This window comes from Zootoca vivipara, chromosome 7 (assembly GCF_963506605.1).
Source record: "Zootoca vivipara chromosome 7, rZooViv1.1, whole genome shotgun sequence".
NCBI classification, from domain to species: domain Eukaryota; kingdom Metazoa; phylum Chordata; class Lepidosauria; order Squamata; family Lacertidae; genus Zootoca; species Zootoca vivipara.
In genome coordinates, this window is record NC_083282.1 from 53,176,207 (window position 1) to 53,317,794 (window position 141,588).

General features: G+C 44.0%; 6 protein-coding genes across 16 annotated transcripts in view; 1 reads left to right on the top strand and 5 right to left on the bottom strand.

Moving 5' to 3' along the window:
• Positions 1-4,372: 4,372 nt before the first annotated feature.
• LOC118089242 (pepsin B-like) lies at positions 4,373-11,616 on the bottom strand. Its single transcript, XM_035123732.1, has 9 exons — positions 11,520-11,616; positions 11,056-11,209; positions 10,181-10,298; positions 8,971-9,089; positions 8,387-8,583; positions 6,655-6,777; positions 5,793-5,937; positions 5,486-5,584; positions 4,373-4,633 (listed from the first exon to the last, which is right to left on the bottom strand). Exons 1-9 carry the CDS (start codon positions 11,573-11,575, stop codon positions 4,481-4,483), a joined length of 1,164 nt encoding a protein of 387 aa, XP_034979623.1. The 5' UTR covers positions 11,576-11,616; the 3' UTR covers positions 4,373-4,480.
• Positions 11,617-17,269: 5,653 nt separating this feature from the next.
• On the bottom strand, positions 17,270-24,828 carry LOC118089241 (pepsin B-like). Its single transcript, XM_035123731.2, has 9 exons — positions 24,730-24,828; positions 23,964-24,117; positions 22,704-22,821; positions 22,306-22,424; positions 21,244-21,443; positions 20,315-20,437; positions 18,735-18,879; positions 18,125-18,223; positions 17,270-17,524 (listed from the first exon to the last, which is right to left on the bottom strand). Exons 1-9 carry the CDS (start codon positions 24,783-24,785, stop codon positions 17,372-17,374), a joined length of 1,167 nt encoding a protein of 388 aa, XP_034979622.1. The 5' UTR covers positions 24,786-24,828; the 3' UTR covers positions 17,270-17,371.
• Positions 24,829-28,701: 3,873 nt separating this feature from the next.
• Positions 28,702-37,796, bottom strand: LOC118088671 (gastricsin-like). The gene is made up of 9 exons (XM_035122593.2): positions 37,667-37,796; positions 35,070-35,220; positions 34,549-34,666; positions 34,228-34,346; positions 32,891-33,090; positions 31,699-31,818; positions 30,832-30,979; positions 29,992-30,090; positions 28,702-29,083 (listed from the first exon to the last, which is right to left on the bottom strand). Exons 1-9 carry the CDS (start codon positions 37,723-37,725, stop codon positions 28,928-28,930), a joined length of 1,170 nt encoding a protein of 389 aa, XP_034978484.1. The 5' UTR covers positions 37,726-37,796; the 3' UTR covers positions 28,702-28,927.
• A 6,035-nt stretch (positions 37,797-43,831) lies between these two features.
• Positions 43,832-67,944, bottom strand: FRS3 (fibroblast growth factor receptor substrate 3). 4 transcript variants are annotated; one of them, XM_035122181.2, is made up of 9 exons: positions 67,829-67,944; positions 66,524-66,735; positions 61,917-62,010; positions 59,371-59,507; positions 58,856-58,944; positions 57,810-57,996; positions 53,822-53,983; positions 52,700-52,857; positions 43,832-51,059 (listed from the first exon to the last, which is right to left on the bottom strand). In XM_035122181.2, exons 5-9 carry the CDS (start codon positions 58,919-58,921, stop codon positions 50,118-50,120), a joined length of 1,515 nt encoding a protein of 504 aa, XP_034978072.1. In that variant the 5' UTR covers positions 58,922-58,944; positions 59,371-59,507; positions 61,917-62,010; positions 66,524-66,735; positions 67,829-67,944; the 3' UTR covers positions 43,832-50,117. The 4 variants fall into 4 exon arrangements, with proteins under 4 accessions (XP_034978072.1, XP_034978073.1, XP_060133029.1 ...); XM_035122182.2 differs by lacking the exon at positions 61,917-62,010; XM_060277046.1 differs by having other exon boundaries at positions 59,371-62,010.
• Positions 67,945-74,759: 6,815 nt separating this feature from the next.
• On the top strand, positions 74,760-98,291 carry PRICKLE4 (prickle planar cell polarity protein 4). Of its 2 annotated transcripts, none has more exons than XM_035122176.2 (8): positions 74,760-75,858; positions 89,407-89,575; positions 90,522-90,629; positions 91,739-91,876; positions 92,524-92,727; positions 94,369-94,555; positions 95,603-95,926; positions 96,637-98,291. In XM_035122176.2, the coding sequence occupies exons 1-8, from the start codon at positions 75,842-75,844 to the stop codon at positions 97,191-97,193; spliced, it is 1,704 nt and encodes a 567-aa protein (XP_034978067.2). In that variant the 5' UTR covers positions 74,760-75,841; the 3' UTR covers positions 97,194-98,291. The 2 variants fall into 2 exon arrangements, with proteins under 2 accessions (XP_034978067.2, XP_034978068.2); XM_035122177.2 differs by having other exon boundaries at positions 74,760-75,199.
• Positions 97,916-141,588, bottom strand: part of LOC118075194 (uncharacterized) — a 45,450-nt gene continuing 1,777 nt past the window's right edge. Inside the window, exons 2-24 of one of the 7 annotated variants that reach the window (XM_060277048.1) lie at positions 139,216-139,288; positions 138,186-138,268; positions 136,003-136,136; positions 134,516-134,568; positions 133,948-134,061; positions 132,869-132,994; positions 129,205-129,330; positions 119,189-119,290; positions 118,289-118,432; positions 116,531-116,653; positions 116,259-116,381; positions 115,663-115,803; positions 115,279-115,401; positions 113,827-113,967; positions 112,097-112,195; positions 110,958-111,313; positions 109,679-109,800; positions 103,848-103,903; positions 102,581-102,670; positions 101,299-101,397; positions 99,958-100,098; positions 98,506-98,708; positions 97,916-98,065 (exon numbers count right to left, since the gene is read on the bottom strand). In XM_060277048.1, the coding sequence (XP_060133031.1) occupies positions 98,529-98,708; positions 99,958-100,098; positions 101,299-101,397; positions 102,581-102,670; positions 103,848-103,903; positions 109,679-109,800; positions 110,958-111,313; positions 112,097-112,195; positions 113,827-113,967; positions 115,279-115,401; positions 115,663-115,803; positions 116,259-116,381; positions 116,531-116,653; positions 118,289-118,432; positions 119,189-119,290; positions 129,205-129,330; positions 132,869-132,994; positions 133,948-134,061; positions 134,516-134,568; positions 136,003-136,136; positions 138,186-138,268; positions 139,216-139,278 (2,739 nt within the window). In that variant the 5' untranslated portion in view covers positions 139,279-139,288 and the 3' untranslated portion in view covers positions 97,916-98,065; positions 98,506-98,528. Of the gene's footprint in view, positions 98,066-98,502; positions 98,709-99,957; positions 100,099-101,298; positions 101,398-102,580; positions 102,671-103,847; positions 103,904-109,678; positions 109,801-110,957; positions 111,314-112,096; positions 112,196-113,826; positions 113,968-115,278; positions 115,402-115,662; positions 115,804-116,258; positions 116,382-116,530; positions 116,654-118,288; positions 118,433-119,188; positions 119,291-129,204; positions 129,331-132,868; positions 132,995-133,947; positions 134,062-134,515; positions 134,569-136,002; positions 136,137-138,185; positions 138,269-139,215; positions 139,289-141,588 lie in introns of those variants that run through there. The other 6 variants (XM_060277047.1, XM_060277052.1, XM_060277051.1 and 3 more) reach the window with 6 other exon arrangements.

Genomic DNA, 141,588 nt, shown 5'->3' on the forward strand with positions numbered 1-141,588 from the left:
GTCTGTAGAGTTGGAACAGATGCGGTTGTAACGTAAGGCCTGGCTGTATACGATGGATTGTTTGGTATGTTTGGGATGGTAGCTAGAAGCATGTAGATATGTTTGTCGGTCAGTTGGTTTTCTGTATAAGGTGGTGTCTATACGTCCATCCTGTATTTTTATAGTAGTGTCCAAAAAATGTATTTCTTGCATAGATTGGTTCATTGTTAGGTTGATGGTGGGGTGAAAGTCATTGAATGTCTGGTGGAAGGTTTCCAGGGTCTGTTGTCCATGTGTCCAGATAATAAAAATATCGTCAATGTATCGCAGGTACAGGAGAGGTTTGAGTGGGTAGGAGTTAAGGAAACGTTGTTCTAAATCTGCCATGAAGATGTTGGCATACTGTGGGGCCATGCGGGTGCCCATGGCTGTGCCGCTGATCTGGAGGAACAGGTCATCACCAAATTTGAAGTGGTTGTGGGTAAGGACAAAGTGGCAGAGTTTGGTAGCAAAGTCCGCTGTGGTTTTATCTGAAATGGTGTTCCTTATGGCTTGTAAACCATCATTGTGTGGGATGTTGGTATATAGAGATTCCACATCCATAGTGGCTAGTATAGTATTGTTAGGAAGATTGTTCAAATATTGTATTTTCCTCAGAAAATCTGTGGTGTCACGTACGTAGCTGGGAGCACTGATAGCATATGGTTTCAGAACAGAGTCCATATAGCCGGAAACACCCACTGTAATGGTGCCAATACCTGAGATGATGGGGCGTCCTGGGTTTCCTGGTTTGTGTAAGGGACCTGGTTTGAACAGAGATATCGGGTTCTTATCTCATTATACATGATAAGCGATCTTCAGCCATCTCAACCCTTGCTTTTTCATGCAAAACCATTTGCAGTCGTTTGCGGTCATCAACAGCTATCAGTCAGTCAATCACCCATTTCCACCACCCTTCTGAGTGATCCCCCCTCCCCATCCCCACCCCTCCCCACCCCTTCTCTACATAAGTGCCTGGAAACTTCCATTTCACTGTATCTGAAGAAGTGTGCATGCACACGAAAGCTCATACCAAAATAAAAACTTAGTTGGTCTTTAAGGTGCTACTGAAGAAATTTTTTTATTTTACTTCGATCCAGACCAACACGGCTACCTACCTGTAAGTTGAAAAAGAATTCTGATGAACATCTGGATGCAATAAGAGACAATTTAGCAGTGATGTCCTGAAGAAAGATGTATACATCATGTGTCCCATAGCTTAAATATACTACTGGCTGTAACCAGGTTTTTATTAAGAATCACTCCTCTACTTTGCTTTGTAGATCCTGCAGTAGCTTCCAGAGAATAAGAAATGGCCACATGTTGCTCAACGTGAAGCCCAGCTTGACATCAAAAAAGCCCTTCTCCATTTTACCTTTTGTGTCAAATGTAAAGCAATAAAATAGTAGATGAGATCTGGCACTGCTGCTCCCTGCTTTTTGGTTTTCCTTATAATGTTTGAATTTCTTACGTAATGCCTTTTCCTATGCCAGATAAAACCTAAAAAAGAATTCTGCCATATTCTCAGTTGTTCTTCCATGATGTAAACTTGGAGTGTTTGAAACAAATACAGAAAATGTGGTGTGGTGATCATTTGGGATGGGTGTTCACCAGTATGCAGATGATTTCTCCAGCTCTGCCTCTCCTTCAAATCAGAACCAGTGAAGGTAGTGAATGTCCTATGTGAGTTTCTGGAAGCGGTTGGAGGATGCATGGTAGCTAACAGATTGAGGCTGAATCCTGACATGACAGAAGTAACTGTTTTGGGGGGACAGGGGGCGGGTGGGACACCCTGGTCCTGAACGTGGTAACCATGGCCCTGAAGGACCAGGTGTGCAACTTGGGAGTCATTTTGGACTCACAGCTGTCCACAGAGGCACAGGTCAATTCTGTGTCCAGGGCAGTTGTCTACCAGCTCCATCTGGTATGCAGGTTGAGACCCTACCTGCCTGCAGACTGTCTTGTCAGAGTGGTGCATGCCCTGGTTACCTTGGACTACTACGTAGGGCTACCTTTGAAGATGACTAATCCAGAATGTGGCCACTAGACTGGTGACTGGGACCACATAACAGTCAAGGATTGCCATACATCCAGATTTTTCCAGACATATTCAAGAGTGTTCCAAAGTTGGTTTGATACAACTGTGAAAACTGAATAGAAATATTTAATCCTAAATATTTCAATGAGGAGGTGACCCATTTAAAGGGAAATAATTTCTGCAGGTGCTCCACATTTTTGAAAATTTCATTAGACAACATGACAATGTGGAAGGAATCACCATTGGACAAGAGCAGTGTAAGATTATATGATGATGACCTCCTATTTGTGGCAGATCTACCTGTTTTAATACCATGATGCTGCAGGAGTTTGAACCCTCTGGTTTGGCTGCAGGATTTAAAATAAACTTTGCCAGACCAAGCTTTATTAAAAGGCTTCACAGAAAACTGCAGATGTATAATTCCTCAGCATATTAATTGAATCTAGTACCTCTGAACTGGTAATTTCCTTTTCAATGAATGGTGCATGTTCCCCCAATAAGACCTTGCATATATGTGCAAGTTCACAAGTGCACATACTTGATCAGGTGCTGGGCTTTCTGTGGTCTATCATTCCAAACTAAAACTGGCAGTCGCAGGCATCCCAGTTTCTGTGATATATGTGTTTCCTGCATTCTCGTGTGCAGATACCAGTTTTCTGAGCAAATCTGCTGGCCAGGAGCTTACTTTCCTTCCACCCAACTTGTTCAGTTTCAAAAGCAGAAGATCCTTCTCTACCTTGTCTGTCTTAAAGGGCTCTAACTTACTCCATTCTCTCAATTTCTTGAAAACCTTTTTCCACTGTGAGCCTTATGACTGAGCTCTTGTGTATTAATTGATTGCAATAATTTATTTCTTCCCCCTTTTTGTTTTTTTTCCTGATGCTTGGCATACAATAGCTGTACATACACTCCTCAGTTCAGTACTAAAGCATATACAGCTTCAGGCGTTATCACCATCACCATGCTTGCATATTTCCACACCCACACATGAGCTGAGTAGCGCTTTCAAGTATTAGCTGATTACTTCCAATGCTCAGCATTGGAACTTGTGCAATTGGAAGCACAGATAGCAGTGGTTTAGTAGATGCATGCCCTCTCAACTACTTCTACACAAAAGGGGACTGGGTGGTAGCTGGGAGGTAAGTAGCGCCCAAGAAAGTCTCATGACAATCCATTGGCAGAAGTATCAGTGCATCAACAATAGCCTAACAAATACACACCATGGACTTAGGTCTCAGAGTCTGTCATCTTTATTAATGATTCTTTTCTGCATTGTGTCAGAAAATAATAGCCTAATATGAAATAGAATTTCCTTAACAGGTTTCTTCTTTTTTAATAGGCAGATAAATACATGTCTTCTTGGGTCAGACCAAAGTCCATCTAGTCTAGCATACAATCATCTTTAATGGGGCCATGAGTGGGGGCATGATGAAGATATTCATCTCCTGTTTGTCCCCCAAATCTGGCAATCAGTGAAATAATGTTTCTGAAAAGAGAAGCTCCATTTAAGCTATCATTGCTAATAACCATTGGCAGATTTATCCTTCATTAATATGTCTGCTCCTCTTTAAAACCCATCTAGGACTAACGGCTATCACCACTTTGGTGATACTGAATTCCAAAAGTCAATTGCACATTGTGTGCAGAAGTGCTTCTTGTTTGGCTGTCCTCAACTTACTGCCAATCAATTTCATTGAATTATATCAATTTCTGGTATTTTGAGATAATAATTAGTAACTCTCTTGACCCTGCTCATTATTTTATACCATGCCTCCTTTTAGGCTTCTATTTTTCTAGGCTACATTTATTAGATGATTACCATTATCGGAGCTGCCAGTACTAAAAAGATGAAATATGATGACTGCCAAAGTAATGAAATTTTGGACTATCAATGTGTTTATGTAGACACATGTTGTGCTCGTTTTTTATGTTTCTCTCAGTAACCCTGCAAACTTTTAAAGCTGATATTTTATTACTAAAGTTGGTTTTACTCCTTGGGAGAAATGGATCCTATTCAGTTTTCCAAAATTGGGTTCAATGCCATAGGGTACAAATTTGAGTTCCTCAAATTTCATTATAGACTCTTAGTTCATGATTCAGAACTCATGATTTTAAGACCTGAGGAGACACTGAAGAGACAAGACACAGAAAAAAGCAACGACCTAGGCTGTTTCCTAAAATTAACCTCAGATACCCACACACATACAATACTGAAACAGACAGGCAGAAATTTTGGCATATTGGTATTTATTTCTCTGTAGCAATGGATCTCAAGAGAATTGATAGTATAAAAGCAGTAGCAGATGAATTGTGGAAAATTAAAAACACTGCAATTTCCTTTACAAACAATGTAGAATGATTCTGTTGAATTCCCAAAGAGTAGCACTATTGATCCAGAAAAGAATTGGGCTTTTTTTTCTTTATCTAGGCTGAAGGTGCAAAGCCCACCCTGTTGTTGGACATATCAAAGACAGAATAATACTCCTTAAGGAAGACATCACCCAAGATCCACAGTGGCTCCCCAGTTGGAGAAGGCAAGTACGTAGCCTCAATCTCAACTGTACAATATCCATTATTCTGTGGAACAAAAGAAAACAAATTAAACCTGTGCTGGGGAAATAAATAAGACAGCATTTCAAGGTAGTCTGGAATAAGGACTTGTTCGCAAAGACACACTAGAGATCCACATTTGATATGCTCCAGTATGTCTCTGACCATCTACATGTCCAGATTCAGGGCTGGCCACAATGCAGACAGGGCCAATAGTGAGGACAGGGCAGTGAGCATCATCTCTACTCTGGGAGAAGTGACAAAATGGAGGGGTTTATTTTTCACTATTTTATAGGTGATAGTACTACTCATACTCTTGCTTTTAGCAACGACAGTCCAAGCAAACATCTCTTTAGGAACCGTCTGCAACTATAAATCTAGAAACGAATTCTAACATCAATGATAGATCCATGTCAGGCCTACAATCTCAAAAAATAAAATAAAAATGACCTCACAAAAAAGGGTTAGGAGAAAAAAAATACAAGGCACCATTACAACAGTTTTCCTGAGTAAATAAATATACCCCTTAGTATTTTAAAAAAACAAAAAACCAGACCCGTAATCTGTTTTTAAAAACAGAAATCAGGTAATTGTAAGGTTTGATGACAGAAGATGATAATGATGGAATAATAATAATAATAATAATAATAATAATAATAATAATTTTATTATTTACAACTGGCTCTTTCAGCAGGTCTGGGAAGGCTCCCTCACAAAGGGAAGCATTCACCACCCTGCGGAGCCCATCGCCCAGCCCTTCCTGGCTCGTTTTTATAAGCCAGGATGGGCAAGGATCAAGGAGACAGGTATTACAAACATAGGATGGTTCAAAACGCATCATGTTCTGAGGAATTATGTTTAGCAATATGGTATACATACATTGGTGACATAGGCAGATGGAGGCAGTGGAAACTGGGATCCGTTGATGACGAAGGTGATGGTGGGCATGTTCTGGACATAGTTGCAGTTCACCACATACTGAAAAAGAACAAATAAAGAGGGAAGGTTAACTATTTGAGTAGAGGTTGGTTGAGTCATGTCCCCTGTAGAAAACGGGCTAAAACAAGCAAAATGTTTTCCGTTCTTTTTGGTGCATATAACAAAGTTATGTGAGCACATTGTGTTTCCTGCAAGCAGCTCACTGTCTCCTGAGGTGTGGCTTTCTGAAATTACCTCATCCACTCACCTCACCATTGTATTCTTGACCACCTACAGCTTGCAAGAAATTCCCCATGTACTGCTGTGGGACAGCAAGTAGAAATGTTCCAGTGTCCACGATTGCTTGGCAGCCTTGGCTGCACCAACCAGTAGCCTGGCTGCCAATAGCAAACCTGCAGAGGAAAGAAGCGATATTAAGGCCCCAAATGGGTTCTCAGAGACTCACCTCTGTAGCTGTGCATTGTACATTGAGACAAAATGTGCCACCTCCTTCCACATATATTATACAGAAAATTCACAAGATTCGATCTTCCCCACCTACACTTCCTTTCGTACACAGAGTTTCCCCATAGGATTCATCTTGTCATATATTAAATGGAGTAGCTTATGCACTGATCCATCCAATCCATTTTCATGCTAAGATATTAACCCTACTGCTTCTCATGAGGCTGGCACAAAAGAGGGATCTTTGGCTACCACAGAGTTGTTAATGGCCTTTCTGGATTTTACATGCATTCATGTATGTGCGCACAATAAAGATGCAGACATTATATGTTTTCCGCAAAGCAACATTTCAGTTCCAGAAAATCTATATTTTCTCAGAATTCATACTGCAATATATTGTTACTTGTTTGGATTTTTATTTTTAGTTAAATACTATTGTATCCAGCTGGAATATCCATTGATGCAATCATTTCATTCCAGTCCCAAGCCCAGAACACACATATTCTAAAGCAGTAAGCAGGAGGAATAAAAGTACCCCACTCTGCAGAAAGGCTGCCACTCCATAGAGCAGGCAAAGCCTTTTTTATCATCTGGAAAAGGAACATGTTTAAAGCAGGAAAGCACCGCTGGGTATAGATAAAATGAAAATTATGTGTGCCACTTACTCCTGAATACCAATCTGCCAGTAATATTCACGGGTGACAGGTGTCCAAGTAATTTGCCCAGAGTACAACCGATTGTCTACACCTCCTAAAACCATTTCTCCTCCATATTGAGCAGTTGGTTGGCTGAGGAAACAAAAAGGTTTTAAACAGACAAGGATTATAACTACCTACAAAATTGATGGTGCTCTATAAGTCTGCAGATAAATAAGCCTAGAGAAGACACAAAATTTAATTTTTTTTTAAAAAAATCAGTAACTCCAGTTGAGAGTGGTAAATGGTTTGTTTTTCCTTGCCAAGCTGGGTGATTTCTGATACAGTTGACCAGTACAGAGAGTTCCTCCTTTATTAGCTTCTGTTTAGAGTACAGAACGCCAATCAGATGTTTGAGCAGCTTCTTGGAGAAAGTGTGGCATAGTTTCCTTGCATATTCAGTAGTATAAGTGGATTGTAGAGGGTTCTTAATTCCAAGACCCTTAGGTATAATGTCCAGGTTTTTGCATTTAGTCAGAAAGAAGATGTCAATCTGTACCTGTGTAAGTTTCTTGGTAAGGTTGATGGACTTCCATTTCATGTGGCTCAATGTGGTGCCTCCCATAGTTCTAGTTACAGGTAAGTATCTGTGTTGGTCTGCCGTAGTCGAAACAAAATAAAAAAATTCCTTCTAGTAGCACCTTAGAGACCAACTAAGTTTGTCATTGGTATGAGCTTTTTGGTATCTGAAGAAGTGTGATGCACACGAAAGCTCATACCAATGACAAACTTAGTTGGTCTCTAAGGTGCTACTGGAAGGAATTTTTAAATTTTGTTTCAACTACGGCAGACCAACATGGCTACCTACCTGTAACTAAAGCCTAGAGAAGATTAGAGAAAGCATAAACGTAGAGCAATAAACAGTTGGCAGGTCAAAGGGGGAAAGAACAAATCAGGCACAGTTTGCCCCACATTAATCAAGGATCAGAATTTCACTCCACCGTTGAAAAGCCATCCTTTCATCACTCCAGTGATGGTATTAAAAGGGAAGGTTGATTAGGTAAAGGTAAAGGGACCCCTGATCATTAGGTCCAGTCGTGACCGACTCTGGGGTTGCGCGCTCATCTCGCATTATTGGCCGAGGGAGCAGGCGTATAGCTTCCAGGTCATGTGGCCAGCATGACAAAGCCGCTTCTGGCAAACCAGAGCAGCACATGGAAACACCGTTTACCTTCCTGCTGTAGCAGTTCCTATTTATCTACTTGCATTTTGACATGCTTTCGAACTGCTAGGTTGGCAGGAGCTGGGACCAAGCAACGGGAGCTCACCCCGTCACAGGGATTCGAACCGCCAATCTTCTGATCAGCAAGCCCTAGGCTCAGTGGTTTAACCACAGTGCCACCTGGGTCCCATCATCTATTAATAATCTATTAAGAAGGATCAAAGAGTTAACAGAAAGCTTAATTTGCATCAATTGCTCTTACACTCATTCTCAACTGTGTTTTGTTACTGTATGGATGGAACCATGTAGGAGTACTTTATTTATCCAATAATAATAATAATAATAATAATAATGTAATTTATTATTTATACCCCACCCATCTGGCTAGGTTTCCCCAGCCACTCTGGGCAGCTTCCAACAGAAGTATTAAAATACAATAATCTATTAAACATTAAAAGCTTCCCTTAACAGGGCTGCCTGTAATTCCTCAGTGTGGTCTTGCACATGCCCCTGACAAAGATATCAGGTTTTGGATCTTACCGGGAGAAATAGAAGCTGAAGATGGGTTCGGAAAGCTGCCCTTGTCTTAGCATCTGCTGCATAATGGTGGGACCTGCTACAGCTAAGCCGGGATAACCCATGCCTAAAATCCCATCAAAACTGGCATAGTAGAAAGGACTGGAAGGCTCATTTTGACTCAGGCCAAACTCCTGGTTTTGAACGACAATGTTCTGGACCTGGGGAGAAGGAATCAATGGGGTTCACTTGCAACGTGAATTGTGGCAACTGACAGGCAATACTCATGAGTTTAGGAATAATGCTACACAGAGAGACAATGAGACCCAGTGGGGTGGATTCTGCAAAATGTGGTGTGGTGTCAATCTCAGCAAAACTGGATCTCAGTGGGTACCACCAGCTACTGCTGTTCCTCAGGAACTTATTGTTTTGTACTTGTTAAATTCAGATTTCAATGTTGAGTTCAGAACAGGATACTTTCTTATACTGCAAATGATTCCTGCCATTGTTAACTGCATTCCCAGAATTGTTAGCTTTACCTTAGTTTGACTATTCCCAGAATTTGGCACACTTAAAGATGAGTGGCTCACAGTGCAAAGTTCACTTACCTGCACTGTATCATAGCCTAGCATGACAGTTAAGCTACCACTCCCATAGGATAGGGTATAGGTCTGTCCATTGTTGGAGTAAGTGGAAGATGCACTAGGGTTGAACCTGTGGTGGTTACCTAGAATAAAAAAGAAACACAGACTATAAATCTCTCTCTAGGGGGGCAATGAAAGCTGCCCATTCGCATGCAGTGTTCATTCTCCTCAAGATTCAGTTTACAACAGGAAAGGGGCATGTCTCACAAAAATATACAAACATTGTTACTGCGTTTACCAAAGAAGGTCCCCATTTGTTGGTCAAAATAAGGGTCTGCATCATTTTAACATGGTTTGAGGACAGCTTCACAATGTACCTCCATCATAAGAACTTTTGTACATAAAAATGTATGATATGAGTGAAAATAACAGACTAAAATGCATTCTATAAGAACATAAGAAGAGCCTGCTGGATCGTGGTAATGGCCCATCTAGGTCAGCATTCTGTTGCCATGATGGTCAATCAGATGCCTATTGGAAGCCAGTAAGCAGGATGTGAGTACAAACAGTTTTCTCTTCCCACCTGTGATTCCCAGCAGAGTCATGCTGACCTCAACAGAGGAGGTAGAAAATAACTGTTGTGGCTAGTATATATTAGGGGAAATTGCTTGCAGAAAATGTGTATATCATACAAAATTGTGTATATTGGGAGAAATGCGCATTAAAATATACGGGCATTTCTGTGATGACTTTTTAAAAGAAGATTTGCAAACCGATACAGTAATATGACAAACGGAACATAAGACTGGGGGAAATGAAAAGCTGAAATAGACAGATTTGTCTATCTTGATTAATGCAATATTCTATTGCTTTCATAAGATCTGCTTGCATTGACTATTCCTTATGGCACTTCTTAGCTGAGAAGCACCTTGGTATCTGGCCATCACAACACCATTTGCTGTTTCTGACCCATACCGTGCACCCACTATGCTTCAAATGAACTCTAGTATTATAGCTCATGATACGTTGAAAAACATAAAGAATTTGAACTCATAGAAAGAGGGGTTCATGCCCAGAAGCAGGGGAGGGAGCAGAATCTTAGGGTTGTCAGTCAATATATTATAATGATCTTCCAAGTTTGGAAGCTACAAATAAGGTTGGATTATTTCTAAACAAAATGAAGTGCTTTCTTGAAGACAAACAGCCACTTTCAGCAACTGTGTAGAGTACTCACCACAGGCTGCAGTATTACAATACACAGAAGGTACCCAGAGATTGGAAGAACCTGTGTCCATGAGAACCAGGAAGTTCTGGGGTGGAGTTCCAATACTGATCTCTCCAAAGTAGAAAGACTGCCATGGGAGAAAGCTTGAATGAGGTGGAATAAAGGCATTTCACCACACCGTAAAATGCTTTTATCATTTCACCACCTTGCTAGTACTTTGCTACCAGTGATCTCAAAGGGGCTCTTTAGAACATGAAGACTTCAGTTTAGCAATGCATCCCACAGAGAAGGTAAACTACACTACTCTCCAAGAGCATACAGCAAAGCAAACAGGAGGGTTATGCAAGATGCTAGAATCATAATCCCTAATCCTCTTCTCTAACTACCAACATCCAGAGAAGAGATATATGCATCTTTGCTTGGCATGTTCATCCCAATAAAGACATTTACATTTTCGTGCTTTGTCTCTTCAGTAGAGGAAAGTGCTGTAGTGAAAACATCCACCTTCAAGTCCTTTCGGGATCACTTACCCAGGCTCATAATCCTTAGTCTATCTCATGGAATGCTCAGCAGACAAGTGAGCAAGCAAAGAAGATACCATGAAGCCATAGCCCCCAAAATTAAAAGTAGAAGCTGAAATAATTTACAGTGTGTTTTATTAATGCACCCTGAACATCTGTGTCTTGCTGTCATAAAACAGAGATCCCCAATTCACACCTCTGAGCACATACAGTTGAGTGTTCAGTTCATTCTTCTTGTAGAGGGAATGGGTTGTTTGATGGCATTATCAACTGCTGAGCTCCATGTGCAAGTTCATGTATTTTCTCTACCACTCTGAGAGGGAGGAGGGAAAAGGTACAGATTTATATTGATGCAATACTCACATTCAAGTTGTTGGTTATTGGTTCGTAAGCAATGTTGTATTCATTCCAGTGGTATTTCAATGCAGGATCAGCACGGTGTTTCTTCAGAAATTCCTCCAGCACTCCTTTCTCCTTCATGTTCTCCCGAATGGATTTCCCTTTCTTCAGAATGACTCTGCATAAGACACAAAGATCTCAAGAGACCAGAAGCAACATGGGTGGCCTTTCTGTCCCTCTGCTATGCACTTCTCTTCACCTGCTTTCCTATTCTTTGCTATTGGGAGCTACTAATAGCCCATTGTGCTACTTTATTATTCATCCATTCCTTCAGTAAAAGCAAGAGAGTGTGTGAGGGATAAATTCTCAAAGCATGAGAAGCAAAAGTTTAATTTTGCTATGGAACATTATAAGAACATTGGCTGAAAATGTATGACTTGATTTAATAATATATTCAGCTCATTTGTTGCTATTGTTGAGACACTCACCTCTCCAGGCCCTCTGACAGGTGGAGAAAAGCCAGGACCAGGATCAGCCACTTCATAGTGCTCAGTGTCTTGACCAATGCAATCTTCAAGAAAATCCACAAATCTTTTCCACAGTTACAGCTGCTGTGTCCCTACTTTTATACTCAGAGCAACTGTCCTCTACTGGCTTATCTGTTTACTCCAGATTCCCTATATCATTATGTACACTCAATATCTACACTTTCTGTTTTCTTATGAATGATAGGGAATCTAATTCTTTCATTTAAAAGGTTTAAAAGGCAATTTGTGCCTTTGATTGTAAAAAGATTTAGATATAAGAACTGGATCTGGAGCAAAGCTGTGCTATTGGGACAAATAAAAAAATTAGTGATAAGATATCTACTGAAATATAATCAGTTTCCTTGAAAAGTTGGTCATATTCTTTTCAGAAATTATAAATGCCAAGTTAATAATCACAGTTATTCTGACAAGTGCTTACATAATGCTGGATAGGCTCAATTTTGGTTTAATTGATGCCAACCAATATCAAGAGTAACTCCAGGTTTCTCTTCACTAAGATATTGGCCCATGCTGGATCATATAAAGCTATACTAGCACTACTATCAATGAGGTTTTTGAATCAAAACTCTGATCACATAGTATTTAGCTCCCACCAGCTGCATGTCGCATGAATATCATTTTTTTGTAAAGTTTTTTATTATTTCATTTTATAATGCATATAAAGCGGAGGTAACAATTACAACATGATTTCCTCCATTATAGCTCTTATTCCAGGGTGAGTGGTACCAAGTGTCCAGTGTAAGATTTTGGACTGTTTCCCACGGAGTTGTAATTATGGTTTGTGCTGCTAAGTTCATATATAAGATCCATTCTTTTGACAATATGTGTACATTGGTAACGTCACAAATATTGATAGACATTATGCCAAATGATCAGAATGATCTTGCTTCATCCCATGTGCAGTTCGGTGTATAATGTATGTAGCTTTCCTTTCCTTTTTTAAAGGATATGCTTGGCAGGAGTCACACAAAACTGATCAGGAGGACTTTAAACTGAATCCTGCACAGCAGAGCAATTAAATGCTAGAGAACGGTATAAAATCATGTATGGGTAACAGGAGTGTGAATTAAGCCAGAGTGGCAGTGTGGGTAACCACTAATACATAAGGGGGGAAAACAGTAAGGGAGTGTTTGGGGAGTATAATCCATGGTTTTTGATGGCTCTGTCCCAGGACTGGGAGCATATCCCCCCTCAGCAGGCAAGATCTGTTTCTGCCTTACCCCTTGTATGCCATATTTGGCAGGTGGGTGGCATCACTCATCTGATGTCACAAGGATTTCAGGTAATGAGCCTCTTTGAAGACGTGTTCACAACACACCTTCAGAGAGATTTGCTCCAGCATCAAGAAGGTGTTTGTCCTGAAACGTCTTTTACGACAGGATTTGCACTTAAACCCCTTCGTGAGATATTTAAGACACAATCGCAATCCACTCAGTGGTGAGCAGGGAAACCGGAGACCGCTAAACAAACCAGGGTGGCTGCATAGGGAGCTTTCTGGCAAACACATTTAAAAGAGACACAAATGGGAATTGGAAGGATCTAGGGATCTGTCCTGCCTTCTTCTGGCTTAACGTTCTAGAGGAGGCCAGGTTGATAGGACTAAGGGCACATCTCAAAGAGCAGGGTCCTGGCAAAGCAGGTCTGGTAGTCCAGTCAATTCTGGTAGGCACTGCCAGATCCCAATCAGGGTAGCAGGGGGAAAGGCAGGGTCAAAAGGCAGCTTGTCAGCACCCTGGAGAGCTCACAACAACCTTAGCTTGCTAGGACTCACTCAGGAAGAGCTATCTTTAAAGGACCATTGCCCTGTTCTGTGATCAATGACTCCTACAGCATGGCTGTGCAGTGGTATGAATTGGACAGGTGTTCCCCAAGCTGGAGGACTAATGTTGTTAGTCTAGGCTGCACCATCTAAAATGCAACCTAGAATTACATTTGCCTTTTTAGCTGCCACACCACACTGCTGACTGAAACATGTCCAGAGGAGCACAACAAAAGTGGTTAGGTTCCTGGAAATCTTGTCCTGTGATGAAAGGTTGATGGAATTGGTATGTTTAGCCCTAAAAAGAGATGATTAGGAGGTATTGTGGCAGCCATCTTCAAATACTTACTGTGTTCTTTCATAAAGGATGGAGCAAATACATTTGCTTTCTGTTGCCACCAAGGATAGAATATGGACCAATGGGTTCATACTGCAAGAACAATTATTTACACTCAACATTAGGAAAAGCTTCCTAATGATGCAAACTGTTCAAAGGCTGCCTTGCAATATGGTGGACTCTCCTTCATTAGATGTTTGTAAGCAGAGGCTGGATGGCCACCTGTCAGGAATGCTGGAGTAGTGATAATGCCTTATCATTTTTGGGTTTGGCTAGGTTACCTTTGAAATCCCTTTGAACTCTATGATTCTATTTCATCTTATTCGTTTGGTGCAAACAGAGCAAAGCTTTCAGTTTCGATTGCTCCATTAAGTTTCACTTCCTATAGCCATTTAATGGTCTGAAACTGTAGTCCTGGCTCAGGGAGGGCAAAAGCATCCAATATGTAACAAATTCATCCTCACAATTGCCCCACATAGTAGAGCACATGCTTTGCATGCAGAAGGTCCCAGGTCAAACCTTTGGCATCTTCAGGTAAGAGAAAGCCTGGAGAGTCACTGCTAGTAAGTATAGATAGCACTGAGCAAGAGGGACCAATGGCCCAGTACAAGGCAACTCAGTACAAGGCAGATTTCTATCTTCTATGTTCCTAATAACCAAGCAATCTTCGGGCTAACATTGGGGGTTAAGTTTAGGGTTGTCCCAAGCTATCCCTAGCAGGGCACATAGCAGATTGGGCAGTGTGGCATTACAGTGGGAAACAGGAGAGGAGGGAGAAGGTTAACACCCCTCCCTGGTGCCACAGTCCTGATCTAACTCACAGGGCAGCCCTCAGTTGTTTTTAAAAGAAACTTAAAGTGGTACCTGAAACAAAGTGTTGCTTTGCGGAGTTCAGGATTCCAGTCAGCCCACCGGTCAGTCACACCCTCCCTCTTCCAGAATACTGCTTTCCACTCCTCCCATAATCCACCACCCACAAAGACACTCAGCATTCCCTAGCACAGAAAATGCTCAGACCCCATTGAGCTTTTTTAGGATATCTTCCCCAGGCTGGACCTTGTTAAAGATCATTCATTCATTCATACTTCTGCAAATTTCAGGGTTCCCCTAAACATGCTAAAGCAACACCCTTGTGTTTCTCAGTGGCCTCAACTGAACTACATAGCTGGGGGGCGGGAATCAAAGGGCATAAATGCTGCTTGTGCTTTATAAAATGCAGTGGTCTGCAATTTGCAATTGCTTAACAAGTTTCATTTTATTATTATTAACATATGCATATGAACAGTCTTCTTGGATCAGACCAAAGAGCCATTTAGGCCACCATTTTGCCATCTATCAGGTGCCTCTGATTAGCTCATAACTAGGGTACAACGAAGAGAACCATATACTGTTTGTCCCAATTATCTGGTATTATCTCTCATGACCATTTTAGCTATTGATAAACTATCCATAATTGGTTTAGTCATTCTAATTATATTTTTATTGTTAACATTTTTCACATATACATATGTACACACAGACAAAAGAAAGATACAAGGTGATGGATTTCAATGTGAACATATCACATGACAAAATCTCTCAGTTCTGGACTTCAGTGAAGCTTCCAGATGGTCAGCAGAACTGTCCATTGAAAGTGTTTCTGTTGTTATTGACAGCTTTCCTTGGATGGAAATCTTGGATGGAAAAAAATAGGCTCCTCCAATGTTTCAGTTTGTACTCTTCACAGGACATCTTTTTATTGATGCACAATAATACAAGTCTTTTGAAGAGTGGAAGGAATCAGGTCTGGCCCTACCAATAAGCAGAATGAAGCAGTTGCCCCAGGCAGTTAATTTTGGGGTGCTATGAAAGGGCTGCAAGTGATTAGTTATTTAATTTATTATTGCTGCATTTTTACTGCCAAGAAAGGTGCTTGTGGAGTTTTCTGCCTCAAGTACCAAAATTACTTGACCAGCTTTGGGGACTAGTCTGCACCTTAAGTCAGAGGGCACAATTTCCTGCTTCAGCTCAGGCAGCAAAATGTCTTGGACCAGCCCTGGACAGAATGTGGTATGCACAGACTTAGAACACTTAGCCACATCTCTTGCGGTTCAACTGAAGGAAATAACATGGGGAAATCAAGCAGATGTCTTATATCATTCAGAGAATGGAATGTCTGGAAAGAGGAAACACTGAAGATAATTTCATGGAAGGTGAGGAAACATTTGATCTAAATAGTTTATGGGTGGTATTCATCATCTTTAAAATGTCACCCACATATATAAACTAACTTTATTGGATACATATTCAGTGTTCTGGGTCAGATATGTGTTGAAACTGATAATTGAGATTGACTAATCATTTTTAAAGCCATCTGAGGGTCAAGCTAAATGTTAATACCATCATTTGTCCTTAAGCCTGGTATTTTTCTTTCACAAATAGCTGACAATTCAGATGAGGGGCTTTTTATCTCTTCCCACAAATCTGGATTCCACTCCCCCTGAAGTTTTGACTTTGCAGCTTGAGAGTGCTCTTGGAATTGCCACTGTCAGTAGAGGCATCGGTAGTAGCAGTTTTCTGTGGTGCATTCTATCATTTCGGTCTTGAACACCAACTGCAGCCCGGTCTGGAGATGCATGACCTGGCCTTGGTCACCATGTGTTAGTTCAGGTTGGGTTACTACAATGCCATTTACATGGGGCTGCTTCTGAAGACGGTTTGCAAATTTCAGCTGGTAAAAAAACCCCTCCGCCTCCAGCATGCTAGCAGGAGCCTGAAGGTGTGAATATGTGACATTGATTATGTGCCAATTACACTGGTTGCCAGTATGTTTCTTGGCCCAATTCAAAGTGCCTAAATAGTTTTGAGTCTGGTTAGTTAAAAGATTGCCTGTACTGGTATGTCCCAGCCCATAATATAAGGTCTGCTGCTTGTGTGCTTGCCAGTGAAAACCAGTTAGGTTGATGAGCACCCAAGACAGGGCCTTTGGGGTGAAGGCTCTGCAATAGTGGAACTCTCTTGCAGTTAACATTCCAGCTTGGCCCCTTCGTTCTGGCATTCAATCAAGTATTTAAAATGTATATTTTTGCTTAAGATTGCTTAGGTGATCTGATTCAGTTTCTCGCAACAAGCACTCAGTGCTTGCAATAGCGAGGAAAGTGCACAGTGAGGGTCCTGCTCCCCCATGCAAACTTAGCTCCTTTCAGCCTGCCAGAAGGCTGCTATGCTTCTTCCAGGGCAGAGTGCAATTGTGATGGGGAGGAGGCTACAATCTGGCAAATTGAGAGCCACAGTGTGGTGTAGTGCTTAAGAGCGGTAGACTCGTAATCTGGGGAACCGGGTTCGCGTCTCTGCTCCTCCACATGCAGCTGCTGGGTGACCTTGGGCTAGTCACACTTTTCTGAAGTTTCTCAGCCCCACTCACCTCACAGAGTGTTTGTTGTGGGGGAGGAAGGGAAAGGAGAATGTTAGCTGCTTTGAGACTCCTTAGGGTAGTGATAAAGCAGGATATCCAATCCAAACTTTTCAAATCCAAATCCAAACTCTTATCTCTCCATTTCAATGGCTCTCAAGAGAACTGATGACATACAAACTGGGACAGGCAGCCTATAGAAAATCCAGAAACTGCAACGTTCCTTCAAACATAATTTAATATGATTCTTTTGAGTCCAAGAGAACAGTAGCAGGAGACTAAAGAGGGAATGGCCTTTGTGCTGTCTAAGCCGATAGTGCAAAGCCCACCCTGTTATTAGCCATGTCAAAGACAGAATAATATTCCTTAAGGAAGACATCACCGAGGATCCATAGGGGCTGCCCATTTGAGGAAGCCAAGTATGTGGGCTCAATTCCAGCTATGCAGTATCCATTGCTCTGTGAAATAAAAGAAAATGTGTTATAAGTTCCATCTCTGCTGGAAGAAAATGTGATAAAGCCTTTTAAAAAGATGTACGAAATCATGTCCAGATTAGATTGCAAGTTAGAAATGTGACTATATAGCTGTGAATGTACTTCCAAGAGATTGTTTGCAAGTACATATGGTAGCTATGAGAGTTAGATCCATAATAGAAGTGCTCTAATTCTGGGTCTCTGACCACCCACATGTGCAAGTTTAGAACTGACTGTAATACACACATGATCAATAGGGATGCCAATGCAGCAAGCACCATCCGTGCTCTGGCAGAAGTGACAAAATTAAAGGATTCCCCACCACTAATTTGTAAGTACTACACGTCTTGCTTCTAGAGTTAAAGTCCAGAGCAGACTAGTCTTTGAAAAGATCTTTGCATTTACAAATGTAGGGAAACAAATAAGATGGCAAGGGGAGACCCATGCAAGGTCCCCAAAATAAGGATCAGAAAAAAATGACGTGAAATGCCGTCCACACTATCTTTTCATAAAGCAAAGGATACTCCATAACACTTAAGTGCCTTGATGTAAAATATGTGTCATTAAGCAATATTGTACACTTACTTCAGAGATATAGGCAGAGGGAGGCAGTGGGAACCGGAATCCGTTAATGACAAAGGTGATGGTGGGCATGTTCTGGACATTGTTGCAGTTCACTACATACTGTGAAAGAAGACAAATAGAAGATTGGCCAGAGATTGGTCAGACTCAATCCACACTAGAAAATAGACTGACGGACAACATAAGCTTGATTTATTCCAGTCACATACAGAGAACGGACACCTTTTAGAGTCCCCTTGTTTTTAAGCCTTTTTTGGGAAAAAATTATCTGAACTTGATTATTTTTATGTAAGCTGCCGTGAGGGTTTTTTGGTTTTTGTTTTAAGCAAGAACAGTATGGCAACAAATTCTAACATAAATAAAATACAAATGGAGATACCAAATACATAATAAACAAGCAACGTCAGAATTATCCTGCTGGGTCAGGCTGAGACCCGTCTTCTAATCCAGCATTCTCTTTACCATAGCAGTGAGGGCAATGGCTCTGTGTTCACCTAGGAGCACACATCTCTTGTACTTAACCTGGGTACAGCATCCTAGGTGCAAGATTTCAGATGGAGCCTGTTCCCCTGTGGTGAAGAGTGAGCTGCAGGAATTTTCCTGCTCCACCTACCTCTCCATTGTATTGTTCAGCTCCTATAGCCTGCAGGAATGTCCCAATGTACTGCTGAGGGATGGTCAGCTGGCAAGTGCCAGTGTCTACAATTCCTTGGCAGCCTTCACTGCACCAGCCGGTAGCCTCATCCCCAATGGCAAACCTATAGAGATAAAAGCAAAGAATGTTGCAAGGACAATGCTAGCAACGAAGAACAAAGCAGGCAATAAGAGAAACACAAAGACCTAATATTAAAGATGGTGGAGTCTTCATCTATAGCTACAAAGGGTTGTGGCCAATGCTAGTCCTACTCAGAGCAGACCCATTGAAAATAACATGGCCATTGTAGGTCCATGAATTTAAATGGGTTTTCTCTGTGTAGAGTTTAGTTGGATACAACCCAAAGACAGCTATTATGGCCATGGAAACACATACATAGCCACATAAACTATAATCCAAAGAGGCTTACTTACTCCCGATCAATCTTTCCTGGAAAGTAAAATACAGTTTTCAACTCCATGCTGTTTCCCACTTGCAAATGTGAAAACCAAATCTGAGACATCCCAAAATTTGCGAATCTACTATGCTTTGAGTAAAAGAAAAAACTTTTGTTGGAAAAGCTTGTAATCTGGGGGGTGCAGACAAAATGGTAATACCCAGGGATTTGCCACACACGTCCTGTTAAAAAGGTGCTGGGAAAGACCTCTGAGATGATGGAAAGCTGCTACTAATCCATGCAGAAAGGCCTTTGCCAACCTGGTGCTCTTCAGATGCTTTGGGCTATGAGTCTTATTTGCCGTAGCCACTGTGGCTGATGGAAGTTGCAGACCAAAAGCATCTGGAGAGCATCAGGCTGGCAAAGGCAGATTTAGGCAATACTAGACAAAATGGACCAGGGGAGCTGCCTTAGTGTAAGCAGCATCATAGGATTGCCAATCTCAGTTGCTGGAATCCTGTATTTTTGCAGCATTCAAGGTGCTGGGAAGAGCATGGTTTGTTTCCTTTTATTAGCTGGTCCATTCATTAGGACTGAAGGTGCTGCACAAAATATTGTGGTTCAAATCTCACTATTCCCTGGTGACAGGTGATGAGTGACTCATCTCATTTTTCCACGCCACCTTCATTTGGCAGTGTTTTAGAAACAGAGAGCTTCTCAAGCACACCTGTCAGCAGCTTTTCATGTAGCATTTGTTTGCTAAAAAAACAAACTACTACACTTCAGCAAGGATATCCTCATCCTTGCAGCAATGGACACCATTTTGTTATCTATTGCTCCTTCTTAGAATTATTTTCTTTGTTTTGCATAACTCTCCCATTGAAATTAATAGAACTTTAAAGTGCCTAGCTTTGAATGGATCACTATCCTCCTGGTTTTTGAAGGTTCACTTCCAGTGCTGGAACACACAAACACACCCACCTCTTGACATGCAAACACACACACACACACACACCCTTTAAAGTAGCAAACAAGAATAAGACTATTCCCCTCTGTAGAAATGCTGCACATTCAAAGAGGCTGAAGAGACATGGCAATGGGAAATCAAAGCAGAAAACCATGATTAGCTATAGATGAAATGAGAATTATGAATATCACTTACTCCTCAATACCAATCTGCCAGTAAAGCTCACGAGTGACAGGTGCCCAGGCAATTTCTCCTGAGTATAGTTGAGTGTCAACCCCTCCTAAGATCAATTCACCTCCATACTGAACAGTTGGCTGGCTGTTGATTGGGGAAATGGACAAAACCAGTCAATGCTAGCTTTATGAATGTCTTGAAGGTCTATATTTGCATACATAAAAGCAGGGGACAGGGGAACAAACAATTGGGCACAGACTACTTCAGACTGACAAATCCTGAATGACCACAAGGTTCCCCTCACCCCTCTCAAGATCAGATTCTCTCTTGATTGATAAGCATGCATTCAAAGGAGGGAGAAAACCCATCCTTTCACCACTCTATTTTCTAAGCCAAAAGGATGGCTAAAGTGTGTTAAGGCAAATAGGGGACTTGGTTGTCATTTGGGGATCATATGCATAAACTCTTACTGGAGGCAGAAAGGCTACATCTTACAGAATTGGTAGAGCATCTGTCTTTGAGGAAGGATCTGCTAATGGCGAAGGGCCATAACTCACTAGCAGAGCATCTGCTTTGTGGACAGAAAGTCACAAGTTCAATAGCCAGCATCTTCAGGTAGGGCTGTGAAAGACTCCCTGTCGGAAATCCCGGCTAGCTACTGGCAGTCAGTGTACCAATACAGATCCAGGTGGAGTAAAAGCCAGACACAATATAAAACAGCTTCCTATGTTCCTATGTGAGGAAATTAAGCCTTAGCATGTGTTGCAACCCTCCCCAAATGAAATATTTTTAAATGGCTGGGATATCCATCTCAACTCTGAATGATATTCATGGTTTTAAAGAGCATTAAGAATACTACAGGGAGTTGTAATTTAGTTATTCCAGATTAACGTCTGTGAGCTCAATCTTCTAAATGCCTCCTGACAAATTTACGGATTTTTGTATCTCACCGTGAGAAATAGAAGCTGAAGATGGGTTCAGAGAGCTGCCCCTGCCTCATCATCGACTGCATGGCTGTGTATGACCCCCCTACAGCTAAGGCGGGGTAAGCCATGCCCAAAATCCCATCAAAATTGGCATAGTAGAAGGGAGTGGCTGGTTCATTCTCACTTAGGCCAAACTCCTGGTTTTGAATGACAATATTCTGGACCTGGGAGGGACAGAAGGAAAAATGGGTTTCATCTGCAATCGGACGCACAGCAATGATTTTGAGCTTGAATAACTTAAATTATCAATAGTAAGACTATGCAATATGTGCCATTTTTAAGAATAATGCAAAACGAAGAGGCAAAGAGACTGTGGGCTAAACGAACATAATTTCCAATGCCTCACTGTGAAAGCTTATGAAGTTCTCCTTACACTAGACCTGGTTAATTTGTAAAGCATGGGTAGGCAAACTAAGGCCCGGGGGCCAGATCTGGCCCAATCGCCTTCTAAATCTGGCCCACGGACGGTCCACGAATCAGCGTGTTTTTACATGAGTAGAATGTGTCCTTTTATTTAAAATGCATCTCTGGGTTATTTGTGGGGCATGGGAATTTGTTCATTTCCTCCCAAAAAATATAGTCCAGCCCCCCACAAGGTCTGAGGGACAGTGGACTGGCCCCCCTGCTGAAAAAGTTTGCTGACCCCTGTTGTAAAGGAACGAATAAAAAGGGTGGGATCATAAAATGACCTTTTGAGTTTTCTGCCTCAGATGTTAAAACAGCTTCGGCGGTCATCAGGATCAAACTACTTGTCCACCACGGCAAAGTACCCATTATGTAGACAGTGGTGAAAAAACCAAGCAAACCCTCATTTCTGCCTAGTGGTACACAGCCAGCAATATCTGGGCCACAAGCTTCCATCTTAAGCTTTGGTTGGTCCCCTTCTTTCTTAGCTTGTGAAGTAAATTCCAGTTGCAAGGTTGAGTTCCAAGCAGGCTGCTTTTTCTTTGATTGACCAGTGTTTGACATTTCCTAGAATGCCACAAAGTTTAAGGTGGGTGAATGTGTGATGCAATGGTCACTTACCTGCACAGTATCATAGCCTAGCATGACGGTCAAGTCACCACTCCCATAGTAGAGAGTATAGGTCTGTCCATTGTTGTAGTATGTAGAAGATGCACTGGGGTTAAATCGATTGTGGTTTTCTAGAGTAAAGCACAACAAAACAAAAAGCGCAATAACATGAACACTTCCTAGCTGAGTCGTGTTCTTTAATACAGTACATTGGCATATTCTATTATTATTTTATGTCAGAATGTCAGTGCTGAGAGTTATAAAGATTTTGAACACTATAATATAAGTTTTTCCATTCCTGTTAAAAATAGTACAAGAGATAAGTTTGGCTTTTTAAAAAAGAAAACAAGCCAAATTGGCTAATAAGTTCATAGAAACAAATTTCTCTGCAGCTGGATGTTAGTACTCACCACAGGCTGCTGTACTACAGTAGACAGATGGTACCCAGAGATTGGAGGAGCCTGTGTCCATCACAACAAGGAAGTCCTGTGGTGGAGTCCCAATGCTGATCTGTCCAAAGTAGAATGACTGTCCAAGGAGAAAATTTGGGTAAGAAGAAAGATGTTGTCACATTTTTAAATACTGAGCTTCAACATTTCCCCTTCATTTCTACTATTGTCCCCACTCAGAAATGGCAGCTCAGATCATTTTCAAAATGCATCCCAGCCCACAATAGGAGGTAAGTAATAGTACTCTCCAAGATCATACAGTGGGTTGGTGGCAAGCTGAGGGCAAGAACACAGAATCAAAATGTTGTCATTTAATCATCTTCTGTAATTACAAGGCCCATTGTTGGTTCACACCTACTGGCACACCCCATTGTGTCTTGATACAGACAGATGCCGACCACCACAACATTGTCAGATTCAGGTAAGGGATACACACACACAGCCATTGCTGTTTTCACCCCAGTAAATCCCCCTTAGCGTATCTTGTAGACAGTAGAGGCTGGTGAAACCTAGACCTGGTGGGGCGCCTAGGAGCTTTCAGTTCTATGCTTGCTCACTGCATAGGACTGATTTTGGAACCGCACCTAAGCTAAATCTCATCAGTGGTGTATGCAGGCTTAGATTTTTGTTCAGTGGCTCTCTCTCAAGCTTGTAAAATAGTAAAAAGGAAAACCACCAACTACTGAATGGTTGTCATAGAAAGATAACCACTCTGCAGCTTGTTTTCCTGTTCAATTAAGGAAAGAGTTTGATGCAATTTACTCTCAGGTAAGTGGACAGAGGGTTTCAGGCAGCATACATCATTCACCATAATAAAAAATAAAGCAATTGTCCCAATGTCATACAGTAAGCTTCATGACTGAGTGGGGATTTGAACCCTGGTCTCCCGAGTCCTAGTCCAACTCTCTAACCATTACACTACCCTAGCAAGTGACATGATTAGAATTATGCTGCGGTTGTCCCCTCCATTACCTCTAACCCTCCAGCTAGGTGACAAAGTGGGCAAGCTCACTTATTCCATCATTCCAAAAGTGGAGAAGCACTTTCACTGTTCAACCCCCAAATTCATCATGGACAGAGACAGTGGTGTGAAAATGGTCTTGACAGGAGCAATTATGCTGCTTTCATGAGGCCATATAACCTTTGACAGACTGGAAAGTGAAAAGGCAAGATGGGCAGAAGAAGAGAGAAAGATGCATATTTTATTATTTTCATACTCACATTCAAGTAGTTGGTTATTGGTTCATAAGCAATGTTGTATTCATTCAAGTGGTATTTAGATGCAGGATCAACATAGTTTTTCTTCAGAAATTCCTCCAGCACTCCTTTCTCCCTCATGTTCTCCCGAATGGATTTCCCTTTCTTCAGAATGACTCTGCAGAGGACGCAAAGATCTCAGGAGGCCAAAAGCAACAGTGCTGGTCCTTCTGTACCTCTCCCCTATGCCCTATTTCTTCATCAGCTTCCTCCTCTATTTTGGTACTGGGAACTGCTAACAGTCCATCGTGCTACTTTATCATTTATTTTATTCATCATATTATTTTTTATTAAATAAATAAAAGCAAGGGAGTGCACAAGGCAGAAAGAATAAGTCTCAAAGCCTGAAAAACTAGGGTTTAACTTTTCTATGGAAATATAAGAACATAGTCATTGGCTGAAAATGTGTGATCTGATTTAGCTTCCAGTAATACTTCCATCTCACTCATTACTACAGGGCTCATCCAGACTGCCTTTTGTGTCACAGGTCTGGGATTTAAAGCCCTGTCTCCAAGCTTTTGGGTCCCTGCACTTTCCCTGGGGAAACCCAAGTTTTGCAGCTGAATTGGAGCAAATGGCATTTGGGTCTTCTGTGGATATCCATTTGCTTCAATTCAATGATAAAGCACAGGGACAAAAAACAAAAACAAAAAACTGCCCAGGCCTGGAGCTTTAAAGTGCATACCTGTGCAACAGAAAGTCTGAATGAGACCCTAATTGAGACACTCACCTCTCCAGCCCCTCCGACAGGTGGAGACAGACCAGTACCAGGATCAACCACTTCATGATGCTCTGTGTCTTGGCCAGTGTGATATTCTAGAGAATCTAGAAATCCCTTCCGCAGCTACAGCTGTTATGTCTCTACTTTTATACCCAGGGCTACTCTCCTCTGCTGCCTTATCTGTTTACTCTTGATGTCCTCCGTACCATGCATTCCCAATCAATATCTACACTTTCCATTGCTTACGAGTGATAGAAAGACCTTTGTTGGATTGGTTTTAAATGCAACTTGTGCCCTTCATTTTTTGTAAAAAATAAAAAGGTGATTATCAACAAACTTTTGCTAATACAGTATGGGGGGAAATCTGCGATAAGATATTAATAAGCCAAATTCCTTATAATCTGTTCCTACCCTTTTCAGAAACAGTAAAGGACAATTTGATAATCACAGCGGCTGGGATGGGTATTTTCGTGTGGCTAGATACGTTCCTGGTGTGCCTGGCATGCTCTGGTCCATGGGGTCATGAAGAGTCGGACACGACTAAGCAACTAAACAAAGATACGTTCCATTTTTATACACTGAGTCGAACAAATATTGTAACTCCAGGTTATCTTCACTAAGGTATTGGGCCATGTTGAGTCATGCCCTTGGGAAGCTGTGCTTGCTAACATTATATTTAATGCCATGTTTGGGTCTAAGCTGTGATCAGTTCACATTTAATATCTAGGTTTTTCAGTTGATTAGCATGTCAAAGATAATAATTGTCAACAGCTCGAGTTCCCTAATAGAACTTAATGAGGTATTGAAATAGATGTTTTCTGTTGTATGAACACATTTTCACACCTTGCGTATTTATGTGGTTCCATTCAGGCATTTTAAATTGTTCCATGGAAGATCTGTGCATGCCAGTACCACCCTCTCCACCACACTGAGGGGGGAGGTGTGAAGGGGGATTGTCAGCACATTCAGGGAATTCAGGGAACTCCTCACCCACAGATAAAATTTAAGAAAAGCTTGAATAGTATGCAAAACTATTCCAGATTAGCATCAATTACAGATGACCTGCTTATTGAGCATCCATGCTAATTCGTTTGCACAAAGTGGGCAATGTCGGCTGTTTATTGAACACACTTTCTGATTTTTCTGTGGGGGGTGGTAGCGGCTATAGAACGGTGTGCTAAGCTATCAATAGTCTACTTCAATTTCCCATCACTTTCCTACTGTAACTACAAAAGGTTCAACTTTGGGGGGAAGCAGGTAAGAATAGATGGGCCCATCAAAATCTGACATATCCAAGTTTCTTAGAGGAGCTGGGCTAATTCTATTCCATTCCATTTCCAGGTGGATTTTAAATAGAAAATCCTTACAAATCCATGTAGAAACACTCTTTGTAAACAAAAAACACAAAAAAACACAACAACTTATGAAGTCCTTATGAAGTCCTCTGGGGGTTATGAACTTATGAAGTCCTTATGAAGTCTTCTGGGGGTTGCACATTGCCTTGATCCAGACTTGGCAGGTTTAATTTATCTATTAGGCCTAGGATTTCATCTATTGTCACCACTTTTTACCTCAGTTCCTCAGAGTCCCTTCCTAGGTTCAGGCATCTTCCTACATCTTCCCTGTGGAGACACATGAAAATAGTTCATTTGGCCTTTCTGCAATGTCATTTTCCTCCTTTAGCACACTTTTGTTTCCCTTCTCATCCAAAGGTCTGACACTTCCTTAGTTGTATTTCTTGTTCCTAATGTGTTTAAAGAATGCATGTTGTTGGTCTTTATGTTTTTTACCAATGTGCTCCTTTCTCTCCCCCCCCCCCAGCCGCCCCCAATCTCTTATAGGCTGCCTATTTCTTTTGCCAAGGTTTGTCTTCCGTTTTGCTCCCCTCACAAGACTATCATGTTTCTCAAGGAAGCCTTTCTGTCTCTAACAGCTTCATTGACTCTGTCCATTTAACCATGTTGGTATCCTCTTGGCGCTGGTGGTACTTTCCCAAATCAGCATAAGCTTTCCAGCTGAGCTTCTGTTGCAACCTGGAAGCATTCCAGAAAGGATGTAGGGATAGCTAGGAAGTCTTGGAAATGGGGCTGAGAGAGTCAGAAAGTCTTGACTTGTTCCCTGGTGGACACCTATAAATGTGGTGTGAAGCAGGATCTGTTGGAGTGGTAATGCTGTGAACCTTCCTTTTAGGCTCAGCCTGTACATATGTGAAAATGTTATATCACAGAAATCTCCAAAATCTCCAATGACTTTTATTTCAAGGAAATCAAATCCAAGGTGTGTGTTGGCACCCCTGACATGTTTCACCGCTCAGAGATTGGGGCATCAGCAAAACAGTATAATATGGGGAACCCTACATTTGCCAGCAGAGCTCATAATTTCTCCCTGTGATGCATACCTTCCAACATTTATTCGATGAAAATAGGGACGTCCTATTCCATAATAGCAATAATGTTATTATGTGTACCCCACTCATCTGACTGGGTTGCCCCACCCACTCTAGGCAGCTTCCAACATATATAAAAACGTAACAAACCAATAAACATTAAAAAGCTTCCCTATACAGGGCTGCCTTGAGATGTCTTCCATCTAAAGCAGGGGTCAGCAACCTAAGGCCCATGGGCCGGAAGTGTCCCACAGAACCCATTTTTACCCGCCCACGAGCCACCCCCGAACTGAGGTGCCCGCTTGCGTGCTGCGTTAAACCAGCCCAGTGTAGCGCGGGGATACGCTCAGACGCCGAAAGTTGTGGGGGGGGCATGATCCAGCCCACGGAGAGATCTCCACGGGACAGATCCAGCCCAGGCAAGATAAACCTTGCTGACCCTTGCTGATCCCTAATCCGTGGCTCGGGTGGGGGTTCACATAACTTCACTCCAACATTTCTCTGATGAAAATAGGGACGTCCTAAGGAAAAGCAGGACCTTCCAAGATCAAATTAGAAACCAGGACGGCTTCTGTAAATCCAGGACTGTCCCTGGAAAATAGGGACACTTGGAGGGTTTGTGTGATGTGCTTCTGCTTAGCTCAGGAGGTTACCTGCAGGTTACAGATCTGCTCATTGGGGAAAAAATCATACATGGGTAAGCTTTTATTCCCACTGACTTTAAAGGAAGTACCTTTAAAGGAAGTTCCATTCTGACTTTAACAATGGACTTTTAAAAAAGTGCTCCCCTGTTTGTTGTTACACTACCAGTTGTGCTGGTCTCTCTGTCCTGGGAGACCCTAGTGGAGGGATAATTTTGGGGTAATGTGATGGTGAAATTATTTATTTACTGTATTTCATAAAATTTGATTTAACACCCCCCCCCTCCCAAAAAAACCCCAACCTCTCAAAGCAGAGATGTCACATAGTTTCAGAAACCTGCTCTTGGGGCAGACCTTGGTAATCATTTGTGACATGGTGCCCTGTGTGAGGCAATAATTCCCCCCCCCCAAAAAAACGGACCTTCTCAATTTTGGATCTTCTCCATTTTGCACCCTATATGGGGGAACTTCCCACACTGCCCTAAATCTGATGCTGATGCTCTCCAGCAACGCAGAGCAGGGCTTTCAGTGTGGTTGCCCCTGTTCTCTGGAACAACATTCCCATTGAGATATGATAGGTACCCACTAGCTATACTTTCCAGAAATAATTAAAGACACTTTTGCTTTTTCAGACTTTTCCAGGTGGATGAAAAGGTTTCTGCCTTTGGTGTTCATTTTGTATTATGTTTAATACAGTACAGTTTTTAAAACCTATTTTCAACTATTTTACTCCTTTTAAAAGTATCTTAGTTATGTTTATGATGTGTCTGTGAATCTCTCTCTCTCTCTCTCTCTCTCTCTCTCTCTCTCTCTCTCTCTCACACACACACACACACACACACACACACACACACATTCAAATATTCAACAACAACAACAACAACAACAACAACAACAACAACAACAACAACATTTCCTCCCAAGCAAGTCAGGCAAGAACTCATACAACTCAAATTGTTATTTGTATGGTTATATTTTTATTTGCTTGCAATTACTTTGGAGAGAAGCCCAGCAGCCATGTTGTGAATTTTCACAGCAGAGGTTTCAAATTTTTGCAGAGGAAACACCTCCAAGTCCTTAGAAAGGAAGGCCAGTGGATTACAGCATGTATCAGAACGAATAAGCAGGCGGAATGAAGCAGGAAGAGGCCTGGAGCAGCAATAAAGACTTCTGGGAGTGTTTATGCTACTGGCGCAAATCCAACCTGGTTGTTGCCCAGATCGTACACGGAATAGTAGGACCTAAGGAAGACGTCACCAAGGATCCACAGAGGCTGCCCATTCTGGGATGGCAGGTAAGTGGGCATGATGCCAATGCTGCAATAGCCGCTGTTGTTCTGTGAAAGAAAAATCACAGTTAAATCTATTTGGTGTGGGAGTTGTCATTAACTTCATGGCATAAATAAGAAACTGCAAATAAATGAGGGAACACTACATTTCAGCACACAAACTTTGCACCTGAATGTTGAATTTCAAGATTTTTGCCGTTTTCTTGGTCAATGTTTGGCTTTTGTTAAAAAGGTATCTGTTAGCGTGCAAACTTGCATTAGCAGCTGTGTAAAGTACTGTTGCACACTGACCCCAAACAGAGGTGTAAGAGTACTGCTCTGCAGGCAGAAGGGTACAAACAGCATCCCAGTAACTCGAACTCAGGACGCAAGGGAGAAACGTGCTAAGAGGAAGGCACGCTTGGCAAATTCCACACCGTGATCAACTCCCGCCCGGAAACCAATGTCCCCACTGTGGAAGGACGTGTGGATCCAAAATTGGCCTCCACGGTCACTTACGGACTCATTGTTAAAACCGTGTCTATGGAAGACAATCTTACTCAGCTATGAGTGATCTCCAAAGAAGAAGACAAGCACTTTACACCTGCATCCTACTACATTGATATAGACACTAACTACGTTTCCTAGTGGTTATTTTTAAAGACTGCTTTACATCACATATTCCCCTAGGCAGATGAAAAACCACATAGGAAGTTTAGCCAGAAGCAAGTCCTTGGATGAGACAACCAGCCCTAAGTACTGAAACACCCATCAGCATAGGGATAAAACCTTTTCCAGTGCCTGGTGCCAGTATTAACTGATGTCTTCAGTTATGTTTCCATTAATGCTTTTCGATGAGTTTATTCTTACATGTTGTATACCACCTTGATATTTGTTTGTGAAGGTGTGGATTATTAAATAAGCAAACAAATAAGTAAGTAAGTAACAGGGAATAGCTTTTTAGTGGTCTCACATACCTGAAGGACATAGGCTGAAGGGCTCAGAGGGAAACTGCTTCCACCGATGACAAAAGTAATGGTGGGCATGCTCTGGATGTTGCTGCAGCTGACTACATACTGTGGGAGGAGAAATGTGGTAAGAGCTAAACGGCAGCATATTTCAATCACTATTGCACTTCAAACATTACCAGCAGTAACTAAAGCAACGAGGATCCTTAGGGGCCCTTTCCCTGGTGGTTAAAACTGAAATGCAGATCTTCAATGGTTTGTTCAAAGTCAAGGTGGGAGTCTGTGGCAGGAAGATGATGGAGGAGTTTTCTGACAGCTGCTAACACTCCCCAGTCATGGGCTGAGGAAGCGGGGTGCAGTGGGTGCGGTCCGCCCCGGCCGTCACCACTGAGGGGAGTGACAAAATTCTGGGCAGCACTCACCGCGGGGCCTGTAGCGCGTTTGAGCCATGCGTCTCTCCTGGGAAAGATGTGGTGGCTTGGGCACGCGCAGGCTCCACGCTGCCCAAACAGTCCATGCACTGCCTCTCCCCCCCCAGCTGTAGGGCAGCTGAGTAGGAGGAGGCAGGCAGACTCTGAAGGCCCTGTGGTGCGGCCCACCCCATGGGCAGCTTGCCTCATCCTCGCCCTGAGTGGCTTCCTCCACCGCTGTCCCCACTCTCATCCCACCAGCCGAATAAGAGAAATAAATTTCCCCGAGTCTACACTCCTTGCATGATCCTTTGACCTGTATCCACTGTGTGGGTTCAAACAAGAACATGCTAAGTTTCATGGGTGCTGATATTGAGCATCTTCAGATTACTGGTGCTAAGTGGTCGTGCCCCCAATCCACAGCTGCGTTCCCCCCTACCTCGCCATTGCTGTCCTGCTCGGCTCCGATGTATTGCATCAGCTCTCCAAAGACCTGCTGTGGAGCAGTGAGGAGGGACGTTCCAGTATCCACAATTGCCTGGCATCCCTGGCTGCACCAGTCGCTGATCTGGTTGCCAATATAGAAGCTAGAGGGGAAGAGTTTAAAAAGTTGTCAGCAGTTATATTCCTATTAAGATGATGCATCAAGGAGCCGCAAGACCATAGGATGCCATGCTTCCTTGCTTGCTTTTGATGTTTTCATGGCATCATCAAAGCTGCCATGGTTTTGAGCTTTTCATAATAACCAAAAGCAGGGTTGCAGTCTTGTTTAGCAAAATAAAAAAATTCCTTCAGTAGCACCTTAAAGATACCTGAAGAAGTGTGCATGCACACGAAAGCTCATACCAAAATATAAACTTAGTTGGTCTTTAAGGTGCTACTGAAGGAATTTTTTTATTTTGCTTCGACTCAGACCAACACGGCTACCTACCTGTAACTAGTCTTGTTTAGGTTTTTGTAATTGAGCTATAATAATCACAGCTCTTCTTTCTGTGTTCTGGAAGATGCAGAGAGCCAGAGCCAGAAATGAATTGAATAAGATATGTTTGCAGTTTGTTGAACTATAATTTCAGATGGGCTGTAAGACTTACAGCATAAGCAAAGGATGCTTATCCAAAACATCTTTGGATGATGTTTCACGGTATGCAAAATAAGATGAAAGGGGAAATTACTCAGCTGGTCCAAGGGAAATAGATTTAAAGAGTCCAAAAACTCAAATCAAAGGACTGTTCAGGTTTTCAACCACAAGCCTCCACTGAAGCCTGATCAGGCTCCCAGTAGACATTATCTATGAGAATAGCCTCACCTTTCGATTGCAATTTGCCAGTAAGCTTCTTGGGTGACTGGAGTCCAGACAATCTGACCAGAGTAGAGGCTGGAATCAACTCCTCCCAAAGCAAGTTCACCACCCTGGTTGCCCTCTTGCCTAGAAGGACAAATGAAACAAGAAGGCAAAACACTTCATTATTTACATACATTCACTGAAAGAGATGGAAAGCTGGACCTGGAATCAGTCATACTTAAGAGTAGACCTGTTGCCATTTATGGGACAAGACTAAAGTGGGTCTACTCTAAGCATGATTAAAGCTGCAATCGTAACCCCACTTATAAGGGAGCAAGCCCCACAGAATTAAATAGAACTTCTGAGTAGGCATGGCTAGGACTACACTGCAAGCCTGGATCCAACCTGGAGAGACTCTAAAATGGAAGGTGCTTTACACAGAGCAGCAAATATCTCCTTTGTTTTATGTTTAAGTTACTTTGAATTGAATGCTATTATAGATATGTGGCCTTATAACCTTGCAATCAAGGTCCTTGCAATCTTAAAGCTGTAGTCAAAAGAGAACCAGCCATGGCCACTGAGGGGAGATTGTCATTGGATAGTGTTGAACAGGAATGAATGAACTTATGATAGAAGTGAGTCAATAAATCCCCATGAGTTTCTCTTCCTTTGTCTAGTTTGCCCATCACTGATGGGGGAAGGTACACTTCAAGGTTAAAGCAATGGCAACAAAATAGATGAGTAGCTTCTGGTTTATATTGACTTTTCCTGAAAGATAAGGATGGCTTGGGAATTTGCGTTGTGAATTCCAATATGACCTGACGAGATCTGCCCCTTCCAGACTAGCATGTGTATCGGAATGTAGTTATCCTTCATATTTCACCTTTCTCTGAAGTTTGCAAAGAAATGTTTTTGACACAAAAAGCAAATCAGAATGCTTTTTAAAGTGCACATTGTAGAATAAAAAAGTGCACATTTTGTGAGAAAATATATGCAGAAAAGCATGCTGTGAAAAATATATTCAAAAATATTTAAATATGAATCTTCATGCAGATTTTTAAAATTTGTACTTATGAATGAACAAAGCGGGAAAGTGATATGGACTTGAAAAAGACCAAGCCATCCTTCCCTACTAAAAGGTGCCTTGGGAAACTTATAAGAGAGATAGATTGAGGCAAGGCAAGAGCAAAAGAAAAATAATTTTTTGCATCCGTACCCGCTCAGGTAGAAGCCGAACACGGGAGCGTCAAGAAGGTTCTGCTGGAGCATTCCCTGCATGACTGTGGTGGCACCACCAGAAGAAATGGCAGGGTAAGCCAAGCCCAGGATGCCATCAAACTGGGCATAGACAAAGTTTGTGCCAGGCTCAGTCTCACTCAGGCCAAATTCCTGGCTGCTGATGGAAATGCCTTGGATCTAGAAGGGAATTGTAGGAAAGAGTCATCATCACAACAAAGCAGAATAAGCACGTTGCAAATGGGAGAAAAATAAACCTGCCAGAAAAGCACAGCATCAGATAGCTCAGTATGCAATGGGGGATATTACAGGACAATTCACTAACCACTTTTTATCCTGAGAAACAAGTGATCTAAATGGACTTGAGTCACTCAAAATATATGGAAAAATGAAACCTCTCTGGGCTCATTATCAAGATGAGGAGATGGTTGAACTTTCAAGCATTCCTCTTGATTTTCTGTTCATTGGGTCTCCATAACAATACCTAGAAATGCAGTTAGCTCTCTTCGTTTACTACCTTCAAAAATATAGTAGACTAATCTAATCAATCCCTTGAGCTAATGGGTATTATGCATGGAGTATGATAGCAGTCACTGCACTAGTTTCAAAGTAGAAATGTCAGTTCTCATACTAGTGTGACAGAGAAAGGGGCACCACTATAAAGTGGACAACTGCCATCAAGATTTATAGCAGAATGGCATCACACAAAGCTGTTGTGTGCCATGCAACTGGGAGAAAAGGGGACCTGGTAAGGACAAGTGACAACAGGTTTGAGAATGACTGCTCTCTGGTCACTGTGACTATGCACAAATCCTCTTGCCTGGTGCACAGTAGCAACTTCATTATAGTATTGAAATGGATGCACATATTCCTGAACTGGCTTGCCTTGCATAGGTCAGATGCCACAGTGGGTGGGCTTTCTTGATAATGATGCTCTTTCATTGAGTTCATAGAGTGCTATTGAAGAACCCATTGTCGTGGTTGGCTGTAAAAGATCTCCAAGTATATTTGTACAAGAGGGTTCCTCTCCACCCTCCACTGCATCTGCAGCTTTGGCTGTGCTCAAGGGCACTATACTTTGTTACCTGTGTGATCTTAATGCATTGCATTAGGAATGTTAGAATGGATTCCTTCCTGACCACCGAATTATTATCTATCTGCTTCTGTTGCAAGAAGCAGTTTTTAATATTCTGTTGGGAGCTACCCAGAGCAGCTGGAGCAACACAGTCAGATGGGTGGCATACAATTACTACTACTACTACTACTACTACTACTACTACTACTACTGAAACCAATTTAGGGGGCACCACTGCTTACCGTTACGGTATCATAGCCAAAGAGCCCAGTGAGGCTCCCAGTTCCATACTGCAAAGAGAAGGTCTGGTCGTTGGTGGAATAAGTAGAAGACTGGCTGGGGTTGAACAATGGGTGGTTTGCTAAGTGGTAGAAATTGAAGAAAAACAGACTTGTGTCACTTTTAGGCTCACAACAAAACCAGGTTTTAATACCACATGTGTCACTCTCTCTTCTCATCCACCATTGAACCTGAATCCACAGCTGTGAGAGAGAGAAATTCCAGCACCAAAATATAAACCCAAAAATTCATTCTTCATCTTTGCTTTGCGTGGGGATACTCACTGCAAGCCTGACTCTGGCAGTAGACAGATGGCACCCAGAGATTGGATGACCCAGTGTCAAAGAGAACCAAGAAGTTCTGGGGTGGAGTTCCAATGCTGATCTCTCCATAATAGGACATCTAGAGAAAGGAGCACGTTGCCATTAACCAAGGCCTCCCCACATTGATATCTGCATAAATTCCCAGCACATTCAATAGAACATTTTGCACAATGGCCCCAAAAGGAAGCAAAAACTACCCATTACTGGAACTACCCTCATATATATTTTTCTTCTTTTGATTTTTCATACTCTCCCATATATTTTAATTTAGAGTGATGCACAAGGAGAACCACAATTCTATTCTCAAAACTTAACATTCCCATGATTTTTAATAGTCACATATTAGGACTCAAGCACTGAAATTCAGCTAAATCTGGACTTCTTATTCCTTCCAGCACATGTTGAAATCCTAGCCTTTTCTCTTTCCTAATTTTGCTCTTTCCATGATTTTGGTAGCTTCTCTTAGCCAACCAAATACTCACATCCATGTAGTTAGCAAGGGGTTCATAACCAGAGGCATAGTTGTTGAAGTACTTGCTGGCGGGGTCATAATGATTGTCCTTCAGGAACTTTTGAAGGACACCCTTCTCCTTCATCACCTCCCGCATGGACTTGAACTTTTTCAAGGGAACTCTATATGGGATGAAGAATTAGATGCAGAGTCAAAAAGACAGCTGTAAACTCTTTGCATATTAAGTATGCTCAGTGGAATATCCTCAGACCATTGATAGAATTCTCTGGTGTGAACCATATAATACCTAAGGCAAGCACACGGGCTTCCATCTAATTCCAGCAGGGTTCAAGCTAACCTGACACCATCCTAACCTTAATTCTTGCACTGTGTTGTTAACAAGGAATGGAAAGCCAAGCGGGACACTTGTACAGGTTCTTCCACTGGACTTCTCTTCTGTGATGTTGCACATTTCTCATTCCCTCCCTGCCCAAAACTGCTCTGTCCATCTTTCATCTTACTTGTTATTTAACCAATACCTACAGCTGCTGATCCAATAAAAAGGTATTAGCTAAACTATTTTGGATCCTGTCTTTGTCCTTCTCAGCGATTCTCTTGCCTTCCTGTGCTTTGTCTGTTTAGGTAATGATATCTACTGCAGGGATGGCAAAACGTTTTGGGCTCAAAGGCCACATTCATCCTTGGCCATCCTTCTAGGACTGCGTGCCAGCGGTGGGTGCTGCCAAAAGTGGGTGTGCCCATCTCACAGTCTCACATACATACACACAGAGGCACACAGCTCCCTCTTCAGCTGATCAGCTGAGCAGTGTGTGTATGTTATTGCCCACTAGCTGTTCATCAGCTAATGTTACACCTGACAATCAAGGAAGGATCAATTAGCATGCCAATCAAGGCTCTGGTTGGCTCTCTCTGCCCACCCCAATACCTATATACTTAAATAATAAAAAATATGTCTCCTACCACTACCAGAATTGGAGTGATCCTGCAGGACCAAATAATTGCTTGTGGAGACACATACATCAGGCCTTCCTAGCTCTAAGGGAAATAAGTTTTTTACCCATATACCGTATATACTATGAGTAATATTAACTATGGCTATTAACTAGCATCACTGAGATTGGAATCTCCATAGTCACCATTTCCAGAGAGGAAGTTGTGTTAGCTTCTTGCAGCAAAAACAGTGAAGAGTGTTTAAGATCCCACAAAACTTTTCTTTTGTTTTTCAGTGTTTACAGCAGGCATCCCCAAACTGCAGCCCTCCAGATGTTTTGGCCTACAACTCTCATGATCCCTAGCTAACAGGACCAGTGGCTGGGGAAGATGGGAATTGTAGTCCAAAACATCTGGAGGGCCAAAGTTTAGGGATGCCTGGTTTACAGCATTACTCTGATTTGCTGAGAAGGACAGATAAATGATGGCTGTCACCATCACACCTCCCATGAGCTTACCAAGGACATCTGCCTGGCTACTTTTGAGAAAAAATGCTGAGCTAAATGAATCATTCATCTCATACATTAAAGCAATTGATGTAGGGAGTGAATTGAATAGAGACTGAAAAGGGGCTGCATAGGGAACATACATTCATCATACATGCAATTCTAACAATGCAATGAAATGCAATTGAATGAAAGAAAGAACAGTAACAGTATAATCCTTCCTGTGCATATCTCCTGAGAAGTTAGGCCCACTGAGTTCAGCAGCACTTACTTTCAGGTAAGTGTGTACAGGAGTGTTTTCTTTTTTAAAATGTGCATTTTGTTCTCTCAGATGTTATTGGGAAATGCTATGCATCTTTGCAGGAAATGTCATGTCAATTTGATTCCTATGTCTTGAAAATTTCAAAACATAAAGGTTTTCGGTTTCAAAAAACTGGGTCTCAATTGCTTACTGAGAATCTCTGCCTTCGGATAGAATATTGTGGTTTTAAAGGCTTTTATAAAAATAAAGTTTCAGTGACAAAAGTGCTCTTTGTTGCACTTTACAGCTATACATTTCTCACTTAAGAACTCAATAAAAGAGCATCGGTGCTATAATCTAAATCAGGAATAGCCAACATTGTGCTTTCCAGATTTTGTTGGACTACAACTCCCATCATCTATGGCCATTGGTCGTGCTGGCTGGGGCTGATGGGAGTTGAAGTCCAACAACATCTGGAGGGCACCATGTTGGCTACTCCATTATCTAAATTTTATGAGCTAATGTCACAATCATTCGTATACTCAGAACGACTGAATTCAGTGCATAGTTAAGTAGACATACCGGTAGGCTTGCTAGTGAAATCCAGTAGAAAACAATGGATCTCAGGCTAGTCATTATGACTACCGTAACTTGGTCCATAGGTTTTTTAAGGTCCTAGGCAGCAGTTCTAGGGATGTTTATCTGGGATTAAGCCTCGCCCCGAATGCTTATTGCTTACTCCCAGATAGGAGTAACCAATGAGTGGCACATTATTACTTTACGGGCACATTGTGATAAACATTCATACTTCACTGCTGCTCTTTTTTTCTGGCTACCATGCACACCCCACTCTTATTTTCTAGCTACCAAGCACAACTGAAGCCAAAAATCATCTAGAGAGGCTGCAACATGCCATTGTTGCATACTCACTTGACAACAGCACCCTCACTGAGGTGAAGGCACACCAGGGCAAGGATCAGCCACTTCATGGTGCTTCTTTCTTCTGAGCAGTTTCTAAAGTGTATTCTTTCACTGCTGCACCTCGGTCTGAAGACACTAGGTAAGTGTTGGCATAGCAGGGTCCCTTTCTTATATACCCTGAACGGCGCTGCTTTCACCGCCAACATTCAGCCACGTCACATATCAGAATCTTAACAATGGGTCAAACAATTTACCAAAGGCATTGCAGAACTTTTATCTCAATCACTCTTATTTAATCAGAAAAGCAAACGATATTTTATGCCAAGCTCATATTTTGGAAGTAGAGGTTGACATTGGTTCTTATCACCATATATTCAATTCTCTTTAAAACACACAGACACAAAGTCCTTGCAAACTACATCTCCAGCAAGCACTTGTTTTATCTTTTACTTGTATGAGATATGATAGTTATAGTGTATGTTTTCATAAGGGGGTGTTAGCATGCAGGGGGTGTTAACATGCAGAACTTTGATTAGAATGGAAAAATATGAGGCCCTAAACAGTCATGTGATCTTCACTGTTTCCATCCAAGGCCTTATCAGAAGCATTCCAGCATCACTAGAACCATACTATACCAATCGAGATTGAAAGTCAAATTCTTTGACATGAACAGAACAGGCCCACAAGGATCCAGTCATATAGAATGAGCAGAACAGCTCAGGATAGAACAGGGGTGCCCAAACTTTTTTCAAAGAGGGCCAGATTTGATGGAATGAACATGCAGGAGGGCTAACCAAAGTTGTTGACCTTTTTTAAGGATTGAAGTTGTTGAGCTTTTTTTAGGATTTAACTTTGTGAAGGGGACTACAGAGGACGAGGGAGGCAGTGGAAGACAGGAGTGCCTGGCGTGCTATGGTGCATGGGGTCACGAAGAGTCGGACATGACTAAATAACTAAACAACTCCTTGAGCTTTTGGGGGGATTTGACCCTGATGAATAAACTGCCACGGGAGCTGGATAAAACCGGCCAGGGGTCCAGATTAGGCCCCCAAAACAGACTTTGGACATGCATGGGATAGAACATTGCGTAGTGATATTTACATTCTTCTTCTGTTCCATGAATCCCATGGTGGTATAGCATACCTGCTCACTCTGCTCTTCAAGCTGTGTAAGCTCCCAGTCTTGTGGATTTTTCCACCATGAGGTACATAGTCATTGTTCCCTGTTAGGTGATAGGGGAACTGCCACTATGTACTGAGCTCTGGGGGCACGGAAAGGGTCTTATGTAGAACAGGGAGAAAAATCAGTCCACTTACCGTATTGATCAGGAGATGCCAACCTTTGGGGGCCCATGGACACATGTGCAAACTGGAGAAACTGTTTTGTGCACCACACACATACACAGTCAAGCACGTATCACAACCTTCTGCCTATGGTAGAACACTTCTAAAAAGCCTAATTTCAGCAGGGAGGGGGGGGGCACAGCAGGCATGAAAGAAGGCCTCTGTGCAGAGCCGGCACACCCATATGGCAAGGTAAAGTGTCTGCTTCAGGTGGCAGGATCCCCTGGGGCAGCAGATCTGGCCTCCAAGGAATGCATTTCCCACTGATGCTGCGGTGGTGGTGGCAGCGGCAGCGGCAGTGGTGGTGGCAGTTGCACCATGCTCCTTGGAGGATGAATCTACCATCTCCTCAGCAGCCTTCCTCCTCATGCCACGTCTGCAGCAGCCTCTTGTCAAATAGTGGTTGCTGCTGATCTCCCGTTTCTGATAAAGATCTTTATTCTGCCCTTATTCCTGATCTTCTCTCACTCCTTGTTCCCTAGACAGCCCCCCCCCCCGGCATTTTGTGGTTTGATTCAGGTGCGAAAATGTGCATCCAATGGTGGGATGTTGGATGGAGACCCCTGATATAGACTAGCTTCAAGAGGATGGAGGGAGGAAGTGCTGCGGCTCTGCAGACACATACCAGATCAAATGTTACATGAACAATTCTTTCTGAAGCAACAATAGTTTGCAGCAATAAAACATCAAGTTTCAGGACTTCTATTGAAGATGCGTTTTTAAAAATACGGAAATGCTTTTGTTCTCCTTGATTGTGTGTGTTTATACACTTAAAGAGATTGTACAGGTTTGTGGGGTTTTTTTCCAGAGCACTCCTTAGGAGGTAGCTTCAACCAACTTGGCTGAAGTACAGTAAGCCCCAAACTTACATGAATTTAACTTGTGCGCATTCAGCTTTATGTGTGTGGCCAAAAATAAAGTACTAAGGGGGTGGAACAGAGGTGTTTCCAGGAAAAATGGCTTTGGCAATACCACCCGCTATTGAACCCATTGTGTTTTGAATATTTGCAATTTTGGCTTCTAGTGTAATTCCCAGAACATAAGCCCCACATAAGTTGCAGGCTTGCTGTATTATAACTGACCTGTTATTGTTGTACTTTCACGGGCACTACTGAGAACTGGAACATAGGAAGATGCCTTATACTAAGGGCTTCTTCAGGTGTCCTTTGCATTTTTGCTCATGGTTGTATCAGGACAGCTACGAATGATTCCACTTTCAAAACTGTTTTGAGTCTGCAAAAGTTTCAGGGGGACATACTGCTTTGGTTCCAATTGGCGCATGCGCTGTAACTTGCTGCTTAAATCCTGTAAATTTTCATGCCTCAAATGTTCCTGGGTTGTTGTTTGCCTCACTTTTCTTGTGCTGCAGCACAAGAGTGCCATTCCAGAAGTTGATATTGCAGTCACACTGGGAAAGTATCGCAGAACAACTCAAAAAGCAGAATGATGTGTGAACAATCCAGTATACACCCACTACTAATGCACTTTTATTGCATAAATGACATGGTGCAGAATAAACCCACAAAAACCAAAAGCCAAAAACCCTGCACCAGTCTGGATTCGCCCCGAGTCAGACCACTGGGTTATTCAACTCAGAATTATCTCTCCAGGATTTCAGACAGAGGCATTCCCTGTCTGTTGCAGAACGAGAGACGTTCTGCATGCAAAGCCTGTGTCCAACTGCTGAGCTATGGCCCTTTGTGATGAGCAATACATTCCCTTTCCATCCTATGCTATGGGCAATTTCCATACTGCTTGCAAGTTTTAAAACAACTAGTAAGATTCACTTAAACAGATCGGCAATCATAGAATCATAGAGTTGGAAGAGACTACAAGGGCCATCCAGTCCAACCCCCTGCCAAGCAGGAAACACCATCAAAGCATTCCTCACATATAGCTGCCAAGCCTCTGCCTAAAGACCTCCAAAGAAGGAGATTCCACCACACTCCTTGGCAGCAGATTCCACTGCTGAACAGCTCTTACTGTCAGGAAGTTCTTCCTAATGTTTAGGTGGAATCTTCTTTCTTGTAGTTTGAATCCATTGCTCCGTGTCCGCTTCTCTGGAGCAGTAGAACACAACCTTTCTCCCTCCTCTATATGACATCATTTTATATATTTGAACATGGCTATCATATCACCCCTTAACCTTCTCTTCTCCAGGCTAAACATACCCAGCTCCCTAAGCCGTTCCTCATAAGGCATCGTTCCCAGGCCTTTGACCATTTTGGTTGCCCTCTTCTGGACACGTTCCAGCTTGTCAGTATCCTTCTTGAACTGTGGTGCCCAGAACTGGACACAGTACTCCAGGTGAGGTCTGACCAGAGCAGAATACAGTGGTACTATTACTTCCCTTGATCTAGATGCTATACTCCTATTGATGCAGCCCAGAATTGCATTAGCTTTTTTTAACTGCTGCATCACACTGTTGACTCATGTCAAGTTTGTGGTCTACCAAGACTCCTAGATCCTTTTCACATGTACTGCTCTCAAGCCAGGTGTTACCCATCCTGTATTTGTGCCTTTCATATATTTTTTGCCCAGGTGTAGTACTTTACATTTCTCCCTGTTAAAATTCATCTTGTTTGCTTTGGCCCAGTTGTCTAATCTGTTAAGGTCATTGTGATCCTGTCCTCTGGGGTATTAGCCACCCCTCCCAATTTGGTGTCATCTGCAAACTTGCTCAGGATGCCCTCAAGCCCATCATCCAAGTCATTGATAAAGATCACTTTAAATCATATCACTTTAAAAAAGGAAAGAAAAAGCAAGTACCCCACTATTGTTTCGTTAACCTATTTTCCTTTGGAAAATCTGTGCCTTTCTTCTCCTTCCCCTTCTATGAATTGTGGCCTAGCTATACTCCCTCTTATTTCGGGACTATTACCCACCCATTTTAACACCCACTTCATTTTATCATTCTAATGCCTAATAAAAGAGCCCCGTTCCCATCACAATCTTATCCAAGATGGAAAGCAAATCCTATTTCGCCTGAGTAAGGACAGCCAGAAGCAGTCTTGCTGCTTACCAGATAAGCAGCTACAATTGCTCACCCGGTACCATTCACCTCAACCAGGATTTGGCAGGATCCACGCCACGTGGCAATTTTAGTGCCCTCTGCAGATTTAATTATAAAGAGGGCAATGATAAACAGCCATTCACTTAAGGTGAGCCTTATCACACCTGATATGGAATGGAAACAGTTTGCCATGTGGCTCCTAACTGCAGTTTGTAAAGTACAGGAACTCTCTAGAAAAGGCATTTAAAAATGTGTGTGCACACTGTATGTCAGGCACCCCCAAACTGCGGCCCTCCAGATGTTTTGGCCTACAACTCCCATGATCCCTAGCTTACAGGACCAGTGGTTGGGGAAGATGGGAATTGTAGTCCAAAACATCTGGAGGGCCGAAGTTTGGGGATGCCTGCTGTATGTGGTCTGATCTGATTCCATTTGCAAGATTTCCAGTACAACAGTAGGAAAGTTGGCCACCCTGCATTGAACAGCATACTACCCTTTTATACGAAAATGAGCAGAAATGCAGCTGCATGTAGCATCCAGCCAACTGATCCCACCCAACCTCCTACACAGGTATCCTCACATTCATCTTCAGACACGTCCTGAGATGGAGCAATTTATAATGATCTGACTCTACACAACAGCATTTCTTCCTGAGGCTGGGGAACATTGTGTTTGTGTTCAGGTGCCCAAAAGCATTAATGTTTATAAGTCTTCGTCCTTCTGTGACATCCTACAGTTGTTCTAGACTCAACCAGCCAAGAATTTAATCTACATTGCAGTTTACTGTAGGCCATGGTCACTACCTTAAGTGAGTTTCATGGCTGAGCAGAGAGATTTGAACCAGGGTTCCACATGTCCAAACCAAATATTTTAAATCATTCCAGCTTGTACTGAATTGGGCTCATTTGGGAGGAAGGGCAGCAATAAATTAAATAAACCAACAAAATTGTCTCGGTTGGATTAAGTTCTGAGAAGTACCGTAGGTATTCCGTAGGACCATCTCCATATCCCCCCCCCATCCCCATTTTCCAGATAATGCAGTGGGAGAGAATGCATTGTAGAGATCCAGGATAATTCTTACAAGCCATTGACTGAAACTTCACATGGAAAATGTGGTTTTTCATAGCTCAGAAAAAGTGGAAAACTCAAATCAGGGTGCAGATTGCTTTAGGCTCTTAGAAACTGGCCCATTTGTCAGTGTTCCTCAACCTTTACCAGTAGTTTGGGGACTTTCTTTATTGATGATGCCATGAGCCATGCTGACCCAAACATGGCCCAATTCAAGAATGAGACTCTGAATTTGAGAGTGCACCTATTTTCACCCTGATTTTCTTACTAGACGTCAAATTCTCTACCACTTCTGGGCATGCTTTCTCTACCTTGGTGTTTAAGGACGGATTCCTTGATTGCCTGCCTGTGACTCAGGTCGAAACCTTCCATTCTTTAAGCATAGCTAAGTACATACTGTACACCGAAAGGCATGCCCTGAATTCTGACACACAGTATATAGTGCTGCTGTTGGTGATTGAGGACAGATTTCTGCAGTCGCATCACGGTGAAAAACCATTTCGAGCTTGATTGAGCCACTATTTTTTTGAATAGGGCCAAGCTCTACACAAGAACAGGTTTAACATGAATGTCAACTATAAGATCTGAGAGAGTTCGTGTGACATCATACCCAGAGTAAGGATGGAGATTATGTAGAAGTGCTGTGGAAAGTCCCAGACTGCAGGTAACGAAGGGAGATTTTGTCACAGCCAAAATGATCTTGACTCATGATTTGTTCGCAAATCAAAACAAGCCACGCCTTCCAAAAGATAGTAATCAGATTTCATTTATTTTGGGTACATTCGTAGTGCACATTAAAATAAGACACGAGCGCTCCTCAATCACATGGCACTGCTAATGCTATTTGCTTTGAAGGATACGATCGGATGAGATACAGAGAGAGAATGAATGGAGGATACACAACAGGAACCAGTGAAGAAACAAACCACAGAGCAGCTTTTGTGGCCAGAGCAGCTGGGCATCCCCAAGTGCCTTTGCTTTCCTGCCACATCAGATAGTCAGCAAAGACATCAGTACTAGTTAACTATGAAGAAAACTGCACAGGGTAAAAGCTTGAGATCTGCCTAGCTAAAGCTGGGCTTTTCAAAATGAATCACTTGCAGAGGAAATGGTATCCCCTTTATGTAACAAGATTCCTCCCCAATTCCTCCCCTCACTCATCCTAGTCACTGGCTCGCATATGCCAATCTGGTAACTTCCTTAGCTAACTGTTTAGATTCTTTCTCCTAAAGTAGCTGTAGGAATTTAGCATATTTTCACAGAAGTCCAGAGGTTAAAGTTCCTGAGAGAACACCGTGATGAGGTGGCCACAATCCCTAGGAAACAGAACACCTGTGCCTTTACTGCCTGTAAAGGTAAAGTTAAAGGGACCCCTGACCGTTAGGGTCCAGTCGCAGACGACTCTGGGGTTGCGGTGCTCATCTCGCTTTACTGGCCAAGGGAGCCGGCGTACAGCTTCCAGGTCATGTGGCCAGCATGACTAAGCCGCTTCTGGCAAACCAGAGCAGCGCACGGAAATGCCATTTACCTTCCTGCCGGAGCAGTACCTATTTATCTACTTGCACTTTGACGTGCTTTCAAACTGCTAGGTGGGCAGGAGCAGGGACCGAGCAATGGGAGCTCACCCCAACCTTCTGATCGGCAAGCCCTAGGCTCAGTGGTTTAACCCACAGCGCCACCCGCAGCCCTGTACTAGCAGATGCAGGTTGTCTTGCCACTAGAACAAGAGAAAATGGCACCTTGTGTCATTGGCACAGCTGTTAAGAAGACAGTGCCAATCTGCTTTTATGCAATCCAGCAATTAAAGAAAGGGTCAACAAGCCACGCGAAAATATAAGCAAAATTGTTGGGGGCAAATGTTAAGAAAAGTTACGAATGCAAATAAAAAATAGTCACCCCTTCTTCCACAAGGGACAAGATGACTCCCCAAGCAAGAGTACAGGTACACCCATTATGGAGCAATGGCAAGTATATTGGGAATTAAGAGGTATGTGGACAGCCCTTTCACACTGGCTGCAAAACCAAAGTCACAACCAACCAGAGATTACATTTGACATACAAACTAACTTCAGTCGTAACTATTCTTGGCACTTATGTCGCTCAAACCCTTTGTAAACACCAGTTAATCTTCATAATACCCCTATGAAGTGAGTAGGTGCCACCATTACTCAGCTTCACAACTTGTAGTTCCTGCTCCAGCCTCATGAGAAATGGTGTGGACATTGTAATGGTAAACATACATACCCACTAAGGCTCCTCTTTTAAATGCTGATTTTTACTACCCAAGGGATTTGGATATAATGTTCCGGAAGCTATAAGACTAAGAAAAGTTTGAAAAGCAGCAAGCTGGGAGATCCCCTTAGATTACAGATTATTGTTCCCCCCACTATGAGACAAAGTTGATGCAGACTATACAGACTAACATGGGGATGAGATCACAGAAGTCATAAACCCATAGGTAGTCTAAGGTTGTCATTTTACTTTCCCTCCCTACTCATCCCATCCAACAGAGGGAGACTCAGTGCATTTACCAGTTGTGTGGGAGGCAATAAATAACCACAGCTTTCTACATTGGCCATGCAAAGAAAAGCTATACTTGGGGGGGGGGGGAGATTGCCTGACACACTGTTGCTAAAAGCATAGGGTTTCTGCAGGGCGAGGGGAACGTGGCGATCCAAGTTAGGACAGAATAGGACATTGCCTTGGAAGTTGACCAAAGCATTGCGTTGAACTTAATTGTCTTTCTCATAGCACCAGATAGAGCTTTAAAAGCATCCACTTGGGATGCTGAGCACCTTATATCCAGAGATGGGGCAGCACAGCAGCTGGTTTACAAAAGGGGGGGAAAGGCCTTTTTCTTCCGTTTGCTTTATTAATTAAGGCTAGCATGGCACATGTAACAAATGAGAGAAAATAAGCTCCACTTGCACCCTTGAGCCACATTTTGTCAATGGTTGTTTAAAAGCAAGGCAAATATGTGCAAATCAAAAGGTCAAAGACAACCCACTGCGTGAAAAACAACACAAAAATGATTAGGAAACAAAGAAAGTATTTTCTTGTCACAAGCTGGACTTGATGAGGCCTACTACTAGAACCAAATGCATCTGATTTCATGCTGTGGAAGCTGATCAAGGGCTGAACTGAATCTATATTAAATAGATTATCCATGAGTTTTCATTAAAAGCTCCGGGCTTATGTGGAAGAGTAGAAAGGTCCCACATGTGGCTGGGAAAATTGCAATTATTTAAGATCCATTTTTATAATATCAATATTTATAAGACCAATTTTTGGCTCTCTTTAGAATTATCATCCTTCCCTCCACCCCGGCCTCTTTTTTGTGATGGAGGAAAGTCTGTCCCAAATAGGTCTACAGCAGGCAGCTATCCCAGATGTGTAGCTTTCTCCATCACTCATCTCTATAATGGGGGAAGCTGCACCTGTTGAATTTGTGCCCATCATGGACCTACAGTGGTGCCTCGCTAGACGAATTTTTCGCTTAACGAAGAGATTTTTCTAGTGGAGGTTGCCTCGCTAGACAAATTCATTTTACGAAAAATTTGTCTAGCGAATCGTGGTTTCCCATAGGAATGCATTGAAATTCAATTAATGCGTTCCTATGGGCAAAAAAATAATATATTTTTTTCCAATGCATTCCTATGGGATTTGCTAGACAAATTTTTCGTTATACGAATTGACCCGAATTAAATTCGTCTAGCGAGGCACCACTGTATTAATGAGCTTTTGTCAAGGGAGAATGTGGAATCCCTAGCACTTCTGGTCAAAAAGATCGGAAGAGCACCACGTTCCATTGCGTCAGTGGCTGTGCAAAGAGTGCTTGTAGATCTACTAAAAAATTAACAGGCAGGCTATGGGAAGAGTTGATGACAAAGGGACATACACTTCTGAAAGACAACACTAGGTGGCAGCCCACTCTGCTTGTTTCACTGCAACTGATTCAGTCTGTGTCTCCAAAGGGCAGATCAATACTAAGAGTTAAACCTGCCTTAATCATGCTGGGGGTAATAAGATTTCCCCACAACTTTATTTTAAACAAAAACAAAAAACCTGGTACAAAATAAGGTAAGAAGAAAGACTATTGAAAGGGCATGCAGAGCATGTGCCTAGTCTTTCCCCGACAACAAAACTCACAGGTCTCACTTTGGTTGCTTGTTCACTTTCTCATACTATATTCAATAGTGAAACGGTACAAAATGAGGTAAGAAGAAAGGCTACTGATGGCCCTTTGCCTTAAAAACAAACTTTGCATTGAAATGTTTTTAGAAAAAAATAAAACCTATTTGCAACGATTCTTCATGCTGTTTTACTCTTGTCACCAAAAAGAAATCTCGGTTTGGGCTCTAAAATTTAGCACATCCATCTCTACGTTCCATTGTGATCTTTAAGATAAATCCAAGCACCTTCCTGACTAGACTGTCCACCTTAACTGTGGGATCCCCTTCCCCCTACACCCGTGGTTCTTAAACTGTGGTCCACGAGACTGCAATGGATGCAACAAGGGGGAAATCCTGAAGATTTGGCACCGCCACTGTGGTCATCTGCCCTGCTGAAGCCATGTGGAGCAGCCGCCCCATGCAAGCCATCCAAGGTGACGTCTCACGTGGCACCTGCGATATTACAATCAGTCTCGAATCCCAGTACACTGACTGACAAACATCTTCACTGGCTGTATTCACACAGAAGTGGGAAAGACAAGATGTTCGAAGGGGAGTGAGCGGGGGAACAATAGCTTGTATGGAGCAAGAGGGTCCGTACGCAGGAGCAGCTAAAGACACAGCAAGGTCGCTTTCCCCTGCTGCATTTCAAGTTGCCTTTACACTTCTTGTACACACTAGAGCAGCGTCAGGAGTGCCATCACCCAATCAGTGGTACTTGATTTGTTCCCCCCCCCCATGCCTGCAACCCCTCTGGACTCCTATTCCAGGAAGCGCTCATCTGCGCATGTGCTGTCCTCTGTGCATGCGCAACAGCTGTCTGAACTGTGCACATCTTGGCTTAAACTAAATTGGATGGAAGCTGATTTGAGGAGAAACACATCAAACAGAGGCATTTCTTGGGGAAACACAGGATGCATGTTCAATGTGGCTAACGCCATGTGCACTGAGCCTCAAACAACAATGGGTGGAGTGCGCTGGAGCCAGAGGAAACAGTAGTGTGTGCACAGGCCTTAGTTTATAAGCTTTTCACACAGCTTCCCACATGGAAGCTGTGGACTATAAGAACATGGGAAACAGCTGTGTACCATCAGTCTGGCTCGGACTTGCCAGTAGCGGCTCTCAAAACCTTTCTCAGCCCGACCTGAAGATGCCACAGACTGATGCTTTGCAAGACATGAGCTCTACCACTGAGCTAAGGACCCTTCCCCTGAATATGAAAATATGGTGACTGACAAAAAAGAAACAGTACAGTGGTCTGCAAGACAGTAGTTAAGAAAAAGTACCCATGAAGCAGCTTCCAGAAGCTCTAAAATACCTTCATGTTTGGCTTACTGAACTTTCCCAGTGGCTTCAGACATACTGAGCTTTTCCAGTGGCTTCAGGGGCACAAAGTCCATCAAGCTGAACAGCTTCTCGGGACTGTAGTTATCTCCGGAAAAGCCACCTCTGGGGGAAGAACTGCAGCAGCAAAAAGAAATGGCCACAATCACATTCCCTACTGTAGGGTTATTTTTAGTCTAAACCAGCCCCGGCAGTCACAGTGAAACAAAGCGGTGCTTGTCAATAAAGTTATGCAAAAAGCTCTATTTAGACGCCGAATATCCACAAAAGGTGGGCTGGGATCCACCAAAGTATTCAAAGAAGCAGTGTGAAGGGGTCACAAAGGCTGCTGGAATTGAGAAATGGGCACACAATCAGGTGAGGTGGAGGGAGAGAAGTTCCAAAGGACACCAGAAAAAGAGTGAGCTGCCCCCTAAATCCACATCCCTCCCTAGCACTACTATAAGAAGGTTGGCTTCTTGGGAAGTTTCTGCGGAGCTACTAGCAAGGCAGTGTTGAAAAGTTTGTTAGGGGCTTTTGTTAGGGGTTGACAATTTACAGTCCCATGGTTCTTTTTTGCTGCAACGATGGAGAGATGTGTATTACATTCAATAAGAAAGGAACTTGAGCTACAAGATCAGATTTGTCGGCATGTGGAACCAACTTTGTAAGTACGCAGTGCTAGGATCATCCTTGCGTTCATTTCCAAACTTCTGCAAAGGAGCTGCGCTAGTCTGCTAGACTAAATCCCTTCCTTCCTTACTGCCACTATTTGGCCTTCAATTGGCAGGTGGGGGGGGAGGGTGGATGCGATCCTCCTCAAATGACCTCCCCCATCCCCAATGTCACAAAAGAAGAATGAACTACAAAGTCATTATACTCTATATTTACTTGGCACTTCAACTCTTGACAGACAGACAGACAGACAGACAGACAGACAGACAGACATAAATAAATAAATAAATAAATAAATAAATAAATAGAGGAAACCCCCCACCTCCCAAGTAAATAAATAAATAAAATTAACATGAATTTAAAAAATAAATATATTTCTGCATTCCTTCAAAAATAAAAAGGTATAAACTTTCTAGCCCTCATGCCCTACCTGTACTGTTTTTGGAAGTGTTTCTTCCCCCACTTCTTTGCAATATTCCTTTGCTTTTCATAAAAAAACCCCACATTCTGTCAGTAGGATCCTCAAGAGGATCCGATGAAACAGGAAAGCTTTCCAAACATGATTCCTATATAAAGGTGCAGGGGAGGGGAGAACAAGTAGCATGATCACTAATGCTCCCCCCTCCCTGCTATCAAACAAGTCAAGTTTTCAAACACTTGGCAAGACTTCAAGAACTACACGGCAGGAGAAATGGGGGGCTGGGAAGAGGCACAAATAGGCTACATTTCTCAAGTTAGCTTGATGGAGCCATCCCAGTGAATCGCACTGGGAAACAGGAGGAGCAATGGGAAGATGGCAATGATGCTATGATTAGTTGAAGAGCAGGTGTGAAGCCACAATGCGGTGCTCAGGCCGGCCATTCCTCCTAGAGAGGCAGGTCAGTGCTGTTATGCCGCGTTTTCCTGGAAGTCCCGTCGTCCCTAGGCAGCGCCCTCTGCAGGTTGGACATGGCTGCTGTCTTTTTGAGGTCAATGACCGCATAGGAATCCGTCCTACGGGCTGGGTGGGCGGCAGACGTACGTGAGGCACAGGGGACTGGTGTGCTCCGGCACCCTTTGTGGGGGTCGTCCTCCAGTTCCACCTGGATGTAGTTGAGCTGCCTTGGCTGCTCTGAGCAGGGCCGGCGGAAGTCAAAATTGAAGACGTTGGGCGTGCAGCTGCGGCGCCGCTGCAAGCAGCCCCCCCTGCGCAGGCCCCCCTGCAGCACAGCGCTTTCCGAGTTCATGTAGTTCTGCAAAGGGTCGTCTTCCTCGAGTTCTGGGTAACCGTTGGGGGAAGGTGTCATTGCATCGCCAGAGTCCTCCTCCTCCTGGTCCTGCCTTAGCGGCTGGCACTCCCACACGGGCGGCAGCGAAGGCAGGTTCTCATAGTGCAGCAGGGTGGCCCGGCGGTGAGAGCAGCCGGGGGGGTTCAGATCCTCACGGGCAATTTTCAAGCGCCTGGTGCCCCGGCGAAGCAAGGCACCTCGAGATGGCAGGAGGCCGTTGATGTTCTCGTACACATACTTGGGGGTGAGGCATTCGTCTTTGCATTCGTTGTTGTTGTTGTTGGGGGCGCACATATGCCCTGCGCACTCCCAATGGGGCCGGCAGAAGCCGTCGCATTTCATCATGTGCCTGTACCCAGGGGCAGGACCCAACATGAACTTCACCTCCCCTGGCTGTAAGTAAACCTGGGGGTTCCGGTCCTCTAGCGAGCAGCTATGGCTGGGGTGGGAAACAGGAGGGTGGACTTCAGGCAAGGAGTGCATGCAGTGGCGGCCCCTCATCTCCTCCTCACCGCTGGTTGTGTTCACATAGGTGTGGGACTGCAAGGAGAGAAGACAGATGAGGAGGTGGCAAACAGGAGAACAACAGCTGCCAACAAACCTATACATGGGGGGTATGGTGAAGGACCAAGGTGTCACCTGGAAGTGTTGACATGGCTGGAGGAGAGTCTGCTTTCAGAAGAGGAGGGACTTGCAGTAATGGATCTGAGAGGCAAAATAAGCATAAAGCAGAGATGGGGAACCTGTAGCCTCTAGATCAGGCATCCCCAAACTTCAGCCCTCCAGATGTTTTGGACTACAATTCCCATCATCCCTGACCACTGGTCCTGTTAGCTAGGGATCATGGGAGTTGTAGGCCAAAACATCTGGAGGGCCGCAGTTTGGGGGTGCTGATTCTGCTGATCATTGGGCCTAAGGGAGCAATCAGGCACTCTGCAGCAGTTCCTGCCACCTTTTAAAATATCACCCCAGAGTGCTGCAAGAGTGCTCAGCTCTTGCTCTCTTGCACTCAGTCCGCACAATCCCATCTGAGCACAGGAGAGGGGACTGACTTAAAAGAGGAGGAGAAACCCCTGTAAAGAGCGCTCAGCCACCCCACCCCCCAATCATGCTCAGATGGGAGTGCAAGTGATGATGTTGGCTCCAACTCCCATCAGTCCCAGCCAGCCTGGTCAATAGTGGCAGTTGTAGCCCAACCACATCTGCAGGGCCACTGGTTCCCTATCTCTGCCATAAGGTGGCATGAGACCTCCCTGAAGCAACTTACCACGTACTAAGCTTTAAATGACTACCTTCAAAAGTGAAGGTAAACTTAATAATAAAGTTGTAATCCTAAATACACTTATTAGGGAATTAGCCCTATTAAACACGGCGAGACTTACTTCTGAGTAAATATGCATAGGATTGTACTAGTTTATACATAAATGACTACAAAGGTTTAGATTTAGTTCCCACAAAGCAGAAAGGCTTGTTCATTTTCGTTTTCATCACACAGCTCAACTAATCAAAATTCTCATTATTATTTTTTTAATCCTTGATTTAACCTCTATTTTTCTCTGTCTTTTCCTTCAGCTTGCACTGCTCATTGTGAACACAGAATTAAAAGTATCTGTATTTACAAATGAATCCAAGTAGGACTCATGCATCTTATCATGAAATAGACAGGCAGGGAGGCAGAAAAAATACAGCCGGTTATAGTATAAAGATAAATCACTCTGGTTAAAAGGAACCAAAATTTGATGCCTGTGATACAAGTACAATGTCTCCTTTTGCAACCATATCATACCTCCTTCTATATCTTCATAACAGCCATGTGATATAGGTAAGGCTGAGATTAGATCACTGGCTCAAGGCAGGAAGTAAGCAAAAACAATGATGTGTTTAGTGCACTTAAAATGTGAGACTGCACGTGTTCAGAGTATCTTCTTTTTGTTTATCAAGCTTGGCAAAAAAAATTTGTTGGGGTTTTGCTGAGAGCTGAGAAACTCCAAAAGTATTTTTTTTTAGTCTGCGAAAGCTTTTGCCATAATAAATGGATTAGTCCTTAAAATACCACATGACTTATTCTGAGCTACCTTATTCCTTGCATTCCTTTTGCGGGGGCAGGTGGGCCCTATTTTCGGAACTGCACCAGGGCCTCCAACCACCTTAATTTGGCCTTGACCATAAGGAGAACTTACTTGCTCATCAGGGACAATGAGGGCATGTGTGGAGTCCTCGCCAACTGAGGAATGCCTTAGGCTGCCCATGGAGGCATGTCTCGCGGCAGGGCAGGATGAGGCCTCCACAGGGAAGCTGTGGAATCCATTGGGAAACCCTGGAACTGTATATCCGAGAGCTGGAGAAAGATGAGATCAGCCTTAGAGCATGAGCACAGCTAGCAGAGCCTCCAAACTAGCCGTAGAAAATATCCTGTACATATTTGCAAAGTAAAAACAAGCAAAAGGCTAGCGGAAATAGATCGATCAGTGATGGTCTCTACTGTAAGGATATTGCTTATAAACCAAACCATATGGTTACCTGTGGCAAAACGTAGAGATGTAGAAATTCCGAAGCCAAATCCAAGCACAGAACAAAACTTTTATTTCTCAACCCAATACAGACATCAAGAATCTAAAGATTCTAGGCATGCTTTCTACAGTAGCTTTGACGGATTCTGATGGAAATTACAGTGGAGTTCAAAACACGATCTGACAACTGTCGTTTTAAACAGTTGCCTTGGAAACAAGGGAGCACAAAACTTAAGACTTTACAGTAAGCATACCACAAGTGCTAGGGCTACACTGGAGAAGTAGACTGCAGAAACAGCTTGCCTGGTCCTGGCAGGTATGTTATTGCTGCTTACCAAAAGGGAAAGGGGGAGGGGGGAAGCATGTTGGCATGGTGCAGGCAAAATAATGAGAGCATTGGATTGACTCTGCTAGTGCACCTGCCCCATGGCATACTCCTCACTGCCTCACATTCCCAGTATATGGTAGCTAGCATTGCAGCAATGCCCACCAGAAGAGTAGTTGCTGATATACCGGTCTTCTGGCCTCAGCTATAAGCTCTTTACAGTGGAAGGGCTGAGTTCCAACCAAACACTGATCGTGCCAAATCCCCTGGGGATTGTACAAAAGGCAGGGACACTCTTGGGCCTTTCACGGGGCCCTACTGGAAGGTTTGGAAAGGCCAGTTTGGCCTCATACAAATATTCCACCTCCCTACTCACTGGAACAAACTGTGGTTGATGCCATAAGGCTAATACACAACTCTACACCCCCACTCCCCTCTCTGTCTGACAAATTGAGAGATGACCTTACTATTGGGTGTCTGGGGTGTCCGGGGCAGTTCCAGTTCAGCAGCATGACTGTTCCTTGTGATGACAACAGGCTCTTCCACCACATTGATGCTGTTACACTGCATCAGTTCCTGCAGCAAGTTGAAAATCTCCTCTGCTCTTGAGCACTTGAATGCAAAAATTCCTAGGCAAATATCAAGAGTGTTGGAGAAAAGAGGAAGATTTGTTTTAATGCCATGCAGTCTGGGTCTCTACAGGGAAGATACTTACACAATGCAATGAAATTTGCTGCCACGTATGCCAGTGCTAAGAGTTTGGCAGGGTTGGTGGTGGAACTGATTTAACAGGAATGAATAAAAGAATCGTATGAACCAAATGGATAGAGTCATCTGGATTAAACCGCAAATCAAAATCGAAACACCTGAGATTGAAAAGGCATCTTGTCTTAGAAGAGCCATTAGGGCATGCCATAGCACTGCTATTAAGTAAATATATTTACTTACTTAAATATATAACCCTATCCTTGGGCCTGAAGTTAGGCCCCATATATATCTTACAGCATAAAAAAAAACAATATAAAGAAGGAGCAGGCAGAAGGTAGATCAGGGTGTAATGGTAGATTTTGGGGTAATCTACAGTAGATCAAAAGCGGTTTCTGATTCCCAAACCAAATTAGGCAGCTGAAATGAAGAAAGAGAACCAGGAGTTGACTTTTATGTTAAAACGTGCTCAGTTTCGTTCTGGTGTGACAGCAGATCCTTACGCTCAGAATGTGACCAGAGGCATGTTGTTCTAATAATGTGTCTTTTGCTACCAGCTCTAGATGGGAGATCTTAGAGTTTTAGAAAAAAGCAAAGTAGATCTGACAAATTTAACATCAACATACCGCTGATATAATGTACCTGTAAATCAATTAATACCTTATTTATTAATTAATGAATATAATTATATGTCATCATCGCATAAATAATATAAAAGTTGTTTGGAATAGTGCCTCTGTATAATAAAAACACATACAAATTAAAATCAAAGACCACTGACTAATCCAAGAAAAGAAAACTAGCAACATTAAAATTAACCAAAGTCTTTTTAAAATAGTTATGATTCCGCTGTGCACTTGCCTAAAGAGTAAATTCAAGGAGGCCAGGTAGGTAGTAGTGGACAGCACAGTGGAGCTGCCTCATCTACCTTACCTCCCTCCACCCAAATTGCTGCTGCATATTGGGACAGAGAAAAGGAGGTGCAAGGTGGCAATGAGGTTGGAGGGGTGCAAACAAGTCAGCAGGAGCACTGGATTTGCACCACACCAACCTTGCTGCCACTTTGCCCCTCCCCATTTTCATCCCAGCAGCGACTTAGCTGGAGGAAGGTCGGGTAAATGGCATAGCCCCTCTGTGTTGTCCATTACTGCAGACCAATGTCCTTGAGGAGAGAGTTCCAGAGGCATTGAAAAAGTCCTGCTCCTTGTCACCAGCCTGATGTTTGCATGCTGAGGCCACCAGAACACAGCCTTCTGAAAATATGCAAACACACTATTTGCAAGAGGAAGAAAGAACACTTCATATGGGAGACAGGGCTGGTTTTTTGTCTTTGAAGCTCCTTGAATGTTGTACATTTTTCTCTGCAGGCAGCTATTTACAGCTACAGAGACAGACAGAAAAAGGTGGGGAGGAGAAGTTATGGTCTGACCAGCTTGTTACACTATTCTGACGATGAAGAATACATTGAACCTGTTTAAACACATTCCTCTACCACAGAAAGCGAGAATTCTCTTCGTGATTAGAGCACAATCCAGAACTGTTGGCGGAAATGAGGCATTTTATTATAACGTTAGGGTGGTGGATGTCTTCTGAAAAAAGTTTTAATGAAAAATTGAAATATATTTTTTCTCAACAATTCCGTCCCTTCTCTTATCCACCCACCCTGCCCCTTTCTATATCCCAGTACAAAAGAGGGAGACAAAAGGTGAGAAAGAGAGAACGAGTAAGGAAGTAGCAAAATAAGGCTTGTGTTGGGCACAGTAAGCCTGTAATAGCAGAGGTAAGGCATGAACAGCAAAACATTCCATTTTCCATCTCATTTCCATCTAGCTCAGTTTTGGAGTTATATCCTTTCCACCAGATCATTCTCATTGACTTCTTATTGACCAGCATGAACTGAAATGGGTACACGAATGGGAGGGACCCCCATTTTTATGGTATATCAAACTGCCAACACTTCCCCTTCCCCCATAAATATTTCTATCAATTGTCTGACTATACTGAGTTAACCAATCGGACATCGGCACGCACAAACACGCACAAAAAAACCATAGCAACCAGGACAAGAGCATGGCAACAACAGCTGCTATTCTGAAGGAAAATGTTCTCGGTTTTCGAAAAAACAAAACCCAAATAACTCCTACTCTGTTTCTGCCTTATTGTTCCCAGCATAAAGGCAAGGATCATTCAAAGAAAAGAAGAGTTTATTGTTGTTGTTTTTGTTATTTTTTTAAAAAAAAACTCGAAGGGGAATAAAAAAAGAAGGGAAATGTCAATGAGTCCAAGAACACTCACTTGTGTAGAGAAGTCCAAGGAAACAGCAGGGCCTACAACCCGTGAATATGAGACCTGGCTTTCTAACTACAGCACTTTGAAGTAAAATAAAAAAATTCCTTCAGTAGCACCTTAAAGACCAACTAAGTTTTTATTTTGGTATGAGCTTTCGTGTGCATGCACACTTCTTCAGATACAGTGAAATGGAAGTTTCCAGGCACTTATGTAGAGAAGGGGTGGGGAGGGGTGGGGATGGAGATTTTTTGTGATTTATCATTATGTATTGGGTAATGCAGACACAAATTGCTGGCACAAACCGATGTTGGCACCTGAACAAACCATGGTTTGCAAGCTGGGAGCAAGCCAGAGTAACCACAGCATGATCCACTCCAGTCCACCATCATCCCTGCCCACATAGCCCATAGTAACATATTGCACAGGGCCATCTTTACCCAGGGGTGCAAGGGACGCAGGGCACCCCGGCGCCGAATTCTGGGGGGTGCCAGATGGCTGGAGGGTGTGCAGCTTCCCTCTCAAACGCTCTCCTCCCACAGTGGCATGGGGGAGAGTTGTGCACCCCCCAACCAGGAGGCTGGCAGTGCACACCTTCCACCACCACCCCAGTACTATCCGTGTATAGGACGACCTCGTCTAATACATGGAAAAATACAGTAATTTGGGGGCACTGGACGGATCTTTGCACCCCGGCACCACATATGCTAAAGACGGCCCAGATATTGCATGTGCACTAACACAAATCACAAATACAAGTCAAGTTTCCTTAGTTAAAACAGAGGTTCAAACCATGGTTTCAATATCACTTGCCAATCACGGCTACTCAGGGGAACTTGGTTTGGATTGGTCATGTATCTAAAGCATATCTTAAGAGACCCTTGCATGTGGTTCTCAAGGAATATCAAGGGATATTGCAGCAGGGGTTATGTACTCTGCTAATGACCATTTTCCCTTCTAATTTCTATTACTACACAAATATTGGCTGGGCGCTTATGGAGACTAGAAATGGACCTTTTATATGACCCAGCAGGACAGAATTGATCTTCTTATGATATGGTGTCAGATTTCAATTCTATTAAAACTTAACTGACTGCCTCACTATTATCCATTTAATAGTAAGTTTAAAATTTAAAAATATCGAGTTATCGGACATATTTTAAAAGTGGTATAACTGCTATCAGAATGCCAGTAACTGAACGATCTGAGTGACCTCATAGTTTAGCAAAGCACAGATCCCAAAGTCCCAAGTCTCACTGCATTCACAAATGATCATAATCAACATTTAGCCAAAGGTGGTACTGAAAATTTGCCCTGTATATTACAGGAGGAGAGAATGGTTTCTGCACAAGGATCAGATTTACAACATGCCATGAGGAGAGAAATTCACTGTTATCCCAACTTCCAAGCCTTCTGCAGCAAGGACATTTCGAAGCCATTGTCCCTGCTGAGAAATGCACATACCCTGGCCAGTCAGGCATCGGCGCCCACTCTCAAAGGAGAAGAGGTTGGAGTCATAGCCATAGCGACGCAAGCAGAGGTATGGCCACCGAACAGCATCGCGTTTGTGTGTGTGCAAAACAAGCTCCCTCTGTGTCAACTCCATAATCCCCGAGCCCAGCTCGTTGCCCTCATCGTCGACATTTGTCACCTGCAGAAACACCAAAACCTATTGTCAGGAGCTCCAGGCATTGTGCCAAATAGTACCTTAGTAGGCAGAACAAATACCATATAAAACAAATATACAAATGGGCTGTGTTTGCAAAGCAAAACACAGTCCCAACAGTATCTCCTTGATACAATTACTTTGGCTCTTGTAGAATGGTGGAATTCTTTTGGGATGACTTCGCTGTCAGGGAAATAGATCAGTCAGTCCAATTTACTTGGAGGCTGCTAGCCCAGTCCACAACAAGATTTTAGGCACAAGAGTTGTTATTCTATACCCCAAGAGACTCCTGCCTCTATTATTGGCTACACTTGTACTCAAGCTATATCCCTATTACAAGCTAACCCAAGACTTACTACCCAACACTGGCCTAATAACTAAAACTACCGAGTGGAATGAGCCATTAAAGTGACTGATCTCATAAGTAATTTTAAGAGAGAGTGAGGTTCAACTAAAATGTCACAAAACAGCAAGCAAGCTTTCAGATTCTTCATAACTCTTCAACAGGCTAGATATTAAGCCAAATGTGTGTTGGGGTGTATTTTTCTTACGGACCAAGATAGCTTTCCTTGCTTTTTATTATCTACTAAGAGGCAACTTAACTGGGAAGCTGAACGGCATGACCTCTACACTACTACCAAATAAAACGCACAGAGAACAGGAACCTTTCCAAACTCAAGAGGTAGGAATGCAAAACCACAGAAGGATTTCAATTGTCTCCTCTGTAGAAATGGCTGCTCTTAGCTACTTTAATACCTTGATGGCATGAAGTTTTGTGTGCCTTAACTAACTATGAAAAAGTCTAGTGGTAGAACACTTTGAATAGGATGAATAAACATGTTACCTTAAACTTGGTGGGGTGGTGATCTGGAACACTGTCTCTGCATGGGCAGCTACAGCAACTCCCCATGATGTCAGCACACCAGGCAAATCCTAAAATGTAATGAGAAAAAGATTTCTAGCCCTCCAAACACAGCTTGAAGAAAAGCAAAACACAAGTCATCTCCTCTCTGCCAAACCTTGGAAACATTCCAGAATTAATGTCACTCCACTGGTTGCATGTGAGAGATGGGGAGCACCTCCAGCAAGACCACATGTGAGCAGCAACACAGAGTGGCTGTAAGGGAATTTGAGTTTTGCAAGTGTGATTATTTTCAAAGTGAAGAATGTTCGTATTCCATCCATGCTAAGGAAAAGACCAAAACAATGGCACAACCATTTGGGGACAATTTAATTGCTTTCTATATTTAGAATTACTCCATGAGGATAGTACTGTCAAACCTTAGGGTAGGATTTCAGAGTTGAAACATAAATGAAGAAATATAACTCTGGAATCTTAATGCCTTGCTCAATCCTTACCCAGCCATGGCCATTAGTAGCATTTAAGGGGAGGGGAGGAATTCCCACTTTCCCCCCACAGTCCTCTGCTGGGTGTCATGGTAACCAGGATGTCAAGAAGTTGCCTACAGCTTCAGAGGAACTGTGCCATCCTTCACCTGATACAGAGAACAGAATCAAGAGAAACAGAAAGAATATTTAAAAAGAATGCAGCAGTACGAATTTGCACTATTTGTTATCACAATTTTTTTAAGGGTTGCCTATTATTTACTGTAAAGTAAAATTGTATCAGTAATGTTTGTCATCACTTTTAAAAGTTCATCTATCTGAACACGATGGATAGCAATTCACCCTAAAATGAAAGCTTGGATTGGCAACCGTATCACTTTCACCTTTACTATGTTCTAGTCTTAATTTAGTTTCTCACTATGACCCTTTGCATAAAAGCAAGAAAAGAAACTGCCTTTGGAAAATGACCCAGGAATCCAGAGTGACCCAGAGTGAAATGATGCTGTGCTCCATTTTGTTCTATCAGGCAGGCTTTGTTCATACGTTTGGATGCCATTTAGGAGCAGACACCTTGTTCTCTGTACAAGTGCATTCAAGGCATCACTTTGGCTTCTAATAGTAACAGATAAAGCAATTCAATGAGGGCAAGTGGGGGAGAGTCTGTGTAGAGTTTTACTGGTCTCACACCAGTCAGGGCAGAAGCTGGGTGGTGGGGGAGAGGCTGGTTGGAGGAGATAGAAATATATATGCCAATGCCAGGGCTGGAATTCTTCCCCACCTCTGCATCCTCAAGAGTAACAGAAGGGTTTTGGATCCATCAGCTTCCTTTGATCCCCCCCAAAAAGAAAAAAAAACGTTCATGCCTTCTCCACTGTCAGTAAAAGGCAATGGCAATGGTCCTTTTTGTAAAGGCTGGAAGGGAACTTCCAAGGGCAGACCTCTCTCTGGCCACAGATAGGAATATTGAATCCACAAAAACCTACGGCTCTTGGGATGCCCTTCCAGTGACTAAACCTTTGTGCCCTAAGGGTTGTCTATTTTAGTTTTAACTGTCTGCGTTATGATTGGGGGTTTGGGCTAAAAGCTAATGATATTTTTCACATGCATTTTTATTTGGATAGCATTCTCAACATAGTTGAGTACAACGATCTACAGCATAATGTCATTGTTTCAGAACAGCTCGTTTTTTTGCAATTAGTATTTCTCTTCCTCTTCATTGCTACTGAAAAATCAGTGTTTTGAATAAAACTACTATTGCACCATATCTGACTGACTAAAGGAGATCTAACTTTAATTTAGAGACTATAAGTAATATAAAATACATTTTTCTTGTTTCCATTTGGGCATGGATATCTGACAAAAGTGAAATTTTCCATTGCTACTTTAAAATGCACTCAACCCTGAAAAGATGATTGCCTCATATTTAGGCAATTTAGAATGTAATCCGATACTCAATGACATGGGAGTAAGCCCCACTGAAGTCAATGGGACTTCTCAGTAGACATATACAGAATTGTGCTAATAGATCTTAAGTTGTGGCTTCCTTCATTTACATGCCTCAGGCAGCAAAGCTGCAGCTGAACACCTTCCATAGAGGTTGGTCCACACCCATATCTCAAGTAGTTATTGCAGAAGTAATCCTTATAAGCAATAGCCTTTACTCAGATGGGTTAACACCACCCAGATCATTTGTATATCGTTCATTTAAAAAGTGGGGTATACACACATAATTTTGGCCCAGTATTTGCATAAAATAAGTTAGTAGATGGTCTAAAGCTCAGATAACACATGCTTTTGAATTACCTTCGCACAAAGCAGTGGTTTTTCAAACGTGTTTTGGGGGACAATGCAGGTTCCTAAGAAGTGTATCAGGAGTTCTGGCAATGGAAAAGACCAGTAGAGACAGAAAAACTTCCTTCCCATTACTACTGATTTCCCCTTGTAATGTGCAGCCCCAGGGAAATGCTGGGTGTCTTCAAGGGCACACACACAGTTCATGGGGCAACCTTGAGGTCTAATAGTCTTCTCCAGTGGCCCTTATGAACTGAGTTTGTCCCTCTCGCAAAGCTTCCCAAAATCCTGTGCAGGTGTTCCTTGGCAGAGAAGTTGGTGTGGGAAGCATTTCAACCAGGCAGAAAGTTTGAAATCCATAAGCCTCAAACTACACCAATTAGAACTGAGAAGTAAGAAATACACAGAGACTAGTGTGGAATGTGGTGGGTATTTTTTAATAAACGAGCAATGGGATTGCAGCAAGGCAAATTAGTAAAAGTGAGAAAATGAAGACAAGCCAACTTAGTCATTCAAGAAATTACAACACACCTGAGGTCTAAAGATTATTTTTATCAACCAGAGTTTTAGAATTTCCTAATGCTTCTGGATTCCAGAAATTCCTTGAGTGATTTGCTCCACTTCTTGGCCATGACTGAAAACTCCTCCTGCTCTTAGTAAAATGATTAATTAAAAAAATTAAGATGGAAAGCAAACTAAAAAGCCTCTAGTGTCTTGGTTTATCAACAGGAATAGTGCCTGCCCTTTTCCATCCTCTGGAAGCTCACCTGTCTTCCATGTTTTTGTTGGCTGTTTTTCCTGCTGCCTCCGGCTTGGCTGTAAATTACATTTCCTTTGCACAGGCATGAAGTGCCAAACATTCTGTAACCAATTAATATACAACAAACATCACTACTGTATCTTACAGAGAAGCTCTTCAGGTTATACCCTTAACATGACTCAGAATATTTTTCACAGTGGCATCATGTACAAAGCGCACCAGTCTCAACCTAGCATGTAAGGAGGAATAGTAGGGTTGTGACATGCTAATGAATTTCAAGTGAAACATTATCAACTCCTTTAGAACAAATTTAGTTGATTCATCACTAAAAACATCAAGGGATGTGGCATCACAACTGAAAGCTGATAAAAGGTATCAAAATGTTATTTATTATTGAAACCTCTAAGTTGCTTCCACACAAAATATTTACAGGTGATTGCTACTTTAAAATTGTTCTGCTGGCAGCTATTTCCCACGGGATCAGCACAGGAAAGAGTTCCCATTGCATCGTAACAGAACTCAACCTATGCAACAGGAAGTGCCTTCATAATGATACACTTCCCTTTTCTCTGTCATCATGTTAATTAATATATGGTAGCTTGCCTCAGACATAAAGCTTGCTGTAAAATTATCTTAACACAACAACATACAAAGCATATCAAGTAGGTTTTAAGTGAAAATTAAAATGAAATTTAAAGTATAACAGGCTTTCACAATGTGTGTGTGTGTGTACGTACGTACGTACGTACAGCCAGGATCAAAATGAAACGCTGGTCTTAACCTAAAGAACATTAATGATCTACCAGTCCTAGAGAATGTAAATCTGTAACGCATATTCCTATAAAAAGTAAATCAAATTTCTAATATAGAACAGCATACCTAAAGGCAAACACAAACAACGTACAGAGGACGCTCAGGTTGCGAACGTGATCCGTGTGGGAGGCAAATTCGCAACCCACAGCGTTCGCAACCCGCAGTGCCGTGTCTGCACACACGTGGGTAGTGATTCGGCGCTTCTGCGCATACACAAAGTGTGATTTAGCACTTTTGCGCATGCGCCGAAACCCGGAAGTAACCCATTCCGCTACTTCCAGGTTCGGCACGGTGCACAACGCAAAAACGCGCCATCTGAAGTGTCTGTAACCTGAGGTATGACTGTATATAGGAAAGAAAACAGACAGTCATCCGCACTAAGCACTCAGGTGTGTAAATGCTGGGCAATCTATATACAGTTGAACCTCGGTTTTCGAACGTAATCCATTCCAGAAGACCGTTTGACTTCCGAAATGTTCGAAAACCGAGGAACAAAGAGCTGTCGGCAAAGCGAATGGGGAAAAAATGAGAAATGTGCCTCAGAAGCCATTCAACTTCCGAGGCATGCTTGAAAATGGAAGCCTTCACTTCTGGGTTTGGGGCATTCAGCTTCCGAAACGCTCAGCAGCTGAGATGTTCGAAAACTGAGGTTCCACTGTATTTCAAAGTTCCCAATTTATATTTAGGATTAAAAGGCTGTCAACTACCCAGTGGAGTAATGAGAGGGGACCTGGCAACAACACAAGCAGGTCTCATCAGTCAAAGTTGTAGTATATTCAAGCATAAATTCATATTACGGAACTTGTATGCAACAGTTATGTGTCTAGCACCCAACAAAGTTCCTTGCTCATTTTAAGACACAGTTAAAAACTGTCTTCAAACACTTCAGTCTTGTAGATAATTAACATTTGTTTCCTGCAAACAATTTCCTTATTTTCTTCCCGGCATTAACCATGGTTCCATGCTACAATGCACTAACAAAAACCAAGTTTCCTTAACCTTGGCTTGCAAGATGGGAGGAGCCATCCCACTCTCAAAATGCTCCCCAGGAACTTCTGGGGGGGAAACACTTCCCATCTCCCAGTGGGAGAAGAATTTCTTTTTTGGCAGACAATCTGTTCTGAATACCTGTATATAAATGAGTCCTTTTCAGAAAACAAATGATGTAAAATACATCTTAAAGTCAGTTGATCTATGGTAGTGAAATTAAGTGTTTTATTTGCTACCTATTTCAATTTCATGTTCCTGAATACATCTTTCAATATTCACTTTCCCACCCTTTACCTTTACCTTTACCTTTACCCTATACACAAACAAACACTGATGTCAAGACATCACATTTGCTTTTGACACCTAACTGAACCACCTTTTCTTGTTTCACTGGTTGTATTTGCAAAAACTGAAAGCAGATGTAGAGTTCACTAGCACTGAACTACTGTAATGATAATTTCAAATAATTATATGGCTCTCAAGCAGACCACAAGCGAAGGATATACTCAGGGTTCTTGCATATTATCTGGGTTTGTAAGATTACAGAATTGGTTATCTAACATCTAAATACCGGTATCTAAAGGGAATATGAAGCAAGCTTGTTTTCTCCTGTTCTGGAGAGTAGGACCCAAACCAATGTATTCAGGTTACAAGAAAGGAGATTCTGACTAAACATCAGGAAGAACTTTCTGATGGTAAGAGCTGTTCGACAGTGGACTAGACTCTCTCGGAAGGTGGTGGACTCTCCTTCTTTGGACATTTTTAAAAGGTTGGATGGTCATTTGTTGTGGATGCTTTAGTTGAGATTCCTGCATTGCAGGAGGTTGGACAAGATAACCCTCAGGGACCTTCCCAACATTACAATTCTATTATTTAACGGTTAGCTACTGCAAAAATTGGAGTTGAGAATCACAGCAGTGGTTTTGTGTAAAACCCTCATGGCTCCAAGGAAAATTTGGAAACTATGTTGATTGTATTTACTGGACACTAAGGGCAGCTTTCCATGTACAGTTTCAATTTGCACATGTTATAAATCAGAACTGCATTCCCATTAAAGCCATGGCTGAAAGATACACAACTCATTTTTTTAAAAAAACAAACAAACCACCTCACAGAGAAGTCCAATTGGTTCCAAGTCAATGGTTTTCAGCAATGTACAAATGGCTTATTTTTTATACCATTCAAATCTAGTTTTGCCCATTAAAATAATAATATGTGAGGTTTCTAATGATCAGAATAACAGAGTTTCTGGGCCCTGGATACTTTACCTGCACCCCAATTCCACTGTCGCCCAGTCTTGGTTCCCCTTCCTTCCTGCTTTATGCCACCAAAACCCTTGAGAAAAAGTAGAAATCATTTGAAAGACTGACCCCTGAAATCTGACTAATTTGCATAAATTATTCTGAGCCTAGGACAGGCATCCCCAAACTGCGGCCCTCCAGATGTTTTGGCCTACAACTCCCATGATCCCTAGCTAACAGGACCAGTGGTCGGGGAAGATGGGAATTGTAGTCCAAAACATCTGGAGGGCCGAAGTTTGGGGATGCCTGGCCTAGGAGATGACTGTCAGCCATATTTATTGCTTTTAGCCAAGGGCCTTTACACTACTGTACTTAGCATCTGTAATGCACTCATCACAGTTATCAAGGCAAGTTTCCCAAAAGTGCTTATATATTTATTTAGATATATAGATATAAATGAAAAATGGTACCACTTGTATCATTCCAATCCAAAACATATCTGAAACTGCAATCCGATATAAACCTACCTAGGAGTAAGTCCCATTGAATTCACTAAGAGTATGTAGCTATGCATAGGATTGCATGGCGAGCCATACATACCTTGCTTGAAAACCCTTTTATTCTTTTCTGCTTCTTCAGAGCTCATGAACCATCACAGGTTAGCTTCCCTTCCCACTATACCTGGAGCAGCCGTATGCAAACTTTGTGATGTCTTAAAAGGACTTGCTTCTTGCTAAACATTGAAAAATTAGCATGCTTAACTAGTTCCAAATCCTAGAGAGCAACTGCCAGTCAACCCAAGGAACTGGCTCAGCATCCAATATCGGTCCTGACATCCGACGATAAAGCATTTGTGAAAAAGGCAGCAATACACAAGAGATGAGTGAAAGGAAATATTAAAAGCCAAAGCAAGACAAGGCGATTGACAAGGAAGAAAGATGCAGAACATCCTAAATGCCACCCTTCTGCTGGGGAGGGCAGGTAAAATGTACTCCTGCTATGCAAAAAAAAGGGCTCCACCAACCGCTTTCAGTGTTTAGTCTAGGAAAGCAGGAAAAACCCTCAAGACGCCTTCACACAACCAGTGAGAGCAGCGTCACAGAGAGTTACAGAGTACCACACCAACTACAGTGATTCATCACTTGCATGCGAGGGAGCGAGGTGTTTGCTTGACTGACGACTACCTGGCATTAATAGTGCAATGGCTGAGAGGTGAAGAAAAACCATGAAAAAGGATGCAAGCCCTGGGAGATAGATGGTGAAGGGAGGAGGGAGATTATTGGGGGGAGGCGACCCCTGAGAGGCTGCACGTGAGCACACGAGGAAAACAAGCGTGCGAGGTGCCCGTGTATTTGGGGGGGGGGACCGTGACTTGAAAAGGAGGGTAATAAATAACAGCAATGAATAATGGTAATGAATACTGGGCTGTGGAGGAGATACGACAGGTGCGGGGAGAGGGGAGGCTTGCTGTCCTGGGGAGGGGATGGGGTGACCCGGGACCTGACCGAGAGCCTGGCCTAGGGATACCGCGCAGGCTGGCCGTGGGCAGAGAGGGGAGATTATTCCGTACCTGCGGCGTTATCCAGGCGCGGAGGGAGCCGTCAGCAGCGGGGGAAGCAGAGTGGCCGCCGCCGCCGCCGCCCCTTCTCCCCAAGTCCAGCTCCGGCCGGGGACGCTGGGAGCAGCGAGCGGACGAACGCAGCCTAGAGCGTCACTCGCCGGCAGGAGGACCCGGGCCCAAGGCAAGCCGGGCAGGCGAGGAAAAGCGCCCACCAGTGTAGACTTTGTAAAAAGGAAAAAAAAAGTAGAGTGATGATTTCATGGTCTAGTGACGGGACTTCCTGGATGCTTTTGACGCCATTTCCCTCCCTTTCTCTCCCCCCCCATCTTCTGCGGGGCAAAGCGACAGCTGCCATTAAGAAAGCAAAGGGGGAAGGCGGGGGGGGGGAAGGCGGATCTGTCTGTGACCCCCCCCAAAAAAAAGGTTTCTGAACTCAGGTCTTGGTTCGTCTGAAATGTATGTGGTCTTCTTTGTTAAAACAACGCGGTTTTTAGCATTAAAAATAGTCAACCCAAATGCAATATAGAAGAGCTCAGTTAGCTGCAGATTTAGAGAGCAATGGCCAAGAACTAATGGCTAGCGACAACCCTGCGGGGTAGCCCACTGCTGGAATTGGAAACGGCAGGCGCAGCTAACGCTGAAAGGGGATTGTCAACAAAAGCTGCCATGTAGCCCAACGTCCAACCCTACGATTCTCCATATTCTGTGTTATGATTCCCACATGGAAATAAGGCGGAGGAGAGGAGCAATCTTTGCCCAGGGTCGTTGTGTGCTTGGCCGCTCGGTCCGTAGTCCTGGCAGGGGCTGGGAAACTTATCTCGGCCACAGTGCCAGGGAGGAGGGGGCGGATGAACTCTTTCCCAATTGGCCAGTTTTGGGGACTCTAGCAGTTGCTTTCCAGCCGGCGAAAGACCCTCCTCCTCCTCGGGTGACAAAGCATCCGAGGAGGCTAATCTCAGAAATGGCCTCCACGCTGTCGGTAGAGCGAGAGAGACTTAATCTAAGGGTCGTAGGTTCGAGACCCAAGTTGAGCAAAAGGCTCCTGCGCTGCAGTGGGTTGGCCTAGATGACCCTCGGGATCCCTTTCCAACTATACAATTGTATGATTCTCTGATTCCCTGAAGCAGCGGCAGCGCTGCGCGGATGGAGGCGCGGACTCCGACTCCCATCGTGCCCGCCACCGGCCGCGTTGGCTGGGGCAGGCGGGAGCGGGTGTACCGGGATCACCGGGGTTGTCAAGCAAGCAGCGCTTCAGAACGCTGCGACAGGAATTTTGTGTGCGTCGCTGCCTCCGCCGCCGCTACGACGTAGTACCTGGGGTTGCAATTCAGTCGCTCAGCCTCCAAACCGGCGATTGGCTGCAGGCAATTTAATGCGCCACCGGCTCGCGTGCAGAAACGCTGCGCTCTCGCAGCTCTTCTCGCCCGGCGCAAAATGAAAGTTCCAAGTCCAACCGGAAGCCGGTTAGTGTTCGGGATCCCGAGGGTTCTCTCAATGGCCACCAGGGGGAGCTGCGCGCGCATGGCTCAGGTCGCAGGGTTTAAGCTTGTCGGTAGCGGACGCAAACCCAGGGCCGTCAAGAATAGCCATCCTCTCCTGAATGTGGCTTTGCTGCTAGAGCGCTAGAGTAGAACCTGGGGAGCGTGCGGGGAAAACCAGGGTTCACAGCCCCACTCAGCCATGAAACCCACTGGGCCAGTTACTGGGTTGTTGTGTGAGGATAAAAATGGAGGGGGGGGAAGTGTATACTCCACCCTTGGATCCATGGAGAAAAAGTACTGTACAGTATAAATGTAATAATAGCAATAATATTATTGCCAGGGCTCAATTGTGGAACCTGCCTCTAAATCACGGAAGTTGGCAATGACATTACTGTATGTCTGGCTGTGTGGATATAATAATAAAACTGCCAGTTTGAACATGTGAAGAGCAGTTTCTAGGCAGGCATGATGGGTCACTTCCAAAATACTTCCTGCTCCCCCAGGCTTTCAGCTACCATATATTACGATTTTCTATACTATACTGCATAATTTATTCCTTGCTTCCACAGCGATGGTCTACTATGCCACTCCTTTACTCTCCCAAACTAGTTTTTCTGGAGTTTCCCTGCTGTCTTCTTACTACTGCAGAAGGTGTGACACAAGGGTTTCAAATTAGAGCTTGGAAATGAGGCCATTGCATGCATACTACGGTACTGTGCTGGGAGCCTTCAGCTGTAAGGAGCAAACTGATTTCAAATGTGTGTTGAGTGGCTCTGTGCATCATTATTTGTTTAGTTAATAGATTATTATTTTTATGCCACCCTTCCTCTCAGTGTAGCCTAAGGGCAGCAAACAATGAAACCAATTCAAACATTTCAACACAATCAAATATACTCACTACTAAATAATTTCAAGAGATTTTCTTACAACCATTAAATGCCTGCATGGATATTAATATATGCTAAAATAATGAAAGGGACAGAGGGCATTCCATAAGTGAAGGGCTGCTACTGAGGAGATTCTGTTGGGCAGTACTAAGTGGCAGCAGCACCTTTCTTTATGTTTTAAGAATAAGATATTAATGACTTTTTGAAACGTGGATAAACAAAATAGGATTATGAAACGAGAAAATATGTGAGCAGTTTGCTGCCCGCAACTTGGTTTTCATACTCATTTCTCCGCAAACAAAATACCTAGGTTTGCAAGCAAGATTGAAACAAGCACCTCTTGGGGTGGGGGGACAAACAGCTGAACAGCAAGATGCTAAAAGCTATAGAATATGGGTAGGCAAACTAAGGCCCGGGGACCAGATCCGGCCCAATCGCCTTCTAAATCTGGCCCACGGACAGTTCGGGAATCAACATGAGTAGAATGTGTGTTTTATTTAAAATGCATCTCTGGGTTATTTGTGGGGCATAGGAATTCGTTCATTTTTTATTTATTTTTTCAAAATATAGTCCAGTGCCCCACAAGGCCTGAGGGACAGTGGACCGGCCCCCTGCTGAAAGAGTTTGCTGACCCCTACTATAGAAGATGACACCCCTCAGTGATATTGTCTACTCATTGGTATACAGTGGTACCTCGGTTTTCAAACGTCTCCATTGACAAACATTTTTGTTTTCGAACGCCGTAAACCCAGAAGTAAATGGTTTTTGAACACGCCTCAGAAGTCGAACATGCCACACTGCTTCCGTATTGAGTTTTCTGTATTCAGTTTTCGAACATTTCAGATCTCAAACTGTCTTCCAGAACGGATTACGTTCGAAAACCGAGCTACCACTGTAGTTTAGCATGGGGTGATAGAAAAGAGATGATGATGATGATAATAATAATAAATAATAAATTATTATTATTATTATTTGTACCCCGCCCATCCGGCTGGGTTTCCCCAGCCACTCTCGGCAGCTTCCAACACACATTAAAATACATTAAAATGTCACAGATTAAAATTTTCCCTAAACAGGGCTGCCTTTAGGTATTTTCTAAATGTCAGGTAATTTTTTTTTATCTCTCTGACCTCTGATGGGAGGGCGTTCCACAGGGCGGGTGCCACTACCGAGAAGGCCCTCTGCCTGGTTCCCTGTAGCTTTGCTTCTCGCAGTGAGGGAACCGTCAGAAGGAACTCGGCGCTGGACCTCAGTGTCCGGGCAGAACGATTGGGGTGGAGACGCTCCTTCAGGTATCTACAGGTAATCTACTACTGGTATGTCTGGCAGGAGCAGTTGACATGGAAGAGTGGTGTAGCCAAGCCACTCTCTTGATAGGGATGTCGCTGCTGCTTGTCTGAATGGGGCAGGGTGGTAGTAAGGTCAGTGCTGGATTGGCTAAGCTGGTGTGCTTTTGTAGCTCTGACCTTGCTGCTGCCCTGCTTGCCCCATCCAGGTAAGCACCACTGACACTGCTACTGGTTGGATGGCTCCTGCGCACCAGGCCTCCACACCAGCTGCTCCTGATCTTTGTGTAATTTGAAGTAAATTGACAAGGATGTCTGACTCACAATGTCTAACTCAAATAAAGACATCGGATTCTTATCTCATTATGCATGATCAAGCTTTCTTTAGCGCCTCAGCCCTTACTCCCCCCCCCCAGGACTAATTGCAGTCATCAGCAGTCGTTAACAGCCATCTACAGGTTTACCACTCCCATCAGCCCACCACCCTCTGTATATATACCGGTATAAGGGTCTGACACTTCTGTTTCAAGTGTATCTGAAGAAGTGTGCATGCACACGAAAGCTCATACCAAAATAAAAACTTAGTTGGTCTTTAAGGTGCTACTGAAGGAATTTTTTTCTATTTTGCTTCGACTCAGACCAACACGGCTACCTACCTGTGACTCACAATGGTTTGACAATGTCAGCAACAAAATGACCCCACAACATACACACAATATTATGCTGCTTAAATGAAGAAACTGGAGTGAGTAGGTAACCAGAAATGGATTTTTGTGATGAGGGACTGAAAATGTGTTCAGTTCCAGTGCTCAGAGGAAAATTAATGGGCTCAATATTCCTTATATGCCTCTTGTACTTTGTTCCAATTGATGGATCTTGGGATTCCAGTAAAAAAAAACAAAGAAGATCCCTCTGCCCTGAAGTCTGCCCACCCCTGAGACAGGCAATGTTGTGAAGAAACGTTGGAAACACCCTCTGGGTAAAAGACCTTCCTTCTATCCCCACCCAAAGGTTGTGAACAATAGCTTACGTTTAGACCTTTTGCGTGTAAAGACAAGAAAAGACATTTGGAGGCACAGACATAAGGGTGCACACCACAACACTCTGCGCCCAGCTCATGGCACAACAGTTGTCAAACAACTCACATGCATTCTTCCAACACAGATGGAACACCACCAAAACAAAAAACCACAACATGGAGAATTCTCTTTCTACTCTCTCTTGCCAACTGCTACATGGGGCCTTCACTCAAAACAATTTGTGCTGGCAAAATATTTAGTTTTCCCTAAAAAAAAAAAAATCCCCATGGCATGGAATGCTGGTGTTTTTTTTTAAGGTGTGCCCCTGTTTTTCCTACTCCATATGTCTGTTTATAACTGTCAAGTACATCCACTAACGGATGCCAGAAAGCACTAGTAGTGCCTCGGTAGCGTTAATTAATATTATAAAATAGTAATGTACAATATGTTACACCCACGTACCACAGTAAGCGCCGAGACAGATTACACAGAATAATGTCTGTTTAGATCACAGTTGCACAGAGGCATCCTCCAATGCTTTACATGCACCAGGTTTTGAAGATCAATGCAGACATCTTTTTTTAAAAACTTTTATGAGTCAGACTTTGCAATAGCCCAAGAATTACATTTTCTTCTGAAGTGAAAGTGTTGCTGCATTTTTAGCCCTAACCCACTTCAGAAGATATGCTCATTATGCTGTGTCCTTAAATATAAGTTTGGAGCAAGGTTCTTAAGACAAAATACTATGTGCAAAGAAAAACAGATGCTAGCAGGAACTATCTGTAGAATTAGGTCAGGCATCATGAAAGAAAAGACACTCAGTGGTTCCAAGACAAATCTGGATACACCGTCCTATGACATATATTGTATGGACTCTTATTTTTGTCTCTCAGTCATGTTTTGCCCAACTCTTAGTTATTGGGGGGGGGGGCAAAGGGACATCCTTCCTGGGAAGTATCAGGGATTGTCAGAGCTCCTGATGAAATGCTGAGTGTTGACTGGCTTCTACCCCAATGAAAAAATAATGTTGGAGAGACCCCTTAGCGCTACCCTCAGGTTTAAGCAGATCAAAATACATGGAGGAATTCTCCCTCGAATCAAAGGGGGTAGTAATCCTCTGTTTGACCAGAAATCAATAGTCCAACTGCTAGAAACATATAGAGCTCTGCATTGTGCACAAAAACTAACTTTGGGGTAGCGTACCTTGTTCATTCTTGCTCTTTGCTTACAGCGCACTGTGGTCTGGATTATGTGGGTTAATTTAGCTCTTATGAAGCTTAAGCCGTAGCCTTCCGAGACAGACATCCTCCTCTCATTTTGAAGCATCTGGGCTTAGAAAGCCTCTCCACCTGTCAGGGCTGAGCCATAGGGAGTGGTAGGAGATGAGCCAGAAATCGGGAGTCATTGGTTGCACCAGGAAATCAGAGGTGAGGAGCAAAGCCAGTACTCAGAACCACACATCAAGCCAGGACTGGAGACCAATCTCTTGTTACATCCACACCACATATGTAAAAAGCACAACCCCCCCCCCCAAGAATCCTGGGAGCTGTAGTTTGTGAAGGGTGCTGGAAATTGTGGTGGGAGCATTACAGTTCCCAGGATTCTTTGGGGGGAAGAATGCTCTTTAAATGTCTGGTGTGGAGGTGACCAAAGGATTCAGGAACATACTAAAGCTTGGGACTGAGCCAGGAAGCCCTCCTTATACCTCTTCCCATTTGGGAGGATCCAGTGGTGAACTGGGTGCATGGAGTCAGTCCAAGGCCTGCATAGACAGGTGCTGCAACCTGAAGTTCAGCTGCACTGAGTCCCTCACACAACCCACCATGTTGTCCCACCAAGGTACGGGGCCATCTTCCCCAGGAAGAGCAGCTCTTTGAGCTCATCCACTTCCCAATGCTTGTCAGATGTGGTGCAGGTCACATTAGGTGAACAACAGGGAGCCTTGTGGCACTTGAAAGAGAAGCAAATTTTATTAGCCATAAGCTTTTGTGGACTTATGGCTAATAAAATATGGACCCAGGTGGCGCTGTGGGTTAAACCACTGAGCCTAGGGCTTGCTGATCAGAAGGTTGGCGGTTCGAATCCCTGTGACGGGGTGAGCTCCCGTTGCTTGGTCCCAGCTCCTGCCAACCTAGCAGTTCGAAAGCACGTCAAAATGCAAGTAGATAAATAGGAACCGCTACAGCGGGAAGGTAAACAGCGTTTCCATGTGCTGCTCTGGTTTGCCAGAAGCGGCTTTGTCATGCTGGCCACATGACCTGGAAGCTATACGCCGGCTCCCTCGGCCAATAATGCGAGATGAGCGCGCAACCCCAGAGTCGGTCACGACTGGACCTAATGGTCAGGGGTCCCTTTACCTTTACCTTTACCTTTGTGGACTAGTTGCAAGGAAGATTTTTTTTGCTGCAAAAGACTGCTAACCCTCATTCTTAGGTGTAAACCTCATTGAATTCAATGGGACTTCTGAGTGCATATGCATAGGATTGCACTGTTAAATGCTTACTCTCAGCTTTGTCTCTCTCACACAATGTCATTTAACTTATTGAACGAAGAAATGCTGGAGGGAAAGACTAATCATACCAAGAATACACAAAGGGGAAAGAGGCCCACCAGGGTAATGGAACAAAGTCCAGAAGAGAGGGCAACTGAGATAACGAGGCTGAGTTTCCAACCTCACAGTGAACCCAAATAGCAGATTACTCTTTAGCAAGCAAGGGTTTCATGGGAACTCTATCTTGATAATGCCTGCCTCAACATTCTTGAGAAAATACGCAGTGTGCATGTTCCTTTAATTACTGGCAGAAGTATTGTAAATCAGGGGACAGATGATATATTGCACAATGAAAAAGGGATGCCACCAGGATTACTTGGGCCCACCATATTGTATATGGGTGTCCCCTCCTGCAATGATCTATGGATCCCTTCCAAGAGATATATAGCTGACTACAGCACTTCCAAGTTCTAGATCAGTGGTTCCCACATAATTTTTTTTTATTGATAAGAAATACGTTGGAAAGCACAACTAGGATTGTCCTCGGTATCACTTGATGCTCTTGCTCTCATTTTGAAAATATATCTAGCCATATTCTGGAAATAGAAATAATATTTTTGATACTATATTATAGTGCACTGAAATATTTAAATGTTCCTTTGATTGCCCTTGAACCTTCCTGCCACACTTGCCACCCTCTCCTGCCACACCCTTTGAGAGCCACTGTTCTGGATAAAAGTTTTTAAAAAACAAAGCCAAGACCTCTGCTTCCCCTGGCTTTTAACTGAAGTGTTTATTATTGTACATGCTTCTGCAAGAAGCGTTTGCCAGGTGCCAGTTTCTGCTGCTTGGGAGTTCGGGGCTTGCTTAAACCCGCTGCTTTGTTGCAATCCGAACGGCTTGTTGTAGCTTTCATATTTATTTCTTGATGGGGACTGTCTTTTCGCTGTCAAGCGGAAGCCATCTCGAGAAGGCGTTCAAGCCTTGAACGGCGACTGGGAAGCAGCTAACATAAATAAAAGCAAAAGAAAACTAGAGAGGGAGGAGAGGGAGGGAGAGGCGCTCTGCCTTCTGTTCGGCTTTCTCTGCCATTGGCTCCCTCCGCGAGTTGAGGCTGCACAGAAAGCTCTGTAATTAGGACCCCTGGCGGACACAGAAGAGGAGCCCGTTTCCTGGGCGAGGAGCCGCTGCGAGGAAAAGACGCAGCAAAGAAAAAGGAGCGGGAGGGAGGGAGAGAGGGAGGGGGAGTCCGGACACCCCTCGTTTGTTTCCCTGGTTTCGTTTCGCTCCCCGGCATTAAAAGTTCCCACCGCGGGCTGAGCCGGGAGGACTCCTGTTGCCAAGGCAGGTGGAGCGCGCGGGGAAAGAGCTCTTCGCCGCCTCCGCCCCAGAAGCGGAGCCGAAGCGAAAAGGCAGCGTCGAGGGCGCGACGCGCGGGCGACTGGCTCCTGCCGCTGCGTCCGCCTCTTGCGTTCCATCAGGAAGGAGCCGAGCCCGGGGGGGAATCCAGGGCGGCAGCAGGTAATGAAAGTGTCCGGGGTGGCTTTCCGCTGAGGCCGGCGGTTTCCTGAGGGGGCCACTCTCGGCGCCCCCTCCCGGGAAGCTTGGGGGCTGTGCGGAGGGGGAAGCAGCGGGCTGGGCTGCTGGTTTCCTGGTAAAGGAAAGGGACGTGAGACGCCGCCTGTGTCCCGAAAGCTTGTTAGTCTTTCTTAGCTGGAGGAGCACCTGCTCTCCTGGCAGAAGGGGCCTGGGGTGTTGGGTCAATCCCCGGCGTCACCAGGTAGGCCTGGGGGAGACACCCCCGTTGATACCCTGGAGAACAGCTGCCGGTCAGTGTAGGCAGTACTGAGCTAGAGGGAGCCGTGGTTTGAGGCTGGGTATGAAGTGGTTCAATCCGGCTGTGCAGCTTTACCAAAGTGCCGAAACAAGGGGGTAATAAGGCTCTGTTAAAATCAGTGCAATTGTTGGACAGGCTCTGGATTGCACCAGCATCCTGGAGGTCTTGTGTCTGGAGAGAGAGATAGTCTGGGATAAGGGATAATCCTTTTAAAATACAGTAAGGGACATCTGCTGATGTTTCTTTTTTCCCAGAGTGTTGTTGCAAGCATCAAACTATTTAAAGCTGCAACCTTTACATGGGAGTAAGAGCTCCCTCGGAGCTCAATGGAATTTCGAGCCTGGTAAGTAAGAATAACATTTCAATCCTAATTGGTCACAAATATCACATTTCGTTTACTTGGGATTACAGGTTGCATCTTTAGTCCTCTTCTAAATCTTTTGTTGCAAGTGAGTGTGTACCTTGGAGGCTGCCTGTAAAAGTGTTTCCTGCCTTGATAGTTACTGAAAACAGAACCAGATGATGATAATTTGGATGAGAAAGAAATATTTCTTCGTTATCCCTCACCTGTGGACAGAAATAAAAAAAACATGCAAAATCTTTCCCCTCTTTGTGGCTCCATAGGGTACAAGTTACGTTAACGTGTGGCTGCACCCATGTCTGTTTCATTGCATATACAGGAACATGTTGCCAGCTGGAACCTCCTCTAGCATGCGCATGGAGCAAAACTTGTGCATCCACCACATGTGTATGCATAAGACCGGTAGAAGACATGTTAGTGTGACAGCAGCACACAATCTGAAAAGTATGACCCAGGGGGCATTGCAGTAAAGTCAAAGATGCTGGGGTACATTTTCTTAATAGATTGCACATTGTCTGGTTGGTAACTTCAGAATATTGCAGCCTTGGAAGGAACACACATAGGGTGCATGTGAGTTTCAGTACAGAGGATATACCCATGTAGAATTTGTGCATTTGTGAAATATGCCCCTTTCAAAAGGTGAGTCTGTAGCCTTTTATTCCTAAAGCAGCCTTTGCCAACCTTGTGCCCTCCAGATGTTTTTGGACTACAACTCTCATCCATTCTAGGCTGGGGGGTGATGGGAGTTGCGGTCCAAAATAAATAGAGGGCATTAAATTGGTAAAGGTTAGGGTTAGGGTTGACATAGAAACTACTTTCTCTCTGTTACAGAGTTTAAAATAAAATATGGAAAAGATAATGAATAGACTGACAGGTGTATGTAAATGTTAGGTAGTTGTTTTGAGTATGAGGTCTGCTGAGATTTGTGACTACAGTGCTGAGTCTAATTGTATTCAGGTGCATGGTGATCTGTCCTGGGCAATCTACATTATTGAGAGGTGCATCTGCTGGTGCAGGACTGATAGGGGACCTGAAATAATGTCAATGTGTCTGCCAGGTTTTTCTGTTATAATGTTGGTGTGTCTGCCAGGTTTTTCTGTTATTGCACCAAAAAGAATTCTGATAATTTAAGAAGTACAATTAATACTTCCTTTAGGGAAACAGGAGCTGTCAGGGCTTTAGTTTAAGCTTGCTTGAAGTTTTAAAACCTGGAAATCTTTCCCTTCAATTCAGATAAGGGAAGGAAGGCTGGCTCTGCTTACTCCGACTTCCCTTTTAACTGCATTCTGCACATGCTCAGGGGGTGTTCTTTCTCAGATTCATCACATGTTCCCAGAATGGGCCCTATCAATGAAACAAGTTTAGAGTTGAAACTAGGGTGGGGAACATCAGACCTGGGGGTGAAATGTGCCCCCCCCAAGCCTCTCTATCTGGCCCTTGGGACTCTGCAGGCCACACACCCTCCCTAAGCTCCCCCAGCCCTTGCTGGCTCTGCTTTGCATCCTCCTTAAGTGTTTTTGTCTGGCAGGACTATGTCCTTGGAAGTAGGATCATGCTGCTTGCTTGCTTGCTTGCTTGCTTGCCTGGATGAAGAGCAGAAAGGATTGTATAAAGGTTTAATCTGCATTCATTGCTCCACCATCTTTTGCTTCTGACACCACCCGCTACTGGCTTGTGGCTCTTTTGCTGGAAAAGATTCTCCACTTCTGATGTAAACCCTGGTGGTCACCTTCTCGGGTTAAGCCTGGGCATAATGTGTCCCACTGCTATGGATGCATGGGAGGGGGTCTACTAATGTACATATTACCTATGTCAATTCTATTTTAGGAAGATTTCTGTTGGAGAGTAGACTAACATCGATCAGGCTCCTCAGTTAAGTCTGTAATGTCAAGGTCAATCCCTTCCCCACAGCCAGATAGTTCTAACTGAGATTTGTGCTATTCGCAGGGGGAGCAGCCAATAAACAATTTTTCCCAGAATTAAAAAGTCAGTGCCCAGGCTACAGATAAATTTGTAAATATCATTAGCCTCCTCCATGATAATATCGCAGATAATAATGGCTCTCAAAGTGAACCATTCACAGTGGGATCAGGTGTTAAACAGGGTTGTGTTATTGCCCCAACTCTATTCATTATTTTCATTGCCATGATCCTACACTTTTTCAAAAGGAAACTCCCCACCAGAGTAGAAATCATATATCGAACAGATGGAAAGCTCTTCAATCTGAGCAGGCTGAAAGCAAAGAGTAAGGTTATCGTAACTTCCGTCATAGAGCTTCAGTATGCTAATGACAACGCAGTGTGTGCATGCTCAGAGGATGACCTCCAAACCATCCTAAATATCTTTGCAGAAGCTTACGAAAAGCTTGACCTATCACTCAACATCCAAAAAACCAAAGTGCTGCACCAACTAGTACAAAATAACCCCTCTGCAGTGCCACAAATCCAACTCAATGGTGTAACGTTGGAAAATGTTGATCCTTTCTCCTACCTAGGCAGTTATCTTTCCACAAGGGCCAACATTTATGCCGAAATCCAGCATCGCCTGAGCTCTGCAGAGTATTTGAGGGCCGGGACATTCACAGGGAAACCAAAATGCTTGTTTACAAAGCTATTGTACTACCAACCTTACTGTATACTTGTGAAACATGGACCACTTATAAATGCCATCTCCAGCTCCTCGAAAGATTTCATCAATGGTGTCTCCGAAAAAAATTACACATCACTTGGGAAGACAGGTGAACTAATATCAGTGTACTGAAAGAAGCAAATATCACCAGTGTTGAAGCAGTGATTCTTCCAACATCAACTATGTTGGACTGGTCATGTTGTGCGGATGCCTGATTATCTTATTCCAAAGCAACTACTCTATTCCGAACTTAAAAATGGAAAGTGTAATGCTGGTGGTCAACAAAAGAGGTTTAAAGACTGTCTCTCAAGGCAAATCTTTTAAAATGTAGTATAAACACTGACAACTGGGAAACACTGGCCTGCGAGCGCTCCAGTTGGAGAACAGCCTTTACCAAAGGTGTCATGGGCTTTGAAGACATTCGAACTCCAGACGCAAGGGAGAAACATGCTAAGAAGAAGGCACACTTGGCAAATCCACACCATGATCAACTCCCGCCCGGAAACCAATGTCCCCACTGTGGAAGGACGTGTGGATCCAGAATTGGCCTCCACAGTCACTTACGGACTCATTGTTAAAACCGTGTTTATGGAAGACAATCTTACTCGGCTATGAGTGATCGCCAAAGAAGAAGCAGCCCAGGCTAAAATTTAACAACCCAAATTCAGAACTATTGAGGGTTTTTCCCCTGTAGGATGCTGGTGGAAAGGGGAAGCCCACAATCCAAAAGCACACATAATTCCATGTTGGTCAAGGGTAACTAAGTAAGACTTATTCTGAGTAAGCCTGTTTAGAATCAGTCTGCATTAACCCTATTAAAAGCTGGAGGCAATCTTTAGGCTGCAGATAGGATGTGTGCATGGAGTTAAATGTTCTTCAAAACTCCCTGCAAATTCACCTTCCAAAGGAAAAAGCTCCCGTCTAGCCCTCTGCCTGATGTGCTAATTTTCTTCATGCAAGGAGATTACATGGGAAAGCATTCAAAAATACAATCCCTTATGTGTAGTCATCAGCAGTAAAGCCCTAAGAGGACACTGCTATATGATATAGATTAGCCACTAATAGTGCAATCCTAATCATGGGTGGGATCCTGTTCTCTCATTCCATGACTGAAAAGATTTACGTGTGTGTAACAGCACTTCCCTCCCTTCTCCTGCCATGAGTCCCCCGTGCCCTCCCCAAATCTGTTCTCGAGTGGTAAGGAAATCTCAAGAACAGATTAGGGGGTTAGGCAGAGGAAAAGGAGTGGGTTTCATTGTTGAAGCAGAAATAATTTTGTTTATGGAGTGAATCAGGTAGCACCACTTTAGATACAATTCCATGCCTACTCAGAAATACCGGTAAGTCCTATTTTGAGTAGACATGGTAATTGTGCTTTCAGACATTGCAATCAACAGCAGCAGGTGTATGATTGTTCACTGTAGGTAATTCACAAAATCAAGATTCAGAGGTTGTTATCACAAGGTAGTTACAGTATCCTGAATACTATTTTCCATCCACACAAGCAAATAATTCTAGACTATTCTAGCCATACCCCTTTGCTGTCCACTGAGTATTCTAAATATCAGTGGTTAAGTTTGGGGCACCCAAAGAGATAATCCCAACTTTTTTTTTTAGTGAAAAATACAACATGAAAAAGAAGTGAGTCCAAAGTTTTTTGTATTGTTGGGAGTGGTTGCTCTTTGTCAAAATGTTTCATCTAATTTATTGTAGTAGTCGTAATAATAATAATAATAATAATAATAATAATAATCCATTCTCCAACTGCCACCAGATACTCACACAGGACCTTCACTGCTTTCACTGGTTCAGATTTGAAGGAGAGGTAGAGCTGGGTATCATTTGCATACTGGTGAATGCCCCCCCCCCAACTGATTGTATAGATAAAAAAGTGCTTTTGAGGTTATTACTGTTCTTGTGTTGCAACTTCAAGGTCTCATGGTAATTTTGAATGTCATGTTGTCTTCCCCCTTATGCTGTTTCTTTATTACGCTATCCTAGCATAGAGGTGTGTTGGGGTCTGTCTACCCTGCAGCCTCAGCCTCTTCCTGCTAGGGGTGGTGTCAGTTGGGGTTCATCATGCAAAGATTTGCATCTGTTCTCCAGTTGGCATTCGCTCTGCTTCCCCACCCCAGCTACAATTCTCTTTTTTTTATTGCAGAACATTATTGTTTCTGATTTATACAAATCTGTTCTATTTGCTTTGGGGAAAATTTGTTCCTTTTTGAAGAGATACAGTTTGGCATGAGATAAGACCACACTGATACCACACCCAGGCTGATTACAGCTGTAAACTGAAAACATTGTTTTCAGGATGATGTTTCGGACCATGGGGGGTGCTGCATGCCACATTGCAGCTCTGAAAGTCAAATGCAGGTCAGGATGGAAATTAACCTTTCCTTTCCACACATTGGGGGCCAGAAGCACAGCCTTCAATTCATAGCACTAGGTGGGAGTCATGGGAAAACACAGCAGATTGTGAGCATGAGCACAATTTCCTCTGGTGATGCATTATGGATGCTTGTGCTGCTAGGGATTGTAGATATGAAATAACACCTGCCCTGTGTTTTGTCCAGAGATACTTCTCACAGTTTCGACTCTTCTTTTCCATCCTTCCTTCCTTCTGATTCAGTGAATCCAGGTCTTCCCCAGGTACCAAGGATTCATGTGATGACAATTGTTGTTTTTGCTGCATATGGCTTTGCTGCTTGTCAAGAGAAGACCAATGTTTTTCATCACATTGTGGTCTGGGAGGCAGGTATACCTGTGTATTCTAGTAGGCAGGAATAGTATGATGTACATCAGAGGAGGTTTATTTAGAGTTAGGCTTTCTTATTGGAGGCTACAAAACAGTAAAGTAGAACATTCTTGCCATCAACTCTAGCACGTGAGGGGGCCAGTTTAATTAAATTGTATACAGTCGTACCTTGGATCCCAAAAGCCTTGCAAGTAGAACGTTTTGGCTCCTGAACATTGCAAACCTGGAAGTGAGTGTTCCGGCTTGCAAACGTTCTTTGGAACCCAAACATCTGATGGGGCTTCCACAGCTTCCAAGTGGCTGCAGGAGTTTGGTTTCCGAACGTTTTGGAAGTCAAACGGACTTTTGAGGTACCACTGATGATGGGGGTGGAAGTAATTTGGAAGTGGAGTAGGAGAACATGGTGAAGGAAGACATGAATAATTGGCATTAATAATTGTATTAATCGGATAAAATTGTTGTTATAATGAGGCTGCTATTGGAACAATATTGGAAAATCAATAAAAATATATTTTTAAGAACATTCTCGCCGTTTTGCATGGATAATCTACAGAATGGATTTTCATGTTATACCTTTATAATAAGGGCAATGCAGATCAACAGGGAAATTCCTGATATAGTTTCTCCATCTCCTTGATCAGTTTGGTTGCTATTTTCTGAACCTTTCCAACTGTATAAAGATCCTTTCTGGGTGCGGTAACCAGAAATGTACAGAATATTTCAAATGCAGTTGCACCATAGATTTGTGTAATTGCTTTTTAAGACAGTGGTTTTCAACCAGTGTGCCGTGACACTTTGGGGTTCCTTGAATGGTGGTCAGGATTGTTCTTAATTGTGTCTTGTGTCTTGGAGCAGCACTGCCTCTGCTTGCTGCTCCAATCCTGTTATTCCAGTGTTTGGCCTACAGGTTTCTAATCAGACTTATTTTTGCTAAGTTCATTGTCTTCAGCATTGTTTCCTCTGAGCATAGGCTGTCCTGGAAAATCCTGTAGATGGATATTAAATTTAGTGATGGGGTGGAAGTAATTTGGAAGTGGAGTAGGAGGACATGGTGAAGGAAGACATATGCTGATATAAAATAACAATTTCTCTTTATACTGTTCATATGGTTTGTTTGTTTTTTAAATGTACTTTTGGTGGTGCTGGCTACTTTGGGTTTTCATTTTGAAAGGAAGATGGGATCTAAAGTGGGAAAAGGAGTAAATTTAGTAAAGGAAGCCATTCCCTTTGAGCTGGTAGGCAGGATGGAATTTACTAATTACCAGGACTGATTACAAAGAATTGTCAGCAGCCAACAGCCGGCATGATTGATTAGTCACATAAAACCATTGAGTTAGAAGCACATGAAAGGATTAATTCTCACGGAAGGATAGTCGCCAGATTAAGCCAGATGGTAACACAGTTTTGTTTATTCTTTCAGCTTCGTGTTGTGGGTTCACAACATTTTTGATGAGTTACACTTTCTCCCCAGCCACCCCTGAATTAAAATTGGAAGCACATTTCACCCTCACATTGCAGAAGATTTATTTTAGTTTATACAGGCGACAACCATTCCGTGCAGGGGTTCCATTCCTTTACTCTGTGTGCATTGGCGTAGCTTGTATAAGTGCCCTCCCCATCCCACTTTGCCCCCGTTCTTCCTTCCTGCGGGTCCAACCCATGTGTCTGCGATTACGCGTCAATTGGATGCATCTAAAATGGTCGTGTCTATATAAGAATAAAGGTTATCCACCCTCAGCAATGTTTCTGGATGAGTTCCTGCTGTAGGCATTACTTTTGACTCAAAGAACAATGATTTAGGGCCATCTTCTCTGAGACTGGATTCATCTGCTATGTGCCTGCATCATGAGTGACTGAATGAGCAGGTACACCTGATGGCAGAGGCATGGCTGAATCACCATGCGCCAGCACAAGCTACTTGGAAACCGATAATCTCTTGGGTGGGTACTTGACTCTCTCAAGATCCCTTGATTTCACTGATTTATTTCTCACAGCATCTCGTTCTCCAATCACCATAGCACACAGTTTTCAGAATACCTGTTTTTAATGAGTGCTACTAAAGCTTTCTAGCTTTATGGCACTGTTGGAGATCATCTGAGCCATAAGCAAAGCAAGTAGTGCAGCTGTCATTGCCACTTCTGACCAGGTGGGAAAGCTTGGGTTTTTCCATTGCTCAGTCAACCTACTTTGTCATGAGAGAATGGATGGGGTGCGCTTAAAACAGGTGTAATAATTCTTCATATATGTGACCCGCTGAATCCCAGTCCAGTGCTGGCTGAGCTCCAGTCTAGTAAAACATCCTTTGTCATGGGGCATTATGATAGGGATGATACTCCCAGCTAGGAATTATCCACTAATGGTGTTCTAGGACTATTAGAGATTTATTATTTTTCCTTCCAGCTATTTAAATACCATAAACTATGGTGTGGGAAAGCACAAGCTGTTTAAAGTTGTTCTTTTAATTTGTATTTTTGCTTTTGGACCCATGATGGTATTTATAGGTGAGGACCCAGGGTAGCAAGGCTGGTCTTGCCCGTATGTTATGAATACAATGTGCAAGCTGTTTCAAGTGTGGATCCCCCTTGCTCACGACATGGACTCTCTTCACATATGGCAGTGATCCACCTGGCAACCTGTTGTATGCATTACAGATGCTGCGTAAAAAAAGCTGTCAACTGAAAGCTGTCTCAAGTGGCTGTCATGTGACAATTGTATAAAGTCAACAATTGCCTTCATGTTTTGTGGGTGGTCAAGGTGTATGGAGCTTTTAGTTTTGATCCAAGGCCCCATCCTGCAGAAATCTACTTGCAGAGAGAATGGACATGGTGTGCTGTAGTGTGCTGAATTCATAACTGGAAAAGCTTTGAAGCAAAACAGATGTAGGGAGATAAGTGAGGTTTTTATTCTATTCAAATCTCTCAACAATTTGCTGAACAAGATTGCATCTCTTGAATCCCTGTTGAATATGCATTTTGTGGTGCAAGGTTCCTCTCACCTGCATGATTACACCACCACCTTTGCATGATAATGCCCTCCTGGTGAAATCAAGCCGGGCTTCGTTTTTACATGTTAAAATGTACTGGACTTGGAGAGAGATGTGATATACAGCTAGACAAACCTTAACATGGTTATTTCTTGGAATCCAGAGAAAGAGCAGTCTCCCATGCCTTTTATTTCTTAGCTAGCACTTTAAAGATTAACAACTGTATTATGATGTAATTTGTGTGTTTTTCATCAAATGAATGAAGTGTAATCCTAAATTAGCAAGTGGAGGGGGGATGTAGAGGAGTGAGATCAGATGGAAATTAAACACAAAAAGAACAGACACTGGAAATTACCTGAAAGCAAAATTCTTAGGGTCATCAGTCAACAAAGCACTACAGTGGTACCTCGGTTTATGAACACAATTGGTTCCGGAAGTCTGTTCATAAACTGAAGCATTCATAAACTGAAGCAAACTTTCCCATTGAAGGTAATGGAAAGTGGATTAATCTGTTCCAGACGGGTCCGCGGAGTACTCAACCTGAAGCGTACTTAACCCAAAGCATGGGCGTAATTGGTTCCGGAAGTCTGTTCATAAACTGAAGCGTTCATAAACTGAAGTGAACTTTCCCATTGAAAGTAATGAAAAGTGAATTAATCCGTTCCAGATAGGTCTGCGGTGTTCGTAAACCGAAAGTTCGTAAACCGAGGTGTTCATAAACCGAGGTTCCACTGTATTGGTGATGCTGCCATTGGTAAACTAGTTAACAAAAGCAGTTTGGTGATAAATTCCCAGTCTTGATTACAGCGACAGCTTACAGAATTTAATTGTCTGATAAAATGTATTTCAGTGGTTCCCTGCTGAAGTTTCCCTTCCCTTCAAAGTTCCTTTATTCAATATGGCCATCTTAGAAAGTGCCCTGGTGGGATTACATTTTAGGCTTTTGCTTCATGCAGTCTGGTGGAGATATGTTGGTCTTTATGGTGCCACAAGACTGTTGGTCTTTATGGTGCCACAAGACTAGGGGATGTGTGTATACGCAGCCTAACATGACTACCCTTCTGGAAACTCCTAAGTTATCTGTGCTACTACTGCATTCTGGGAAGTAAGGTGCTGGGAACCAGCAAAAAATAACTGAACTTTTTGTTTTCCCTCCTGTTTGCTAGCTAATTTGCTGAGTTAATTATTGACCCAGGTGCACAGCAGCATAACCCGAGCTCTCTGTGTTAATTACATTGGAAGAGGCAGCTCTGAGCCAAAGACAGGCATGTGTGGCTAGACCTAAGAAAAATAACAGCCTGCTTATTAGGCCAAGGGATTCCAGTTTGAGGCTGAAGTTGAAAGTTTCCAGCTTGGATCTTCCGTTCTCTAAGCTGCAGTTTGCTCCTTCAGGTGTCTAGTTGCTTTTGCACAGTGTGCTACCAATATGCCCAGTGTGCTTCTGTGAATGGTGTTGAAAAGGGCGAGAGTAATGGTATAACAGGAGTGTAAAGGTGAATTTGTGCAAAGTTGTTTTCAGTCTTATGGGAGCTAACAAAAGAGGTCAGGGAATATTTTTCTTAAAGTACAAAGCACTTGGGGTGTGTGTGTGTGTGTGTTTAAACTATAAAATAGACTTTCTAGAACCCCTCTGAGTGTGGCTCAGTGAAATGTCCCTTAAACAACCTTCTGCATGAAGCAAGCCCTCCAGAAGTTTGTTGCCTACAGTTTCCATCCTCCTTGACCATTGGCCATGCTGGCTGGGGCTGATGAGAATTGGAGTCCAACATTCATTCAGAGGGCAGCAGGCTGTGGAAGGCTGTCTTTATATCAGACAGAACTCCTGTGTGTCTGCCTCTCTGACTGGAGAAGGAATTTTGTGCTAGTTAGACAGAAGGAGCTTTCACATCCCTGGATGCTGAAACAGTATCCTTGTTGTTGTATATGATCTTGTCACCTCCTTCCACTCTTTTTCTAAAAGCATGGCTGCTGATCATTCCTCATGACTCTGTTGCATCTAACCCTTCCCCAGCCCCCATCCAGAATCATCTCTTTTCTCTCTCTCTCCCTCCCCTCTTCATTTGGAGCTGGGACAGGAAATCTAGCTGGAGAGTGTCAGACTCTGGGAAGGCATCCAAGCAATCACAGCAGTTGAACTGAGCCATCAAACTGCAATCTCTCTTTTGTTTTGGAAACAGATACAAGGGAGGAAGGAAATGAGCAAGTTCTGGAAAAGAGGACTGGGAGATGAGTCCACTTCTTTCCATGGTGTAACCATTAACCAGGAAAGCTACCCAGTGTGAGCCCCCCAGTGCCCCAAGCTTCAGGGAATGATTAACACTGCAGGTTTGTAAGGGTGTGGAGGGGGAAAATATTTCCCCGCCCACAGAGGGGAAGAATAGATTACAGCTCATCCTAATGCCCAAAGTCAAAGTGTGCCTGACTCCTGAAAATGAATTTATGGGCAGCAGCAGCATACTTGGCTTGCAATTATGGCAACACTAGAGAAAATTTGTGGATTTATACAGCAGAGTTAGCTCTGACTCACACAACCTTTTTGAGCAGATTCTATGGCAGCCTCATCTGAATTAGCACAGTCACAGTGTTGATAGGTTTGCTACACACCCAGATGCCAGCATACATATCAGCAACTGTATAACATTTTGCACACAATGGTAATGGATTTTGCTGGTGATCTGGGCATGTGCCAAGCATATGAAGGCAACCAGTCACAACACGAACATGAAAAGTGTGTTGAGTGAAATTTCTATCCCGCCTCTCAAATCCCTGAGGAGGCTTAAAGACTAAATAAAAATAATTGCAGCAAATCGGTGGTATTGAAACCCTAAAGTAGCAAAAATAAAACCGCAGCTAGATTTCCAAAGGCTTCCCTAAAATGGCAGGCTTTGCAAAGCACGAGGCCTAGTTAACACAAGCAACAAATGTTCCTGGACTTTACCATTTCATACTGCAGGCAGGGGATGCCAGAGAGACAAGTTCCAGCTTAGCCTTCTCTCACATCCCAACCCCCAAAACAGAAAAGCATTCAACCATCCAATCTCCCTTCCACAATCTGAAGTGGTACAGGTCTGCTAGTTTTGCACTTCATTGATTGCTTGTGTAAACTATTTGGCTTTACATCAAGGGGGTAGGGGAGAAAAGGTTTTAACCCTTATCACAAAGGAAAGTTATCAAGGGTTCATCCAAACTTTCAGCAGTTTTTAACACCCTTTATTCTTTTTTAAAAATCCTTTAAAAAACTTGTTTCTTGGATTATAAAAGTACATACAGCATCTGTGTTTTCCACTTCTGAAGGTCCTTTCTCAGAAAAACAGAACCCTTATATTTTGATGTAACAGTGCCATCTAGAGTGTCTGGGGTTTCAAACTAAGGTGGCAGTGGAAAAGAAGACAGGGGCTTCTGCACCTTGTAACAGTTGGGGAAAACTGACAAGCCACCTCTGCTGGAATTCTGTCTTCTACACAACTGTTAAAGTTCACCTGGTCACCCTCTTTAGAACCCCTGCAAGGAATTCCTAAATGGACCAATATCCTGGGTTTTATTTCCAATACAGAACATCTTTCTAGTGAAATGCTTTTCATACACTGTCCAGCTGGTCTACACTGGCTAGTTGTTCTGTAATGGAAGTTCAGAACTATTAAGAAAATGGAACCAGCGTCTCACTAACTTTCTGGTTGGCTACTTATACCAATGTCATCAACCATCTTGTCCTCTGTCGTCCCCTTCTCCTAGTGTCCTCCATTTTTCCCAACATCAGGGTCTTTTCCAGGGAGTCTTCTCTTCTCATGATGTGGCCAAAGTATTGGAGCCTCAGCTTCAGGATCTGTCATTCCAGTGAGCACTCAGGGCTGATTTCCTTAAGAATGGATAGGTTTGATCTTCTTTCAGTCCATGGGACTCTCAAGAGTCTCCTTCAGCACCATAATTCAAAAGCATCAATTCTTCAGCGACCAGCCTTCTTTATGGCCCAGCTCTCATTTCCATACTTGCCTGGTGTGCTCTGGTCCATGGGCTCACGAAGAGTCGGACACGACTAAATGACTGAACAACAACAACCAATGACATCAGAGACAGATAGCTTCTTTCTCCATTGGTTCACACCAGTGGTTGCTTCGCTTGTGCCTCTGCCCAGCCCTGTCACAATTCACTGCTGGCTCATACTGCATTCTTTCTAAGGAAATAGGTCTCAACTTCCTATGAAGGTGTGAAGTATTTTCTTAGTTGCCTTTTCTCCATAGAGTAAAGATGCTCTGTAGGGACTTGCACTTTTTCTCTGAACATGTTTTCTGCATCTTTTTTTAGCATTCATCTCAGGGTCCCAACACTATTCAAGTAAGTAAAACCCAAGGCACTTAAGAAGGTAAAAGGTAAAATATAGCTAGGTCATATTGGTCTTTTTATTTTGAAAATCTGTGTGTGATTTGTTGCCTTCATTTTCCCCCAATGAGCATTCTTACAGTACACATGACTAAGTCCATCAGGTGATACAAAAAATACAGTAGCACCTGAACTCTTAACCCCTTGCTAGTTATGGAAGCAAATCTCCAAAATTTTGTGCAGCACTTGGGAGGGTCCCGGTTGCAGGAGCCAATGCAGCACAGTGTTCTTCTGGATATAGCAATATTTTGGTTGTGGTCTTATTTGTACTGCATTAACTCTCTAGAGTTAAAGATAAAGGGACCCCTGACCATTAGGTCCAGTTGCGGACAACTCTGGGGTTGCGGTGCTCATCTCGCTTTATTGGCCAAGGGAGCCGATGTACAGCTTCCGGGTCATGTGGCCAGCATGACTAAGCCACTTCTGGCGAACCAGATCAGCGCACGGAAACGCTGTTTACTTTCCCGCCGGAGTGGTACCTATTTATCTACTTGCACTTTGATGTGCTTTTGAACTGCTAGGTGGGCAGGAGCAGGGACCGAGCAATGGGAGCTCACCCTGTTGCGGGGATTCGAACCGCCGACCTTCTGATCGGCAAGCCCTAGGCTCTGTGGTTTACCAAATGATCCTGCTATAGTTTTAATGCTCCTAAAGTTCTCAGTGATGCTTCCCATTGAACACATGAATGAACGGGATGCTCACAATCATTGCTGACTTTGCTATGTGCATTTGGAGAGTCTATCCAAGAGGGCCCAGTCACTTCACACAGGCACTTCTTTTCCAGCGCTTCCGTTCTGCTGATGTCTCAACCAAGCCCTACTTGGTCCCAGAGAGAGAAAGCTCCATGCGGTGGAACACTGGCATACCTTCTACCTGCTTCATCTTCAGACAGTGATTCTGGCTGCGCCCTGGAAGATTACTCGGGGCCTATCACAGAAATTCCCCCAGCAGAGGTAAGGCAGAACTTGATGATATATTTTATATGGAAGACTGTTCTAAATGTTGCAATAGTTTTTTCCTGGAAATTTCATGGCAAGTTGGCCTTTTCTCCATTTTCATCACTTCTGATTGCTGACAATGACAAGGCGGCTGTTGATTATTTTACTTCCCTCTGGGTTTAGAAACCAAAAGCACCCAGGGCAATTCCAGACAACCTTTTTTATTGAGCATTCATCTTGATTTGTTTGCAGGTAGATTAGACAGTGTTGTCTATTTAATGAGCGAACTCCTTCTTATATGTCTGTGGAGAGGTTAGATGACATTGCATCAAAACAAGTTGTTGTTCCACACTTTCCACTGCCTTTCCTCACCACTTCCCTTGTTGCTAAAATTCCATTCTTTTGGTTAGGTGGTTTTGTTGCACAAAACTCCCAATCAACTGTAATTGTGCAATCTGAATTTGATAGCATGTGATTCAGCTCCACCCCAAAACAGCAACAGCCTGGAAGTGCCCTCAGATCTGTTCCATCAGCGCCTACCTTTTCTGGGTTCTGATTCCATGGAAAGAAGAGTTGTGGGTAGGGCAGTCAAAAACAGCAGAGCAAATTTGGCTGCGTATTGCTGCTTGCCCAAGTACAAATGCAGCAGAGAAAGGTTAGCTTTTGAGAAACACAGCCTTTTGGGGGATAGGTTTCTATTCTGTGAATGCATGCTAATGCAGACGAATGCTAAGCCAGCTCTCCTCTCCTTATTCTGCCAGTTCCTTTTCATTAGTCCTTCAGCAGGAGACCCAGTTCCATTGGGCTTTACCCTTTCCCACGGGAAACATCTCAGATCTCCAGCCAACTCTGCCAGGGGGAGGGTTAGGGAAGACAGCGGTGCAAGCAGGCATTGTTCCCCAAACTCATATAGGGAAAACACAACTCCATCTCTGCTTCTCAATCTTGTTTGCTTTTGCAGGTGTCACCAAACTTTGACTCTCACTTATCAGATGCAGTCCCTGCTGCCACCCAGAACCAGCTCCGCATCAAAACTCTCCTTCAGCAGCTGCCCCCGCAAGACTGCGATGTAAGATTCTTGGACCTCCCATCCTGTCTTCATTAGGCAATCTTGCCTTGGTTGGAAAAACTGATTAAAACTCTACTCTTTTACAGACCACAAATAGTTGGGTACTCGTTTTATGCACTAATGTTAACACAGCCAGTGCCTCTAAAGTGTTTTGGGACAGATTTGTGCTCTTATTTATTGTCTTGGAACCACACTGTAATTCTAATTAAAGTCTAACCACACAGCTTCATAGTTATTCTATGGAAATACTGCAAAAGAAGCCCCTTTATAAGTGATGGTAAGGGTGTAACATTGGTCGAGTTCAATTCTTATACCTTCATATCCTTCCCCTAATGGAATAAGACAGGTAAAGGGTGCTACTGGGGAGGAAGAACAGGAAACAAAGGTTGACTTATTTAGCCCTTGCTGTTTGTTCCCCAAATTTAGCACTCAGAAATTTATAGACTGTGTACTTGTTTCTGCACTTGCTGATCCCCTTGGGATCATACTCCCATCACAAATTCTTTGTTGCCTCAAAGGTTTTGTAGCTCGAATGACATACTAGGACCAGTAAGACAAAGTTTGCTATAAATACTGTACTAATGGAAGGCTTTATAAGACACACCAATTAGGAAGCTAGACAGAACAGCTACAGGAAACTCCTGACTCCACCTGTCAGAGTCTGCTGCCACCTAGTGACTGGACCATGCAGTGGCACTGTCCACACAAATAAGTTCTCCTTGCACTCTGTTTGAAAGACTGGCTCAATTAAACCCAATAGTGCAATGCCTTTGTTCTTTTAAAATCTTAGAGATGTATGTGATGGACAAACACATCCCAAGGCACTAAGGAAAGTCAGTTAGCCTGCAGTCGGATTCAACATACTTGTTAGAAGTCAGTCCCATTGAGCACAGTGGGGCTTGCTGAATAGATATGTGCAGAATTGCATGTGTTAAGAGTTGGGTGACAGGTGTTTACAGTATTAGGATTTACTATTAGAAATAAAGTAGAATTTATTTGATGTCCAGTTCTTCTGAAATCAATTGTGGATTATTTGATAGCAGCTATCTGCCTGAAGAAAATCTGAATGCTCTTTTGGTTCTTGACACAATCTTATGCTTTTATTTAAGGCAAGATATTGCCCATCCATTGGTGAGGAGGAAAGGGAGCGGCTACAGACATTTGCTGCACAGCGACGGCAGGAATCCCTGGGACAGGGAGTCACATGCCTGGTGCCCCCCACAACTCATGGATGCTTTTGTAAAAAGGTGAGCCATCCTTACCTTAAAACTGGACACTAGTGTTCTCATGACTGTGAGATGCCCTAGTCTAAGATCTGGGTTTGCTTTCCCCTGGCTGAGCATAAGAACTGGAGAAGATTGACACTACACACACATTTTCTACGGATTGCCATTTGCTCCAGTTGAGCTTTAAAGAGTGGGTTTTAGTGGAGAAAGGTCCAAAGCTGTAAGCTGCCTAAAAATGCTGTATACCACCCAGAGTGGCTGAGGAAACCCAGCCAGATGGGTGGAGTATAAATAATAAAATTATTACTATTAAGCAAAAAAAAAGGGGGGGGACTCTTGGATGCAGAACTTTAAAGTGCGGACTGTGCCAGGAAAGGTAACTGTGGATAAGCCTTTTATTATGTATTAATTTTCACTAATGTCAGGAAACTTGGAAACCTGTTGCAAGGCAGAAATACACAATATTTAACGAAAAACTTTTTCACAAAAAATTGTTGAAACTAAAAAGTTGAAACCCCCCCCCCCAAAAAAAGGCTAATAAGAGGGTATCACATGTCCATGAAGATCACAACCTGGGTTGTGGGTAGCCAGTAATATTGTATTGCAGGAAGAGCAGATAACTATGCACCATACCATAGATAAAAAGGTCCTTTCTGCTTGATTTACAGTGTGGTAAGAGGTTGATCAGAGGTGAAAAGGGTGTGTATGCACCTAAGCTGGGAAACCAGAGCTACTGGCATCCTGCCTGTTTTGTCTGTCACACATGCCACCAGCCCCTAGTAGATCTCATCTACTTCCAGCGAGATGGGAAGATCTATTGTGGCCGGCACCACGCAGAATTCTTCCGCCCACGCTGTGCTTCATGTGATCAAGTAGGTATACGCATATAAAAACACTTGGGGTCTTGTGCCAATTCCTAATTTCTGCTTGAAACTATTGGTGATCTTAATCTACCACCTTCAATCTGGTTAGGACTTGCAATGAAAGATGGAAAACTTCATAGGGATTGCAAGATTTATTTCCAGAGATCAGCAGTCACCTTTTTTATAATCTCCACCTATCCACAATGAGGTGATTATTTGCTGTCTCCAAAAGACCAACATTTTCTCTCTGTGGTAAGGTAAAGAACCCCTGGACAGTTAAGTCCAGTCAAAGGTGACTATGGGGTTGTGGTGCTCATCTCGCTTCAGGCCGAGGGAGCTAGCATTTGTCCACAGACAGTTTTCCGGGTCATGTAGCCAGCATGGTTAAACCGCTTCTGGTGCAACGGGACACAGAGACAAGTGCCAGAGCGCATGGAAATGCCGTTTACCTTCCTGCCGCAGTGGTAGCTATTTATCTACTTGCACTGACTTGCTTTCAAACTGCTAGGTTGGCAGAAGCTGGGACAGAGCAATGAGAGCTCACTCTGTTGCGGGGATTCGAACCACCAACCTTCCAATCGGCAAGCCCAAGAGGCTCTGGTTTGGATCACAGCACCACCCGCATCCCTTTTACCTTTCTCTGTAGTGAGAAGTATCAATTAAAATGATGTTATATTGTAAGCAGGGAGATGAGGGGAAATGAAGTTTAATCCACCTTGTGCATTCTTTGAGAATCCCATGGAGGCCTCCAGATTGCGTGGAGGAGCCCTCCCAAATTTAATCTGAAAAGTGCTATAGTGGTATCTTACAGCAGGCCCACTGTGGTATGACCTGCTAAAGGCACAAAACTTGTGGGTTCAGTTCCAGACCACCATAATAAAGCAAATATTGCAATAAAGCGAGACACACCATTTTGGGGGGTTTCCCAGTGCATATAAAAGTTGAATTTACACTATACTGCAGTCTATTAAGCCTGGACCCCTGGCTGTGGGTGTAGAAGGGTGAAAACCCACCTCCAGCCCTAGCAAACTCCATTGCTGTGGTGCTGCGGGGTTTCCTTCCACAGGAAGTGGCTGGGTTGCTCACAGCTGCAGCTGCAGCTGCGTCTTTGTAAGAAGCAATATCTGCAAAGTACAACAAAGCGAAGCAACAAAACTAGGTCTGCGTGTATATACTAGGCTTGGGGCTAGTGCTATGCATTCTGCATTTCCACAAAATTAATACCCAAGTTTGAAAATCTGTTGTTTTTATGAGAGCTGGTGTTTAAATGTCTGTAGTTGCGAAGTTAAGTTAGAAATTGTGTAGGCTGAATTTGGTGAAATCTTCAAGCCTTAAAATTCCAGTAGCCAGGAAATAAAGGCTACAGCACAGTTCCCATTAAGGGGAAAATCAAAATAAAACAATATGTGAATAAATATATTATGTTTCCATAATGTGTTCAGTTCAGATAAATTTCTTTTGGGCCAGAGTATGTGCAGTCTTGCTTTTAGGCCCAGTAACGATGCTGCCGATTTTGCTGAACATAGTATTTTCTTGCTCTACAATTACAAAGGTGCCCCAGAGAATTCAGGCATTGTACCCTTAAATTAGGGGCCAGAAAGCATCCCTCAGTACACTGGATGCTTGATATCTGGCATTCTGTCTCTTTAGCTGATCTTCACCTCGGAGTGCATGGAGGCAGAAGGCATGCGCTGGCATGAAGAGCACTTTTGCTGCCTGGAGTGTGACTTGCCCCTGGGGGCACGGCGCTATGTCATGAAGGGTGGCCAGCCCTGCTGCTGTGCTTGCTTTGAGAGTCTGTACGCAGATGTCTGCCAAGCCTGTGGAGAGATCATTGGTAGGTACTGAGCATTTATGTCGTCTTGAATAGAATGCAGTAGTGTCTGGCTGGTCGTTGACAGATGGACCTTTTCTGTTGTAACTGCTGTCCTATACAGAGTAATATCCAGTGAACTCGATAACCTGTTGCTCACGTAACACAAAGCTAAACCATGCCTTTGCATGAAGCTGCCAGCAGGATATTACAGCTGCTTTGCTCTTCCTCTAGTCCTGCTGTGTACTGAGCCGTGGTTTGACTTACCATGTTTTTCACACATAACCTGGTGGTTTGTTTCGCTCCAGCCAAACCACCTAGGTTACGGCTCATGGTTTGTCTGAAATGTAACAAACCATAAAGCCAGGTTCAGATCCAAATAATGGATTGTCTCATAGCAATAGAACTGGAGAAGGAGCAAGTGGCTGTGATCTCCTCTCCAGGGGCCCACAAGTCTGTACACTGACTAAGCTCTGGCTTATGTTACTGTAGCATGCAAGATGAGCTGATGGATCTTCTGAGTGAGGTATTTCACTGCACTATTATTCTCCATGCATTTCACTAATCCCAAACCTTCTAAAATAGCGGCCACATTTGCAGTAATTGGTTTAATCATACATTGTATGATTTTACAAAGCTTTCCCCTGGTTATAAGCATTTAAATTAATCTTATAGTAATCAGACAGATTCTAAACCTTTCAGCCAATATTTTTTACAAAATTGGTAAATTTTACAAAAGTCCAGTCACACACCCCTCTTCAAACTAAAGAGGCAAACTGGTATATGAAGAAACATCAGTATGTAGCACCATTGGCACTACAACTTAACTCACTTTGTGAACAAGCAGCTGGATGGTAAAAGTTTAGCTTGTACCATGCAGGGGCTCCTGGTGGAAAATGGCCAAATTCATTTTCACCCTGTATTATCTTATCATCTTACTGTCTTAGCAATATGAAAGCCAGTTTTCCTTTTACTTCGTTTGGGGTCTGAAACATACCTGGACATATCCCCTGTGTGTGAGAGGACACATCAGCAATAAATGCAAACATGTGCTTTGTTCTGCTCTTGCAGGTGTCGACAGTGAGCAAGCCACCCTCCAAGGCCAGCACTGGCATGCCAAATCCTGCTGCTTCTGCTGCAGCATTTGCAAAAAAGCACTGCAAGGCCAGCTGGTCACTATTCACAATGGGCTTCTCTTCTGCTCTGAGGCCTGCAGCTTAGAGAAGGAATCGGCCTTGTCTTCCACTGGCTCAGATTCCTCAGACTCCGCTTTCACCTCTGTTCCATCCCCTGACTCAACACCCATCTCTAGAATTAGATACAGCAGCCCAGGCTGCTCCTCTGCAGCTGCAAGAACCAACCCTAATGCCTGCGAGGAAACAGCAGATTCAGATGGTAAGATGTCTGTGGTGATCAGCCTTCAGCAGCAGGGATAATGATATAGGCATATTTGAGCCAAACCAATAGAAGGTTCCCAAGTCCTATCCTTATTCTACTCCTAGTGCCGATTCCAGATTATTATTTTTAATGGTGGTGAGTCACTTGAGTAACTTACTCTGTTAGCTGCCCCTCACTGAGTGGGCTTCCTGCTGTAACCACAGCACATTTGCTTGCAATGAGGCCCAACCCACATCATTGCACATAAGGAAGGAGCAAGAGAGGCCTGCTTGGTCCTCCTTGCTCTTGTCAAGGCTCAACAGGTGACCACACAGCAAAGAGGGCACAGGGCTCAGCCCTGACGAGATTTGGGTTTCACTAGGTGCCAGATTGATTCCAGATAGCATCTCCGCCTGGTGACAGAAAAGTTTGATGTTTATGCTTCTACATGTCTGTTCCTGATGTTAAATTTATCTACGGTGGAGAAGGGGATCCTGTTGCCCATTAGATCAGGGCTTTTTTGGCTGCCCTCAGCAACACTGACACAGGTGACTTCTGTCTTGTCAGACCCAAGACCCACTATTAAAGCAAACATGTATTTGGGGATCCATTTCTTAATACTTTGCCATATATTTACATGGTGGTGGTACTGCTCCTGTTGCAACCCACCTTGGATTAAGACATGACCCACCAGTGCTCTAATATATGCTCATTCTTTATATTTCTAGCAATGGAAATGCTTCACACATCTGGGGATTCGCTGTGTCCCGAGTTCAGGAGCCAGGAAGAACCAAGGACTATTTTCCAAAACAGAACAGACTCCCAGCAGTTTGATAAATCTGAACTTCTGGCTGATTCTCCTCAAGCCGAGCGGGGAACCTCTGGCCCCTCCTCTAGGCTAGAGGTAGTTCACAGCACTGTCAGTTTGATGGAGAAACAACTGCTAGGGTCCACTTTCCCACTAACACCTCAGCAGCAAGCTGGAGATGATCACTCTAGGGGCAGCGTCTCCGAAGTGTGGATGAGGGACTTCTTGCAAATGCCACCCGAGGGCAGCACGGGCAAGCATGAAGCTGTGGTGGAACAAGATGACGCTTGGTGCCCTACTTGCTCATCCTCTTCAGATTCTGACTCTGAGCCAGATGGCTTCTTTTTCGGAAAGCCCATCCCAAAGCCTGGGGCCAGACGCATTGTCCTACCCGATATGGAGCAAGAGACACTTGGCAAAGGGATAGGGTGGGCGGCCAGAGCACGTGCAAGCAACAAACACTGCAGTATATGTTAGTTTGGGCTGGTGGGGAGGAGGGAGAAGAGAAAGAAAAAGTAGTTCTCAAATACCCGAAAAGTGTTGGGGCAGGGGGGAGAGGTGGAAATAGTGTCACAAGCAGACATCTTATGTAGCAATGTGGTTGATGGGTGCGTGTGCTGAAAAGTGAAAAATCATCCTCCCACAAGTGCAAAGCTGAGGAAGAACTGCAAATAAGCAGACCTGAGTGAGAAGCAAGACTCTCACATATACAGAGGTTTGCACTGCCAGTTTGGTCACATTGTGCATTTTCAGAGGCTTTAGAACTGGCATTTTCCTCCTCAAAGGCCTGCAGCTCCCCCTTCCCCCTTTTCTCTAGTTACACAGGGAAGAAACATGTAAAGATTAGTATAATTCAGCAGAGCCCTGTGGGCAGGACACTCTCAGCTTCTAAACTCTCTACTACAGCATGAATACATAAAGAAGCTCACTGGCCAGCATGTGAAACAAGGCTGTACCCCTTTGCACACATTTTGCACAAGTTCCAAGATCCTTCTTGCTCCCTACCAGCTTATCCTTCTGTATTTTCAGAAGGTGCAGCGGGAAGAATAAATAGGTTAACCCTGCCTTAATCATTGAATGCTTGACTTGGCAACTGTAAGCAGGATGCTAAAAAAGAATTATACAATTTTCTCTATAGTTGTCTGAACAGTGATAGTTCAGGGAAGACACACACAGCAAATAAAGGCAGCTCCGAGATATTTGTTGTCTCCATCAGTCATTTTTATTTAAAAAGATGTTTTTAAGTTCTCAGGAAACAAATGTAAAAACCATTTCACAAGATATTTGTTGTGGGTAGGGGGCTGCTAAAGCTTCTGCACTGGCAGGAATCCTCCATTTTTTTTCTTTGCCTATAATAGCAGGAGAGCCATAGTTAAAGAGAGATCTAAAAATGCAAAATTAGCCACCCTATTTGGAAATCTTGATGCAAGATTAAAGGGAAAACTCTTCCAATAGCTAACCCTAACAGGGTAGTATGCCAAAACCAACTTACCACTCCCATTCTAACTACACCAGCAATGAGTTTCTGACACCTTCAGAAGCCCCTAGGGTAGGTTAACACTTCTCAAAACAATCCACTTCTGAAAAAATGTCCTTATGAGGCGGTGCTCTTTTCTCCCATACTCTAAGCATCTGCACAATACTTTCAAGCTTTCTTACCTGTGCTGCTGCAGTCAAACCCCTTGGGGTTTCTCATCTTCCACCAAGAGGAAGCTAACTTCAGTACCTCAGCTACCAAATCCCAAAAACATGCAGCTTCCCATCCCATTCACTCTGTTGTGCAACATGCCTTAGACTAGTCAGATCATCCTATTAGATGGCATTGGCCAAGTCATAGCTGTCAATGAAGTCCTCCAGCATGCATTCATAGTAGTTCCCGATCCTTCTCAAGTTGGCCCGCAAGGCTGCTTCCATCGCCGCCTCCATGCATGGCTTTGTTTCCAACAGCATGGCAGTCACCACTGCAAAGTTGAGGAGGACTCGCTGATAGGCCTGCAGGGAAAGGAAAAGTGTCAGGCAAGAGCGTCAGCTATCTGAAGATACATTTCTGAAGACTGCCACTCTACACCAGTTCTACCTCACTTACCTACTGGGCTGGTCACATTCAGCCCAGAGTCCTGGCACACCAAAAACCCAGATTGTAAGAAAACAATTTTGGGTGTTCACTAATTTTTCTATGGAATTATTTATATGATACTGTAGTGGGGAGATGGGCTGTAGCTCAGTGGTACAGCATCTGCTTTGCATGCAGAATATCCTGGGTTCAATCTCTAGCATTTCCTGGGAATGCCCCGCCTGAAACGCTGGAAAGCTGTTGACGGTGTAGATAACACTGAGATAAATGGGCTAATGATCTGACCAAGTATAAAACAGCTTCCTATGGTGTTGCCCTGTGATGTGAGGATCAAGAGATGTGCTTGCAAAGTGTGTATTTGCTGCTTTGTTTCATTTTAAACGTCAAGACAATTTGAGGTGTAGCAAAGCAGTAAGTACAGTCATACCTCTGGTTACGTTCATGGCAGGTTGCGTACATCACAGGTTACGAACACGCTGAACCTGGAAGTGCTGGGTTACTTCTGAGTTTGGCGATTCACGCATGCGCAGACATAGCGAATGATGTCATGCACAGAAGCGCCGAATCGCACAGCGAGCATTCGCAGATTCGGCGCTTCAGGTTGCGTACTACTCTGGATGCGTACGGGGGTCCGGAACGGATCCAGAGGTATCACTGTATACACTTCACAAACTTGCTGTCAGAAATGAGTCTCAGAAATGTTTGTTTATAGATGGCCCACTGGGACCCACGTGACTTAAGCAAATAGGAGGATAGGACTACAGTGGACGCTTGGGTTGTGAACGTGATCCGTGCGGGAGGCACGTTCACAACCTGCAGCGCCGCATCTACGCACGCGCAGGTCATGATTCAGCGCTTCTGTGCATACACGAACGCTGAAACCTGGAAGTAACCCGTTCCAGTACTTCCGGGTTCAGCACGGTGCGCAACCTGAAGGGTCTGTAACCCGAGGTATGACTGTACTCCCCTAAAACAGCCTTTGCCAACCTGGTTCCCTCCAGATGTTTTGGACTACAACTCCTATTAGTCTATGACAGGCCCCTTTATACTTTGGCCTTGCACAAGCCTTTTGTATCAGATACAGGAGCGAAAATAGCATGTGACCGTCACAATAATTGTGCTTCAGATCTCCCAATTCATACTGACATGCCGAAGAGGCTCAGTTACCTGCTCTATCTCTTCCTTTCTTGCTAGTACAGCTGCAGAACGGTCCTCAGAAGCCCTTGAGGATGATGAAAAGCCATCTTTCTCTCCAGCACACAGGGGATGAGTGGGGTCTGCATCCTCACTGCAGGTTGTTGCCTGGATCTATAGAGATTTTCCCAAAGGGATAAGGTGTTAACATAGCCTAAAACAAAACTAGTGGTGTGTCAAAGATAGTTTTTGCTCTTGCACGAGGAAGACAAGATCACTGGCTCACAACAGAATGAAATTATATTTCTGGTGAGGCTGCTAACACTAGTCCTAGAGTGAAACCCAGGTGTGACAACTAAGATCTAGGTATCACACAATGATGTTTCATTAAGCTAGATGCTTCCATAATCTTTTGCATCTATTCTTGGCCTTTACAGTGGGAGGAACAGGGACCTCAGGCCTGGGGGCTGAATGCAGTCCTCTAGGCCTGTTTATCTGGTGGTCAGAATCCTTTCCAGGCCACACTTCCTCACTGCTCTGCACCCCCATAGTTAAGGGAGGCCACTCCCCAGTTTGTTCCCGGGTAGGAATCAGTTTAAATAATAGACAAGGTGCAGGATACCAAGCAAGGCACTCAGTAGGTATCCCCTTTATTTACTGCTGCAGCAGGACAGCACTCTCAGAGCAAGTCTGAAGGGAACGTCACTGAGCAAAGGGTTTTTACAGCTTTTATACATTTCCATAACTGGCAAAATAAAGCAAGGCACATGCACACATCAGTTCTCTTTGTGCTTGTTACACAATTGAAGGCCAGAGGGATATTATGTATGTGCCACAAAGTACTTGGTTGTGTACAATACAAGCTAGCAACCTCTACTCGGTAACATTAAAACAGAAAGTTAAAAATTAATCAAAAACTACACAGGAAACTTTCCAGCATTCTTTCCACAAAACCAAGCGCTTTTGCCTGTGGAATGTGTCCTCCTCATTTTGGAACATGTCCTTGAGCTCTGATTATTCCCCTCTCGCTTTTCTGGATGGAGGATAGAGAGGGGCATTTGAGTGTGTACAGAAACTAAGGGTGGGGGAATACATTCGTTGCTCCACCCACTCTGGCCTCTGCCCCTCCAACCTTGTCATGTGACCCTCCAAAGGTTATGCAGAAGGGAATGTGGCCCCCAGGCTGAAAACTGTTCCCAGTCCCTGTTCTGCAGCAAATGACTTTTGTATAGCCAGCAGAACAAACTCAGAAATAAATGCATCAGTTACAAATGCCAACATGTGGGAATCAGTGAAGAGAGAGCTAAGGGGAACGACACTCTTGCTAGTCCAGGCTGAAGACCAGCCATGGCAAGACTGAATCCTCCTTCCTACCGGGTCAGACAATTCGGTTTCCACAGGCTGTAACTTTTGTGCAGTCTCTGATGATATTGGTGCACCACTAGCTTGGTCTCCTTTGGTTTTCTTCTTAGTCTGTAGAAACCGAAAAGAAAAGGACCTAGTTGGATCTGCTCACTAACAAAGCAAGGCTTTGTTCATGCCAGAAAATTAACACTGTTACCCAAGCAGGAAACTCTAGTGCATACTGGTTGCTACAACTGGATTCGTTTGCCAACAACCCAAGTGGGATGCAAAGGATTGCATCAACCTTGGCAGGATATCAAAAAACCTTTTCCATATACCCCACTTTGAATTCTTTGAAGAAAGGGTGTGACATAGACCTAGCTTTCCAGCAGAGCTGGTACCAATGAAAACAAAAGGAGATGAGCAGATGGAGAGCCAGAATGGCTGGGAGATCAGTTAAAATCTCCACTCGCTTAATTAAACTTACTAAGAACAGTCACTCTCCAGCCTGTGTGAAAGGGTTATTTCAAAGGTAGTGAATAATCCATATCCATGTGTGTCATCCTGAGCTCTGTAGAGGAAGGGTGAATACTAATCTGAGCATCAGAGTGAAATAACTCCAAGACACCTAAGGACACCAATGCATTTGTTCTTACCATTTACTCTGTGGACTAAAAATCCCACCATGAACTCCCAAGGATGTTGACTATCCTGTCAATAGAGTATACCCACTAGTCTCATGACTAGTTTCCAAATCTGAGTGCCACAACAGAAGGGTAGATCTCTTCCTGCTGCTGAACCAGTTGGAGCATTCTGAAGTGCCTTATAGTAGAAAAGGTATGATCTAGTGAACTGATACCGCTTGGAAAACTCCACTTTTTAATAGGCAATCACCGCCACCTCAACTTGCCTGCATTTACATGGTACCACAAGGGTAAGAGGTGTAAGGGAAGCACATCTGTTCAGCTAAAGAAAATGCTGGAAAGATACCTGCCAAGGTATGACAACAACAACAACAACAACAACAACAACAACAGTATCCCACTAAGAAGACAACTCTGTACTGGAGAACCTCTATTACTGAGAGTTAATGCTATCATTGGGACCATGCAGGTTTTATACTCATTTTACTGGCTTGACTTGGGTTATGTACATAAATACCCTGCTGGATCAGATAGAAAGCTCATCTAGTCCAGTATACCATTTCCTATGCTGGTCAACCAACTGCCTAAGGGAAGGCTAGAAGCAGGACACGAGATCACATACAAGTGAGACACATCATATTAAGACATCCATACATTTCTTCAGCTACCTTGATAGATTTTCCTGCTTTCTCTGAAATTGCTGTTGCCTTCTTCTTCTTTTCAGTTTTCTGAGAGGATGATATTTTTTTCTTTAACTTCTGTGAATTGGATTTCATTTTACAGGCCAGGAGGAAGAAATAAATAAATAAAAGGGAGTCTGAAATAAGCCACCACCAGAGATTTGTTGGATAGATGCCCACCCTTTGTAAAACTAGTGCACCATGTCAGACCAAAAGCAGTATTTGTTGCTGGATGCCAACTCGCATCAGTCCTAGCCAGCATAGGCAATGGAGAGGAATGATGAGAGCTGTAGTCTAACAAGATCTGCATGGCCAAAGGTTCCCTATCCCAGGCAGAGGTTATCTTGGCAATTATGTGGAGGAATCATTATACAGTGGTACCTCGGTTTTCAAGCGTAATCCGTTCCAGAAGACCATTTGACTTCCGAAAGGTTCGAAAATTGAGACAATTGTGGAAAACAACAGATAGAATCATAGAATCATAGAGTTGGAAGAGACCACAAGGGCCATCCAGTCCAACCCCCTGCCACATGCAGTGGAAGCCGTTTGACTTCCAAGGGGCTTTCGAAAACAGAAGCATTTACTTCCAGGTTTTCAGCGTTCGAAAACCAAAACGTTCAGCATCAGAGACATCCGATAACCAAGGTACCACTGTAGTGGCATATGAACTGTACATGCTCAAGGGCTCATTTTGAGAGACAGGGAGAACAGGAATCTCATTTCATCTCTCTTTCAAACACCTCCACTGATATTGTCATAGAGATCTATTCACAGCTTAAGCATAACATGCTGCCTTGTGGAACATCTTCGGGAGAAGAAAAGGCTAAGGAGTAAACTCTACACAAATCCAGAGTGGAGTCCCTAAGATGGCTGGATGATGCCTTCTACACTTCCTTCTGGCAACTCCTGCAGCCAAACTGGTGCCAAATATAGTGCCCTTTCTTTTGGACCACATCAGCAAGGCCAAGGGGGTGGGGTGGGGGTCTTGTTACCTGGGCAGCCCAGGATCTCCATACACATTGCCCAGGCTTGCATCCTAAAGAGGTCACTTCGGTGCTGCTAGCACAGCAAGAACAATGAGGAAGCCAGCTGTTAGAAGTTACCAGTCTCTGCAGCCACTGTGGGTGCTGTGATTCTCCAGTGGTTTGACTTCACCTCCAGAGGTGCACTCCATTGTCTTTTGAGACAGATGGATGCCAACAATTATCAAGCATATGCCAATTTAAGCCAGTAAGATATAGGCATCTTCTCTTACCTCTCTGGGGCTCTCACGATTGTAGGAATGTGGTGCTTTGTACAATTCACTTCTTTCTGCAAAAGAGAGGTGTTAAGACAGCATTTTGCTTTGTGGATGGGGAGCCATGGCTCCCTAACTCGGGGGATAAAAGAATGTTAATGGTGATTAAATATCAAGTTCTTTTTTGGCTCTAGTGACTTAAAGAAGTGCAACTGGAAATGGACCCAAGTGCCAGATTATGTATAAAATGGACTTAAGAGCTTTAATGGTATTGCAGCATACAAATGTTGAAACTATAAAATCAACAATAAAATGTGTAAACTGAAAACAGATTATAAAATAGAGTAATATATAAGAGTTATATCCAGAGTTATACATGTTGTTGTTGTTTAGTCGTTTAGTCGTGTCCGACTCTTCGTGACCCCATGGACTATAGCACGTTATATATATTGTATAATATATACAAAGTGCATAAAATGGCAAGAGAATAAGGTTATATAGAGTTCTATTAACATTGCTTCAAAATATCCTCTGTTAAGCTGCTATATTCCACCTATTATTGATTAAAATTAATTCAATAAGAAGTCTAAAAAGAACTAGGCTAAAGAATATGTAAAAATGTATCCATAGCTACCAAGCTGACATGATAAAACTTAAGGGAAATCCTGCTGAATAATTTTAAAGAAAAGATATAAATTGTAGAAGATCAACAAAAAAAAAGAATGCCAAATGGAGGAAATAAGAATTTACTCAGAAAAACAACAATTATAAAATGTAATATAAAAAGAACTGAATAGCAAGAAAGCATTTTAATAGAAAAAAGGAAAATGAGGAAATGTAAGTAGTAATAACTGTGAAAACAACATGTGAAGACAATCTATGGAGTATTCAGTTCAGGGAAAAAGCAAAAAAACAAAGGGCATCAAGAAAGAAAGAAACTCTTTCCCCTGCCTCACATATATCATTTTCTTCCCCTGTCAATGCTGCAACTTTTTCAGTATTTCTCACCCATATGCCAAAAGACTCACTGCCAAAAGACAACTTTTTGCTTTGTTGTATCATCTTATTGAAGAAACTGACAAGACCCAGACCATAAAGTTTACAGAGGCATCATTTGCTGGGAGGAGGATCTTATCTAGTTCCTTCCTTGGCACCAAATTCTGTCTTGCTCACATTCCAATACCAGGAATGAGAGTCTCTTATCTTTTATCTAAGCAGAAAGAGAATTGTGACTGCTTATGAACCAAGTTGTAGTTCAAGGTTTCTCCATTCTATCCTCCTGTCACAGTGGCCGGAGTGGACTACTTCAGAGTAACGACGCTACGCAGCTCTGCATTTTATTCTTTTATTGGTGCTGCGTATTTACAGTGCTCAAGTCATTGCTATTTACACGGAGTGATGTGGTCAGTCGGTTTCAGAACCTCCTAATGGCTTTTGGCGCGTCTTTCTCCAACACAAAAGCTTTGGCAGACCCATCCTCTTTCCCCTCCTCTTTCTGCGTAATTCCGGAGTTGGGGGGATGGGTCTCCCGCCCTTATTCGCCCCTTCCTGTCCCACCTGGGACCCTGGCTCCTCTACCTTGCCTGAGCCTCGGACACGACTTCCTGCTTCCCCACTGGAATCGGAACTCTCTCTGCTTCCCCCTGTGCTCGGGGATTGGCTTGAACTTAGGAGGGGAGGGACTTCGCGATATCCCCTGTCCCTCACATCCACCCCCCTCCCAAGCTCTCCTTCACCCCTCCCCAGGTCCCCCCCAGGTGTCGGTGACGACTGGAAGCCTAAGAACTCAGTGCTTTCCGAGCCCGTTGGTGTGAACACCTCCCCCCAGTCCTGCGAGCCCCCCCCTTCCGCCTGGGAGGACGGGAATCCCAAAAAGTCTGTGGCGTCAGAGCTGGTGGGGGTAAAAATGTTCTGCCAATCTGCTCCTTCCTCTGACTGGGTGGATCTCGGTGACACCCATACCTCATCCTCTGGTTCCTCAAACTCCGCTTCCCAGCGCCATGGTGAACTGCTCTCCCGTGCTTCCTCCCCCTCACCCTCCCTTTCCATGTGCCAGGGCTTGGGTCTATGGGGAAAAAGGGCGTGAAATTCTTCTACCAGGAATTCCTCCTGTATCTGAGTGGCTGGGACCCATTCATTCTGGGACGGTGGAGCATCCTCCCATGCCATGAGGTACTCCAGGCCCCCCACCCCCCACCTTGAATCCAGGATGGCTGTGGCCTCATTGAGTTGCTCCCTGCCTTCCCTCTCCCCCCCTCCCTCAGGGGTTTGTTCGCTGTCTCGGAGCCTGCTGCTTTCCCTGTACGGCGACAGCAGCGATCTATGAAACACTGGGTGCACCCTCATGTCCTCTGGCAGTGCCAGCCTGTATGCCACCGGGTTGACCTGTTGCGTGACCGTGAAGGGGCCCAACCTTCTGGGCGCCAGCTTTTTGCATCGCCCTCTGATGGGAAGGCCCTCCGAGGACAACCAAACTTTGTCCCCCACCCTAATGACCTCCCCCGGTCGCCTGTGGCGATCTGCCCCCCTCTTGTACGCTTCCTTGGCTCTCTCCAAGTGTTCTCTGAGCTGCTGGTGCACCGTCTCCAGTTCCTCTGCCCAATCCTCAGCCTGTGGGCCCTCCTCCTCCTCCTCCCCCTCCCTCTCAGGGAAAGATCTGAGGTCACGCCCGTAATTGGCCTTAAAGGGCGACACCCCTGTGGAGACGTGCACCGCATTGTTGTAGGCAAATTCTGCCAGTGGCAGGCGATCCACCCAGTCCGTTTGCCTCTGGCTGACGTAGCATCTCAGGTACTGCTGCAGAATGGCGTTGACCCTCTCCGCCTGTCCATTGGTCTGCGGGTGTCTAGCCGTCGACAAGCTGACCTCCACCTGCAGGAGGTTCATGAGCCGCCGCCAGAACCTGGAAACAAATTGGCGGCCACGATCCGAAATAACCCTTAAGGGTAATCCATGCAGTCTGAATACGTGGTCAACAAACAGTTTGGCTGTCTCTTCTGCCGAGACCGCCCTGGCACACGGTCGGACTCCGCTTCGCTGAAGACCTCCTGCAGGTCCCAGTACGGCTTGGGTATCGCTTCACCCCCTTTGACGTGCATGGTGGCCACCGTGGCTATCGGAGGCCCCTCCCCTGGTTGGTGCTGCATGCAATGTTCCAGGCAAAAGTCCGATCCAAAAGTGATGCATCTCTGGTGCCAACTTATGGAGGGGTCATGGCGCGCCAGCCAGCTCATGCCCAAAACGATGGGGGGGTCTGAGATGGTGGTGACGTTGAATGCCAGTGTCTCTGAGTGCCTTCCAACCGTCATTCTCATGGGGGGGGGGGGTTTGATGAGTGATGGCCCCTCCCAGCAGCTCTCTGCCGTCAATGGTTGCCACGTGCAGAGGAAAATCCAGCTGCAGAAGCTGGATCTGGTGCTCTTCTGCAAAGTTTCTCGAGAAGAAGTTCGCTGACGCCCCACTGTCAATTAGGGCGAGGACTGTCAGGGGATAGCCATTTGGAAGCGTGAGCGTCACTTCTAGAACCACTCCTGCTCTGGGAGGGGTGGGCTGGCTCTGCTCCTCTCTGTGCGGGTGGGTGGGCTGGGGCTGTTGTCTGCTGACTGTGCCTGGCTGCCGCCCCTTGTCTCCTGCAGCCAGGCTTTCCCGTTTCCCTGCTGTGGTGCTGCGTCAGTGGGGGAGGGCACAACCGTTCCCGCCTTTCCTTGCCACTCCCTGCGATGTGGGCAGTCTCTGACGAGATGCTGGGGGGAGTTGCAGAGAAAGCAATTCCCACCCCTTCCCTCCTTGCGTCTTGGCGCCGCTGGGGTTTGAAAAGCCCGCGCGCGCGCGCTATCAATCTGCATGGGTTCCTGGTCCTGACTGGCCCCAGGCGTGGCTTGAAAGGGTTGTTGGGGGAGTGGCTTCTCCTGCGACCGTGGGAACCAAGCCCGCTTTGCGCGCGTTGCTTGCTTGTCGCTCCACCGGGATTCCTGTCTCACCCCCACCGCCAGAGCCGCTTTGCTCAGCTGATCCATATTACTGGGCTTTGGACCTCTCGAGAGCTCATCCTTCACCTCCTCATGCAACCCCAAGTAGAACGCCGCTTGCATTGGGGGGGACTCTAGTTCCCACCCCAATCTGTGCACCAGCATGGTGAATTTCGCCCAATACGCGCGAACTGTCATATTTCCTTGGCGTAAATTATGAAGTTCCTCCTTAGTCTGGTCCATATGACTATCGGACGAATACATCGTTTTCAAACCTTCTAGAAATAGTTTGACATTCTTCATGCAAGGATTCCTTGTTGCAATTAACGGTCTTAGCCACTCCCTGGCTGCCCCGGTAAGGTGCTCCACAATAAACGCTACCCTGTGCTCATCATCAGGGAACTCATCGTGGTGCAGCTCAAGAGCATACACAATCTCAGTCTCAAAGCCCTGAAATTCCCTCGGGTCTCCATTGAACTTGCTTACTAGGGTCCCGGCTCTCCTTCCTGGCAGCACTTGGACTTGGGGTGCCCCTCCCGCCTTGTTTTTCTCTGCATCCAGCTTGTTTTGGAGGTCTACCGCCACCACCCTTAATTGCTGCTCTTTTTCCTGAAGCGCTCTCACCTGTTCCGCAAGTTGTAGCCGGTCGTCCTGGACCTTCTTAGTCTCCTCTTTAGCTGCCTTCAATTCCCCCTGCGCCTGCAGCGACAGCTGCTGCAGTTCTTGCTGGGCTTGCTCCGCGATCTGCCGCCATTTCTCCGCCTCTGACACGCTCATCCCGGCAACTCCAAAGTAGCCCAAAAAGGATTAGGAGGTTGCTGTCACAGTGGCCGGAGTGGACTACTTCAGAGTAACGACGCTACACAGCTCTGCATTTTATTCTTTTATTGGTGCTGCGTATTTACAGTGCTCAAGTCATTGCTATTTACACGGAGTGATGTGGTCAGTCGGTTTCAGAACCTCCTAATGGCTTTTGGCGCGTCTTTCTCCAACACAAAAGCTTTGGCAGACCCATCCTCTTTCCCCTCCTCTTTCTGCGTAATTCCGGAGTTGGGGGGATGGGTCTCCCGCCCTTATTCGCCCCTTCCTGTCCCACCTGGGACCCTGGCTCCTCTACCTTGCCTGAGCCTCGGACACGACTTCCTGCTTCCCCACTGGAATCGGAACTCTCTCTGCTTCCCCCTGTGCTCGGGGATTGGCTTGAACTTAGGAGGGGAGGGACTTCGCGATATCCCCTGTCCCTCACATCTCCCTTTTTTTCAGTAGACCTAGGTCCAATCAGGTTCAGACAAAGTGATTTTACCAAATGCTCTGGGTGACGAAGCCCCTAAATTATGTGACGGTCAGATAGACTTGCTATGCTGGGCAACCTGCTCTTTCACACACTGATAGTTATTTGACAAGGGGCCTTTTACACATTCCTGAAAACTCCGAGAGAATACCCAGTCATCTCTGCAACTGCACTTGAAATATTGCTTTCTTTCACTGTGATTCCTGTTTCCATGAAGTCCTGTTTCCATGAAGATGTGTCTTTTGCTGCTGCTCTACTGGGCGAATCAGGTGTTTTGTGGGGTAGAGCAGTAGCAAAAGACATGCATCTTTTGCTCCTGCTGTGTCTGGCAGACCAGCGGACTGGAGGCAGGCAGGGGTGCAGATCCTAGGCGCACCTATAGCTCCCATCTCCATACAGTCACAAAAGGTTGCTTGCCAGTGGCAAAATGCGACTGGCACAATGGGAGAATCAAACATTGATCCAAAAGGCTACACAGCTTGGAGGACCCTTTCATCCCAAGGAGACAATATTGTAAACACTAATATCTTACTCCCCTCAGCTGGAAAATGAAGATTCCCATTCTGAACTGCTCAATAAAAACAAATCACCTGGGGAATAGCGATGACTTCTTTTCTGAACCAAATAAGAGGGAGGGGAATCTCTCTCGTAGAAATTCTTTCGGTGTGGATTGTAGCAATATCCACAGTGACAGAAGCTGGAGTGCTCTCTCCTGTGAAAAGAAGCACATGACTCGCTTGAAAAGTTGTGCTCGCCTGCATTTTGAACACATCATCAAGAGCCTGAGCGTTGTTGCTTCCCTGCATCCCCAAACTCTAGGAACAGGCCAACTGGTATGGTGGGTGGCTAAGACTACAGTGGTACCTCTACTTACGAATAACTCTACTTACGAATGTTTCTACTTACGAATGGAGCTCCGTCCACCATCTTGGATGCGGTTTAGATAGGATTTTTTCTACTTACGGATTTTTAGATAGGGTTGCTTCTACTTACGATTTTTTTCTCCCAATGCATTCCTATGGGATTCGACTTACATTTTTTTTCGACTTACAAATGTGCATTCGGAACGCATTAAATTCGTAAGTAGAGGTACCACTGTAATTTGCACGAAACTACAGTCCCCATGATTCACCAAGGAAAGGCAGATATAGCTAAGCCAGTTTCAGTTCAGTTTGCAGTACAAATGTAGCCATGAGTTCCGCCTGAAACCCATTCAATTTGGAATGCTTTCAATCTATCCTATTTTGCAACAGAACTCCCCATTTCCCATGGCTCATTTCTTTCTATGCATAAGTATCACCAAGAAGCCGCCCAGAGTGGCTGGGGGAACCCGGCCAGATGGGCGGGGTATAAATAATAAATTATTATTATTATTATTATAAATTATCCTAGTTATCTCAGGCTCCTTTCTTATCTATGCCTGGCATCAATATCATTTCATATGATTCAAAACTACCCAGTTTCTGGGTAGCCAGCCATCCTGGTGTTCCCCCACTGAGTTCCAAGAACTGGAGTCGTCTTGCAGGGCCGGCTCATCCCATTTTGCGGCTTGAGGCGAAACGGGAAGCACCACCCTGCCGAGCCCGGCCACTGCTGCCGTCACTTGCGCTGTCTGCCCTGCTACCTCCACTGCTGGCAGAGAAAGCAGCACTGTCACCGGCACCAATTTTGAGTGAGATTTCGCCTGAAATCGCATGAGATCTTGGCCAAAATCAGCACTGATGCTGCTGCCGCTTCTCTGCTGCCACCGGCAGAGGGGTGCCCACAAGCACTGGTGCTTCTGCCGCCTGAGGTAGCAGCCTCATTCCACCTTATGGATGAGCTAGCCCTGCCCTCTAGCTTTGAGGGAATCTCGGGTTATGTTCTTGCCTCCACGGGGACAAGTCGCTGCTTCCATGGGATCGTTCTCGCATGTGAGGCGATCTTGAACGCTGAAGATGCAGCTCCCGTGAGGCACGGCTTGCTCTAGAATGGTGTGAATCACTGCTGTGTCGGCCCTTTCGTGAACGAGGGGACCGGTCACTGCTTCCATGGGATTGCTCTCGTCTGTGAGGGGATCTTGAACGCTGAATATGCAACTCTCCTGTTGTCCAATTTGTGGAAGAATGCCTCGAATCACTGCTGTGTTGGTTCTTTGGTGAACAAGAACAGTATTCCAGCCATCTTTCAGTATCACTTTTTTGATCACAGGAAATGAGACTGTGAGGTGGGGACTGTGAGAGCACCTGGCAAAAGAGCAGGGTGATCAAATAACGTACAATAGCAATTTTGTTCATTTGACAATATTTATTTATTTGCCGAAAATCTCTAAGAAGTTTGTATAAGTTAATATGAAACAAGTATCCCCCTTTTCCTAAATATCTTACTGCTTTAAGTGAGAACTCAGGGGAACCTAAGCGGACACAGCTAAACTTTTCCTGATCTGGGCTAGGACTTTGGACTTATAGACTCACTGCTGCCTGGTGCTACAGGCTGTCTCCTTTTTCTCTATCCCTCTCTAGCTCTCTTCCGAGGACCCTTTCCTTGTCTCAGTTTTGAGTCTCCCATCCTTTCCTTGTAGAGCCCAATCATTAGTGTTCTTAGTTTGGAACATACAAGATTATCCCAGAATCCTTACAAACAATGATTAAAACCACAGTCATGCATTCAGGATGCCCTGAAAGCCACATTTTATTTGTGACCAGAAGAGTAGTGAGAGTGTCCCTTTTCCCATTCTCTTTTTAACACTCTTCATGTCCTTTAGAGCAATAGTAGGGAACCTTGGGCTCTCCAGAGGTTGCTGGACTACAGTTCCCATCAGCCCCAGCCAGTGTGGTTAATGATAAAGGATGATGGGAGTTTTAGTCTAACAACTTCTGGAAAGCCAGAGGTTAGACAGAGATGCTTTTCCCTTTCTTGCTCCTCTCTTGCCAGCTATTTTCCTTCCACCCCTTGCCTGCCTTCTTGATTCTATTCTCTTTTACCACCTCCACCCCCACAAAAATAATTTTCATCACTTTTCAACTTACCAAGTCACTGTCATGTTCAGAAACTCTGTGACACTTCCCAACTTCATTCACATTGCAGGGTGGCGCCTGACAATCTTCAGGTGCCCATACATTTTCAGCCTGGAAAGAGGAGGGGGATTAATGATGCCAGATTGGAGAACAAGGACAGCAATGAAATAGAAGGATAAGCAATATTCTTCTAGGTAATAAAAGAACACCCCACTTGTAAGATCCTGCCCCTAATTGTTACCACCATTTCTACCCCACAGGAAGCAGTGTACTGCGGCCACACGAAGGAGCTTCTGAATTGCTGCCATGCTTGAGGAAGGCAGGGCCTGGTGAAAGAAGAGACATCTTCCTCATGCCCAGTGGGGGGGGGGGGGAGAGAATAAAAACCACTACAGCTGAGAGAAGGGTCACATGGAAACAGGAAGGAAATGACTCTGAAGGTTCTGAGATGGCAGCAGGCCGAAAAGGCCAAGCTAAAAAATGAAAATATGAAAGGGGAACATTTTGTTCATTATGTTTACTGTGGTATTTTTTGCCCAGTAAAATGCATAGTGTGGAAGCAGCCCTTGTTAATTAAGCACTAGAAGCCAAATTAAAAGTTCCATTTGGGGTTCTAATCATCTCATATTTCTGCTGCTTTTCGTAGTCATTTCCGATAGTTCCCATGTCATTCTGATGTTAATCCTTCATTGTTTTCAACAGCCTCTGAGTTCATCCGGCAAGCGAGATAAATCAAAACAGTGTGTTTCTGTGTGGGTTCTTATGTCTTTCTTTCTTTCTTTCTTTCTTTCTTTCTTTCTTTCTTTCTTTCTTTCTTTCTTTCTTTCTTTCTTTCTGCTTCCAATCCGGCTATGGCATTCCACTTTCACTTTTCGACTTTTATAGTTGCCTGTGACATTCCAATATGGAGGAGATCTGACTTTCTGCCAACTGTACCAGGCATACTTCCAAAGTTTCTCCACCTTATCTCGTCCAAGCAATTAACGCCAACAGCCTTGATTTTTTTTGCTTGCAAAGCCATTTCCACATAGTTACTAATTGTTAGAACCATATTACATCAGTAAATGCAATATTCTCCAGTCTCACTTGCTTGCATAAATAATCCGGTAGTCAGTCCTTCCAGAGGAGATTTTGTCAAGTAACATAGCAAAACGAAGAATCAAAGTGAAACAAAGAAGGCTCACCCCGCCCTTCCGTTCCGACACACCAGCTCCACGCAGATGATAATCCTTCTTCCATTCGAATACTTTACCACCTCAGTGGCTGAATTACTTAGCAGAGTAATTTCTCCCCCCTCGCTCAGAGCATGTCCATGACTTAAATCCAATTTTTCATCTTAAGAAATGGAAGTTTGTTGCTCACGGAGGCGACTTTGGAGAGTTGTTTTAATTATTATTATTATTATTAATAATTTATTATTTATACCCCGCCCATCTGGCTGTGTTTCCCCAGCCACTCTGGCCAGCTTCCAACAGATTAAAATACAATACTCTATTAAACATTAAACGCTTCCCTAAACAAGAAACACACGGTGCTTTCCATCCAGTGCCCACTGCCCCCTCATTCCTTCCAGATTTGGGGCCAGGTGTTGGGCGAACTGCAGATGAGACTGCCACCCCCAACCCTGCGGAAGGTGGGAGGCTGATTACTCTCATCTCAGCCTCTAATTACCCGTGCAAACAGCTGTGATGGAGTTCCAGCCTCCTCCATGGCACCAAACCCAAAGTCCCTCTCAGTCTTACCCTTTCATATTTTTTCGCTCTCACCAGCACAGGCACAACACGAACATCACTCAGGGTACTTAGGAGGCTGGAGGAGCTAGAAGCTAGCACAGCACAGGACTTATGGAGGTCTTCATCCTTAAGACTGCTGGTGATTTGGGTCTGCATCAGTTTTAAGTGAAAACAGGGTTGGAATAGTCTGAGACGAGTAAATGACTGGCTAGTGATACACAAATGAAGTTTTGTTTCCTCATTTCTAGGACACACCTTTCCCCATCTCTCTAGCCAATTCCTCCCACTTTATCTGAATTACTTGTTGCAGAACATTTTGTAGGTTATAAATATTGGACTGGAAACTTAGCCAAAGCAGTGAGGTATGCTGGAATTTCACCCCTCCTTGATTCTCACTCTGATTCCTATGTGCTTTAAAATTAAAACAAGACAGTTTGGCTCTGTAACAATACAACAGGAGTTGATAAACACTGGCATGAGAAAAGGATTCGCTTGGTCAATATTTTACAACAGTTAATCCTCTCAGCTCAGCAAGTGGTTTTCCTCCTGCCAGATACAGGATTCTCTACCATGTAAATTAAAGATATACCTGAGTAAGCGGAACAATATGTGTTTCCCAGTAAGCCACAGACCAGTAGAAACTAGCCATAACCTAAAGTTAACTTTAAGATGAAATTTTTAACTCTTTTAGAAGGTTACAGAAGAACCCTCCTCATTTACCCTCCTCCCTATTCCTCCTATCATACCTAATATTTTGAAAAAGGCTAACCAACTCTCACTTTAGAATCCTTACAAAAGCAGTTTACTTCCAGGGAAAGAAGGAGAGAGTAATTTAATACCAATTCAATGTCTTCCTTTCCCTCTGAACAATTATCATTTGCGGTCTCAGATAGGAATAGTATTTCTACAGCGGGAAGTGAGCCAATTGCCAGGAGTTTCATTCTCTCTTGTGCTGTAGAGTGTGACTACTAGATCACATGCTCTGTGTGTTGATATTCCATTCTTTGGAAGCCTGCGAACGGAAGGAACTGTATGCCACTTCCGTCTTCTTTGTTCTTTGTTCTGTTGTCCTCTCTTGGAGGAGAAGAGACAAGCCATAATGGCTCTGTTCTTTATTTTGATCCTGTAAATATCACTAAACCCAGATGCTACGTATCCTCAGTCTCAGCTTCTGCTAAGCTCTGCTGCTTGCTTGAACGTCCAGAGGAGTGAATGCTGTGCTATGCGTTCCGGACCAGTGCCGGGAGAAGGCCGTCTCCCACCCAGAAGCACCAACACGGCTGAAATGGTCTTTGGGTGGGATGGCTTCCAGCTTCAGGAGAGAAAAAAATATTACGGACTGTGGGTTTGCAGGGATAAGATCCAAATTGCAATCAATTTTGAAAAAGGCTAACCAACTCTCACTTTAGAATCCTTACAAAAGCAGTTTACTTCCAGGGAAAGGAGAGTGTAATTTAATACCAGTTCAATGTCTTCTTTTCCCTCTGAATGATTCTCATTTGTGGTCTCAGAAAGGAATGGTATTTCTACAGCAGGAGGTGAGCCAACATGGCTGAAATGGTCTTTGGGTGGGATGGCTTCCAGCTTCAGGAGAGAAAGAGAAAGAAATCAATATGACCAAATATAATGCCTGAAAAGTTCCATTTGAGTTGCCTCTTTGGGATTTTCTACCATACCTTGCACAAATGTATTGGCTGGGGAAACCCAGCCAGATGGGCGGGGTGTAATAAAATTTATTATTATTATTAATTATTATTATTATTATTATTATTATTATGAATATAATAAGTAAGTCCAGCCATGTTCTCAGGGATCAAAGACACGAAGAAGATCCCTCAGTCTTACCTTTTCATATTTTTTCTCTCTCACCAGTACAGGCACAACACGAACATCACTCAGGGTACTTGGGAGGCTGGAGGAGCTAGTAGCTAGCACAGCACAGGACTTATGGAGGTCTCCATCCTTAAGACTGCTGGTGATTTGGGTCTGTATCAGTTTCAAGTGAAAACAGGGTTAGAATAGTCTGAGATGAGTAAATGACTGGCTAGTGAAACACAAATGAAGTACCTGATCAGTATTGTTTCCTCATTTCTAGGACACACCTTTCCCCATCCCTCTTGCCAATTCCTCCCACATTATCTCAATTACTTGTAACAATCTGATGCAGAACATTTTAAGCCTAAAATATTGGACTGGAAACTTGGCCAAAGCAATGAGGCATACTGGAATTTCACCCGTTCTCGATTCTCACTCTGATTCCTATTTGATTTAAAATTAAAACAAGAGAGTTTGGCTCTGTAGCAATACAACAGGAGTTGATTAACCCCTCCCTATTCCTCCTACCTTACCCGATATTTTGAAAAAGGCTAACCAACTCTCACATTAGAATCCTTACAAAAGCAGTTTACTTCCAGGGAAAGAAGGAGAGTGTAATTTAATACCAGTTCAATGTCTTCTTTTCCCTCTGAATGGTTCTCATTTGAGGTCTCAGAAAGGAACGGTATTTCTACAGCAGGAGGTGAGCCAACATGGCTGAAATGGTCTTTGGGTGGAATGGCTTCCAGCTTCAAGAGAGAAAGAAATATCAGGGACTTTGAGTTTGCAGGGATCAGATCCTAATTGCAATCAATTTTGAAAAAGGCTAACCAACTCTCACTTTAGAATCCTTACAAAAGCAGTTTACTTCTAGGGAAAGGAGAGTGTGATTTAATACCAGTTCAATGTCTTCTTTTCCCTCTGAATGATTCTCATTTGTGGTCTCAGAAAGGAATGGTATTTCTACAGCAGGAGGTGAGCCAACATGGCTGAAATGGTCTTTGGGTGGGATGGCTTCCAGCTTCAGGAGAGAAAGAAATATTAGGGACTGTGGGTTTGCAGGGATCAGATCCTAATTGCAATCAATATGGCAAAATATAATGCCTGAATGTTTCATGCAAGGGCAATTCAAGTACTTCATGAACATGCTTCCATCGTCACCAACAGAAAACCGAACAAAAAGCATGAAAAGCAATTGTAGCCACTGCAGTGGCTTTGCAAAGTACAGACATTCCTTTTACCATTCCTCCCACAGCTTTAGCTCACAAAAGTCACTGCAAACTTAAACAAAACTCATGTCCCTTTTGCTTTTAAAAACTGGATCCCCGCCCCCATTTGTTTTGCTATGTGATTTGAGTAAAAAATAATAATTATTTTTAAAGATCTTACACCTGAGAGGTAGGAAAGCTCCACTGTACAAGCAAAAGCCATTCCACTCATGCAATGATTTCATTGGATCTTACCCAAAGTGATTTTACTTGATGGCTTCAAGTAATGCAAACCCTAAATCATGTGACAAGATCAGATAGGCTTGTTGTCTGTTAACAGCCTGTGGATTATTATTTATTAAATTTATCTGTCACTTTTTTAGCAAGGTAACTCAAAGCAACTTACAATATATAAACCAGGGGTAGGCAACCTAAGGCCCGGGGGCCAGATGTGGCCCAATTGCCTTCTCAATCTGGCCCGCTGACGGTCCGGGAATCAGCGTGTTTCTACATGAGTAGAATGTGTGCTTTTATTTAAAATGCCTCTCTGGGTTATTTGTGGGGCATAGGAATTCATTCATTCCCCCCCCCCCCCAAAAAAAATATAGTCGGCCCACCACATGGTCTGAGGGACAGTGGACCGGCCCTCGGCTGAAAAAGGTTGCTGACCTGTGTTATAAACAATCAATCACATACACTAAAACTGGCACTTAAAAAATGTAAATGACAATCCTGTTTTAAAAGGCAGGATGAAAATATCCTACTCACTTGAGGCCACAAATAATGAAAAGTCAAACACTTGGTTTGCTGTTAAGCAGAAATAATAGCAAATCACAGTTAATACAAACTCCAGTTTGCTGATCAGCGCCAACTCATTGTTTGAGATCATGGTTTGTCAGGACCAAAACAAACATGGTTTGTGGCAGGGTCAGAATTTAAAACCATTTGTTTTCATGGTATGTCTGAACCCAGAATATTCTCCAAACCATTAACAGAGTTTGTGCATAACTTCCCAACAATTGTCATCTTATTCACAAGTTTGTCTCCACGCTTTAAAGGGCTAGAAATATCCATTTTTAAAGCAACAACAAATAAATTTCTCAAGATTTGAACAAGACCTTGTGGAGCACAAACAGCCTCATTGCTTATCCCTTTTTAGGACCACTCCAAAACATGGCAAGGCTTACACATTTGCTGCAGGGTCTTTTGTAAAATACCAGCTCGAAATAAACTCAGAAATTAGTGCCAAAGAATGCCCTAGTCCTAGGCAAATATTCACAAAACTTTCAGCAGAAGATGGGCAGCAGTTTTCTAGCAATCCACTCAATGGTGACAGCTAATTGAGAATAAAGCCCTCATCTCCAAAACAATAGGCAGGATACCAATTTCATCCTAGCTTACTTCACCCAAATGGTTGACTTGCAAAGGGGGGAAAAAGTGGTTCATACCAACACAGGCAGTTCCTTTTTTGTAGTATGAATGCCTTCTGTGGTCACAAGTTGTGGCTGGTCTTCTATAGATGCTTCAGCAGATGGAAAGGATAAGGCCTGGCTGGGAGGTTGTTCAGCTGCCTGCCTATCTTTCAACTCCACCTGCAAAGTTGTATAGAGAAGGAGAAATTCTGTTGTTCCAGTGGGGAGTGGAACTCAGCCCAAGCTTCAGAGAGAAGACTTCAACTAGACAAGAGTATCCCTATATCCCAAGCAATCCTTACAATCTTATTACTAAGAGCAGGGGTCCCCAAACTACGGCCCGGGGGCTGGATGCGGCCCAATTGGCCTGCCAATCCGGCCCGCGACAACCCCCGCTGCCCGCCACCGCCGCCCGCTCTTACGGCGCGCAGCGCGGCAGCACTCTTCCAGGTCGGGAAAAAAGCGCCGAAAATCCTTTGTGCGCATGCGTATGGGCCTCTCCCGACCCGGAAGAGGTCATTTCTGGTGCACTTCCGGGTGGGGGAGGCCCATACGCATGCGCACAACGGATTTTCGGCGCTTTTTCCACCCTGGAAGTGCACCGCCGCGCCAGTAAGCGCCCGTAGGCATGCGCACGGGCGTGCACTCCCCTGCCCGCCAGCCCGCACAGGTGCGCGCTCCCCCGTCCTCCGGCCCGCCGCGCGATCGGTGCAGTGGGAACTGGCCCAAACGCCGGTAAGTCTGGGGACCCCTGACTAAGAGTGAGAGTCCCCTCTTCTCTTTGAACCACAACTAGATACACCCAAACAGTACCACAGCCACAAAGAAAAAGAAGCAGGAAGATAAAAATAAGAATAGGAGAAATAAATACAAAGGGCTTTTGATTTTCTGTCTGTCAGTTTATACATATATAAAAAGATTTATCAAAGTATTTACTCCAGGATGATATCCAACTGTTCCTCCTTCTGTTAGATGATAATTTCCCCAATCTTCAGACCCAGACATCTCAAGTTCATTCATTTTCACACCGCAGCCTCCCTGGTCAGTAAAAGGCACATCTCATATAATATGGCTGTAGAAATCACTACTAAGGGATTATACAACAGCAATACAGAATGAAAAAACAAAGCACTTATATCTCACCTTTCTCATCCTAGCTCCCCATCTCCTTTGCAAAGTAAATCTTGTATTCTGTTTGCAAATCTGGGCTGAAGATGTGACCTCTAAGAGAGTTTATTTGACGTAAGGGCATGGGAAGAGAAAGATGAAGCAGCAGTGGGCATGAAGAGGAAAGAAATCCTGTAGAGCATTCAGGAGAAGTAAAAACAAAAACAGGAGGAACCTCTAGAGAATACACTTGAGTACACCACTGCAGCAAGGCTATAGGAGGGATGAATTTAATTGGTATGCCCATGGGCTTTAATACAACTGGAGATTATACACAAACATCTCATGAAGGAGTGTGTAGCAGGAGGAGTCCAAATTACCAGCAGTTCTTGTTTGACAATGGCAGCACCAGAAGACATACTGGAGGAAAGTATAAAAGGCCGCAAAGGGGATTGGGGGGTGGGGGTGGGGACGACATACAGGGCCTCGGTTTGCCCATAGCTGCCAAGTTTTCCCTTTTCTCGCGAGGAAGCCTATTCAGCATAAGGGAAAATCCCTTAAAAAAAGGGATAACTTGGCAGCTATGGTTTGCCTCAGCCTCAGTTTCAATCTTTCCACGGGCTCCCCACAGTAGTGATCCTGCCAGCAAAAGCCTCCTTAACCAGGAGAGCTGAGCATAGGGAGGTCTCTGCCTAATCCAACACTACCCCAGTCTGGAGAAGGTGTATGTGCTAATAGCAAAAAATAAGCTTCCATTCAGAGTATGAATGGATATGAGTGAGTAAAGCCAGGTGGCATGTGACTGAAGATAAAGAGACTGTTTACAAGCCAGTCGTCTGCCCTGGAACTCCCCTGCCAAGCCGAACAATTTATGGCCTAAAGGAATGTAAGATAAACTGAAAAAAGTAAAGATTAAAGAGTGCAAAGTTGCAGAGAAACCGAGGGTGCCGAATTCAAGCCTGCAAACTTGGTAAGAAAGCCGCTAAATTAACTTCAAGCCTATCAGAGATGCCCAGCAGTTCTCTCTTATTTACGACTTTATTCAACAACTTAAGGATGGCAAAGACATTGAAAGATTTATCAGCTCAGCTAGCAGCCTTCCAGGACATAATGCTTACCTCCCAAAACAGCATTAGAGACGATAGGAGTCGAAATTAAGAGGGCAAAGCTGTCACGGCTAAAAATTGGCCGCTGTTTCTTTAATGCTAAAAGAACCAAGTCAGCATGAGTCAGCGGCCTCTTACCTAATTGTAGCTGTATGTTAGTTTGGATTGGTTGGTTAGAGAAAGCTGGTGGTGTTGAATCATAGAATCAGAGTTGGAAGAGACCACAAGAGCTATCCCTTGATCTAGATGCTATACTCCTATTGATGCAGCCCAGAATTGCATTGGCTTTTTAAGCTGCTGCATCACACTGTTGACTCATGTCAAGTTTGTGGTCTACCAAGACTCCTATGTCTGTAGTTAGTCGTTTTGCAGTTAAAGACTTTAAAGAATAAAAGCAGAAAATACTCTGCAAGGACACTCTTTTCGTGGGGTCTTTTGTGCCGGCTAGGGTCTGAGGACCAGACAAAGCAGGCAAAGGAGGTCAGAACCTTTGTCATATTTTTTCAAAACACTGACAGAAGCAAATAGCAATTCAAGCCAAAGAGCTAGCTCAGGAAAACGGAAAAAAGGTAACCACGCTAACTAAACAGCTGGCAGAATTGTCAGACCGCCAGAGAAGAGCTAATATGTTCTTGGGAGGAATTCCAGAAGAAACGCAGGCTAAAGAGTTGGAAGAAACTCTGAGAACCTGTCTATGCACTCAAGGAGTTAGTCTGAACCCAGAATATGTGGAAAGAGCCCATTGCTGTCGAGGGTCCAGGGGGAGAGAATCCCCTAGGAATGTAATAATTAAATTTTCTGGAGAGAAGCTGCAACAGCAGGTATACCAGACTCTGAAGAAAATTAAAGAGCTGAGCTTCCAAGGGAAGAGAGTGTGGGTGAGTCGAGACCTATGCAAGGCTACTTTAAGGGAAGAAAAAAAGCCAAATGAAACCTTATGCACAAAAGCTGCACAATAACGATATAAGGTTTACTTGGGTATACCCTGCCTCTATATTGGTTTTTAAAGATGGTAAAGGTTTATTGCTAAGAACCCAACAGAGGCTGGGACCTTATTGATGCAGCTGGGAATCGAAGGCGATGAGTCACTAGAGAGGAGGAGGCAGAAGATTTGGATGCCGGAGAAGGTCCCTCAGGTGAAGCTTCACAACACAACCAGATAAAAGACCAAGAACACACTCACAGGGTGTTACATCTTAAAGGAGAGTAAAAAGGCCAACAAACAAACTGTTTTATTGAAATGTTTTGGTTAAGGGGAGGGAGGGGATGTGTGCTTTCTTGGAATGTGGAGAGGAGGGAGGAAGGGGGGGTAAGGAGTTGTAAGAAAAAAATGAAAACAATAATCCTCAGCTTAACGGACACAAAATTCAAAGCAACAAAGAATATGGTTAATTCAATCAAAATTATTTCACTGAATGTCAATGGTCTTAACATCTAACCTTAAACAATATAGGTTATCTAGGCTAGCTAGAGAACAAGGAGCCGATATAATGTGTCTTCAAGAAACCCATAAATCAAAAAAAAGAGAAAAAGCCACTATTCAACGATTTAGCTTGGGAGGTATTAGCAGAAGCGAAAGGCAAGAGGGGGCGCAGTCCTGGTAAATAGGAGAGTAGATATTAAAATAACAGAAATTGTGTTAGACAAGGAAGGTAGATTTATGCTGCTTAAAGGTAAACTGGAAAATAAAGTGCTAACAATAGTGAATATTTATATTAAAGGACAGAATAAATTCCTTTAAAAAGTACTTTAAATAATGTACCAGTTCGCAGAGGGCGAAATTATTATAGCAGGTGATTTGAATATGGGACCCAGGTGGCACTGTGGTTAAACCACTGAGCCTAGGGCTTGCTGATCAGAAGGTCGGCGATTCGAATCCCTGCGACGGGGTGAGCTCCCGTTCCTCGGTCCCAGCTCCTGCCAACCTAGCAGTTCGAAAGCATGTCAAAATGCAAATAGATAAATAGGAACCGCTACAGCGGGAAGGTAAACAGCGTTTCCATGTGCTGCTCTGGTTTGCCAGAAGCGGCTTTGTCATGCTGGCCACATGACCTGGAAGCTATACGCCGGCTCCCTCGGCCAATAATGCGAGATGAGCGCGCAACCCGAGTCTGTCACGACTGGACCTAATGGTCAGGGGTCCCTTTACCTTTACCTTTTTAAGGACAAGAGACCCTGGAAATATAACAATTTAATAATGGCTAATGTCCAAGATAGAGTGTATATGGAAAATCAGATCAGGTTATTCTTTCAAGAAAACAAAGGATCAGTTACTCCAGAAATCCTCTGGGATGCAGCAAAATGTGTATTTAGGGGACACTGTATAATCATGGAAGAAAATATAATACAAAAGAATGGTACTCAAAAAGACAACAAAAAATCCAGGAATTGGAAATATTACAGAACAAACAATTAGATACTGCTCCAAAACTCAAGAACAAATTAAGAAGATTTAAAAAACAATTAGAGGAATTAGATTTGACTCTACTGTGCAAGAAGGAAGTAATGATTAGAAATGATTTCCAGAGGAATAATATAAAATCAGCAAAAAGACTTGCAAATTATCTGAAAATAAGGAAAGAGAAACAAAGAGTTAAAAGTATAAAAATAAATGGTAATAAAACGCAAGACACAAAGGAAATTAAAGAGGCTTTTGCAAGTTTTTATAAAAAATTATATTAAAAAGGGAGGTAACAAGCTTTCAGGAGAATTTAAATCTAAAATTGGGACAATCTGAGAAAAGTAAGTTAGACAGCAAAATTACAATAAAAGAAATAATAGACACAGTTAAGGCATTAAAAAATGGGAAATCTCCAGGTCTAGATGGCTTTACGGCTGAATTTTCAAAGGAAATGGTAGAAATCTTGGCCCTGGAACTACAACTACTTTTTAACAGCATACTAGAAGGGGGAAAGGCCCCAGAAACATGGAGAAAGGCAGAAATAATGGTAATCTTAAAACCAAACAAAGACCCTAAAGAAGTAGGCTCATATAGACCTATAAGTCTATTAAACCAAGCTTATACAATCTTTTCCAAAATTATGGCAAACAGGATAAAAAATGCTATCCCATAATAAAAGAAGACCAATATGGATTTGTTAAGGGTAGGAATATCACCCACCCGATTAGAAATATTATTAATCTAATATATCACGGACAAGGAAAAAAGTTCAGGCTATTGAAATTAGACATCTTTAAAGCATTTGACACACACTCACAGGAATTTTAATGGGAAATAATGAAAAAATATGGAGTAGGAGAGGTTTATTGATTTGTGATTCAAGAAGTATATAAGGAAGGAACAGCAGTGGTGACAGTTGATTGCAAATACTCCCAACCTTTCCCAACATGCAGAGGAGTCTGACAGGGGTGTCCTCCGTCGCCATTCCTATTTATAATGACTACAGAACAACTAGCAGAAAGGATAAGGGAACTGTGGAAGGATAGAGGGCTATAAGATTGGGAAAGAGGAGATGAAAATCAATTTGTTTGCAGACGATATTATTGTAAACATAACAAATCCTATGGAAGGGATAAAAGAAATAAAGATAATATTAGAAGATTTTGAGGAACACTCCGGATTAGGGATAACTATAACAAAATAAGAAATAATGTATTTTAATGTGAATCTAGCCGAAAAAAGAGTAATAAACAACATAACAGGTATGGGCCTGGGGACTAAAAGAATAAAATACCTGGGCATTGAACTCTGCAGAAATATTAACAAGATTGCAGAACTCAACTATAGGAAGGTATGGAAAAAATACTAAAGGACATGAAAAAGATGGAGAAATAAAAAGTATTACAGCAAGAATCATGGTTACTAAAATGTTCTGGATCCCTAAGTTGAGCTATCTCTTTCAAGCTATCCCATTAGAGATGAGAAAACAGCAAATGGAACAATGGAATCATGAGATAAAACAATGGATATTCGGAAGTAAAAAAATCAAGGATACAAAGGAGATTTGTGTACAACCACAAAACAGAACTAGGGTGGGGCCTACCAAATATTTATAATTACCGTGTTTTCCCCTTTTTAATACGTAGTCTTGTTTTTTTTAATACCTAGTCATAAAGTAAGCCAGGGCAGCAATTTTAAGCATTTGCGAAAATAAGACATACCCCGAAAATAAGACATGCCTGCCAGGCCTGCCGAGTTGGCCTGCCGCCCGGTACTGGCTGCTGCAGCATGGAGCGCTCAGCACGAGCCTGTCACGGTCCGGTCGGCGGGCGGTTGAAGCCCTGACTGGGGACGTCAGGACCAGGGGCAAGATGGTGATGTAGAAGCAGGAACAGGTGCAGGGCTGAGGGTCCAGCAGCAGGCAGTCGCAGGGTCAAGGAGCAAGGCAGAGGCGAAGGTCTGGGAGTCAAGGAGCAAGGCGTCGGCAAGGCAAAGGTCCAAGGGTCGAGGAGCAAGGCGTCGGCAGGCGAGGGTCCAAGGAGCAAGGCGTCAGCAGGCGAGGGTCCAAGGAGCAAGAAGGCGGCAAGGCAAGGGTCCAAGGGTCGAGGATCAAGGCGTCGGCAAGGCAAGGGTCCAAGGAGCAAGAGGCCAGAGGCAACCAGGCAGGGATAGCGTTGCTGTGGCAAAGAGCTGAAGGGAAATGCTGAGCTTTTATCCCTCCCAGCTCCTGCCACCAGGTGCAGTGAGGTATCAAGTGGCCTCACCTGAGTGACCACTCCTTGCCTCTCCAGCACAAGCTGAGGCCTCACCTGAGTGACCACTTCTTGCTTCTCCAGCACAAGCTGAGGCAGGCCCCAGTCCTGCAAAGCACTACAGGCCCCAGAGCCTGACTCCTGCCCATACTCCTGACAGAGCCAGCGGCCGGGCCTCTGCCTGGCCCGGCTGAGGAGGCCTGCTACCCCACAGCCCAGAACCGTGAGTGAGTTTCCTGGAGCTTCTGGAATTCCTCCTCTAGGGCTTGCCACTCTGCCCCGCACTTTTGCAGGGGCTGTGCCATGGCGCCAGGGCTGAGCGTGCACTCCTCCCGCTGCTGCAGCTGTCCAGGAGAGCGACGTAGCCGAGAAAGATCCCCCCCCGCGGGTCCCGGTCCCACAGGCGTGCCTGACATCACTGGGGCCGGAACCTGCCCCCCGCTGCCTCCGGCTTCAGCCCCTGCGCACCTTCTCCTGGGGAGCCTCGGCGCGGCGCTTCGCAGGCGGCCCCTGCGGGAAGCCTGCAGCTACGGCGGCGAAGGCGCCTCGGGTGGAGACCTGACCTGGCAGCGGCAGCGAGCGGCCCTCCCGGGCCATTTGCACGCGCTGCAGACGGGAGTGCATCAATTCCCGCAGGTTGCGCGCGCTCGCCCTGCCTGCTCCCCCCGCAGCCCAGAACCGGCGGCTGCTGCAGTGCAAAACGCTCGGAGAGCCCAGCAATGCCACGGGAGCAGAGAGCCTGCGAGGAGGGAGGAGGAGCAGTAAGAGGAGGAGGAGGAGGACTCCTCTGTGCTGCTTGGCGGTGGCACATTAGCAGCACGGTCATGGACACCCCGGGGTAGGGGCCCTTCCTGGCAGGGTGGCTGCGGCCCCTCAGCACAAGCCGAGACCCAGTGCCGACGGGGTGTCCCCTCCCCAACCCAGCCTGCTCCATCTGAACGCGGGGAGGGAGGGAAGGCATGGGCGTATGTGTATGTATGTGTGTGTGCGCATGCGCGCACGGTCCAGCCCGACACAAGTTGTAATACTGTATTATACAAGTACTGTAATAAAAACAGTAATAAAAAAATAAGACATCCCCTGAAAATAAGACACAGTGTTTTTTTGAGGGGAAAAAGTTATAAGACAGTGTCTTAAAAAGGGGGAAACACGGTATTATGAGGCTGTTCAATTAAAAATTTTACTAGAAATTGCAGTTGAAAACAAACAAAAGTGGATTAAATTTGAGGACGAGGTAAACAATGGTGCAGGAAGATTTGGAATTTTTACAAATAATATAATCAAAGATTTGAAATCTGCAATAGGCCCCAGGAAATTGGCATTAGGTATATGGAAGAAATGGCAACCTTTATGGTTAAAAAGGATTTCTCTAAGTGCACCCTTAGAAAGCATTTATGAGGCAATAGAGGATCCCAAATGGTGGAAAATTCTAAAGGCTAAGGGATATTATATAGTTAAAGATATGTATAGAGTCCTTAAAGACATTGCAGGAACTAACAGAGAACATAGGTAACCAACATTGGTTAAAAATTGGAGGACTACAAAACAAAATTTCTAAAATCCAAGAGATAGGAAATATGAGTTCAGAAGAGCCAATAGAGGAACTATATAAACAAATGGAAAAAATGAAACAAGAGATGATAGGTAAAATCTATAAGAGAATGATCACAAATAAGAAACAGACAACTCATCTTATTCAAAAGATGTAGAGTAAGGAAGAACAAGTTAGCGAATCAACGGTTGAAAGGATAATGAAAGGAATAGATGAAATTAAAGTAAGCAAATTTAGAGAGCTGGAATTAAAATTCTTTCAAAAATGGTATAGAACTCCGGCCCAACTAGCTAATATGGTACCATGATTGAATCTTAACTGTTGGCATTGTAAACAGGCCAAGGGATGGTTTTCCCATATGTACTGGGAATGCCCAGAGGTAAAGGAATTCTGGAATAAAATCCTAAAGGTCATTAATGAAATGTTTAAAGTGAAGCTTTCAATAGACTTTGATTTCATGACAATGGGTTTACTTGGAAACACAGCTATAGAGAATGGTGACCAGCTTACCTTCAAAGCCATGATATTAGCGGGAAAGGCAATGATAGCGTTAGGTTGGAAAGATAGAGAAAAATGGACAGTAGAGGCATGGAATAGCTACGTGTATGAATTTATCCAGTGAGACATTGCTGCAGTCATGTTGCAGGAAACGAAGTGGGAGGTCGAGTCCACCACGATAAGGAACAGGTGGAACCCCTATCTTCAATGGATAAAAACTACTGGAACAAGAGACATTCGGTGGAAACTAAAGACATTATGCCCGTGGCTGAGGATAACTGTCTGAACCCTTCCAATGGACATGGGTGGGGGGTGGGACGGAAGGGAAAGGAAAGGAAATTTTTTACGGGAAATGTAAAATTTTGGAAGGAGAAATATAATGTATGTAAAAAGCCCGAACTTAATAAAAAAAGAGAGAGAGAGAGACTGTTTGATTCTGAAAATAAAGATAAAGAGATTGTTTGATTCTGAAGATAGAAATAGATTCTGAAGAAGAAAAAGAAAATGTAATGTAATAAACAGGATGGGAAAGCAGGATGTACCAGACATTTGGATATGTCAGAGACAAGTAACTATTCTCAAAGGACATGCTGAGACAAATACCTATTCATGAAGATAATGTGGGGAATCAGCATGACAGAAGCTATCATCTAGTCCAGGTATCCCCAAACTTCGGTCCTCCAGATGTTTTGGACTACAATTCCCATCATCCCTGACCACTGGTCCTGTTAGCTAGGGATCATGGGAGCTGTAGGCCAAAACATCTGGAGGGCCGCAGTTTGGGGATGCCTGATCTAGTCCAACTCCCTGCAATACAAGAAAGGTGTAGCTGTCCCATATGGGGATTGAACCTGAAACTATATACAGTAAAGACTGGAAAGTCCCTGGTACAAGGCGTTGCTATCCTGCTGCTGAGGTGGCCGCTCAAAGACTCTTAAAAGAAACTGAACAATTTTTTTAGTGGGTCCACCCATCTGGTAAGTATGAATGAGAGGAGTGAATGAGTTCTTATTAGTTATTACCTGTTAATCAATAAAGGGTTATTTCTAGGAAGATTTGGGTCATTTTGTTTTTCTTGAAAATGCTCTGATCTAAAAGAAACTCCAACTTGGTAAGAATAAATAGCATTTGTATAGAGTTCTCTGTTACACATGTGTCTATAGTCAGCCAATCATATAGTTACATCAAGGCATCCTGTCGCAATCGCAACCCACTGTGGCAAATCTAAGCCAATCAGGAACTTACATAAAACTTTCACACAGAGTTAATATTAGTTCATTAACTAATAATAAAGTAGTTGTCTTCATTCATTAACCTTTGATTAAATATAACCAGTCTCAATGGCCAATTCCATTGTTCCAAACTGACTTATGATTAAGTGACATTACTGATTCAGTGCATGTTGTACGGTAATTCAAGTTTCTATAGTTATTATGAACACTCTTCTACTGAAGACGGGTTAGCTACAACTCACATACTTATGCTATGCTACAAAAATGGATTCAAATGACACAAGAAAATTTGAGCTTTCTCCTTCATGTGTATGTACATAACCACACACAAAGGGAGAATGAAAAAGGTAGCTAGCGAAACAATACCAGCTCACTTTTCACACTTCCTGAGCAAGGGTTGGGCTCTCCAGTCTCAAGAGGAGCACATGGTTCAATTGCAGAGGAGGAACAAGTTATGCCTGAAAGAGTCCCAGCCCAGAGAAAAACAAGTCACAAATCCCCACTACTCACTCCTGCTCAGGACTACTCCAACACATGGGCACACTTGTACATTGGCAGGCTGCACAAGTAAAATACTAACAGCAGTGAAATTGAAGCCAAAGAATCCACACCCTATGCAAATGCTCACAGAACTGTCAGCAAAAGCCTGGCTGCAGCCTTCTAGCAAACAACTCTACGGCCAGAGCTAAGCATTATTATTCTCATAAAACTCTCATCCCAAAGAGAAGGGGCGAGATGCCACCTTCACCCTAGCTTTACTGACTTGCCTAGAAAAGAAAATGAAAAAGAGAAGGTTTTTCATACCACCACAGGTTCTTCCTTTACTGTGGCTGGAAGACCTTCTGCTGTCTTGGATGGAGCATGCACAGGTGACAAAGGAGCAGTCTGGCTGGGAGGGTCTTCGGAGGTCCGACTGTCTTCCAACTTGACCTGCATAGATTAGAGGATGATGATCACAGAATTATAGAGTTGGAAGGGACCCCAATGGTCATCGAGTCCAACCCCTGCAATGCAGGAATGATGAGGATGATAAGGACTGTTTTCTCAGTGGACAGTTGAACTTAACCCAACCAGTGTTGAGAGATGATACTTGAACAAAAATGGCCTTGTATCCCAATAAAATATTACCGCTAAGGTGTGGGGTTTTATTATTATTATTACAGTGGTACCTCGGTTTATGAACACAATTGGTTCCGGAAGTCTGTTCATAAACCGAAGCGTTCATAAACCGAAGCAAACTTTCCCATTGAAAATAATGGAAAGTGGATTAATCCGTTCCAGGCGATGAAAAACACCCCCTAAAGCAGCAATTTAACAATAATTTTACTTTCTACCAAGAGCTTTCCGAGGCCTATGGAGGCCTCCACGGAGGCATGGAGGGTCTGTGACTGGGACGCAGCCACGGAAGCACTCTGATGCCTTCACAGAGGCAAACTGCACAGAAAGGAGCCTTTCCCCGACGCGAGTGCCCTGCGCTGCGGCCGCCTCTCTGTCAAGGCGGCTGAGTAAAGCGCGGGAAACCGGGGGGGGGGTTCTCTTTGGAAGCTCTTACCTCGCGCTTAGAAAAGGGCTTCCAGCAGCAGTAGCAGCAAGAGCAGTGAGAGGCTTTGCGAGTCGTTTCGCTGCACGGCGGTGGCAGCGCTCGCAGCTCTCCTTCCCCCTCTCTCAGCAGCAGCCGCCACCACCAGACGCCAGGACTGGCCGGGGTGGCTCGTGGTGCGCCTGGCTCTGGTTGGAGCGGCGGCGGCAATGGTGAAGGCCCGGCCTCGCTTCTCTTGACCCCTCCGCGAGGCCGGGCCTTCGCCGTCGTGCTCCTGCGACGTCTCTCCACCTTCGGCGTCGCGCTCCTGTGGAGAGGCGTCGCAGGAGCGCGAAGGTCCGCTTCTCTTGAGCCCTCCGCGAGGCCGGCTCAAGAGAAGCGGGCTTTCGCGACGCGCTCCTGCGACGTCTCTCCACCTTCGCCGTAGCGCTCCTGTGGAGAGGCGTCGCAGGAGCACGAAGGTCCGCTTCTCTTGAGCCCTCCGCGAGGCCGGCTCAAGAGAAGCGGGCCTTCACTGTCACGTTCCTGCGACGCCTCTCCACAGGAGCGCTACGGCGAAGGTGGAGAGACGTCGCAGGAGCGCGACGCGAAAGCCCGCTTCTCTTGAGCCGGCCTCGCGGAGGGCTCAAGAGAAGCGGACCTTCGCGCTCCTGCGACGTCTCTCCACAGGAGCGCTACGGCGAAGGTGGAGAGACGTCGCAGGAGCGCGACGCGAAAGCCCGCTTCTCTTGAGCCGGCCTCGCGGAGGGCTCAAGAGAAGCGGACCTTCGCGCTCCTGCGACGTCTCTCCACAGGAGCGCTACGGCGAAGGTGGAGAGACGTCGCAGGAGCGCGACGCGAAAGCCCGCTTCTCTTGAGCCGGCCTCGCGGAGGGCTCAAGAGAAGCGGACCTTCGCGCTCCTGCGACGTCTCTCCACAGGAGCGCTACGGCGAAGGTGGAGAGACGTTGCAGGAGCGCGACGCGAAAGCCCGCTTCTCTTGAGCCGGCCTCGCGGAGGGCTCAAGAGAAGCGGACCTTCGCGCTCCTGCGACGTCTCTCCACCTTCGCCGTAGCGCTCCTGTGGAGAGGCGTCGCAGGAACGTGACAGTGAAGGCCCGCTTCTCTTGAGCCAGCCTCGCGGAGGGCTCAAGAGAAGCGGACCTTCGCGCTCCTGCGACGTCTCTCCACCTTCGCCGTAGCGCTCCTGTGGAGAGGCGTCGCAGGAATGTGACAGCGAAGGCCCGCTTCCCTTGAGCCGGCCTCGCGGAGGGCTCAAGAGAAGCGGACCTTCGCGCTCCTGCGACGCCTCTCCACAGGAGCGCGACGCCGAAGGTGGAGAGACGTCGCAGGAGCACGACGGCGAAGGCCCGGCCTCGCGGAGGGGTCAAGAGAAGCGAGGCCGGGCCTTCACCATTGCCGCCGCCGCTCCAACCAGAGCCAGGCGCACCACGAGCCACCCCGGCCAGTCCTGGCGTCTGGTGGTGGCGGCGGCTGCTCTGAGGAGGAGGAAGGTCGCCCAGCCGGCACCGCAGAGAGAGGGGGAAGGAGAGCTGCGAGCGCTGCCACCGCCGTGCAGCGAAACGACTCGCAAAGCCTCTCACTGCTCTTGCTGCTACTGCTGCTGGAAGCCCTTTTCTAAGCGCGAGGTAAGAGCTTCCAAAGAGAACCCCCCCCCCCGGTTCCCCGCGCTTTACTCAGCCGCCTTGACAGAGAGGCGGCCGCAGCGCAGGGCCCTCGCGTCGGGGGAAGGCTCCTTTCTGTGCAGTTTGCCTCCGTAAAGGCATCAGAGCGCTTCCGTGGCTGTGTCCCAGTCGCGGACGTGCTGATGCCTCCATGGAGGCCTTCATGGGCCTCGGAAACCTCGGGTTACTTACTTCCGGGTTTCGATGGTTCGTAAACCGAAAGTTCGTAACCCGAGGTGTTCGTAAACCGAGGTACCACTGTATTTAGAATACTTATATCCAGCTTTATACCTGATGTAAGGTTCTCCCAGTCACAAAAGCTGATACCAATTTTGATGGGGTTTTATTGTAATAATATTTTTGAACTACGTACTCTTGGGAGCCTTTCAGGTTGCTACATTTTAGTTCAAGATACATCCCTGGCCTTCCCTTATCTTGAGCTCAGATTGGGCATAACCAGCCTTGTGGATGAGACTGTGGGAACAAGATTACGCAGGCTCAGCAACTCAGCAGTTGCTATGTACATGAAAAGCTCGCTTCAAGGTTATGGTGCCCAGCTATCAATAGATGAAAACATATAGGGCTGGAGAGGTGGGGAAGGAGGGCTAGTTTCATCCATTTAGAGGAGTTTCTGGAAGCAGTGGTCAGCAGTTGAAGTTACACTTTGAGATGAAACATTCACATATGACTGACCAACAAATGCTGTCTGCAAACTGCTGCATCATGACTGCCAATAGACTGTCTGTCTACGCTACTTCATTGCTAAAGAGGAAGAAGGACTGAAATTTAAGTATGCCGTTGCAGCTATTTCTATTATGATTGTAAATAGTGCTACCATGATACATTTATGACCAGTCAAGCAATAAATCACTCGAGTAAGTTGTACAGGGCCTGTGAGTGTTTCTTCTCAAAGTGTAGCTTCAATTGCTGACCACTGCTTCCAGAAACTCTGCTAAATGGATGAAAGCAGCCCTGTTTAGGGAAGCTTTTAATGTTTAATAGACTATTGTATTTTAATACAGTATTTTGTTGGAAGCTGCCCAGAGTGGCTGGGGAAACCCAGCCAGATGGGCAGGGTATAAATAATAAAAAATTATTATTATTATTTATTACACGGTGCCTACACACAAGTATTCTCATGCAGCGAAAGTGTGATGTACTGTGACCTTTAATAGAAACATGAAGGTCACAAGGGATGCCATCTTCCACTCATATCCCATATCCCAGCTACATCTGCTCTTAAGTAATGTGTAGGGAGCTGTTTACCTCAATTTCTTTTTTTCCCTTTGATGGCACTTCCTGTTTGCTCTGTGGACATGTTGAGGAAACAGAGGGCAAATGAAAACTGAAATCCTTTGGCGACATGATGGTTTTGCTGGACTTCAGATCCACCTAAAGAAATGCCAAGAAGGAAGGGGAAAATGTGGAACTAAGAGACACTTACATTACTGCTGCCAGTGCTGTGTTTGCTTTAGCATCCGACATGGCTCTGGGAAGACTCACTGAAAACCTGTTTTCGATCCCAAGGAATCTTGGGAATTATAGAGCTATGAGAAGGATTGTAAGGTTATTTCATTCTAAAAGTGTCTGCCACTGGGGAGCCACTGCCAGTCAGAATAAGAAACAATGTTAGGACAGATCAGGGCCTGGAGAACTGGAGCCAGCTGGTGGGTCAGATGCTGTGCTTCCCCCACCCTCGGTGGGCCATTTTGAAAGGCAGGTAGGCTGGCTCATCCATCAATTGCTCAATAACACTACGACATCAAGTGAACCATTTTCCCTTTGTAGCAAAGGGGGGGGGAACTTGGCCCAGTTAAGTGAGGATTGAAGTTACAACCAATAAGCACTGACTTCAAGCAACACTTTCTGCTGGGGTCTGTTGTGCTAGAGAACCCCCACAGCAGAGGCAGGGAGGGGTGGAAGAGAAAGACAGGAGGTAGATCTAGGTGGAATCATGGGAGGAAGGGAAGGAGGAAGAAAAGGAACTCCCATTGATTATGGGAAGGGGGGTGAGAGAGAAATGAGCTCCCACAGAGTGCTGCAACAACACTACTTAAGATGTTTCCTTTCAATCAAGCAGTATGCAGATGTTGTTAAATAAACAGCTAAGCCACATTTTGACAAACATCATAACATATTTCCAGGATTTGTATCCACATTTCTATTCAGTTAATGCATAAACCTTTATTCTCTCAGCATCCAGGTAAAGCCATGTTACTCTTCAAAATGTTATAAGTTCTTACTGCTCTAAGAAACCACAGGAAAAACGTCCCTTCACAGATCGAGAACTCACCACCTTCTTCAGGAACTACCTGTTGCGAGGTGGCCCAAACTTCTACAATTACCTTGGGTGTGTCAGTTTTTTTCACCAAACTTGCTGAATTCTCCTGCCCTTGTTTAGACTCTGGTGTTGCTGATGGTCCTCCCGTTTTTTCAAAATTATTTCCCTTTTTATTTGGCTGTAGCACAGGAATAGAAAGATGAGTCTAGTACAGCGAATTCTTAGCTTGTTTTGACAGAGCTTCAGCACCTTTACCAACAAAAATGTAGCAGGTGAATCTTCCCCCCGCCCCCTGCCTTTGGTGTTGTCATGAAGTGATGGGAAAAGCTTCTCTAGCTATTTCCCCCCATATTAGACAGCTGTTCAAGGCACAAGAGCCCTGTTGAAAAATAATGTTAACAAACCCTGAACAGTGGGATGTCAAGAAGAGGCAAAATGGCAAATTTTGCTTGTGTATCTCAGAGGCAGTCTGAATTAGTTAGCTACTTCTTCAACCATACAGACCAGGCACATAGTCATGAGAAATCTTCTTCCCAAACTTTGCCCCACATCACACCATCCCTTGATCTCTGCCACACGTGTAAGAGACACCCTCCCTGTAGGAACTAGCACAACAAAGGTTCATCGCTTACCGTCTTATTGATTAAGCCCGAGGAATGGGATGGCTTTTTAGAACGACCTTTTCCTGCAGATAGAGAAACATACTCAGCATGCAATGCCTCTGCCACAACCTGAGAGTTTTGATGTGTGGGGCAACTTTGCTTTGTTAAGTCTTTTCAGGGAAAATGGATGAGTACTGGAGTTTCGGTTACAGATAGATGACATGCTATTCCAAAGATCAGGTAAAAGAGAGGAGAGACTCTCTCAGTGGATAGAGCAAATGCTTTGCGCTCACGAGGGTGCCACTTTCAAATCCTGGCATCTTCAAGTAGAGCTAGAAAAAGTTTCTACTGGAAGCTTTGGAGAGACATTGCCGGCCATAGTGTGACTGGATAGAAAGCAGTTTCCTACAACATATTCCTGAAAACTCCTGCTGTTATTTATTGTATTTATATACACAGCAGGAAATCTATGACAAGCTTTTAATTTGAGCCAGTCTTCACTCAGGGCTCACCAACCTTAGCTTTACTCTACAATTCTAAGGACAGCTCCAGGCTTTCCAGGTTTGTGTCCAAACATTATTATTTTTGCCACACTGCTTTCCCCATGAAAACCTACGCTTTACCGCTGAATTGAAGCAAATGACAATTTGCTCAATTCAGTGGTAAATATCAGGTTCTCCTGAGGAAAGTGTGAGGCAAGAGAGAAAAAAAGCCCTCAGACAAGGACTGGGAAAGAGATCTAGAGCTTGTCCACACTTTCTAGGCACAGGAAAAAAGCTAAGTGTGGACAAGCTCTAGATCTCCACTCTAGGATATTTGAAGCAATATTAACGGGGACTACTTTTGAGTACATGCTAAATGCCCATGTCTTTTCCCAAAGCTAAATGCCCATGTCTTTTCCCATGTCTTTTCCCTGCCACACATCTGGAACAGGCACTCCTAGCAGACTTGAGCCCCAGAACTTCTCCTTTTTTATTTAGCTGCTTCGGGCTTCAACTGCAGATCCTAGAGCCAAACAAGTCAGCCTAGCTGCGCCATTCTCTCAACCAGGGAGGCTGATTCTAGTGAAAAGCAAGCTTTTGATATTGGGAGAAGTGAACACTTCCCATCAGCTAGTTCAACTAAAACACAGAAACCCAACCCAAAATAGATAACATGAACATTTTGCCACATTGTTGTTGTTTTTTAATGTTTGTACCACTTTAAAAAATTCTAAAAATAACTTAAAAGTGGCATTCAGTAACATTTCCTAAAAGCTAAATAAAGACAAGATAAAAACAAAACCATCTCTCACAAATAAAACTGTGCTCCTTCCACCACAAACACAGCATGGCTGAGTGAGATTTTACAGGGGCACAGTCCACCACATAACTGTGAAATGGATCAGAGAAGGAGATGGTCCAATACTCAATCCCACATATGTATTTTCAGCCTTGCCTGTTTTTGGTTGTTGTTCCCAAGTATTTAGCACTACTCCTTTTTTCTTATGTACCATTCTCCTCCCCACAAAACCAAACCTTTTGAAGATTTGCTTTTAGCTCCTCTATGATGGCCTTGGCTGGAATGTGCCCCATTGGAAGATCCTTGAGAGTGATTCCAACCACTCCCTTGGTAAGGAACGTTGTAGTTGTGAGGTTTGCCACAATGTACCCTGAAGAAATACAAACACAGTATTCTGCATAAGTTGCCTTTACAATCATAAGTTGGTCAAGTAACCTTAGTAGATTCAGCTCAGCGTAACCCAGGGAGGGGAATCTGTAGCCACCCAATGTAGGGGGGGAATTGCCAATTGTGTTATTGAGCTGGATCTGATCCTATGGTTTGCATTGCCTGCATTGTGTAATTGTGAGTGTATGGCTTAGCCCCCCCCCCCTATCCCTGGGATGACTTGCTTAAAATGCTTTTTTCCCCTTTGCCTCTCTCTGTGTGCCAAAGGGTAATGTAAACAAAATAGGATGCCCAGCTAAGCTATCAAGGCTGGATGACTGTCTTGTCTGATGCTAGCAGTCTGACGCAAAGAGCAGCAAGATAGTCAAGGCTGCCTAAGTCAGCATGTGGTTATGCATGAGAACAACCGGACACAGGAAGATCCATATATGCGTGCGCACATTTACAGAGCCCAAGAAGTGTATAAGAAGCTTTGCAATTTGTGTTTCTTTACTCTTGTCGTGAGCTGATCACCTTGAGTCTCTTATTAATAAGAATTAAATTCTTTCTCTGAATTCAACCCCGGTGTCTTATTGACTATCTCTGTCCTGCCTGGGCGCAACTTGAAGGACCCTTAGTAGCTGATAAGGCTGCACCATCTGTGGTTCAACTTCAGCTCCCATCACTCCCAGGCAGCATGACCAATGGATGTGTGATAGTTTTTACTTGCTAGATGGACCAACAGCCTACTGAGCTTACTGTGCTGCTTTTTTTAGAAATGTTAATCTTTAACATCTTATTAGTTTTTACATTGCTTCATAACTTAATTTTAATTCATAAGCTACTATGAAAATACATTTTGTTAAAATGTGGGATGAACATATTCATGTTCTGCTTCTTAGAAAGTTTAAAGTTTAGCATCTTTTTAATAGTTTTTAGTTTATTAACTTAATTCTGTCATTAATTTACATTATACTTTGAGAAAGTGGGGACAAATGTATGTATATGCTTTAGCACAAAGCATACCTTGCCCATCAGTGAGGGATCTGGCATAAAAAAAATTCCAAAAAAGCACAGCTTTCATACTTTAAATAGTGATTAAACGCAAAAAGTGGCACACAAATTAGACATCACCAGCAAAAGCTCTGAATACTCCAGCAGCATCCAATAGAAAGGCAGATTGCACACTGTTACCAGCAAAAGCTCTGAAGGGTGGTGCCAAATAATGACATCATCAACCAAGCAACTGAAACCACCAAGGCAGCCATTACCAGACCCCTAGGCCCCTGCCAGGCTGCTAGGCCCCCACTAGGCCCGGGGGAGGAGAGGATGAGCGCCCAGATCGCAGGCCGCAGCACAGCCTTTGTTTTATGTAGGTCCCTGCCAGGCCGCCAGGCCCCCACTAGGCCCCGGTGGCGGGATAACCCAGAGCAACACACTTGGGGGCACGGCAAGGGGTTTTTACTTTAAAATTTAGCAGGCGTTGTGTCACATGTGAGGCTCCAGCGGCCATTTTAAGTAAGGGCAGTCGTGCCCTTTTTAACCTACCTAGGCTTTATACTATGACTGATTGCAAGCCTCTGTGTCTTTAAAAAAAAACACCATGCACTTTCTCTCCCCAGTTTAAGTCCTTGGATATTTGCAGTGGCCAATCCCCCCCCCCCTTTGATTTACAATCTTCCACCTTCCCCATGCCACTTCCTGGGGTTTTTATGGAACCGAACAGCTCGGGCACTTCGGAACTCGCCTTCTGTTGCTACGGGGCTGTGGGTCTTCGCTATAGGATCCCCCCCCCCTGATCTAAATATATAAAAATGTTCATGATGCGTGCGCAGGGGCCAATGTATGGAGATACAGGGGGGAGGGGACAACACTCCGGGGGAAACAGAGGGAAGGGTATCCTACCGAAACACAGGGATGGGCCGGGGGTTGGAGGGAGGAGGGGCGGAATATGTCATGGACAGGGTGGGGGGAATCACAGGGATGACCCACAGCAACGCATGGCCAGGCCAACTAGTAATATGAATAAAAATAAAATGCAGAAGTCACTTACCACGCAGATGGCGTATTTGGGCAATGGTTGTTGTTCTGTTGCCAATTCCACCAGCCGCTCCAATAGTTTGCATTTTGAAAATTCTGGGCAGGGGAAAACATTTCATACTGTTACTAACCCACAACTAGACTAACTGGTCAAAACAGGAAAAGGGAAAGAACAGTTTTGCAAATGCAAGAACTGCAACTTACTAACAGTGGATAGCTCACCTCCAAATCTCAGATACCAGAAGCAATGCAGCAACCCCAATTTCCCTCCTTGGTAACTTTTATAACTTACTCCATGATTCTTGTTTAGATTATTAATTGGTCAATGCTGCCAGCTCTGCTTCTTTCCTTTCTCCTCTAAACACGTCCCCATGCAATGTCAGATGTTATTCTGATCCATTTCTACCCAAAGGATATTGGAAGTCCAGCACAGCCTGGAGGGCCACAGGCCCCCTTTCCCCATCATAAAGAATGGTGTTCAAGGTAGGGTATTGTGAGTGCTGACTCCTAAGATTCTGCTAGCTGATGCTTACTGGAAACATTGGAACAGGGAGTTAGAATATGCTGTACAGTCTGAACAATGGAATTTGCTTTAGAATCCATCTTTTTCTTTAGATTTAAAACTCACGACTGATTCAGCAAAAATTGATACGTACTTTGGGTATACTGAACTCCACAACATCTTTATAGGAAGGCACTGTTAATTAAAACTTTAAAACTACAATTTGACTGGTATTATATACATTTATTGTGTTTCCAATTACCGTAATTTTGTGAAAGAACTCATTTTTAGAATTGGGGAGTATTATTGAGCAAAGTTTTTGTTAAAGCTCTTTTTCTGCAGAAAATGATCAAGCTCCCTGCATGTTATCTTCATTCCCTAGGGACAAAAGCCATTCTAGATTGCTCCAGCTTTCAATAACAGATATTCTGTTTCTTTTACAGCATGAATATATGCTAAAAACTACTTGAGTCAACCAAAGATCAAGACAGTGTTGGGGAGGGTAAAAAAGACTTAAGCAGAAACAGCAACAACAACTTACGGCTGCATAAAACCCACGTCCATACTGTTGCCTACCCCAGAACACGGGGAAACCCCTCTCCATATTTCAAGCCCTGTGGAAGGAGGTAAAAAAAAAGACATTTCAGGATACTTTCAGCTTTTCAGCCACTACTGTGCAAATTAACCAGGCAATTCAGAGTATAGGCCAAGCCTCTTCCTTCCTCAGTTAAACAGTTGCCTGTCATCGTAGGTCACATTCAGCCAGTTGACCTAGGCTGACCCTAGGGAATCAGACTGAGATAAAAGCATCAATTCCAGATTCTAGGGCAAGGCTGGGAAACATTTGGCTTTCCAGCTGTTGCTAAACTATAACTTCAATCAGTCCCAACATACACAGGTAATGACCAGAACTATGGGACTCGTAGTTCAACAACATCTGAAGGAGTAAAGTGTCCACACACCTGATCTAGGGCATGCCCAGAAAGTGTACGGAGTATCTGCTTTAAAACAGAAAGTTACTCTGCTTATGCACAAAGGTACTCAAGTGACGCTGGCAGAGTTGTTTTTAAAACAAAGCATGGTATTTCTAGTTGTCCATAGTGTGAGAGTGAGTGATGAAACAGGATGTGCCTCGAACTCAGTGGAAAGTTCCAGGGTGCCGTGTCAGCTAAGTTAGAGTAGAGATAAGGAAGTATAGCCCATGCTTCCTAATAAGGTTAACTTTAGAATAGAGAGTGTAGATTGGTTAATGTATTAGAAATGTGTCTTTCTCTGATAGATAGATTGTAAGCCAAGCCTCTAAGGAGGGGCGGCAGCAATAGGGTTATAAGCTTCAGCTTGTGTGTGGATCGGGGCTCTTCGCACCACTCCGGTCGAGGAGCCCGCCTTTGCAAACGCGTTATAATAAAGGAAGTTTCAGAGCTTACTTCGGTGTCTCCTTGTCTGGTTAATAGCCACGCTCCGTGACTTCTCACAATAGCTTCTCACTTTGTTGCTATCTAGATCAGAAGTGGGCAAACTTTAGGTGTGAGAAAGGTTGCATCCACACCAAACATTAACAATCATGGCTTCCTCCAAAGAATCCTGGGAACTGTAGTTTGCTGCTAGGGGAATTGTAGCTCTACTAGGAGTAAACGACAATTGCCAGGATTCTTTGAGGGAAGCCATGATTCTGAAAGTGGTATAAATGTGCTTTAACTATATACTGTACGGAGGAAATCAATCTTGTGCTATGATGAATGTTTGTTCCATCTGCATAGGCATTTCAGCTTGCGAGGTGAGGGGGCCCCAAGGGTAGGAGCAACTCCTCTATGAGGAAAGATTTCAATATTTTTAGTTTATTAAAAATGTGAATAGCGAGGACATGACAGAAGTTTATAGGATTCTGCATGGTGTGGAGAAAGTGGATAGAGAGGGGTTTTTTCTCCCTTATGCATTATACTAGAATGCAGGGTCATCCAAGGAAGCTGAATGTTGAAATATTTAGGACAGACAAAATAAAGTATTTCTTTACACTGTAGCCAAATAGCTACATAGAGCCCCTTTGCCCAATTTAGAATGCACCTTTCTGTACTGTATGCTTCTCTATTTCTGTATTCTTCTTATTCTTTTCAGTTTACTAAAGCTGTGATATTATTTGCAAGGGAGGGAGAGCACACAGAACATTTAGGGCCATGAACTGTAGAGTTGGAAGCAGGGTGGATTTGATTGAAATCATGATTGAAATCACTAGCCAGTAAAGACTTGATTTAAATCAATTTTTTACAGAAAGACTAATTCTTGCTGGTATAATCTTAATATTTACAACCAGATGAAGGTTTCATTTTTGGAATAATAAATTTTCAGTGTTGTTTTTACATTTACGTATATCAATAATTACTGATTTGGTTATACCATTAGAAATACATAGACCGATAATTAAGAAATTATTGTAAGGTTTAATAAGGTAACTGCTTATATTTGGAAAACTTTTCTGCTGTACTTTATTGGAAGGAGAAAAATAACCATTTCCTTAATAACAATTTAAACAATTTATTCAACTAAAGCAATAACATTATAGCATATGTATCCATGTTTGTAAACTGATGTGGTTACACAATTTTTTTAAATAAAAAAACCCTTAGACTGAGTTTAGCACACATAAAAAACTTAAACAAATCCTCATTTCCTGATGAATAGCCTTTGGACTATAATGTAACTTAAATAGAAAACTCTCTTTAGAAAGATTTTTCCTTCAAAAGCATTTTATTTTAAAAAATCCAATTTAAATTTTAAAAATCTGATTTTTTAAAAAGAACCATTGATTTTTATCCACCCTGGTTGGAAGAGACCCTGAGGATCATATAGTCCAACACCCCATTGAGGAAGACACCTTGAGTTTTAGGTAGAAAACAACTCCAAACATGGGGTGTCC

What these genes read in the sequence shown, in the direction of transcription:
- LOC118089242 (XM_035123732.1), bottom strand. Translation starts at nt 11,575, where the DNA reads ATGAAGTGGCTGATCCTGGTCCTGGCTTTTCTCCACCTGTCAGAGGGC. An exon ending in CTGTCAGAGGGCCTGGAGAG is followed by an intron (nt 11,210 to 11,519) that starts GTGAGTGTCTCA and finishes TGTCTTATGCAG; the next exon opens with AGTCATTCTGAAGAAAGGGA. An exon ending in GTCAAGAATACAATGGTGAG is followed by an intron (nt 5,585 to 5,792) that starts GTGAGTGGATGA and finishes GTTCTTTTTCAG; the next exon opens with TATGTGGTGAACTGCAACTA.
- LOC118089241 (XM_035123731.2), bottom strand. Translation starts at nt 24,785, where the DNA reads ATGAAGTGGTTGATCCTGGTACTGGTCTGTCTCCACCTGTCGGAGGGG. An exon ending in CTGTCGGAGGGGCTGGAGAG is followed by an intron (nt 24,118 to 24,729) that starts GTGAGTGTCTCA and finishes CGTCCTCTGCAG; the next exon opens with AGTCATTCTGAAGAAAGGGA. An exon ending in CTGAACAATACAATGGAGAG is followed by an intron (nt 18,224 to 18,734) that starts GTAGGTGGAGCA and finishes CTTCTTTCACAG; the next exon opens with TATGTAGTGAACTGCAACAA.
- LOC118088671 (XM_035122593.2), bottom strand. Translation starts at nt 37,725, where the DNA reads ATGAAGTGGCTGATCCTTGCCCTGGTGTGCCTTCACCTCAGTGAGGGT. An exon ending in AGTGAGGGTGCTGTTGTCAA is followed by an intron (nt 35,221 to 37,666) that starts GTGAGTATGCAA and finishes CATCCCATATAG; the next exon opens with AGTTCCCTTGAAAAAGTTCA. An exon ending in CTGCCAGAGTCAGGCTTGCA is followed by an intron (nt 34,347 to 34,548) that starts GTGAGTATCCCC and finishes TCTACCACTTAG; the next exon opens with CAAACCACCCATTGTTCAAC.
- FRS3 (XM_035122182.2), bottom strand. Translation starts at nt 58,921, where the DNA reads ATGGGGAGTTGCTGTAGCTGCCCATGCAGAGACAGTGTTCCAGATCAC. An exon ending in CCGATGCCTGACTGGCCAGG is followed by an intron (nt 53,984 to 57,809) that starts GTATGTGCATTT and finishes ATATTTGCCTAG; the next exon opens with GAATTTTTGCATTCAAGTGC. An exon ending in GACACCCCAGACACCCAATA is followed by an intron (nt 52,858 to 53,821) that starts GTAAGGTCATCT and finishes ATCTTTCTCCAG; the next exon opens with CTCTCGGATATACAGTTCCA.
- PRICKLE4 (XM_035122176.2), top strand. An exon ending in CAGAAATTCCCCCAGCAGAG is followed by an intron (nt 89,576 to 90,521) that starts GTAAGGCAGAAC and finishes TTGCTTTTGCAG; the next exon opens with GTGTCACCAAACTTTGACTC. An exon ending in GGAAACAGCAGATTCAGATG is followed by an intron (nt 95,927 to 96,636) that starts GTAAGATGTCTG and finishes TTATATTTCTAG; the next exon opens with CAATGGAAATGCTTCACACA.